At 31.9% G+C, this 142,725-nt stretch overlaps 15 protein-coding genes and 1 long non-coding RNA gene across 27 annotated transcripts; 10 read left to right on the top strand and 6 right to left on the bottom strand.

Moving 5' to 3' along the window:
- The first annotated feature begins 5,088 nt into the window (after positions 1-5,088).
- On the top strand, positions 5,089-5,586 carry LOC148199795 (uncharacterized). The gene has a single exon (XM_088112288.1). The coding sequence runs from the start codon at positions 5,104-5,106 to the stop codon at positions 5,584-5,586; it is 483 nt and encodes a 160-aa protein (XP_087968414.1). The 5' UTR covers positions 5,089-5,103.
- A 5,885-nt stretch (positions 5,587-11,471) lies between these two features.
- Positions 11,472-11,969, top strand: LOC148199794 (uncharacterized). Its single transcript, XM_088112289.1, has one exon. It carries the CDS (start codon positions 11,487-11,489, stop codon positions 11,967-11,969), a length of 483 nt encoding a protein of 160 aa, XP_087968415.1. The 5' UTR covers positions 11,472-11,486.
- An 8,553-nt stretch (positions 11,970-20,522) lies between these two features.
- On the top strand, positions 20,523-22,922 carry LOC124822201 (protein-S-isoprenylcysteine O-methyltransferase A-like). 3 transcript variants are annotated; one of them, XM_047294180.2, is made up of 3 exons: positions 20,523-20,689; positions 21,653-21,731; positions 21,844-22,922. In XM_047294180.2, exons 2-3 carry the CDS (start codon positions 21,653-21,655, stop codon positions 22,428-22,430), a joined length of 666 nt encoding a protein of 221 aa, XP_047150136.1. In that variant the 5' UTR covers positions 20,523-20,689; the 3' UTR covers positions 22,431-22,922. The 3 variants fall into 3 exon arrangements, with proteins under 3 accessions (XP_047150136.1, XP_047150135.1, XP_087969576.1); XM_047294179.2 differs by lacking the exon at positions 21,653-21,731 and having other exon boundaries at positions 20,526-20,689; positions 21,732-22,922; XM_088113450.1 differs by having other exon boundaries at positions 20,526-20,689; positions 21,653-22,922.
- Positions 22,923-23,306: 384 nt separating this feature from the next.
- On the bottom strand, positions 23,307-28,009 carry DPB2 (DNA polymerase epsilon subunit B2). The gene is made up of 13 exons (XM_047294176.2): positions 27,744-28,009; positions 27,490-27,670; positions 26,771-26,924; positions 26,510-26,641; positions 26,171-26,248; positions 25,615-25,719; positions 25,415-25,495; positions 25,178-25,308; positions 24,977-25,071; positions 24,796-24,895; positions 24,566-24,680; positions 24,340-24,450; positions 23,307-23,844 (listed from the first exon to the last, which is right to left on the bottom strand). Exons 1-13 carry the CDS (start codon positions 27,901-27,903, stop codon positions 23,704-23,706), a joined length of 1,584 nt encoding a protein of 527 aa, XP_047150132.1. The 5' UTR covers positions 27,904-28,009; the 3' UTR covers positions 23,307-23,703.
- A 943-nt stretch (positions 28,010-28,952) lies between these two features.
- On the bottom strand, positions 28,953-31,919 carry LOC124822198 (Pentatricopeptide repeat (PPR) superfamily protein). Of its 4 annotated transcripts, none has more exons than XM_047294174.2 (3): positions 29,598-31,919; positions 29,419-29,500; positions 28,953-29,196 (listed from the first exon to the last, which is right to left on the bottom strand). In XM_047294174.2, exon 1 carries the CDS (start codon positions 31,698-31,700, stop codon positions 29,856-29,858), a length of 1,845 nt encoding a protein of 614 aa, XP_047150130.1. In that variant the 5' UTR covers positions 31,701-31,919; the 3' UTR covers positions 28,953-29,196; positions 29,419-29,500; positions 29,598-29,855. The 4 variants fall into 4 exon arrangements, with proteins under 4 accessions (XP_047150130.1, XP_087967762.1, XP_047150131.1 ...); XM_088111636.1 differs by having other exon boundaries at positions 28,953-29,193; XM_047294175.2 differs by having other exon boundaries at positions 29,419-29,491.
- A 1,600-nt stretch (positions 31,920-33,519) lies between these two features.
- Positions 33,520-36,404, bottom strand: LOC124822197 (glutamate decarboxylase 5-like). The gene is made up of 6 exons (XM_047294173.2): positions 35,877-36,404; positions 35,517-35,721; positions 35,027-35,227; positions 34,460-34,928; positions 34,314-34,366; positions 33,520-34,217 (listed from the first exon to the last, which is right to left on the bottom strand). Exons 1-6 carry the CDS (start codon positions 35,969-35,971, stop codon positions 33,741-33,743), a joined length of 1,500 nt encoding a protein of 499 aa, XP_047150129.2. The 5' UTR covers positions 35,972-36,404; the 3' UTR covers positions 33,520-33,740.
- Positions 36,405-40,369: 3,965 nt separating this feature from the next.
- On the bottom strand, positions 40,370-43,678 carry LOC124822196 (glutamate decarboxylase-like). The gene is made up of 6 exons (XM_088112121.1): positions 43,479-43,678; positions 43,137-43,341; positions 42,743-42,943; positions 42,140-42,608; positions 41,621-41,673; positions 40,370-41,047 (listed from the first exon to the last, which is right to left on the bottom strand). Exons 1-6 carry the CDS (start codon positions 43,571-43,573, stop codon positions 40,571-40,573), a joined length of 1,500 nt encoding a protein of 499 aa, XP_087968247.1. The 5' UTR covers positions 43,574-43,678; the 3' UTR covers positions 40,370-40,570.
- A 3,190-nt stretch (positions 43,679-46,868) lies between these two features.
- Positions 46,869-50,034, top strand: LOC124843612 (Pentatricopeptide repeat (PPR) superfamily protein). Its single transcript, XM_047320396.2, has 2 exons — positions 46,869-49,433; positions 49,512-50,034. Exon 1 carries the CDS (start codon positions 46,975-46,977, stop codon positions 49,219-49,221), a length of 2,247 nt encoding a protein of 748 aa, XP_047176352.1. The 5' UTR covers positions 46,869-46,974; the 3' UTR covers positions 49,222-49,433; positions 49,512-50,034.
- Positions 50,035-59,618: 9,584 nt separating this feature from the next.
- LOC124848379 (putative cyclic nucleotide-gated ion channel 20, chloroplastic) lies at positions 59,619-66,964 on the top strand. Its single transcript, XM_088114070.1, has 13 exons — positions 59,619-59,741; positions 60,702-61,198; positions 61,782-61,973; positions 62,125-62,223; positions 62,704-62,841; positions 63,058-63,306; positions 63,501-63,764; positions 64,064-64,209; positions 64,461-64,538; positions 65,235-65,364; positions 65,573-65,819; positions 66,407-66,569; positions 66,722-66,964. Exons 1-13 carry the CDS (start codon positions 59,723-59,725, stop codon positions 66,816-66,818), a joined length of 2,319 nt encoding a protein of 772 aa, XP_087970196.1. The 5' UTR covers positions 59,619-59,722; the 3' UTR covers positions 66,819-66,964.
- Positions 66,965-70,077: 3,113 nt separating this feature from the next.
- On the top strand, positions 70,078-81,502 carry LOC124848376 (putative cyclic nucleotide-gated ion channel 20, chloroplastic). The gene is made up of 13 exons (XM_088112370.1): positions 70,078-70,398; positions 71,147-71,656; positions 74,796-74,987; positions 75,084-75,182; positions 76,066-76,203; positions 77,191-77,433; positions 77,958-78,200; positions 78,446-78,591; positions 78,682-78,759; positions 79,670-79,799; positions 80,173-80,419; positions 80,553-80,715; positions 80,964-81,502. The coding sequence occupies exons 2-13, from the start codon at positions 71,159-71,161 to the stop codon at positions 81,067-81,069; spliced, it is 2,283 nt and encodes a 760-aa protein (XP_087968496.1). The 5' UTR covers positions 70,078-70,398; positions 71,147-71,158; the 3' UTR covers positions 81,070-81,502.
- Positions 81,503-83,504: 2,002 nt separating this feature from the next.
- LOC124839418 (putative cyclic nucleotide-gated ion channel 20, chloroplastic) lies at positions 83,505-89,511 on the top strand. The gene is made up of 12 exons (XM_088113679.1): positions 83,505-84,198; positions 84,631-84,822; positions 84,925-85,023; positions 85,571-85,708; positions 85,963-86,205; positions 86,662-86,928; positions 87,227-87,372; positions 87,458-87,535; positions 87,758-87,887; positions 88,249-88,495; positions 88,700-88,862; positions 89,311-89,511. Exons 1-12 carry the CDS (start codon positions 83,752-83,754, stop codon positions 89,420-89,422), a joined length of 2,262 nt encoding a protein of 753 aa, XP_087969805.1. The 5' UTR covers positions 83,505-83,751; the 3' UTR covers positions 89,423-89,511.
- Positions 89,512-95,764: 6,253 nt separating this feature from the next.
- LOC124819897 (putative cyclic nucleotide-gated ion channel 20, chloroplastic) lies at positions 95,765-106,133 on the top strand. Of its 3 annotated transcripts, none has more exons than XM_088112309.1 (13): positions 95,765-96,009; positions 96,656-97,174; positions 97,615-97,806; positions 97,914-98,012; positions 99,281-99,418; positions 100,451-100,699; positions 101,051-101,296; positions 101,868-102,013; positions 103,478-103,555; positions 104,288-104,417; positions 104,955-105,201; positions 105,315-105,477; positions 105,770-106,133. In XM_088112309.1, exons 2-13 carry the CDS (start codon positions 96,674-96,676, stop codon positions 105,882-105,884), a joined length of 2,304 nt encoding a protein of 767 aa, XP_087968435.1. In that variant the 5' UTR covers positions 95,765-96,009; positions 96,656-96,673; the 3' UTR covers positions 105,885-106,133. The 3 variants fall into 3 exon arrangements, with proteins under 3 accessions (XP_087968435.1, XP_087968436.1, XP_087968434.1); XM_088112310.1 differs by having other exon boundaries at positions 96,642-97,174; XM_088112308.1 differs by having other exon boundaries at positions 95,766-96,009; positions 96,668-97,174.
- Positions 106,134-107,961: 1,828 nt separating this feature from the next.
- Positions 107,962-118,242, top strand: LOC124819895 (putative cyclic nucleotide-gated ion channel 20, chloroplastic). 4 transcript variants are annotated; one of them, XM_088112537.1, is made up of 13 exons: positions 107,962-108,243; positions 110,977-111,479; positions 112,033-112,230; positions 112,356-112,454; positions 113,595-113,732; positions 114,120-114,368; positions 114,881-115,147; positions 115,903-116,048; positions 116,143-116,220; positions 116,813-116,942; positions 117,275-117,524; positions 117,636-117,801; positions 117,923-118,242. In XM_088112537.1, exons 2-13 carry the CDS (start codon positions 110,988-110,990, stop codon positions 118,020-118,022), a joined length of 2,313 nt encoding a protein of 770 aa, XP_087968663.1. In that variant the 5' UTR covers positions 107,962-108,243; positions 110,977-110,987; the 3' UTR covers positions 118,023-118,242. The 4 variants fall into 4 exon arrangements, with proteins under 4 accessions (XP_087968663.1, XP_087968664.1, XP_047147454.2 ...); XM_047291498.2 differs by having other exon boundaries at positions 107,964-108,243; positions 117,639-117,801; XM_088112538.1 differs by lacking the exon at positions 113,595-113,732.
- On the bottom strand, positions 114,036-116,805 carry LOC124819898 (uncharacterized). Its single transcript, XR_007027295.2, has 4 exons — positions 116,305-116,805; positions 116,130-116,212; positions 115,828-115,882; positions 114,036-114,255 (listed from the first exon to the last, which is right to left on the bottom strand). It is a non-coding gene; the product is annotated as an uncharacterized LOC124819898 (long non-coding RNA).
- A 1,767-nt stretch (positions 118,243-120,009) lies between the features above and the next one.
- On the bottom strand, positions 120,010-125,224 carry LOC124819894 (uncharacterized). Of its 2 annotated transcripts, none has more exons than XM_088113538.1 (2): positions 123,057-125,224; positions 120,010-120,664 (listed from the first exon to the last, which is right to left on the bottom strand). In XM_088113538.1, exon 1 carries the CDS (start codon positions 124,944-124,946, stop codon positions 123,306-123,308), a length of 1,641 nt encoding a protein of 546 aa, XP_087969664.1. In that variant the 5' UTR covers positions 124,947-125,224; the 3' UTR covers positions 120,010-120,664; positions 123,057-123,305. The 2 variants fall into 2 exon arrangements, with proteins under 2 accessions (XP_087969664.1, XP_087969665.1); XM_088113539.1 differs by having other exon boundaries at positions 123,062-125,224.
- A 5,761-nt stretch (positions 125,225-130,985) lies between these two features.
- BAM1 (beta-amylase 1) lies at positions 130,986-135,263 on the top strand. The gene is made up of 4 exons (XM_047291505.2): positions 130,986-131,763; positions 133,061-133,271; positions 133,370-133,480; positions 134,205-135,263. Exons 1-4 carry the CDS (start codon positions 131,204-131,206, stop codon positions 135,006-135,008), a joined length of 1,686 nt encoding a protein of 561 aa, XP_047147461.1. The 5' UTR covers positions 130,986-131,203; the 3' UTR covers positions 135,009-135,263.
- Positions 135,264-142,725: the final 7,462 nt, after the last annotated feature.

Raw genomic sequence — 142,725 nt, 5'->3', positions numbered from 1 at the left:
AAGACTTGGTACTTAAGTTGTCCATTGTGACGCACCTCTCTTTCCTGGAAGTCTACTCGACAAGTTTTTAACTTAAATCCTATTGAACAGATTGAGTACTGTTAAATTATTATGCAATATATTGAGTTTGTGTGATTTATGCGATGATTGTATTTTATTATATTGCATTTGAATTTATGCATCTGAACATGTTATGAGTATTATGGGGAGATTTTGTAGGGGTATAATGTGAGTTGAGGAATATGAGTATGGCATGAGTCTCGTGGAGAGATTCAGTAATATTATGGTATTTGTGTATATGTTGATGTTGAGGGTCCCGTAGTTGGAGGTTATCCTGATACTCTAATAATCATCTAGTCTCAAGTAGAGAGGGATGAATTATGTGGTGAGAGGAGCAGGAGGTCCTGGTCTATGTGCCGGTTTTGGACATAGTGAGGGGATTAACCTTGTGAATGGTATGAAGTATTTTGAAAGTGTATTTGTAAAAAGAAGTAGAAGTCATTACAAGTGCATAACCTCCCGTGACTGCTCATCAACGTATCATCCGGATGAGTGTCTATTGGGTATTGTGGTGTCTATTGGGTATTGTGAGACGAGTATCTAATAGGAATTGTGGTATGAGGGTGTCGAACATAATTATTATATGATGTTTATATCAAGGTAATTATACATGTTTTATAAATGATTTGTTGCATGTTAGCTCACCCTTACTTGTGTGTGCATGTGAATGCGATGATCGTATAATGCGTGATGTTATACGGGAGCAGATGAAGGAATGTCGTCTGATCCAATGCCAATGAAGAGAGAGACAGAAGAATAAGCTAGAAGAATTCGAATTATATTTATGAGTTTATAGTTGAAATCTGAGTTTAAAACATGTGTAGACATATATTATCTATGAATTTATAAGTGTGAGATTACGGGATATTACCGTAAATGTAATGTTACAATATATAAATTATGAATTATCCAGCGTGAGATATTGGGATGTTACATTAATGGTATCAGAGCGGTTCGTCCTTAAGACGACCTAAGAGTTGTGGATTAATCCTACAAACTCATATTATAAATTATAATAACAATAATTCTCTGTATGAACAGAGAGAAATGGCTCGTAGACAACCCAATCGTGAAACCCCTGAGGTACCTAGCCTTGCAAGGGCTTTAGAATCTATCGCATCCGCTCTTCAACAACAGGGAGCTGCTTTAATGCAACAGCACACAACGGCCCTACAACAGTTAGAAGCGGCCAGACTAAATTCTGAAGCAAGCCAAAGACAACATGCGGAAACCTTAAGACAACTAGCCGAGAATGGCACCCGTGTGGAAGCTCAACCTCAGAGAGTTCAGGAATGAACCTTAGAAAATTTTCTGCAACATCGTCCAGCTATTTTTAATGGGAAAACGAGTCCGGATGAGGCTGATCTCTGGATAAGGAACTTGGAAAAGATTTTTGAAGCAAAGAGGTGTCCACCCGAAACTAGGTTGGCATACTCTGAGTATCAGCTATCTGGGGAAGCAGTACACTGGTGGAACAACACAAAGCTGGTATTAGAGGAAAGTGGTGAGATTATAACTTGGGAAATTTTTAAGAGTAAATTTTACGCTGAGTACTTTCCGGACAGTGTGAGACATTTGAAAGAGGTGGAGTTCTTGCAGCTGGTGCAAGGCAACAAATCTGTAACTGAATATGCAGACAGGTTCAAACACTTGGTTCGTTTCTACACCCAACCGTCAAATGAAGAATGGAGGAGCAGGAAATTCAAAAATGGATTGAGAGCAAACATTCAACTAGCTGTGAATCCTTTAGCTATTAAGGAGTTTGCTGCTTTAGTAGAACATGCCAAAGCTGTGGAAAGGTTAATAAGTGAGGTTGAAGTTCAGAAGTTACCAAGGGTAGGAGGACCATCTGGGTCACGAGTTGAACAACATGTAAGGAATCGACCTTATGATAGACCACAACCTCAGAGGAATCCTCATCAGCAACAACACCAACAGAGAATAATCCAATGTTTCGTCTGCGGAGGACCTCATCTGAAAAGCGTCTGTCCAGAAGTTAATCTGCGCAACAAATGTTTTCTTTGCGGAGCTGAAGGACATTTTGCTAGAGATTGTCCCTCTAACAGAAGAGGAACAACTCAACCTCAACAACCGCCTCAACAGGGAAGGACTGACAATAGACCACAAGCGACTGGGAGAGTCTATGCCTTAACGGGAGCAGAAGCTGCCAAATCAGGTACTCTCATCATTGGATGTTGTAATATAGCTGGTAAAGACTTGAATGTATTGTTTGATTCTGGAGCGACACACTCCTTTTTGTCTGAAACTCTTATTCAAGAGTTGAACCTACCTGTAAAAGAGCTGCAGTATGATCTTATAGTATCTACACCGGCCTCCAAATTGATAAAAACATCGAGGATGTGTCCTCAATGTCCAATCATTGTAGAAGGACGTAGGTTCAAAGTACATCTTATATCTTTACCTCTACAAGGTTTAGATGTAATCTTAGGAATGGATTGGTTATCTACCAATCGTATCCTTATAGACTGTAACAAGAAGGAGTTGATTTTCCCTGATCCTGAAGAAGCGGAGTTGTTGTCATTACAACAAGTGTTGAAGGAAGTAAAAGATGGATCTCTGTGTTTCATTATCTTGACTCATGTGGAAATTGAGAAAGATAAACAAAATCTTGATATTCCCATAGTTAATGAGTTTAGTGATGTATTCCCAGAAGAAATACCAGGATTGCCACCTCAACGAGAAGTAGAATTTTCCATCGATTTAATACCTGGAGCTGGACCCGTATCGATATCTCCATATCGGATGGCCCCAGCAGAGTTGGCAGAGCTGAAGAAGCAAATTGAAGAACTATTGGAAAAACAATTCATCCGACCAAGCGTATCACCATGGGGAGCACCGGTACTGCTAGTGAAGAAGAAAGATGGGAGCTCTAGATTGTGTGTTGACTACAGGCAGTTGAACAAGCTAACCATTAAGAACAAGTATCCTTTGCCTAGGATTGACGATTTGATGGATCAGTTGCATGGAGCTCAAGTATTTTCAAAGATAGATCTAAGGTCTGGATATCATCAAATTTTGGTTAAAGCTGAAGATGTACAGAAGACTGCTTTTAGATCAAGATACGGGCATTACGAGTATGTAGTTATGCCATTCGGAGTAACTAATGCTCCAGCTTTGTTCATGGATTACATGAACAGAATCTTTCAACCCTTTTTAGATAAGTTTGTCGTAGTCTTTATAGATGACATACTTATTTATTCCAAAAGTCGAGAAGAACATGAGAGGCACCTAAGAATTGTGCTTGAGATCTTGAGAGAAAAGAAACTATATGCAAAGTTGTCAAAGTGTGAATTCTGGATACATGAGGTGTAATTCTTGGGACATGTTATATCAGCTCAAGGCATAGCAGTGGATCCAACCAAGGTGGAAGCAGTGTTACGGTGGGAGAGACCAAAGACTACGACGGAAATACGAAGCTTTGTGGGTTTAGCTGGATACTATAGAAAATTTATAGAAGGTTTTTCTAAAATAGTAGCGCCTTTAACACAGCTAACTCGCAAAGATCAACCGTTTGTTTGGACGGATAAGTGTGAGAAAAGCTTCCTGGAATTAAAGCACAGGTTGACAAGTGCACCAATATTGATTATCCCAAATCCAAGTAAGTCTTTTGAGATTTATTGTGATGCTTCACACCAGGGGTTAGGATGTGTGCTTATGCAAGAAAGGAAGGTGGTGGCTTATGCTTCAAGACAATTAAAGGTTCATGAGAAGAATTATCCTACTCATGATCTAGAATTGGCAGCAGTGGTATTTTCTCTGAAGATTTGGCGACACTATCTTTATGGTGTCCAATTTCAAGTATTCAGCGATCACAAAAGTTTGAAGTACCTATTTGACCAAAAAGAGCTAAATATGAGGCAAAGGCGGTGGATAGAGTTTTTAAAGGATTATGACTTCGAACTTTTGTACCATCCGGGAAAGGCGAATGTAGTAGCTGATGCTTTGAGTAGGAAGATGGTACATGTTTCTCATATGATGATCAAAGAATTGGAATTGGTGGAGAAATTCAGAGATCTGAAGCTACATATGGAATATGAAGTAGATTTCATTAGATGTAGTAATTTGACTATATCTAGCGACTTTCTAACTTTAATCAAAGAGAAACAATTGGTGGATCCTAACCTGAAAGAGATAGCAGAAATGATCAAAACAGAATCAACTAAAGAGTTTAGGTTAGGACCTGATGGAGTATTAAAATTTAGAAGAAGAATATGTGTACCAGACAATGCAGAAATAAAAAGATTAATCCTTGAAGAAGGACACAAGAGTCGTTTTAGCATGCATCCCGGCATGACTAAAATGTATCAAGATCTTAAGGAGTCCTTTTGGTGGCCAGGGATGAAGAAGGAAGTAGCACAGTTTGTAGCAGCTTGTTTGACTTGCCAAAAGGCAAAAGTGGAACACCAAAGGCCTGGAGGAATGCTACAACAATTAGACATACCAGAGTGGAAATGGGATAGCATTGCTATGGATTTTGTTACCCATTTACCACGAACAATGAAGGGTAATGATGCCATCTGGGTCATCATTGATCGATTGACAAAAAGTGCTCACTTCTTGGCAATAAATCTGAGAATGTCAATGACTAAGCTGGCACAATTGTACATAAAGGAACTAGTGAGATTGCACGGTATACCTTCTAGCATTGTGTCAGACAGAGACCCAAGATTTACTTCTAGATTCTGGCAAACCCTACAGGAAGCTATGGGCAGCAAATTACGAATGAGTTCCGCATATCATCCCCAAACTGATGGACAATCTGAAAGGACTATCCAGTCATTAGAAGATCTGTTAAGAACTTGTGTATTAGATCATCTTGGTAGTTGAGATGAAATACTTCCTCTTGTGGAATTTACCTATAACAACAGTTTCCAAGCAAGCATAGGTATGGCACCTTATGAGGCTCTGTACGGCCGACGATGTCAAACTCCGTTGTGTTGGTATCAAGATGGTGAATCAGTTTTAATAGGACCTGAGCTACTACAACAAACCACCAACAAAGTAAAATTGATACGGGAAAGAATGAAGGCTTCTCAGAGTAGACAAAAATCGTATGCAGATCAAAGGAGGAGACCGTTAGAGTTTGCGACTGGGGACCATGTTTTTCTGCGAGTAACTTCAACCACGGGTGTTGGAAGAGCACTTCGCTCCAGGAAACTTTCTCCTAAGTTCATTGGTCCATACCAAATTTTGAGACGAATTGGGCCAGTCGCTTACGAGATTGCGCTACCCCCTCAGTTGGCGAATCTTCATTCAGTTTTTCATGTCTCCCAACTAAGAAAGTATGTACCTGACCCTTCCCACATTATAGAAATAGAGGAGATTCAAATCCGAGAGGACCTCTCAGTAGAAGTACAACCTGTTTGTATAGAAGATACTAAAACAAAGGAACTTAGAGGAAAAACGATTAATTTAGTCAGGGTAGTTTGGGATAAAAGGACAGGTGACTCTACATGGGAATTAGAAGAAGATATGAAACAATTATACCCTCAACTATTTTCTTGAAGTATAGAATTTTCGGGGACGAAAATTTTTGTTGTTGGGGAGAATGTAAGATCCATGAAAAATAATTATAGTAAATTTTAGTATTTTATTAGTAATAATAATTTTAATGGATGGAAAAATGTAAATTTTGGATATAAAATTATAGTAATTTTAGAAGGAAAGGTTCAAATTTTTGGTAACTTATTTAGTAAATTTTTTAAATTGAATAGTAAAAAGTAAATAGTAAATAGTAAAAAGTGAATAGTAAAAATAAATTTTCAGCATTTGGATTCCTTAGCATGGAAGAAAGTAGTAGGTAGAAATTAGGATCAGATTTGGTGAGAAAAGGATTGAAATATTATTTTTAAATAATATTAAAATAATAAATAATATTAAAATATTAATGAATAGTAAATTTTTTTTACTATAAATAGCCATGGGAGGGAAGGGTATTTTGCACCAAGAGAAGAGAAATCAAGTGATAGAAAGTTAGAGAGAAATTTTTAGTTGCAAGAAGGGTAGAGGTTCTGAAAGGTTTCAGAGAAATAAATTCAGAGCAAGAGACGTCTGGAATAGAGGTAGGGGAGCTAACCTTTATATGCTTTTATATTATGATTTAATAGTTCTATGCTTTTATATTATGATTTAGTATTGTTTTATTACTATTCATATATTGAAATTCTGCTGTGTGAATACTGTTAATGCTTACTGTATGTTAATCTATATTGAAATTCAGTGTTAATATTATATGCTGTTGTTTTGAATCTGTAAATAAGAAATTTGTTTAAAACTAGTTGAGGAACACTTTGGCTAAGGAAAGACTTGGTACTTAAGTTGTCCATTGTGACGCACCTCTCTTTCCTGGAAGTCTACTCGACAAGTTTTTAACTTAAATCCTATTGAACAGATTGAGTACTGTTAAATTATTATGCAATATATTGAGTTTGTGTGATTTATGCGATGATTGTATTTTATTATATTGCATTTGAATTTATGCATCTGAACATGTTATGAGTATTATGGGGAGATTTTGTAGGGGTATAATGTGAGTTGAGGAATATGAGTATGGCATGAGTCTCGTGGAGAGATTCAGTAATATTATGGTATTTGTGTATATGTTGATGTTGAGGGTCCCGTAGTTGGAGGTTATCCTGATACTCTAATAATCATCTAGTCTCAAGTAGAGAGGGATGAATTATGTGGTGAGAGGAGCAGGAGGTCCTGGTCTATGTGCCGGTTTTGGACATAGTGAGGGGATTAACCTTGTGAATGGTATGAAGTATTTTGAAAGTGTATTTGTAAAAAGAAGTAGAAGTCATTACAAGTGCATAACCTCCCGTGACCGCTCATCAACGTATCATCCGGATGAGTGTCTATTGGGTATTGTGGTGTCTATTGGGTATTGTGAGACGAGTATCTAATAGGAATTGTGGTATGAGGGTGTCGAACATAATTATTATATGATGTTTATATCAAGGTAATTATACATGTTTTATAAATGATTTGTTGCATGTTAGCTCACCCTTACTTGTGTGTGCATGTGAATGCGATGATCGTATAATGCGTGATGTTATACGGGAGCAGATGAAGGAATGTCGTCTGATCCAATGCCAATGAAGAGAGAGACAGAAGAATAAGCTAGAAGAATTCGAATTATATTTATGAGTTTATAGTTGAAATCTGAGTTTAAAACATGTGTAGACATATATTATCTATGAATTTATAAGTGTGAGATTACGGGATATTACCGTAAATGTAATGTTACAATATATAAATTATGAATTATCCAGCGTGAGATATTGGGATGTTACATTAATGGTATCAGAGCGGTTCGTCCTTAAGACGACCTAAGAGTTGTGGATTAATCCTACAAACTCATATTATAAATTATAATAACAATAATTCTCTGTATGAACAGAGAGAAATGGCTCGTAGACAACCCAATCGTGAAACCCCTGAGGTACCTAGCCTTGCAAGGGCTTTAGAATCTATCGCATCCGCTCTTCAACAACAGGGAGCTGCTTTAATGCAACAGCACACAACGGCCCTACAACAGTTAGAAGCGGCCAGACTAAATTCTGAAGCAAGCCAAAGACAACATGCGGAAACCTTAAGACAACTAGCCGAGAATGGCACCCGTGTGGAAGCTCAACCTCAGAGAGTTCAGGAATGGACCTTAGAAAATTTTCTGCAACATCGTCCAGCTATTTTTAATGGGAAAACGAGTCCGGATGAGGCTGATCTCTGGATAAGGAACTTGGAAAAGATTTTTGAAGCAAAGAGGTGTCCACCCGAAACTAGGTTGGCATACTCTGAGTATCAGCTATCTGGGGAAGCAGTACACTGGTGGAACAACACAAAGCTGGTATTAGAGGAAAGTGGTGAGATTATAACTTGGGAAATTTTTAAGAGTAAATTTTACGCTGAGTACTTTCCGGACAGTGTGAGACATTTGAAAGAGGTGGAGTTCTTGCAGCTGGTGCAAGGCAACAAATCTGTAACTGAATATGCAGACAGGTTCAAACACTTGGTTCGTTTCTACACCCAACCGTCAAATGAAGAATGGAGGAGCAGGAAATTCAAAAATGGATTGAGAGCAAACATTCAACTAGCTGTGAATCCTTTAGCTATTAAGGAGTTTGCTGCTTTAGTAGAACATGCCAAAGCTGTGGAAAGGTTAATAAGTGAGGTTGAAGTTCAGAAGTTACCAAGGGTAGGAGGACCATCTGGGTCACGAGTTTGAACAACATGTAAGGAATCGACCTTATGATAGACCACAACCTCAGAGGAATCCTCATCAGCAACAACACCAACAGAGAATAATCCAATGTTTCGTCTGCGGAGGACCTCATCTGAAAAGCGTCTGTCCAGAAGTTAATCTGCGCAACAAATGTTTTCTTTGCGGAGCTGAAGGACATTTTGCTAGAGATTGTCCCTCTAACAGAAGAGGAACAACTCAACCTCAACAACCGCCTCAACAGGGAAGGACTGACAATAGACCACAAGCGACTGGGAGAGTCTATGCCTTAACGGGAGCAGAAGCTGCCAAATCAGGTACTCTCATCATTGGATGTTGTAATATAGCTGGTAAAGACTTGAATGTATTGTTTGATTCTGGAGCGACACACTCCTTTTTGTCTGAAACTCTTATTCAAGAGTTGAACCTACCTGTAAAAGAGCTGCAGTATGATCTTATAGTATCTACACCGGCCTCCAAATTGATAAAAACATCGAGGATGTGTCCTCAATGTCCAATCATTGTAGAAGGACGTAGGTTCAAAGTACATCTTATATCTTTACCTCTACAAGGTTTAGATGTAATCTTAGGAATGGATTGGTTATCTACCAATCGTATCCTTATAGACTGTAACAAGAAGGAGTTGATTTTCCCTGATCCTGAAGAAGCGGAGTTGTTGTCATTACAACAAGTGTTGAAGGAAGTAAAAGATGGATCTCTGTGTTTCATTATCTTGACTCATGTGGAAATTGAGAAAGATAAACAAAATCTTGATATTCCCATAGTTAATGAGTTTAGTGATGTATTCCCAGAAGAAATACCAGGATTGCCACCTCAACGAGAAGTAGAATTTTCCATCGATTTAATACCTGGAGCTGGACCCGTATCGATATCTCCATATCGGATGGCCCCAGCAGAGTTGGCAGAGCTGAAGAAGCAAATTGAAGAACTATTGGAAAAACAATTCATCCGACCAAGCGTATCACCATGGGGAGCACCGGTACTGCTAGTGAAGAAGAAAGATGGGAGCTCTAGATTGTGTGTTGACTACAGGCAGTTGAACAAGCTAACCATTAAGAACAAGTATCCTTTGCCTAGGATTGACGATTTGATGGATCAGTTGCATGGAGCTCAAGTATTTTCAAAGATAGATCTAAGGTCTGGATATCATCAAATTTTGGTTAAAGCTGAAGATGTACAGAAGACTGCTTTTAGATCAAGATACGGGCATTACGAGTATGTAGTTATGCCATTCGGAGTAACTAATGCTCCAGCTTTGTTCATGGATTACATGAACAGAATCTTTCAACCCTTTTTAGATAAGTTTGTCGTAGTCTTTATAGATGACATACTTATTTATTCCAAAAGTCGAGAAGAACATGAGAGGCACCTAAGAATTGTGCTTGAGATCTTGAGAGAAAAGAAACTATATGCAAAGTTGTCAAAGTGTGAATTCTGGATACATGAGGTGTAATTCTTGGGACATGTTATATCAGCTCAAGGCATAGCAGTGGATCCAACCAAGGTGGAAGCAGTGTTACGGTGGGAGAGACCAAAGACTACGACGGAAATACGAAGCTTTGTGGGTTTAGCTGGATACTATAGAAAATTTATAGAAGGTTTTTCTAAAATAGTAGCGCCTTTAACACAGCTAACTCGCAAAGATCAACCGTTTGTTTGGACGGATAAGTGTGAGAAAAGCTTCCTGGAATTAAAGCACAGGTTGACAAGTGCACCAATATTGATTATCCCAAATCCAAGTAAGTCTTTTGAGATTTATTGTGATGCTTCACACCAGGGGTTAGGATGTGTGCTTATGCAAGAAAGGAAGGTGGTGGCTTATGCTTCAAGACAATTAAAGGTTCATGAGAAGAATTATCCTACTCATGATCTAGAATTGGCAGCAGTGGTATTTTCTCTGAAGATTTGGCGACACTATCTTTATGGTGTCCAATTTCAAGTATTCAGCGATCACAAAAGTTTGAAGTACCTATTTGACCAAAAAGAGCTAAATATGAGGCAAAGGCGGTGGATAGAGTTTTTAAAGGATTATGACTTCGAACTTTTGTACCATCCGGGAAAGGCGAATGTAGTAGCTGATGCTTTGAGTAGGAAGATGGTACATGTTTCTCATATGATGATCAAAGAATTGGAATTGGTGGAGAAATTCAGAGATCTGAAGCTACATATGGAATATGAAGTAGATTTCATTAGATGTAGTAATTTGACTATATCTAGCGACTTTCTAACTTTAATCAAAGAGAAACAATTGGTGGATCCTAACCTGAAAGAGATAGCAGAAATGATCAAAACAGAATCAACTAAAGAGTTTAGGTTAGGACCTGATGGAGTATTAAAATTTAGAAGAAGAATATGTGTACCAGACAATGCAGAAATAAAAAGATTAATCCTTGAAGAAGGACACAAGAGTCGTTTTAGCATGCATCCCGGCATGACTAAAATGTATCAAGATCTTAAGGAGTCCTTTTGGTGGCCAGGGATGAAGAAGGAAGTAGCACAGTTTGTAGCAGCTTGTTTGACTTGCCAAAAGGCAAAAGTGGAACACCAAAGGCCTGGAGGAATGCTACAACAATTAGACATACCAGAGTGGAAATGGGATAGCATTGCTATGGATTTTGTTACCCATTTACCACGAACAATGAAGGGTAATGATGCCATCTGGGTCATCATTGATCGATTGACAAAAAGTGCTCACTTCTTGGCAATAAATCTGAGAATGTCAATGACTAAGCTGGCACAATTGTACATAAAGGAACTAGTGAGATTGCACGGTATACCTTCTAGCATTGTGTCAGACAGAGACCCAAGATTTACTTCTAGATTCTGGCAAACCCTACAGGAAGCTATGGGCAGCAAATTACGAATGAGTTCCGCATATCATCCCCAAACTGATGGACAATCTGAAAGGACTATCCAGTCATTAGAAGATCTGTTAAGAACTTGTGTATTAGATCATCTTGGTAGTTGAGATGAAATACTTCCTCTTGTGGAATTTACCTATAACAACAGTTTCCAAGCAAGCATAGGTATGGCACCTTATGAGGCTCTGTACGGCCGACGATGTCAAACTCCGTTGTGTTGGTATCAAGATGGTGAATCAGTTTTAATAGGACCTGAGCTACTACAACAAACCACCAACAAAGTAAAATTGATACGGGAAAGAATGAAGGCTTCTCAGAGTAGACAAAAATCGTATGCAGATCAAAGGAGGAGACCGTTAGAGTTTGCGACTGGGGACCATGTTTTTCTGCGAGTAACTTCAACCACGGGTGTTGGAAGAGCACTTCGCTCCAGGAAACTTTCTCCTAAGTTCATTGGTCCATACCAAATTTTGAGACGAATTGGGCCAGTCGCTTACGAGATTGCGCTACCCCCTCAGTTGGCGAATCTTCATTCAGTTTTTCATGTCTCCCAACTAAGAAAGTATGTACCTGACCCTTCCCACATTATAGAAATAGAGGAGATTCAAATCCGAGAGGACCTCTCAGTAGAAGTACAACCTGTTTGTATAGAAGATACTAAAACAAAGGAACTTAGAGGAAAAACGATTAATTTAGTCAGGGTAGTTTGGGATAAAAGGACAGGTGACTCTACATGGGAATTAGAAGAAGATATGAAACAATTATACCCTCAACTATTTTCTTGAAGTATAGAATTTTCGGGGACGAAAATTTTTGTTGTTGGGGAGAATGTAAGATCCATGAAAAATAATTATAGTAAATTTTAGTATTTTATTAGTAATAATAATTTTAATGGATGGAAAAATGTAAATTTTGGATATAAAATTATAGTAATTTTAGAAGGAAAGGTTCAAATTTTTGGTAACTTATTTAGTAAATTTTTTAAATTGAATAGTAAAAAGTAAATAGTAAATAGTAAAAAGTGAATAGTAAAAATAAATTTTCAGCATTTGGATTCCTTAGCATGGAAGAAAGTAGTAGGTAGAAATTAGGATCAGATTTGGTGAGAAAAGGATTGAAATATTATTTTTAAATAATATTAAAATAATAAATAATATTAAAATATTAATGAATAGTAAATTTTTTTTACTATAAATAGCCATGGGAGGGAAGGGTATTTTGCACCAAGAGAAGAGAAATCAAGTGATAGAAAGTTAGAGAGAAATTTTTAGTTGCAAGAAGGGTAGAGGTTCTGAAAGGTTTCAGAGAAATAAATTCAGAGCAAGAGACGTCTGGAATAGAGGTAGGGGAGCTAACCTTTATATGTTTTTATATTATGATTTAATAGTTCTATGCTTTTATATTATGATTTAGTATTGTTTTATTACTATTCATATATTGAAATTCTGCTGTGTGAATACTGTTAATGCTTACTGTATGTTAATCTATATTGAAATTCAGTGTTAATATTATATGCTGTTGTTTTGAATCTGTAAATAAGAAATTTGTTAAAAACTAGTTGAGGAACACTTTGGCTAAGGAAAGACTTGGTACTTAAGTTGTCCATTGTGACGCACCTCTCTTTCCTGGAAGTCTACTCGACAAGTTTTTAACTTAAATCCTATTGAACAGATTGAGTACTGTTAAATTATTATGCAATATATTGAGTTTGTGTGATTTATGCGATGATTGTATTTTATTATATTGCATTTGAATTTATGCATCTGAACATGTTATGAGTATTATGGGGAGATTTTGTAGGGGTATAATGTGAGTTGAGGAATATGAGTATGGCATGAGTCTCGTGGAGAGATTCAGTAATATTATGGTATTTGTGTATATGTTGATGTTGAGGGTCCCGTAGTTGGAGGTTATCCTGATACTCTAATAATCATCTAGTCTCAAGTAGAGAGGGATGAATTATGTGGTGAGAGGAGCAGGAGGTCCTGGTCTATGTGCCGGTTTTGGACATAGTGAGGGGATTAACCTTGTGAATGGTATGAAGTATTTTGAAAGTGTATTTGTAAAAAGAAGTAGAAGTCATTACAAGTGCATAACCTCCCGTGACCGCTCATCAACGTATCATCCGGATGAGTGTCTATTGGGTATTGTGGTGTCTATTGGGTATTGTGAGACGAGTATCTAATAGGAATTGTGGTATGAGGGTGTCGAACATAATTATTATATGATGTTTATATCAAGGTAATTATACATGTTTTATAAATGATTTGTTGCATGTTAGCTCACCCTTACTTGTGTGTGCATGTGAATGCGATGATCGTATAATGCGTGATGTTATACGGGAGCAGATGAAGGAATGTCGTCTGATCCAATGCCAATGAAGAGAGAGACAGAAGAATAAGCTAGAAGAATTCGAATTATATTTATGAGTTTATAGTTGAAATCTGAGTTTAAAACATGTGTAGACATATATTATCTATGAATTTATAAGTGTGAGATTACGGGATATTACCGTAAATGTAATGTTACAATATATAAATTATGAATTATCCAGCGTGAGATATTGGGATGTTACATTTCGATTCATAATTGACCATATAGTACAATTTAAATATTATAAAAATATGAAAATATGAAATTTTTAATACATAAATATGATATTAATTATATATATATATATATATATCTATATATATATATATATATATATATATATATATATTCATTTTTAGATGTCCTTTTCACTGTCTAGATCTATATTATTTATTCATATTTCACTCCATAGTTGCACAACCTTTAAAGTGAGATATTTCAATATTTCCTTGAAAAGAAACAAAAAATTTAATTTAAGAAACCTAATAGAAAAGTTATGTTACAAAACTTATTGATGAAATGTGTTTTATACATGTATGAACTGTACATGGATATCTAACCAATATGGTAACCCACCATGGAAAATGATGTTTATATATAGTTTAGAGAAAACTGAAAATGATTATATTTCATAAATAGGTGCTACAATTCGGTTAAGAAGTGATTGATGATATACGTAAGAGATGAGAATGTGTTAATTGACTAAATTAGTGTTCATAATAACTCCCTTTTCTTGATAATCAGGTTCCAACAACTCCTTAATATTTTATTTAAATTGCTTTTTAATTACAATTCTTTCTCACAACAAGACTTAATTGACTTAAGAGCAGGAAGGAAAACTGCTTTTTAATTACAATTCTTTCTATATTCATAAAATAATTAATCAATCATCACAAATAATTAGTATGTTTTAAAGATACAACAAAGCGATAATAACGAAATTTTCATAAAAAAATTACACTCGTTAAAAAAAGCATACTTTAATTCTTGAGCGTCTTTTATAGTCAAATAGTAATATATTATGTTTATTAGTATAATGTTTTAAAAAATGTAAAAATATTATACTTTATAGATCTCTACATATTTATTCTATTAAAATTATTTGAAGGGATTTATATGTATGCCAACGCCATTAATAAAAGGCCTTCTAAAAGTAAAAGCTGAACTCGTTTTTTCTTGATTTTGGAAATAAATTTAAAAGTAATTCAAAACTGAAATGAAAAGTTTTTTTTTTCGCCAAATACAGTTTATTTTTAAAATTACATTGAAAATTAAAAACTAAAAACCCACGTCCATGGATAGTGAAGGTTGAATAAGTTTGCGGTTGATTAGCTAATTAATTAAAATTACCTGAGGTAATTAACATGTAGGGTAGTGTATATGTTGATTTTTTAGAGTCTACAAATATTTTTTAAAAGAATATAATTTGGGTAAATAGAACAATTGATCAAACTATATTACCGACACAAAATCTCATCTCCAAGTATTTTTTTTTCTCTAATAATAAAATGGGTTATTTTTAGAATAAATTTTTTAAGCAAAATTTGTATCAAATCATAAAATTTTAATAAATAGACAAGCAGAGTTGATATCAAAACTATGAGAGTGTGATATTTTCATTATCAAACACATTTTAATTAGAAAAACAAATGTTACCGTTATTAATATAAACATTATTCACAATATTACATTATATTAATTATATAATCCCCCATTTCTTAATAATGAGACAAAATGAAGCAAACTAATATAAGAGTCACATCACCAGTTAAGAAAAAAAAAAAATATATATATATATATATCTATATATATATATATATATATATATAATAACAATATCTCAATTTAAAAATATCTATTTTTAAATATTTAATATGTCAAAAAAATTAATTAAAATCTTTCAAATTTATCATAAATAAGCTTCTTTTTTTATTTTATTTTCATAAGATTCAAATAATTTTGTGTATGACTGTTCAACAACTATAACATTTAACATGGTAGTATGAAAAATAGTTATAGATTATATAATAATAATTATTATAATAAAATAATATAAGATGTGATTTAGGGCACATTCAAAAGACTTAAAGTGAAGGTAAACATTCCGTTATATTTAATGAGAGTTTCGACTGTTGGCCTAACTTTCCCTCTTCTTCCACAATTATTGCTTCTTTAAAAAGTGACCTAAATCTTTCACCCACCATCTCTCTCATCTCATCTCATCTCAAACATTTCTAGCTAACTCAGCCGTTTTCTTCAAATCTCAACAATGCACCATCACACTTCAACCTAATATCTCTTCCTTCCACAAAAACATTACATTCTCTTCATAAAAACTTCATAATTCATATAAATCATTCATATAATTTGGTTGATCAACTTATACTATACTGTGAAAAGTATGATATTGTTGTCATGTATTCAACTTATACTATACTGTGAAAAGTATAATTTGGTTCACCTGTTTTACCTACTTTTTTTTTCCTTATAAACTGTGGCAACTTTGCTGCTACATGGAATTGGTTTTGGTAGTACCAGAACTTCAATTCTGATGTACTTGCATGCTAATTTTAGGAATATCATTATAGGAGTTTCTTCTGTCATTAGTCTCTCCTAACAAGGAACATAACTCATCAACAAACATAACAACCAAATGGATAGCAAATTAACTTTTCATTCCAACCAATTAATTAACAAATCCCAAAGTCAGGTCAATGTAGATTGTGATGCTTAAATGGTGAAGCTTCCTCTCAAAGATCCATGCCAGTTCATCAACTCACAACTCTACAGTCATTCTTTCGTTTTTAGGAGAGAATAATTTTCAGCACTTCAATTTTGGATCAACCTTACATTGACATCACCTACCAAACCAGAACACAACTTCCTTATCCCCTAAGAAAATTTTTGTTAATTAACTCAACTTTCTTAAACATTGCAGATTTCTTCTGCACAAGAGAATTTGATTGAAATGAATCGTTGTATAAAACTCATTCTTTTAACATAACTTGATTACATGTGTTAAATTCTATCTCATATATATTAGAAGAAAATATACTTAGTTTTGAATCACAGAGAAAATGAAGTTACCCTTTTGTAATTATCAATGAAAACAAAAAAGATTAAGGGAAAAAAACACATTTTGTTGAACTAAAACTAAGTTTCATTTTCCCTGCTTGGTTCAGATGTTCTGATTTGATGCAGTCACCTAAATGTGGAAGAAAGTGTTTCTGTTTTAGGAAGTTATATCCACCAACGAACTGTTTCTGATAGCTGAAAACTGAAAACCAACTTTTCTAAATGTTCTAAGGAATTTCCTTTTTATCATGACCCAAGAATGGTGCACCCACCCACCTCAGTTTTCCTACTTCCTACATCTCTAATTCCATTTTAACTTAGAAATATCATATGGTTGTCTCTTTCATCGTTATTTTGATTGATCTACATTTTAATTAACTAAGAGTAAAAAAAAGCTTGTGAGTGAAATGAAGTTTGAATGCAGTATATTGAGTGCAACTTACTTATAAGGTTATGGGTATTAGGTATAGGACAGAGATATCAGTGTCCATGTAGGACAGGCTTACCTTCTATAGGTCTATACATTGACCTTGACGGGAATATAACACCTTTAGAATTTAAATCAGTATATATATATATATATGCCTCCAATTTTGGCCTTAAATTAAGTGTATGATAATGTTTCTGTTACTGAAAATTTATGACTGTTCCAACCCTTTACCTCTAATATTAAACAAAGAAAAAAATTGACATATAACAACCCAAATATGAGAAAAGGAACTGTTCCATTAAAATAAGGAACTCCCACTGTTGTGTAAGATTTGAAGTTAACAGAAAGTAGTGAAATTTATCAGTAGCATATAGAACATAAACTCCATTATGACCATATCTTTAGGCTTAAGTGTTGAGTGGTGAAATAATAGGTTTAGCATGATTGCAACATTTTTTTTATCATATATATATACACAAAAATTGGAGTCATGGAAAGCTCAATTTCTTTGTAACAACCCCACTTGGATAATCATGCTGATGTTAACATCAGATACAGTGTTGCAGTCACTGAATTTGTTCCACGAACTTGTTCTCCAAACATTATTTTCCACATGTTAGGAACTTGAAATTGAATTATATACCATGTTGGACAGCACAAAGGAAGAAATTATTGAACCCCAGAACGCAGATGAAGGAATGTTCAGGAATTTACTGTGATCCTGAGGATATTTTTGTTCTGATATCATATAGCAGTCAAAGTTCAATTATACTAAATACAAAAGTGCTCACGCAGTGTATTGAAAATTTACTTTTTTGTGAGACTTCTCTGCAATTCCTATCATGCATGCACTGAAACAAAGCATATTCATCACATTATCTTTGACTAGAAACTGATAATGTCCTAAGTGCTGTCAAACTGTAGACCTCATCTGTTGCATCCAATATTTACCTTTTTGCTTTAAAATCTTCAAACGATAACATGATCTCATTAGATATTATCATATAATCTCTAACTAATAACTACTTTAGACCTTACAAGAAGAACCAAACGTGCACTTAACCAATTGGAATTTAAGAATATTAGAGACAGTTTTTATATTCATGAAGAGTTACATTTATTCATGAAGAATTATAACCAATGAAGTGTTACAATTATTCATGAAGATTTACAACCATTCATGAAAAATTACAATCATTTATGAAGAAATGTAACTAATCAGAATCTAGTATCTCTTGGATTTGAAAGATGCCTGATCAATATCTATATAAAGGGATCCTGTGCTCTATTGATGTACACATAAAGAGAGACTTTTTCTCTACATTTTTTCATTCACTTAACACACAAATCAATTCATGAGAATTTTATTCTTGTTTGATGTTAACACTAAGACTGAGTATTATCGTTGTATTTCTTCTTTGTATCTTAAAATCGGATTTCGTGATCCCTTCACTTTTATAAGGGACGAAATATTGCTTTTAGGAAAGCATGTATTCACGCCTAGAAGATTATATCAAATCTATATTGTTGTTCATCTTATTTTCCTAAGTTCTTGGAAAATTGTTCCATCAAGGACAACTTATGTAATAACAAGAAGTGAATTAGGACAAAACATTAAAAGTTAAATTTTAAGTGTAATTCAATGAAGAATAACTAGTTATTGGATTAAATTTTGATTACTATGAGTCAATAATTAAAATCTTAATCACCATTTGATTGACTTTTGCCTGTTGCTGAAGATATGTTTCTTTTTTTCTTTTACATGATACTGAAGATATATTTTAAAATCTAGGCTGTGGAAAATAACTTGGTGATTCTTCGGAGTATTTTAGGTAACAGAAATTTTCATAATAGATAACACGACATTGTTGGATGGTGTCACAAATGATTTAATAATACGTATTGTGTGTTCTTATTGTTCTGTGTTGTGGCAAATGATAGAAAGATGATTGAAATAAATGGAGTCACAAATGATAGCAAGCCCAACAACGAAATATGAAGGCCCAAAAGAAATTCCAAAACTCTTTTAGACTAAAGGATTATAATGAGTAGGTGAATGTTATTTTGAAATCCATTTATCTTACATAACCCTTCGTTACTATTCATATCTCTTTTTCCTTAAAATTACAAAAGTTTAATTTTTTTAAGATTATTTTACATGTCAAATAACATCAAACTACATTTTTCCTAATCAGTAACTATCATTCAGATTCCTTTCTCTGGATTGAGAAGATAAATGACTCATATTATATATTTAACTTTTTAAAATTAAGTTTGAGAATCAGGTTGGATACATATATGTTTTCGTATTCTTTCACATATTTATTTTTGTTTTAAATTATTAAAATATATAAATTTAATCAAATTGTATAAATAATTTATATAATTCTTTTTCTAGTTTTGTAATTTATTTTCAGGACATACATTTGACAATTTTTATTTTTATTTTATAATTATTTGACCTTTATTTAATTATTATTTAATCATCTTATTTGATAGTATAGAATTATAATTTTTTTTATTGATATTTGACATTAGATAAAAAGAAAATATAAACCCTTTTAACATTTAATACTTAATTATATGATGTTTTTTTGTTATGATTTTTATTTTTTGTAAACAATTATTTAATTAATATTTTAATCAGTAGAGGGATGGACATAAACATGAGTATGGGTACACTCGCCCCCATGAGAATGTGGATGGAAAAAGAATTTTAACTCAGCTCGGTAAGGAAACAAAGATGAATTATTATTTGGAGATGAGATTGAAAAAACCTACTCCATTGTGATTCCTACATTTTAAAAAGAAAACTACAGTGTTTTTTTTGTTTATTTTTATTACTTCTATATTTTTGTTTTTCAGATAAGTGTTAAATAAATATGCTATGTTATATGGTTCAAAAAGAAAAATTATTTGTTTTTGTTTTATTTTGGATTATATAATCAATAATAAACTATATTAATGTGATTTCAATCTTTTCAAAAGTTATACACCTTTTAAAACACGAGCATATATGTTCCAAAAACTATTGTGAGTCTAAAGTTAAGTCCGTTTATGCCAATTTAATGGAAGGAATTTAATTCATACAATTTATACAATTTTAGGATCCAATAGATATACTTTTAAAACCGGATATTAAAGTGAAAAAATCCACTTAATATAGAGACCAAATAAGCAATTAAGCTTTTTAATATCTTTGATTAGACAACACATGCTTATTTAAAAATATATTTAATTATTTTTCTTAATTTTAATAAATCATATTTGATATGCACTAAATATTTAAAAATTAACTTAATATGCATGTGTATATTTTCTAAATAAACACTACACAATATATATTTTCTTAATTTTTTAAAGTATATTTTTTGGAAATCTTACTCTTTCACATGTAACACATGTAACACACGACACAGATTTCAAGAGTTATATTAGGGAAAAAATCGATAACAAAGTGCAAAAAAAGAAAGCTATTTCTAAATAAATGTATGTCTATTAAGCTTGTGCAAGTCATCTTCTTGTTCCGGAATTAGGGTTTTCAACAGTTATTTGGCTCCAAATCTTCCCCATTCGCCAAGGTCAATCATTGTTCTACCAAGTTGCGATTTGAACAATTCCGACAAGGTACGAATCTGGAAGTTTTGATTTTTAAACCAGATACCTGTTGAAATTCCCTTCTGTCTTCTTTTGTTGTTTAGATTCTTAGATTGGTACCTTTTTCTTTCTTTCTTTCTTTTTTGTTTTGATTATGTATTTTAATCAACTATAATTCTGGGAACTGGAAAGGGTATAGGGTATTCGTTATACAGTGACTATAAGAAATAGATTTTTTTTTATTCATTCGCCTATTGTGGAAGTGCAATTATCGTGTTGATAATTGGCGTGTGCGTTTTTGGTTAATTCATGTGATGTATTGTCATGTTATACTGTAAATTTGTGGGCAATTTCATTTTTTAAGGTTGTTCTAGATAACCCTCGTCAATTTCTAGGAAAGGATGTTTTATTTACCGAAAGAACGAGGTAAAAGTAGAAATTAACGCTACTGAAATTTGGAAGGTAATTTATTTAGCTTGTCATGAATATTTGACGAAGTTCTAAGTTGATTGGGATCTTTATAGAGAGGCCTTTTCTTTTATTGGTGGTTGTGATTGAATATTATGACATGACACATGTTGAAAAATAGATTATTTTTTTATAGAATCGTGTATTGTTGTTTGATCTGTTCATGCAACCCTTCCTTGTGGATTAAGGTTTGGTTGCCTCTGTTATAATTTATCTGGCTCGTGAATCCGCTGATAATTGTGGTAATGCCCTCCAAGCACCATGACAGGATTCTGAAACTGGAACCTGTATCTTTGTTTTCGCATAAACTACTCCAGAAACACTTATAGGAGAAGACAAATTGAAGTTAAAAACTAAAATGAGTACTTGCATTGTAAACATTCTATGGCACTAGCTTCTTCAGAAGTTGATTTTTAACATACGCATTTTTTTTTCATTCAAGTGATTTTGCATCAATTTATCTTAATAAATCCTGTCTTAGTCCCTGACTATTGTTTTGATCCATCCTTATCTAATTTTTTACAGATGTCCTACTTGAAGCATTTTCTTGGTGATGGAATTGAATTTCCAATACTGATTTTACATTACAAATTGCATTTTTCAGGTCTGACTTGTACCTCATCAGCCAAGTCTTTTTGTGGCAAATCAAAATACATTTAAACTAACCAGACTGCAAACAAGCTATACTGATTGACTCTGTTTGAACAAAATGACAGAAATCCTTAGCTACACAGCTTCCAGACAGTTATCTCAAATGCTCTTTGCAATTGTCTTCTTTCACGGTTCTGAATATTTGCTAGCAGCTGTCATTCATGGGAGATCAAATATAACTCTGAAGTCACTTTTGGTTAGCAGACACTATGTTCTGGCGATGATCTTTTCGGTGCTTGAATACATCATTGAGATTATTTTAGTACCGGAGATGAAGGAACACTGGGTGCTCAGTAATTTGGGTCTGGCACTGGTTGTGATTGGGGAAATTGTAAGGAAGATGGGAATTTTGACAGCTTGGAAAGCCTTTACACATCTTATAAAGATATACCACGACAATGATCACAAGCTGATTACCCATGGCATATATGGATATATTCGTCATCCAGGGTACTGTGGGTTCCTCGTTTGGTCTGTTGGCACTCAAATAATGCTTTGCAATCCCATATCAACTATTGCATTTGCAGCTGTTGTCTGGCGATTTTTTTCTAAGCGAATACCTTACGAAGAATTCTTTTTGAGACAGTTTTTTGGAAGAGAGTATGAGCAATATGCCCGAAGAGTGAGATCAGGGGTGCCATTTGTGAAATGAAGAATGGTCAATTCAGTGAGCTGAGCGATATTCTGTCACCATGTATTCCAAGTAATGAAGGAAGTTTGAACCATTTTTCTCTCGAACAGTTTTGATCCATGTTTCACAATGGTGGAGGTGTAAAGTGCTTGCTTTCAGCTTTTGTGGCTATGGCAACATCTCCTTTCGCTATATGCAGCTGTGCTTGTGTGGAGCATCTGAAAACGAAAGTCAGGATTGGGGTTAGATAGTGTTCCATATTAGGTTTTTCGTGGTCTGGACTAGATTTTTGCATGTTATTCATGGGACTTTTTGCTAGCCTACTGATTTTATCGCTGGCAATGATTATGACATTCTCTGGTCAGCATGTTCTGATGTGTAAAATTTAGCTTAGTTACCACTTAACAAGGATTCTGTTTTTTAGGTATCTGCAGTCTTGTAAGGTCACTGCAAGGCTAAAAGCTAGAAAAATAAATTGTCACTAATGAGCAGCAGTACTACCATTAGATTGTATATCATGTATCGTCTACTGCATCTCTACTAGGATTTTTTGCCCAGCAAAATCTCTTCCTGCAGTCACAATCTCTAACTACTGTTAAACTAATCAATCAATGAATAGGATTGGGCATGCCAATATCCGGAGAGGATTAAATTTGTTCAGAATACATTGATATGATTAAAATGAAAAATATAAACGGAATGGTTTGTTCTAGAAAGTAATAATCAATTAAATATCCTAGAAAGCAAGCTGGTAGCATCGCCAAGGACGACCCAAAAAACTAGGCTAACGAAACAATTCATCGCAAAAATAGTTAATGATCAAAACTTTCAAACTACGAATCAGAACATAACAAGCAGACTGGAAAGCTTGAAAATTATGACGATGATGGAAATTGATGAGTCTGTTAACAAGCTATGCCTGTGAAATCATGAACTAACTGGTTGATAATTCAACAATTACATATCGTAGCTAAGTCTATATATATAAAACACATCTTCTGTACTATGCACTAACAAGAAGTATCTATCTACATAAAAAATTCACAGCTTCAACTAGATCTAGATTAGCAGATACCTACCATACAACAATTTTGCCTGGTTAACAACGTAATTTATATGATACAATAGAATTCCAGCTTACTGCTGTGAATTCAATCTTCCCAAGTGGAAAAGGAAACAATTCCAGATTTCCAGCTTTATTAATGGTTGCATATCTCACGAAGAATAGCAAAGCCAGCATGTCCCAGATGCTAATGACAAGAGGATGAGACCAACACTAATTATGCCAAGTTTACTACAAGGCTGACAATTCAACTTCCTGAGAGCAGGGACGATATGCCACAAACGTGCTGTCAATTGAGAAGGAACCAGTATTAAAACAAGTGATTCCTGTGTACTTGAATGCTTTCTGCTGACTTCTGTCACCCAAAACTATCTGGATCAAGATATCACAACAAAACATAATCAGCATAAGAACATTCTTTTGTGGCTTTGAGACAAAACATAAGTAAACCAGTCGTTTTGAAAATGTCATATTACGGTTACCATTTTCAAGGTCTAGAGATGTGACAGATGCCAAATAGAATAGACAGTGATGTAAAAAAAATTCAATACTTCCAGTTTTGGGGGGGGGGGCGTTGAATTTGGTTTTCCTCTCTCAAAACAATTAAGAGTTTACTATTGTTAAAAAATGCAGTGGCTCAAAGATACACAGAATTTACCCACTGTATTCTAACAAATACCCCACGACGATGAAAAAAAAAATGAAAATGAGTTTAGAAATTCAGTATTGCATGCAATTTTAATCTGCGACCTTTCAATTTCGACACTACCCAAAATGGAATATGCAGTCAGTTTGCAAAGTAGACTTCTATTTCCAGACATTATTTAAATATCTTTGCCACAACAAAAATTCAAATATGAGCAGTACCGTGTGAGGAGTTGGATAAAGATAAAGACAATGGTCATAATTCCAAATGATAGGTTGAACAGTAAGGGGCAGTGGACAGAGATGACTTTGATGGGTTATGGTAGCAACAAGCTGCAATTTAAACCAAAATTCCGTAAGTTAGATTTTAGAAACTAATACTGTAAAAAATTCCAGAAACTAAAACCTATTAGAAAATAAAGTAGAAAACACCGGAGGGAAAAACTACATGTTGAAAATGATCATCAGTTTCTTCCGTAGAAGGAGACATCAAACATGAGCGACGCATTCTATGCAGCATATCCTGGCGGAAAAATACAATTTCTTGGGTATAAAATTTGACCCTGTAACCAAACAGATGCACGTTGTATAAACAATCAGCTTGCCAAGGAAATTTTGGAGCCCAAAATTCACAATTAATGAGTGTCTCACGAAATAATATTTAAACGTAACATTAACCTGCAAGGGTTGCTTGAAAATATTGCATTGGGTATGTGCTTTTGGAGTTCTTCAGTTAAATATTTTGGTAGAGCACATCTAGGAAGAACAGTAGAAGGACCTGGAAGAAGTTGCTAAAAGTGATGAATAGCGCATAAAGAAAATAGCGAGCGAGAGCAATAACAATCAACAACGTCAATACCTGCATCATCGGGACCTGGGATAAACAGGAATTGACTCTGCTCTTTCAGCCGTGTATGGGCAGCAATCATTTCCCCCAGCTTACCAAACTGCATTCTGAATATTAAGTTTTCTAATTATTTATATTCTCACCTAATAATAAAATATCCTTTATATTATCACTCTTAGGGAATGAAATACAAGCATGGGAAGTGAAATTCACCTGAGGCTCGAATAAGAATGAAATGAAAGGTTACATGGCCTAGAACAGAAGTTTCCCATGAAAACAAATAAGGAAGGAACCACTTCCACACTCTCAAAACCATCCAGAACAGTCTCTAGCTTTGTCAAAGCCTTCTCTAGGAAAAACACCATCAAGATTACATCAAGCTACATAATAAAAACAAAATTCCAGAGGAAACGAAGAAAAGAAGAGAAACAAATCCACGTTGCAAAGTACCTCTTCACTGTCTAGCCAAACATCAGAAAGTATGACAAACATGTCATTTACTGCTCTTTTCTCCATCTCTTCCAGTCTAATCTATTTAAAAGGCATAGGAAAGATGCAATTTCATTGGAGTATGATACCATAAGAACTTCGGGTTTCATAATAATAATAAACTTGATCAGTTGAATACAAGGAAAGCATCATAAGGATACAGTTTCCTCTTTTGTAAGAGTACCACCACCAAAAAAGTCATTCCCTGCAAGTACTTTCAGAGACTTATCTCTATCCTCCAGTGGAGGAAATCCACATGTTAAGACCTGCAGAGAAAAAAATGCACTGATTATGCAGAAATCAGAGTGGAAATAGCAGAAGTGAGAACAAATTGGTCTATGTTGTTGTGATTAAAAAACTCAAACAAGCCCAAGAATTTAAGCAATATTTATCAAGATTTAAGTTAAATAGGAAACAATTCCCTAAGCCTCAATACATAGGTTAGGAATGCCAGAACGCATTCGCAAAATGGAAGTTAAAGTAATTAATTCCTTAGCTATTAGCATCTTTCAAGTACAAAAACTATAAGCTTTTCCTATTTGATGTTTACCTAATATTTATATGCGAAATTCTGTTTTCCTAAATATGACGAGTTTAAATTCTCCAAATAATAGATATAAATCATTGCTTTCTTACCTCACAAAATAATTTATATGTTAGTTTTACAAAATAAAGATATCATGAAACACATAATGAAAAGGGCATGCTAACAAGAACCTGAAAAATACCCTCCACGAGCATCTCCCCTTCAACCACAACTATAGTGTTCTCTGAAAAAAGTCCTGTAGTTATCTTGTATTGCTAGTCAAAGAAACAGATGATTATAGATTCACGCTTATATAAAATTTGAGCTGTTATGAGTTATAGCATACAAAATCAGCAATTTTTTTATGGAAATATGGCATTTATACTTTTAGCACTTTGCACCAAGATACAATTACTTGGATTAAAGAATCTCTCATGGAAGAAAAACGCAATTTAGTTTAAAATATATAATGATTATGTAGCTCTTACAAAATATATACAAGAAATTATTGTCAAAACGCTAAAGGATATTGCATTGGACAAGTTAATTTTAACTGCAGCTGTAAGGTCTTCCAAATAGTAATGACCATCTTCCAGCTGAGATATTACGCCCATCACCCATTTTCTACCTGTTTGCCCAACCAGAGATTGAATAGGAGATATCTGATGCAGGATAACATAAAATTATATATTAATTCTCCTCAAAAAAAAAAAAAAAAAAACTGGATGTAAGCATTTGAAAACATCTGACAGACGAATTGATTTTAAAGCCAATTGAAACACCCATGCTACCTCACAACTCCCGAAATGAGAAAATTCAGATTCAAAAGCAGGTTTGGAAAAATGCTGGTCACGAGAGAGCCTCTGGGACAACAACAGAAACCTATCCCTGTACAAAGCTGCTTTTGCAGATGCTTCTCCATGAATAGACAAGGTGCCCGTATGCCTGGAGCAAAAACAAGAAACACAGAAGTATGGGCCTAATCAAGTCCAAGTGCAAGACAACAACCAACACAAAAATTCTTATAAATTGCTTAACTGTAGTCATCTAAAATATACAATCAAACTACAACCTGTTGTGCAATAGGATGCAGATGATGAGTCGTATAATTACACAATAGAACTCATCAACAAGACGTCTATTTCCCCAGCTTTTGGTTAAATATCCAACTTCTTTTTCCACCAAGCTTCCAATTTCTCGAATAAGAGTTCAATAAAACCAACAACAACCAAAGCTAGGAACATTCCAATTCAATCAGAAGGAAAATATAAAAGAAAAGCCAGAAAAACAAAATATGAACATAGCGAATTTTCAATAGTCCTTTTGCTTCGATTTTCTGTTGCATTTTCAGTTTGCAATCAAATTATTAAACATTCTTATTTCACTTATCGCTGTACCTCTAAATGTATCTTGAAATATAAAAAAAAATTCACGTTAAAGGAAATTCCTGCCAACCTTCGATTCCAAAGAGCAAACCAAACAACAAAAAAACCAGAACTATAAATCTTACTCGTAGAACTGCTTTCTGACAGTGTCGTATTTATACTTCGGGACGAGAAACGCATCGACAACGCGAATGGCGGAAGAGGTGCTGGTGCCAGCATCGGAGCTATCCTCCATGTCCGCCTCAACTTCCAGCAGTTGGCTCACCACACGGTGCACTGTCTCCTTGTCGATTATGGTGGATTTCACTGCAATTTGTTCAGCATTTCAGAAGTAGAATCGAAATTGGACAAATAAGTTGGATAGAGAGAGAGTGATTACGAGATTTTTCAAGCTCTTTGAGGAGGACATCGATTGCTTCATCCTCGTCGCCTTCGAAGCGAGATGCGAAGGAGAGGATCTCGTCGAGAGCATCGACTTTGAGATTGTAGCCTCTTATCTTACACTTCCTTTGAACCTTTTTCCTCATTGAAGCATTCATTTCTCTGTCACACACTCTTTCTCTCTCTGGAATCCCAGTGTTGACAGGAGGATTAGGTTTGGCGCTAGAAAATCCTTAGTTTGGAAGAAATGGGGGGAAAATGGAAGAAACGAATACTAGAAAGCCCATTTAAAGCTACGTGCGAGCCCATTTCAATTAACCTAACTAAATGTTTCGAGAATGGGAGAAAAATGTCTCACATCATCTATTTGCATTAAAATATTCAGTCATTTATGAGTTTAAAATTAAAAGAAATAAATAAGTGATCAATTTAATAACAAATAATATAACCTAATACCAAATGGTTTTAGTGAAAAAATAATGCTAAAATTACATTTTAATGATAAAATAGTTTCATTAAGAATAAGAAGTAATGGTCGGATTTTTCCACCTTAAAATACATGTATTTGATGTTTTTAAATATAATTTATATTTAATATATATTATTAAATAAAAAATTTACATACTGTTCCCAGTATTTATTTTTATTTTTTTCAACTTAAATACTTCATAAGTTCCTAGTATCTCCAACACGACACCACAAAAAAAGAATCCTAATGGTTTCACCAATGCACTCTTAGATTTTACGAATAATTTGTTTATTAAATTATAATTCTTTTATTTTTTAACATTTATTATTTAATTGTGCTACTCATTTATGATTTTTTTTTCACTAATACAAAATGTGTTTTTTCAAAATATAATAAGAAAAATGGTGCAGTTCAAACGCTCAAAATTGACGCAACTCAAATGAGTGTTAAATTTAATTAAATTTATAATTTTTTATTTGAAAAACTAACAACTGGGAAACAAATTTGTTCCTTAATGTGATCATTTGGACAACTTTTTCCATAAGAACTTCTAAAAAACATAAAATAACTTTCCCTTAAAACATTTTTTAAGAATCTTTTTAAAATATTATTGTTGAAAAAACAAACGTTCTCATTCAATAGAGAGAGCACATCATTGTCCCCATAGCTTAAAACATGCCTATATCTCTTTTATTATCCTTATAACATTTTGAAATTGACATTGGATTACTGTGAAAATGTAAGAGCTAAATTAAGAATGGCTGCTACATATTAGCTTTCAACAAAGTTTACAACATGATATAGCCATGCACAATACATTGTAATGTACAACCATATCTTTGTTGTATGGTTTATAAAACACAGAAAACATTCACAGAGAAGAAAATGATCTTAATCACATATATCAAAACACTGGCCAGACATGTTTTAAACTCCACCTTTTACCACCACTGGATCTTCAGCAAAACAGAAAAACCTCCTACTGAAAGAAACATCAAAATAAATGGGAACAAGTATTATACAAGAAGAAAATAATATGTTACAAATAATTTTAGAAGACAATATGTATATATCATCACTGTTGAAGTGAAGAAATATTCCTTTCAATTGCACTTTAAAATGTCCAAGTAAACCATGGCTTCCCAAAATGCAATATAAAATCTCATAATGTTATAATTTTTATGCTGAAGATAATAAAGTTTACCATCGTGCAGAAGTGTAACCTTTGTCCTCAAATGTAACAATAAAATACATACATGGATCTTCTCATCTTTAGGCTGCATCAACTAACCAACATTGTTCAAAAAAAAAAGTGTCTGTGAATGCTTCCATTGTTTCTCTAGATGAATTAAAAATGAGGGTAGAAAAGATCAAGAGACTTACAGTTCTTCGTGCAAAAAATTCTTGGTAGCACACAGCATGACCAATAGAATATGTTCAAAGATGCAACTAGTCATCACCATGAAGGAATCCAATATGCAAGGCAAGCCTTATTAAGCCGGTATCTGAAATAGTGAATGCTATTATAACTTGCCATGTTTCCAGAAAATTTGTCTGACCTGTCATGACAAGAACCCTCTTAATTTTGCCCCTTCAGTTCCTGACAGGTAGCACAAACTCAAGAAAGAAATTTTGTAACTATTATCTCCCTCTTAAACTCATGCTCTTACGCTTCTGGCTTAGGGCATAACGTCTAGCCATGCCATGATTATAGAATTTCCTCATATGTTCTGATAGCCTTTGAATCGCCTGGAGATCACCAATCACAGACAATTGCATCAAAAAGGAGTCAAAATTTTTATATGGCAACTTTATTCCTCTGTTTATAACTTCTTCCAAAAGAAAACAAGCATCTTCCATCTTATTGCAGCTAAATAGCCCCTCGATCATCACACAGTATGTGTCACTGTCTGGTCTGCAGCCCCTGTTATCCATTTCCTGCCAAGTCTCAAATGCCCCATCAGGATCATCCATCTTAAAAAACATTGAAATCAGCATATTGTAAGTCTGAACACTAGGAATGCAACTCAATTCAATCATTTTTCCATATAATTTAAGGGCTTCCTCAGACTTCTTATTGTCACAAAGGACCTTGAGAAAACAATTATAAGTAACAATATCAGGTCGATAACCCTTGTTTCCCATCTCTTCCAAGAACTTGTAAGCTTCATCTACCTTTCCACACACACACATTCCCTCAATTATTTCCTTATATGTTGTGACATCAGGAAGACAACCACTGCAAATCATATGCCCTATAAGTTTAAAACACTCCTCCATTCTATCATTTTGCGCAAGAGCCACAATTATAATCGCATAAGTCTTGGCAGTGGGGGAAGATATAGTTGAACCTTTTGTTCTCATAAACTCAAAAAGATCAACAGCCTCTGTTATCATACCAGCTTTGCAGTATGTATCAATGGCTGTGTTGTATGTGAAATTGTCAGGTCTATGACCCAGTTGAATCATTTCCTCCAGTAGTTGCATCCCTCTAGTTGGGTTTCTAACCCTACACCACCCAAAAACTAATATATTATATGTTTCTGCATTAGGCTTGACCGTTTTCCTCATTTTCTTATATAGAGCTTCAGCATCCCCAACCAAACAACACTTGCACAGAGCATCCAACAGCAAGTTAAATGCATTTATTTCCGGTTGTGTCTTCACCCTTATCCTCCTCTTCTTTGCAAACTTCTGCACATGAGTAAGATACTTCTCAGTATACTTTCTCAAAATCGTCATCAGAACTTCAACCGGAACAGTAATCTTGTCATTCCTCTTCATATATTCCAACATATCACAAACTATCCGAAACTGTTTCACCTTGTACTTAGTACTAGATAGGATGTCCATCATATCATTATAAGCACGGCGCTCGTGTGAATAATTCTCCTGATGACCAGCCCAAGTGAAGAACCTAAATGCAATTTTTTCATCATATCTAAGCTTATGCAGCACCCCAATAACCAAAGGAGTGGACAATGGGATCCCCAATTGGCCAAGAGCCTCCTCCAAATTGTTAAATCCAATTAAATTATCCATTATAGTGTTATAAACCTTATCAGCGTCACTTTCTAAACCACTACCCTCCACCATCGTGCTATACACCTTACCAACATCGCTTTCTAAACCACTATCCTCCACCATTGTGCTACACACCTGATCAATTTCACTCTCACAACAACTAAGATCTTGATTCATGAAAACAATTTCTGAACAGTAATTACGATTGGGGATATAACAAGCAATATAGCAGTTCAAGGGCAATGAATATTGAATGAAGCGCACACGAGAATTTTTATTATCAGATAACAATGGCCTTTGGCAATGAACAGAATAATGAGAGGGTGAAAACCTTGTTGAGTGAAGTGTCGTTTCAACTTGTGCGAGAACTTTGTTTCTGAAGATTTGACGATAATGGTGGATGCACAATGAAAATGAAGGAGTTTTCAGATAATTCATGTACCTACGAAACATACCCATCATTGTAATTTTGGTGTGGGAGTTGAAGGCAATGAAAGGAGAGTGAGAGTGGGTTCAGAAATTAGTAGTAGATGAAAAAGATGGAGTTTTGATATCTGGGTAAGTGTGGAATTGCTGTTCGGTGATTAGGAACAGAGGGAACGAGAGATAGCAGAGCTTACTGCGGAGGAAGCTGATGCTTCAAAGCAGCCTCCCTTCCACTACAAAAAGGGGCTGAAGGAAATGCAGTGTTTGTGTAATATTTTCTCACATTTTATTATAATTAATATGACTTTTTTTTTTGTATTTGACGTTGGTGAATTTTTAATAAAGAAAATCGTGCCATTATTTTTATTTTTGAAGATGGAGACCATGAATAATTTGTGTATCTACCTATATATGAATTTAATTTTAGAGTTGAATCCGGTTTTGATTTCATATATTTTTTTTATATATAGTTTTAGTTTTTTATTTTAATTTTTTTAGACTAATGTTTTTTTAACCTTATGTAATGATTAACAAAAAATAGATACAAGGTTAGTGGTAATTATATTTTTATAAGAATTAAAATTGTATTTTCGTGTAACTGTGAAGAAAAAAATAAATTATATGTTAATTTTAATCCATTGAATTTAATTATATTCCTCGGATTATATGTATTGTAGACAGTAAAAAATACTTATTCAATAAACCTTGAATCAACTCAATTCAAGGTGTGAATTATAGTTGAGTAAAAGGAAAATTACCTAATTTAAGTTTCTAAAACAAAATTATAGTCTTATAAAAAATTGACTTTTTCTTTTAATTTTTAAATTTCAATATATAGGCATATATTTAAACTCTAATATTTTGTTTGTTTTTATTTGAGTATTTTAAAATATGATGAAAATTTTCTCGTTTCCTTTCAATACATTCTCTCAAATTCATCTTAAAAAGCAGATGCACTCTAAATAAAACATAATGTGAATCTTTCACTTATTACTTTTGATATTATTGGTTTTAGAAAAAAATTACAATATATTTAACCTAAAATTTTAAAATAATAATTATGTATTATTTATATAAAAAATTTCACATTTATTAATAATAAGACTAATTTATAATTTATAAATAAATGTAAATTTTATCTTATAAATTAATTTTATTAGATTGAATTAACTAAATTTATTATTTATTAGACTTGAATTAAATTTAAAATTCATTTTTTAATAGTTTATTTCATTTTTTTTATTTAATTAGAGATTTTGAAATTACCTTAAATGTCTGAAAGAATGGACATGTGTTATCACCTCTCTGTCTAAATGTTTTCTTTGAACTAATATTTTTCAAGCAAATTCTAATTTTTTTTTATTGTCCACACCTCACTTGTTAAATCTTAGTTAATGAAGTCATTCAATTTGTATTTGTTTTTTAAATAGGTTGTTTTGTCTAATTGTCATTAGGTGAAATTAGTCACAAACACCTAACAAGAATTACAGTCTATAACCAGTGATAAGCACGTTTGACAGAGTAAGTATAATTTATTGAATATTGAAACTGATTTATAAGACCTACATTAAATATTCATTTACCAAACTTAAACAACACCAACAAATATTTTCTCATTTATTCCATTACTCTCCTTACATTTTCTTTTCATTTTTCTCATTCGATCTTAATTAAACAACACAATATTCTTCTTCTCTGTTTTTTTTTTCTCCACTTATGTTTGAAACACATAAATTTTTTAAATTTATTTGATCTTATTTTTTACTCTTTTTTTTTGAAAAAATATAAAAATTTATAATTTTATAACTATTTTATCCTTGTATTACATCTTAAATATGAAACGAACGTAAAAGTGTGTAATGTAACATTGTTCCTGGTCTTTTCCTTCGTTAAAAAACAACTCATACATTATATGATAACAGTGGCTTTTCATGGTTAGAAAAACTTTGTCTTAGGCAAGAACAACACAGGCTATTAGAATCTGTCATGCATTGGCATTGCTTATTGCTACATAGCCATTACACACACACAACATGCACAATGATAATAAATCACCACATCAAAGTGGCCAAAAGGCTAGCAAGCTCCAAGTTTCTTCCCCTCCAGAAGTCTCTTCCAGTAGATAGTAATCTCTCTCTGAGTCTCTATATCACTCTTCTTGACCTTCTGATTAGGATCAGTGGTGATGGGTGTGACATGAGCAGCATCGGTTGTGATGGGGCTAGGAAGTGTGTCTAAGAGCTTCACAACCTTGTCTATGTCTGCAGCCAGTCTCTCAGCCAAACCATGGTTGAAATCCTCCCTCACCACCACCCTCAGAACTGCAATGTGCTCTGCATCTGGTGGCATTGTGTAGGCTGGAACTATCCACCCATATTTTCTCAGCTGGTCTGATATCTCAAACACCGAGTGCTGGCTACTGTCTTTCAAGGAGAAGGCCACAAGTGGCACCCCTATGTCCTTCGAGATGATGTTGAACCTCCCTGTTCTCTCAATTCCTTTCCTCAGAGTTCTTGCATTGTCCCAGCAATTTTCCATGATGTTTTTGTAACCCTTTTTGTCAACAAGAATAGCAAAAAGCATAAGACAAAATAGGTTTTGCACAACATGTCTCTGTAATACACTTTTAAACAAGTGAGCAATGATTACCTCAAAGCCAAGCCGAATAAATTGGTAATACTGAGCAATGATTTGACTGGATCCTGTTAAAAGAAACACACTTACACGAGAAAGACAACAGAAAATAATACATGTAAATACACTAATTGCATAAAAGATCAAATAGCTCATACTACCTTTGGAGAAATTCAATGTGAAAGTTGGCTGATCAGATCCAAGATAATTGATGTGAAAAACAAGTTCATCTGGCAAGTCATCCTTACTCTTCCAGACAACCCAACCAACACCAGGGTAGACAAGACCATACTTGTGACCACTAACATTGATGCTTTTCACCAATGGCAAACGAAAATCCCACTCTAGATCAGGGTAGAGAAATGGAGCAATAAATCCCCCACTTGCAGCATCTACATGAATTGGGGTATCCCAACCTGTCTTCTTGTTCTTTTCAGTTAGAAGTTCATTGAGAAGTTTCACATCCTCAAATTCTCCAGTCATAGTTGACCCCAAAATGGCTGCAACACAGATGGTGTTCTCATCCACCATTTCAACTGCTTTCACTGGGTCCATCACATAGTATCCCTCAGTGAGTTTCACTTCCTTGAGCTCTACCTCAAAGTACCTTGCAAATTTTTCCCAACAAACCTGTGAAGAAAATTTAAGAGAATATCATACATTAAGGTCTAAAGGCCCCAAAATCTGGCACATAGTTAAAAGGTGGTTATGGATACTGGTAAACACACCTGCACATTAGCCCCAGTAACTATGTTGGGCTTATCATATGGTTTGCCTTCTGCTTTTCTCTTTGTCTGCCATTTCCTTTTGAAAGCCAAACCTGCTAACATTATTGCCTCAGATGATCCCACAGTTCCAACACCTACTGCAGTCTCTTGTTCACTTAGAGGAGCATGAAATAGATTTGCTATTATATTGACACACCGATTCTGCAGAATTCAACAAAACTTTTAATGTACCAGTCATTGCAAAGACTCCAAAAGCATTGATGTTGTAGTCCATTCAAGATTTTGGTTGCAGAACATATCTCAAAGAAGAAGAAGAATCAAGTTACTCCAAAACTAACTCTAGAAGAGTTTCACCTTATCCTTATCTTATATTTTCTATTAATCCAAAAGTTAAAGATGATTGCTTGTTAATTCATTAAATAAAGAGAAAATGAAGACCGATGTGTTATGATCATATGAAGACACCAAATTACTAGGCAAAGTGGCAGACCTGAAGCTCAGTGGTGACAGGATACTCATCCATGTCAACATAGTTCTTGTTAAGTGAGGCCAATATGAGCTTTTCACACTCAGGCTCCATCCAAGTGGTCACAAATGAGGCCAAGTTGAGCCTTGGTAAGCCATCCAACATCAACTCATCGTTTATTAACTGATAAGCAGCATCCTTTGGTATAGAGTTATCTGGCATCTTGAACCTGCATTCAGCATTTCCACCCCAACCCCATCACAACAAAGAGACCTCATTCAATAGAAATCAAACTTCCTCTCTCTTTTTCTGCTCTCTACGCTTTCCTCCACAGAATGGACCAACAACAACTAAATGTGAAATTCTAAGAAAAAAGACACATACTTGGGAATAGGTTGCCGCACATATCTGGAAGCAAACGTTGATGATAGACACTCATCTTGTTCATCTGGGTGTGTGGCAGCGGATGTGATGACCATTTTGAATATGGTTTCTTCTCAACCAATGAACCTCAAGTGTTACACACTGAACTCTGAAAGAGATAGAATCTCCACTTATATTTGAAGCTGGGAATTTTCTCTTCTTTTTAGTTACTAACTGCTATTTCCAAGCATAAATTCCCTGAACTGCTATTTCCACAAGGATAAATTCCCTGAACTGCTATCATGGTAAGATATTTTTCTTGCTTTAACTGTACCCGTTCAACTTTGTGTGGTCCATGCACATCCACAAATGTTTGCCACTTGAATACAGTATCGATGATATTGCTGACATTGTATTTTCATCAAGCCTTAACTTAACATTTTTTCTGTCTTTCTTATTACGTTATCTCATTTATTACATTTTCTACTCTTTTTTTCTTGTTTCCCTATCTCTCAGCAATCATGTTTCATTCCTTAATGCTATAACAAGTTCAATTAGCAGTGAACGATCCATCACGATAAAGGTATTACTCTAACATACTCTTTTCCACAGTGATAATTGAATCTGTGAGATCAAGAATATAATCTCAGTTTTCAGTATGAGCTGATCCTAATAGATTATTCTCTTGTAGTTGAAAGGAGTCAAGTAGAATATTTTGAATTATATCAATTATATCAATTATATTTAATATTTCATCTTCAAAATACATCAGCCATAGGTATATACAGGCATGAGATACTTCGAGTTCAAAAGTATGGAGTGAGTAGAGTGAACATATAAGAAAGTGAAGTTTCTGACTGATAATTTCTTCCATGATTCTGACCCTGGTTCAAGTGTGAGTCATGGTGCATCATCATCTATTATGATAACACAAATCCATACAATTTACATGCGTATTGATTGATGTTTTTTTGTTTCAATCACAGATATTTTTCAGTCTTGTGGTGAAGAATAATCCTTCTCACAGCAAAGTAAATCTCATCTTTAAAAATGGTCACTTGTATTACAATGATGTTTTATAGCTTTAATAAATATTTTGATGTTATCTCTACGAAAATAAGATTTATGGGATCAGTGTCGGTCCAAGGTCACATCGTCCTTATGACTTTAGTATTATTGATCACGTGCTTTAGATTGAAACAATCTTTTGCATCGTCAATTCAGATATTTTATTGGATTTTTTGTATTATGTATATATTGTGTCTTTAAAATATATTAGTTTTGATATATTATGAATTTTTTTAATATATTTTAAAATATTAAAATTAGATACATTTTGAAAGCATAATACCAAGAGTTTAGTAAAAAAATTATTTTTACGTTCTTGAACATTTAGAAATTATAATTAAATAGCCTTATGATTGACATTTTTTTCTGATAAAAATATCTTATATTTAAAATTAAGTTTAGTTTGTAAGCATTAAACTATTTATAAATTTAACACATCATTTATATAATAAAACTATTTTTGGAAAATACATGCATTGATAGTGCCATTTTTACACTCTCATTTTAATCATGTGTTTGGGAATTTGTTAGATTCATCGTAACAGTTATTCCTCGTTGTAAACATGTATCATTTAGAGAATATAATATAATATAAAAAAATATCTTAAATCAATTTTTTAGTTCAATTTTTAATTAAAAAAAGAGTTAGCAGTTGGTCAGGTTAAAGCTCTAATAATTTAGATATTTATTTTTGGCTTAAATGCTTATTTCGGTTTTATGTTAAGAGGTGAACTTCTGTTTAGTACTCAGTTTTTAAAAATAAAGACATTGGGTTCTTATGTTAGGAAAAATATATGAATAAGGTCTACAAAGAAAGAACAAGTTCAACAAATTATCAAAGAAAAAATGAACAACAAAGAGAAAAAGCTCATCAAAGAAAAAAGTGAACAAGAGAGAGAAAAAACTCATCAAAGAAAAAACTGAACAATAGAGAGAAAAAGCTGGAGTCAGCATGGACTTAATGTCGTTGCTGTCAACTTAACGAACAAGACCTTATTCATACATTTTTCATAAGGACCAATGTCTTCATTTTTAAAATCGAATACTAAACAGAAATTCACCTCACGAACATTTCAGTCTTTATTCTTTAACGTAAAAAAAAATGCACTTGTTTAGAAATACTTAGAAAAATCTAAAAAATTTAGAATAATTTAAAAAGCAGATAAATAATTAAACCCTAATCTTAAAGCATTTCAGCCATATGAAAACTAGCGTAAAAAAAAGGTATACAAAGTTTGTTGTGAAAACGACATCAGAACTCTTTGTACCTTTGTTCCTTTCTCCACCTAAGGTTACTTTTCAGTATCCACTGCAATGTTTACAAGTGGCAAGCTCAATGATTAACACTCAAAACCTACTTTCACTAAGCAAAACACTTAAGAAACTTAGGGTAGATATACATCTTTCACAACTGATGGTCTTTCCAGAGTGAATGGAAGTAATTGAGATATGAGATTCAGGATTCCCATTGAGATATTATATGAATTAAGCATATGTACGGTTTATTTAGTGATAAATTTTAAAAGGAGAATGTGAGAAATTTTCAGTTAATATTGAAAAGAAAAGGTAACACACGATGTTAGAACAGGAAAACAATTTTAATTAGTATATAGAAGTCAAATTGCAGCCATTTGATTTTAAAATCGTATTTTTTTTTGTTTTAAAAATCTTAAAAAGAAGTATTACTTTTAAATATATTCTACTTTTATATTAAAATCATATTATTTTAATTAGAAGTATTACTTTTAAAATGATCTTTTCTAAATGTATATATAGATACGTTTGTCGTTTTAGCATTTTACTGTTACTAATCCGTAGTTAAACAAGAAAGTTTACAAATCCCACTAAATTGATGAAATTTTCATTATTATAACGATTTTAATTAATGTTATATAAATTCATAATTTATGTAATCAAATATATTTATATAAATAATTCTTCTTGAGGTGGAAAATGAATGTTGTATATTCTTAATTCATTTAATAATCCTCAATAATGTGACTTGTCGTAATAATATATCAAACTATTTTTTTGATGAAAAAATTTACCAACCTTTACAATTCAACGAGAAATTGCACATACCTGGACTTTGGATCGGGTCAGAAACCTTCATAGACCATTCTTTTAAGCATTTATATGTAATGTATATAGTTACAATCTTTTGTAGACATGGTTAAAAATAAGTACTTAACTTATATAATATTTGAGTTAAACAAATTGTTACTTTTAATATATTTACTTATAGAAGTCAAATTTATAAATAAACAGAAAAATAATTTTAATGAAATGATTTGGCATAATTCTTTTTATATATTAGATTATTTAGTAAATGGCTAATATATTATATCATTATTATAAACTAACAAACTTTCGAATTCGATGTATTTAATTTTTTATGTATTATGATAAAACTGTTACTTTATTTCCATATTTAAACTCATTAAACCAAATATTTATTTACAATTTTCAAATTATACTTTTTAGACAAAATAATCACTAAAATGTTTTATTTACTTTTTAATATTAGACAAATTAACTGTAAATAACACAAGCATAAAAAAGTATAAAAATACTCATGCAAACAACAAAAATCATCTTATGAAAAATGTTAACTTCTATAATTATATATTATCAATATGAAAATTCTCTTCTTTAACTTAAGCTCAAAAAAATATTACATCAGTTCAAAATATTAATCCCTAAACACTGTAACATAGACAAAGAAAAAAAATACTTGGATTAAAATACTCTCCATTTATAATTATTATTCGTAAATCATTCTAAATTTTCATTCTTTTCAATTACTCACACCAACAATATAGTAAAAATTTGCTACAATTATAGTAATATATATTATAATTCTTTCTAACATATGGATTACTTTGTTTATCCAATCCAACCGAGGAATACGATTACAAAAAATAAATGTAAAAAGGAAACAAATTAAAAATTTTAAAAACCGTTATTTATAATAGAAGAATTAATGGACAGTGCATATTATTTGTAGTTTGATTTCAATTATTCTAAAGAAGAAATCATATTTACGCTACAATCTTTTATAATATTTTTTTTCCACAACTATAAAAAGAAATTTGCAGCCAATGATAATATCTTTTATAATACTCATAACATGTCTTGCAGGGTACCTAATATCAAATTCAATGTAGCCAAAGTTTTGCAGTCTCTTTTTCCAATTGTTGATCAGTCTGTGAGTAGCTTCCATTTAAGCTTTCATCTTTAACATAGTTACTTGGACTACAATACAGTATGGATCTCTAAAATAAAAAATCTAGTATTTTGAAAATTAATCAGAGAACTATATTATGTATTAATTTGGTTTTAGAAATATTGAGATACAGATTAATTTTTGTTGTAATTTATTTTATGCTACTTTGAATTGGTTGTTTGTTGACTTTATCACTATAATTATATTATGTATCTAAGTCTGGTAAGAACAGATACAGAAAATTACCACCTCAAAAACCAGAGAGAAAATTTCCTTAGACAAAAACAGATACGACTATAAGAATCTGTCATGCATTGCCGTTTCTTATTGCTACATAGCCATCACAAACACACATGCACATAAATATGAAAGCAGCACCATCACTCTCAACAAGGTTATCAAAAACCAAGATTTGGTAACCCTAGCATGCTCCATGTTTCTTGCCACCCACAAGTCGCTTCCAGTACAAAACAATCTCTCTCTGAGTTTCTGTTGCACTCTTCTTTATCTTCTCACTAGCCTCATTAGTGATGGCTGTGATATGAGCAGTTTTGTTAGAGACAGTGCTTGGAAGTGAGTCCAAGAGCTTCATAACTTTTTCTATGTCAGAAACAAGTCTCTGAGCCAAGCCACGGCTGAAATCCTCCCTGACCACCACCCTTAGGACTGCAATGTGTTGTGCATCTGGTGGCATTGTGTAGGCTGGAACTATCCAGCCAAATTTTCTCAGCTGGTCTGATATCTCAAACACTGAGTTTTGGCTACTGTCTTTCAAAGAGAAGGCCAAAAGGGGCACCCCTATATCCTTGGAGATGATGTTAAACTGCCCTGTTCTCTCAATTCCCTCTTTCAGAACTCTTGTATTCTCCAAGCAATTTTCCATGATGTTTTTATAACCCTTATGTTCACAAATATAACCAGATGTAATGTCAGAAAACAGATAATGACACAAGGATAACAGCGTATGATCATCAATTGTACTATTCACATAATGAAGCAAATATAGGACAGTGTTAATATCATGTATAATGCAGCTGTTATTTCTATAATAACAATGTTAATCAAGTACCCTCTTCAAAGACATCTTCATTAGGACATGAGAAAATAGAGAAACAACCAAGAAATTTGATGCAACCCTGCATTGATATAGAACATTGATGTTGATGGCTGTAACTGTGTTGAAAGCCATTCTTCTCATGAATTTCATGTTAATGATTTGTTAAAGATACACAACTCTAGGGTCTTATGGGAAGACTCCTATCAGAAAGAGAGAACCAAATCCCATATGTCTCAACATACAGCTATAGCTGAAATATTTAATTTCATTATTAAGTGAGTTCCTTATGATAAAAAAAGGCAAATGGAAAAGGTAAACATATATAAATAACCTCTTTTTTATGGGAAATTATGTCTTTGTATATATCTTGGAACTTAAAATAAAGATGCTGGACCAAGATGATAACATGTTTACCTCAAAGCCAAGCCGAATAAACTGGTAATATTGTGCAATAATTTGACTGGATCCTGTCAAAAGAAATACAAAGAAATGGGAGACAAGAAAAGAAAAGTATCATAAGATATTCAGATGATTGGAATAAAAACCAAATAACATTAATTGAGGTCCCAATGCTTATTACTACAAAAATCTAATAATCAAAATACTTAAAGAATTGGATCAATGTACACAAGCAACATTAGCACTTTAGCAACTTCATAACTTCATAACAATTATGTATCTAGCATCTACTTTTTTAAGACAGCAAGGGATAATACTGAATCAGATATAACATAATACTAAGCTGAATACGGTAGTTGCTGCATGTATGTAAACAGAGACAGAGAGAAATAGGTTTTTGAAAATAGCTTTCAATTGCATTTTGAGCTGAATATTTTGGCAGTGAGACATATTCGAACCATGCCTAAAGAGCATATAGATATAAAGATACTGATTGCATGAAAAAATCAAAATACATGTATTAATTCATCATACCTTTAGAGAAATTCAATGTGAAAGTGGGCTGATCAGAACCAAGGTAATTGATGTGAAAAACAAGTTCATCTGGCAAGTCATCCTTACTCCTCCAGACAACCCAACCAACACCAGGGTAGACAAGACCATACTTGTGACCACTAACATTGATGCTTTTCACCAATGGCAAACGAAAATCCCACTCTAGATCAGGATACAGAAATGGAGCAATAAAGCCCCCACTGGCAGCATCTACATGAATTGGGGTATCCCAACCTGTCTTCTTGTTCTTTTCAGTGAGAAGTTCATTGAGAAGTTTCACATCCTCAAACTCTCCTGTCATAGTTGACCCCAAAATGGCTGCAACACAGATGGTGTTCTCATCCACCATTTCAACTGCTTTCACTGGGTCCATCACATAGTATCCCTCTGTGAGTTTCACTTCCTTGAGCTCTACCTCAAAGTACCTTCCAAATTTTTCCCAACAAACCTGTGAAGAAAATTTCAAAGAACACACAGGATTACATATTTACGTGTGCCTGTTTCCCACGACATGATCATGCAGCTAACACAATTTAAAAGTTGTTTAAAAGTTCATACAATCAAGCACAGTTCGAGACCCACCTGCACATTAGCCCCAGTAACTATGTTAGGCTTGTCATATGGTTTGCCTTCTGCTTTTCTCTTGGTCTGCCATTTCCTTTTAAAAGCCAAACCTGCTAACATTATCGCCTCTGATGACCCCACAGTTCCCACACCTACTGCTGTCTCATCTTCATTTATAGGAGCGTGGAATAGATTTGCTATTATATTAACGCACCGGTTCTGCAGAATTCAACAAAATGAAACTAATCAGTCTTTAACTCTCACACTTCATCTGAAAATAATCATAAAATGATACATATACAAAATCAGTCTTTAAAACCCTGATTTTAAAGGACTGAGATACAACATGGACTTAGAGTGTTAGAGTCATATAATAGAGACACCAAACTACTCAGAGAAGGAACACACAAACCTGGAGCTCAGTGGTGACAGGGTACTCATCCATGTCAACATAGTTCTTGTTAAGTGAAGCCATTATGAGCTTGTCACACTCAGGCTCCATCCAAGTGGTCACAAATGAGGCCAAGTTGAGTCTTGGTGTGCCATCCAGCATCAACTCATCGTTTATAATCTGATAAGCAGCATCCTTTGGTATTGAATTCTCTGGTATCTTGAACCTGTTGAATTCATTTCCATCCCAAACCCATCAAAACAAAGAACCTCAGAAATCAAACCAAAACTTCCTATTTTCTTGTTCTCTATGTTTTCTTCCAACAAAAATAAGTGTGAAGTTCTAAGAAAAAGGAAGATATACCTGGGAATAGGTTCACGCACATATCTGGAAGCAAAGGTAGAAAATATGCTCTGTGCTTGTTCATCTGGGTGTGTAGCAGTGGATGTGATCACCATTTTGGATGCTTTCTTCCGAGCAAATGCTCCTACGAAGTGTGAAATCAGAACTATAAAGATAGAGATAACCGCTTACAGTATAAGAGTGGAGTTTTCTCTTCCTTTTCATTAACATTTAATAAATAAGGAAGAAAAAGCACTTTTAACAGTTCCATTTGAGTAAAATCTAGAAGGATAAACTCCCTTCAATAACAAAGATTATTGCTTTTAACATTACCCTATTAGCTGTATCTGCTTCTTTTCAACCATAGTGATGATATCCATTCCTATATATATATTTTCATGTAACTTTCACTACTTTTTTCACTCTTACCTCGTTCATTCCATTTTCTACTTCTTTTCATGTGCATGTACTAACAATGTCATATCAACAAGATTTACGAATTTTTTTACTTCTTTACCTCATTATATTAGCTGTTGTTACATTTCATTTATCTCTGAAATGCTTCTCAAAATATTGAGTGTAAAATGTAATTGTGCATAGTTTTAATGAAGGTAATATGCATGTCCATGAGTATAACTTGCTGGTAGGTAACAAAAACTGATTATATTATATTATCTGCAAAAGTATGCATGATGTATTCGGGTTCAGATGAACCAGATGGTGACAGATGAACACATAGATGTCACTTTTATGCATGATTTTGACCTTCGGTTCAAGTGTGAATCGTGTTCATCTATTATTCTGACACATGTATCAGTTCTAAATTTTATACCAAATTTTTGTTAGGTCGAGTAGATTTCTTTTCTATAGAAAAAGTAATTAATGATTGATTTTGTCTATACTGTGAGTACTTACAGTGGGGAACTACTGTGAGTTTTACATCAATGATGCTGTGTTTCTTTCTATATACTGTTCAAACAGAAGGATTAGAAATAAAGACAAATTTTAGAAGATAAACCTTCTCTTATAAAATGAGTACATTTGAAAAAAGAGAAAGGTATACACTAATATATCATAATTAATTATATATAAAAAAAATTATCTTGATTATGTGAATAAAGTATAAGTATGGACTTTTTTCATCAACTCTATTATAAAGATTTTAATATTATATTATATTAAAATAAAGTAAACATATTAAAATAATATGTAAAATAATCAATTTTTAAAATCCAAAAAATTATCTGATCGAAATACAAAAATGAAATATATATATATATATATATATATATATATATATATATATATATATATATATATATATATAATTTGAGATATCTTATATATTCATTTTAAATAAATATTTCCTTATTTCTATGAATATTACATGCACTTTCAACTTTTTTATTATATGCAACTTTAAATAATACCTTATTATATACACTTTAAATATCTTATTATATGCAATTTAAAACTATATACACTTTAAATATCTATTATATGAAATTTAAATAATATGCACTTAAAAATTATATAAGATTAGATTTCTTTATTTTTATAAAAAATATCTTATATATATATATATATATATATATATATATATATATATAAAATATAATCCACTTTTCTATCTTTCTATATATTTTTTCTACTTTTTTAATTAATTTATTTATATATACCTCTTATTTATTTATTTATTTATTTTTATTAATATATGTACTACTATAAATAAATATAAGAGAGATAAACCAATGCAAACTTACAAACTTTTGATTCATAAAATATAATTCAATAATTTAATTTTGAAGTGTTTTATATACAAGTTAATTGATTTTTACTGTGAGGATCTACCATTAAAAATATGTTACTCTTTCATCTTTTATCATTCTTTCATCTTTTGTCATTTTTTATTCATTCAATTGAAACTTTCATGTTGTAATTTTATTATCTCTTTTTTTTTCTTGTGCATAATAGAATTATTAGATAAAAATTATACAATGTTATTTGAAACTTTCAATTCTTCAAATTGTATAGTATTTTTTTTCCTTTTCTTTTTATATAAAAAACCACTTCTCCTCCATATTATATTTCATAAAAATATGATAATTTTATTTCTTCATTTAATTATTTCAATTTGACATCTTTTTAATCTTGAAGTTTTAAAATGTTAGTATTTGTGTGTTTAATGTTTCATTACTAGTTATGTTTGACATTATAATAAAACATAGAATTAAAATAAAAGTATTAAAATCATAAATAAAATATTTAATTTATTTTAATACATTCTTATTTTGAAATATAATATCTTTATTTATTAGAATTTTATAATAAATTTTCATTTTAACTTAATTTTTTTTAACATCAAATTATATTTTAAATTTTTTTATATCAAATTATTTTACAAATATATTAACATATGATTAATATTTTATTGCACCAATAACATTGATTAAGGTTTTATATTGAAAGTCTGTCAAATCTTTTATACAGATAACTTATATCTTAGAAGTAATCACTCTTTTTCATCTATCTTAGAAAAAAATATCTCTCAGTAATTCAATGGTTTATCTTGTTATCCGCATAAATAAAAATGTTTAAAACCCAATTATTATATAAAATAAATAAAATCAACAAGTATTAGTCTTTAAGATTTTATGTTAGAATTGTTCTAACTTTTTTATATGAGTAAGTCTATCTCTTTAATCTATTCTACTAAAAGATATAATTATACATATAGATGATTTAATTATAAATAATAAATAGTTATCTCTCTATGTACTAATAGATAAATGAATGTTTTTCACGTAAAATATGTTTTTGTCTCATAATTTTAAGTAAAAATTAAAATTATTTTTCTTTTGAAATTTTTAATTAATTTAATTTCTTATTTTTAAAACGATGTAAATTTAGTTTTTCTAACTAAAATTCCTTAATTTTTTTAAGGTTTTAATTGTATTTTTCAACTAATATTAAAAATTGTGTTAAACAATATAAACAATCAAATATTATCATAAAACATGTTTAAAACATCAAATAAATTTAATAAAATTTGGTTAAATAAAAAAATTAAATACATACATTTTAAAATGAAGAGACTAAACTGAATCAATATTTTAAATAATAACTAATTCTATTTTTTATTGAAAATTAAGAAATTAAACACATATTTCAAATAATAACTAATTCCATATAATCTTTTAAGATTTTAAGAGATAAATGTTTTAACTTTTTTTATATGAGTAGTCTATCTCCTTAATCTATTCCACTACAAAAAAAATTAATTATATATATAGATGATTTAGTTATAAATAATAAATAATTATCTCCCTAAATGTTGTTTAGTTAAACATAATAATATATTTTTGTTACTAAAATAAAGTGATAAAGGTTGAATAATAAACCCAAAACCTCTTGCCACGAGGTCACCCCTTTCCTAATACTCGATCACACATCACTGAGCTCGTTGCAGCAACAGCAACACTAACAAGTGACAGACAGAAACCGGAGTGAGGGTGCTATGTTCCACGTCCTCTCCCAATGTCTGTCCTCTCCCACGGCCACCCTGTCGCAGGCGCGCCAAGCCCACGCCTTGATCCTCAAACTCAACCTATTCTCCGACACCCACCTCACCACCACCCTCCTCTCTCTCTACGCCAACACCCACTCTCTCTCCACCCCCCAACTCTCCCTCACCCTATCCTCCCACCTCCCCCACCCCACCCTCTTCTCCTTCTCCTCACTCATCCAAGCCTTCGCCCGCTCTTCCCACTTCCCCCATGTCCTCACCGCATTCTCCCACCTCGCTCCCCGCGGTCTCGTCTCCGATGCCTTCCTCCTCCCCACCACCATTAAGTCCTGCGCCATCCTCCGCGCCCTAAACCAGGGCCAACAGGTCCACGCCTTCGCCTTGGCATCTGGGTTTGTCTCAGATTCCATCGTGGCCTCCTCGTTGATCCAAATGTACCTCAAATGTGATCGCATTGTGGATGCAAGGAAACTGTTCGACAGAATGCCTGAGAGAGACGTGGTTGTCTGGAGTGCCATGATTGCTGGGTACTCGCGCCTTGGACTTGTGGATGAGGCCAGAGGCCTTTTCGGTGAGATGAGGAGTTGTGGGGTGGAGCCCAATTTGGTGACGTGGAATGGCATGCTTGTTGGGCTTGGTAATAATGGCTTGTATGATGAGGCGGTGGGGATGTTTCGGGTAATGTTGTTGGAAGGGTTTTTGCCTGACGGGAGTACTGTTTCGTGTGTGCTTCCTTCTGTGGGGTGCTTGGAGGATGTGGTAATGGGGTCTCAGGTTCATGGTTATGGCATCAAGCAGGGGCTGTTATGTGACAAGTTTGTGGTTAGTGCCATGCTTGATATGTATGGGAAATGTGGCTGTGTGAAGGAGATGAGTAGGGTGTTTGATGAAGTCGAGGAAGTGGAAATCGGGTCTTTGAATGCTTTTCTTACTGGCTTGTCGCGGAATGGTATGGTTGACTCCGCGTTGGAGGTATTTAACAGGTTAAAGGACCAGAAAATGGAGTTGAATGTTGTGACATGGACTTCAGTAATTGCTAGCTGTTCCCAGAATGGCAAGGATTTCGAGGCTTTGGAGCTTTTTAGAGATATGCAGGCTTATGGCGTGGAGCCTAATGCTGTGACAATCCCAAGCTTGATTCCTGCTTGTGGGAATATTTCAGCATTGACACACGGGAAGGAAATTCATTGCTTTTCCCTTAGAAAGGGGATTTTTGATGATGTATATGTAGGTAGTGCGTTGATAGATATGTATGCCAAATGTGGTAGAATTCAGTTGGCCCGGCGTTGTTTTAACAATATGTTGGCCCCAAATTTGGTTTCGTGGAATGCTGTTATGAGTGGATATGCAATGCATGGGAAGGCTAAGGAAACAATGGAGATGTTTCATATGATGCAGCAGAGTGGCCAGAAGCCGGATTCGATTACATTTACGTGTGTTTTATCAGCATGTGCGCAAAATGGCTTGACTGAAGAAGGATGGCATTATTATAATAGTATGTCCAAAGAACATGGCATTGAGCCTAAAATGGAACATTATGCTTGCATGGTGACTCTGCTCAGTCGTGTTGGAAAACTTGAAGAGGCTTACTCTATCATTAAGGAAATGCCATTTGAACCTGATGCTTGTGTATGGGGAGCCCTGCTAAGTTCTTGTAGAGTTCACAATAATTTGAGTTTAGGTGAAATTGCTGCAGAGAAGCTTTTCCCGTTAGAACCAGCCAACCCTGGGAACTACGTTCTTTTGTCCAATATCTATGCTTCAAAGGGCTTATGGGATGAAGAAAATAGAATACGTGAAATGATGAAAAGTAAGGGATTGAGGAAAAACCCTGGATATAGTTGGATTGAAGTTGGACACAAAGTGCACATGCTTCTTGCTGGTGACCAATCACATCCACAAATGAAAGATATCTTGGAGAAGTTGGATAAATTGAATATGGAGATGAAGAAGTCTGGTTATCTCCCCAAGACTAACTTTGTTCTGCAAGATGTGGAGGAACAGGATAAGGAGCAGATATTGTGCGGGCACAGTGAGAAGTTAGCTGTAGTATTAGGGCTACTCAACACAAGTCCAGGGCAACCTCTTCAAGTAATAAAGAACCTGAGAATATGCGATGACTGCCATGCTGTGATAAAAGCAATAAGCAGATTGGAAGGAAGAGAAATTTATATAAGGGACACAAATCGTTTTCACCATATGAAAGATGGTGTTTGTTCATGTGGAGATTTTTGGTAAGTAGCCATGGTTTTGTCGGGACTTATATTCAGGAGGGGTCAAAATTCTACCGTGGGTCCATCTTGTGGATGAGAGAATGTATTATAATCAAGATTATTTGCAGTCAAGAATTTCATGCCATCCATGTAGTTAAAGCATCTCGAGAATGAAGACACGTGTGCTTCATCTTTTGGTGACTGGAAGCTGAATAATTCTCAGTTGTTTTCAAACTGGTAAAAAATTCTCTTCTCTTCCCTTTGTTATTGTAATCAAGATTTATAGTAGCCTGATGGAGAGGAGACAACTTTCAGGACTCATGATGCAACTATGCGAGCAGAAAATTTGAGGAACTCTAACATTATAACTTGCCTAATTATATATTTTTCTATGACTGGAAGTCTCATAATGGTTTGAGACTTGAGCATCTGTAATGCTCATGACATGTTAATGCAGATGTCTCTCTTCCTTTTCAAGGCCTAATATGTTTCTATCAGCTAGATCGAGGAAACATGTGATGAGGAGGAATTCCAAGAAAACTGTATATTGAATTGTCAAACAGATCATCTAGGATGTTTTTCTGAGAACTCGTGGTCTGATTCCGTAGACTTTCCTTTGCAAGGGTCGCTATGTCCATGTTAGTGGTAAATACCTGATTTCACAACAATTAGTAGATTCAAACACATGTTAATTTGTGATACTTTTGAGTCTTCACAGGCTCATTACCCCTTCCAGAATGTTTTTTTCTCTGGAGAAGAGCATGTATTTCTTCTGTTTATGTTGGGTTCTTGTCACATGGGACTAAAATATTTATCATAATAAATGCGGGTTCTTTAATTGTCTGTAACTTTATGTGGATATGAAGGTTCCTTTTACGGATGACTTGTGAATTTTGGAGACGTGATTCCTTAACTTCTGCTGCAAGACAATGTAAATTTAGGGATTCTCCAATTGGAGAAGCATTCATTAGCAAATTCTGGAGATATTGTTCATTTTTACTGAATCTTTTCACTTGCTTGGCTGCAGATGGTTTTTGTGCTTTGGTTATTCATCATGCGGTTCATTAGTAACACTACTCTCAACTAGTATAAGATTATGCATTCAAGAAACATACTTGTTTTTCAAGAACCAAGGCTAATGGAGGTGCATTTTTTTCCATGTAAAACTTTTAAGTTATGGTGTCTAAGAGTGTGATAAGGCCAAAATGTCTCTAAACCTACTTGTTTAAAGGTTTTTTCCTCCTGCACCCTATAATTTCTAGTTGCACTAGATAATTTTTAAATAACGTAATTATCACTAGTGCAGAAAAGACCTTTAACGTCACCTTTTAGTCGTCTGACCCTCGAATATCTAACGTAAAAAATGACCGGTGACATTTTTTGTAAAAAAAACAACTATTTAGACGTTGGCTATGGAGGGATCCGACGTCTAAATACTCATATATGTTGGCTCCCCCGAATAGACGCCAAAACTAAACAAAAAAGTTAAAAAAAAAAAAACTTTTTATTCTATTTAGACGTATGTTATGCGGGAACCAACGCCTAAATACACAACCAAAAATTTAAAAAGTCACTTTTTGACTACATTTAGACGTCTGATCCCGCCAATCCGACTTCTAAAGCCATTTAGACGTCTGTTATGGGTAGGGATGGCAGCGGGTCGGGTCGGGCACGGATAGTGCCTACCCGCAACCCGACCCGACAAAAAAAAATCCACCCGCTACCCGACCCGCTACCCGCACGGATACCCGCTTAAAAAATATCCGCAGGTATTTTAAAACCCGCGGATATCCGCAGATACCCGCAAATATTAAAAAAATATATATTTTAATAAATTATTAAAATAAAATTTAAATAAAATTATAAAAAATATATAAAATATAATATAAATTAAATTAAATATAAATTTTAATTAAATTTTAATTAAATTTAATATTGTAAAATATAAATTAATGTTAATTTTAATTAAATTTAACTTAATAAAATATAAATTAAATTTTTATTTTTATTTTTTTGCGGGTAGCGGATATCCGCGGGTACCGATAGTATAATATCCGCACCCGACCCGTTTATAAGCGGGTATTAAAATATCCGCTACCCGCGGGTTGCGGGTAATAAATATCCGCGGGTATCAACTATCCGTCGCGGATTTTATCCGCGGATATCCGCGAGCGCGGATTTTTTTGCCATCCCTAGTTATGGGGGAACCGACTTCTAAATACTCAATCCAGAAATTTAAAAAGTCACTTTTTGACTCCATTTAGACGTCTGATCTTGCTACACCGATTTCTAAAGTCATTTAGACGTCGGCTAAGGGGGAACCGACTTCTAAATACTCAACACAAATTTAAAAAGTCACTTTTTGACTCCATTTAGACGTCTGATCCCACCACTCCGACTTTTAAAGCCATTTAGACGTCTGTTATTGGGGGAACTGACGTCTAAATATGCAGCCCAAGAATTTAAAAAATCACTTTTTGACTCCATTTAGACGTCTGATCTCGTCACTCCAACTTCTAAAGTCATTTAGACGTTGGTTATGGGGGAACCGACGTCTAAATACGCAGCCCAAGAATTTAAAAAATCACTTTTTGACTCCATTTAGTCGTCTGTTATGGGTGTAACCGACTTCTAAAGCCCTTTAGACGTATGTTATGGGGGAACTGACTTCTAAATGTTGGCATTAAAACACCGCGAACGTGAGACAGCCGTTACGCCCACTCATTGTTCATCTTCGTCGCGTTTTCTCTCTTCGGGTTACTGCATATTACGCTTGAGGTCCCCCATGTCCCCCATAGTTACAATCCGTTTATTATGTCATTATCACTTTAATAAACAATTTTTTTTTTTGTCTTTTTAGGGTTATGTCTAGGTGTAGAATATTCTTGATTGTGTTGTTTGTGATGGAAAATGATATAGAGGTTGTTATTCACCATGGGAGAAAGTTCGTGAATGACAAATGCTTGAAGTATGAAGGGGAGAATGATACAATGTATTTTGATCTTGACTTGTGGAGTTATTTTGTTGTAGTCAGTGTAGTCAAAAGTCTTCGGTATGATGGATTTAAGGACTTGTGGTTTTGTGTTGGATGTGGTCCTGCATTAGATGATAGGCTAGAAGCCTTGTGTGATGACGTAGGTGCCATGCATATGGTCACTTTAGCTCAGATAAATGGACAAGTTCATTTATATGTTGTGCACATTGTGTCTCAACCTGATGTCATTCACATGATTAAATACAATGTTGATGAAGGAGGTGACGAAGTTGCACCTGAGGTGAATGAGGGTAGTGAGGATGCACAATTTGGTGAGGCTACAGATGATGGTGTTGGACAACAGTTGGATGAGGGGGTAGGTGGTGATGGTGAGAGGATACAAGTTATTGTTGGTCAGGCTGAGATAATAAAACCAGATGGTGTTCAAGGTGATAGAAAAGAAGTTGATGAAGGTGATGTTGAGAGGACAAAAGCAGATGAAGTTGAGGTGGAGAGAATAGAAGTTGACGAAGGCGGTGGTGATAAGACAGAAGCATATGAAGTTGAGGGTAAGAGGATAGAAGTTGAGGAAGATCATGGTAAGAGTGATAGGTTAGAAGTACAAGATGGTGAGGCTTACATAATAGAAGTAGAAGACTTGGAGGATATAGAAGTACACGTATGTGATTGGAGTACATCACATGATGGTGATGATGATGAGGTGAATAGTAAGGATGAGTTAGTAAACATAAATGTGCAGTGTGACTTTAGTGAAAGTTCTGGTAATATGGAGGTTGAGTCGAATCTGTTTTACTTGGGTCTGAGTCAAATATGGAAGAAGATGAGATTAGTGATTCAAGTTTGTTCAATGATGAATGACAATCTGAGGACTTAACTTCTCCTGACATAAGTGATGAAGAAAGTGAAGATGAAGAGGGTTATGAGAAATTTTCTACATTTAGTATGCAAAAAAAGATGTTTGATTTCAACTGGGAAGTGGGAACATATTTTGTGCATAAAGAAGACATATTGGATGCCATCAAAAGTTATACAATAGAGAATGGGAAAAATTTGAAACTTGTTAAAAATGATAAAAAAAGAATAAAGGTTAAATGTTTGGGATCAAAAGGAGAATGTCCGTGAGTGACATATTTTGGTTTCATGAATACAGTAAAATCATGGCAACTGATGACTATGGTTGACAAGCATACATGCATTAGGGAACACAAGTTGCGCCTATTCAATGCAAAATGGCTAAGTAAAAAATTGGTTTCTTCGACACTCATTGCAAGTGGAAGATGAACACGAATGACCCATATACATTGTTGCGTCGTCTGCTTTCACACTTCCTGTTTCGAAACTTCAACTACTTTCCAATCTTCAACAACAACAAACCCTAATTAACCAAATAGGGTCTTCACTAAAGATTTCGTGCAAGGTTCACAAGCACATTCCTCTCAAAATTTTAATCACGAATGAAATTCCATATTTAATTTCATTGAACCCTAAATCCCATTTCACAAATCCATATTATTAAAATCTAATAAGTTGTCAAATTCCACATACTCAACTCTCAGCATGCCACGTTTAAAAAAATTGATATGTCAACCTCGCACCTCATCAAATACTTAACCCCATTACGCCAATTTAACGGCAGAGACTCAATTGATTTAAATTAGCACTTTTTAGGACTCAATTGGGGATTCTAATAAATTGAGGATCGAACTGGGAAAAACCCATAAATAAAATTTAACCAAAAATAATCAAACCAATAATAAAAAGAAAAAAAATTAAGCAGTGTCAATAACACTGTATATATGATTTTCAATCAAATTAAGAATTTTATTCTGATAATTATACTTTATTAAATGTATTACTAAAGTGAAGCATTATGATGTTGGCTTTGAATATAAGATTTTAATAGGTAATATAATTTTGTAAGTATCTAATAAGTTTTCACTAACACTTTACGTTCCAAAAATCCTCAAATCATCGTACTAGTATTGAAAGTATAATTCAAAATGAAAATTATATTTCGAATAATCACTTTTAGAATGAAAGAAGAATGTGCTGTTTGAATACACAATCTCCTCTAACCCGATTAACAACAACTATATACTAACTTAAATTTATTGCAAAAAAAAAAAGCATATAATTGAAAGAAAAACTTATTAAGTATCTCATTGAAAGAGAATAAATAATAAATAAAACAATTAAAAGCTGTAATTGAAAATGCATGTGGCTGTCGATAATAAATAATGGAGACTGTGATGATATTGACAACATAGGTCATTCCATGTAAACAAGAAATACACAAAGTTTTCTTAATAAACTTTTTAGACCATGTAAACAAGTTTTTTTGTAAATTAATTAAGATCTTAATTGAATTCCTCGGATTTTAGTGAAGAAATTTTCAGACTATAACCTTCAAAAGAATTCTTCTTATAAATAATAATTGTCTAAGTCGTTTTTTTATAATGAAAGTTGTCAATGGTGTGGACTTCCAACAACCTTAGAAAGATAGGTTATTTATAACTTATTTTTCTTCATGATGGAACATTTGTCGCAAGCGAATGTAATCTTGCGGATGTTATCTTTAGAAAATATAATAATAAGAATTATATTGAATAGGAATTATTCATGAACTAGTGTCTTACATATTTAATTTTGTTACAAAGTTCTGATATAAATATGATATAAAATTTTAATTATTATTCTTTATTCTCGTTTCGTTGTGGTCTATTCGTTTAAAACATATCGTTATAAAAAAATGTTTTGTTTTGTTTTTTTTATCAAAGTAACATTTTTTTAATTTATTGAAATGGACAATATTTAAAATAAATTATAAATATGAGTGATTTTATTGTGAATAAGTTATGACATCTTGAACAATAGAAATGTCATCTTGTCACAACTTCTGTTTAAAATGTAATAATTAAAGTTAGAGTTAGGTTATTTTAATACAACTTCAACTTAAAAATATTTTATATTAAGTTAATAATGTAACTTTCTTAAAATAAAATCGTGTCAACCTATGTCTGTAATTTATTAAAAAATTATTCAATTTAATAATATCTTTAAAAAAGTTATACTAGTTTGGTAAAAAAAAACCAAATATTTCATGTGTTATATAGATAATTTTTGTTGTTTATTGTTTATTAAATAAAGTAGTATATTTATTAGGACAATTTTATTTTTCTTTAGGATTTTGTAGGATGAGATGACACCGACCAAACCCATTGATCCCATATCCATCTTTCATTTTTTTCTTAGAACAATAACTATGTTAAAAAAAGTCTTTTATATCGGTTAAAATGATTTTTCTATACCATTTTTCATATGGGCATAGAAGTAGGGGTGTAGAAAGTATTCAATCTTTTATACCGATTATGAAATTGGTATAGAAATATCTTTGGGAGATAATTCTATTTATATGAGGCAATTTTCATATATGAAATTAGTATATGAAATTGGTATGAAATTGGTGTAGAAAGTATTCGATTTTTTATACCGATTCTGAAACCAATACAGAAATATCGTTGGGAGATAATTCTATATATATGAGGCAAAATTTTTAGATTATAGCCAAAAAAATGTCTAAAAAGTCTAACTTTTATACTCGTTATAACTATAATAGGTATAAAAAAGTATCACTTTTAATATATATACATCCACAACATATGTATTTTTAACACAACATAAACTTCTAACAAGGTCATTATGTTGTTGTTGAACCCACCACTACCCTTCTTATTTGGACATGGTAGTTAAACTGATCCACCCTAACACCTTATTAAAGACGAACACAAAACTAGACACCATGAAGTGCAAGGACCAAATTGACTGAACTCACCTCTAGCCCCAAACTAACCAATTCTCTTCACAAAATAGCAAGCATAATATCCAATTTAAAATGCATAGAAATAACACATGTCCATTGTCCAAAATCCTATATTTTTGCCCCAAACATTATGTATGATAATCAATACTTATACTCAACCAATGCACTCAAAATGATGCAAATATATAAATTGCCCCAAACTAACAAACATGTTCCTTACGAAACCAATTATTCTGCACCTTATACTACACCTCAATTGTAATTCAATCAAATGACTTAGATCGTTTCTGTATGGGAATTGAGATTTTGGCTTGTCAAGTTCATCAAGCAGCTAACAATATCTACAGTTGGAACACCTAACACACCATGTGACAGCGGCCAAACGCCATAGCAAACCAATAGACAAGGACTAAGCACACACCACATGTTGCAACTTACAAACTCACTACAACAACAAAGCACTACAAGACCAACCACGACAAAGGCTTCACCCACCATAAACAAGAGCTTCAACCACCAAAAACGAGAGCTTCAACCACGGCACCAACAACTTCACCCTTCCACCATGACGAGAACTTCAACTAACAATGATAACCAGCGACAGAGGGCAAAAGGTTAACCCACCCACCACAATAAGAGCTTGAACCAACAACAACAACTAGCAACGACTAACAACAACTAGCAACGACTAACAACAACTTCACCCAACCACCATGGAAACAACTTCAACAATGACAACCAGCGAACGATAACAATGACAAGAAACACAGAAGAGAAAGAATGTAAAGCACGAGAACGAGAACGAGAACGAAAGAGAAGAATTGCAAAACAAAGAAAGTGAAGCGCAAAAGAAGATTTAGGGCATAATGTAAAATAATGTATACTAATCATAATGTCTAATCGGTATTGAAAAATTTCTCCAATATTACATTTATGCTACTGTACAAATTCTATACCGATTTTAAATCTAATATGTATAAAAAAAATGACTTTATATACCTATTTTGATAGCAAATAATATAGAAATATTTATAATTTATTATTATTTTACCACACACCATTTTTTTTATATATGTTCTTAGTGCAACTTGTATGAAAAAACTTTTTATATTTATAATATTATTACCGTTTGATTTTAACTACTATAAAAAATGGCTAATAAAAATTATATTTTTCACTTAGGAATGTTATTTTCTTAAGGAATACTTGACTTCAAACGTCAAGAACCAATGAATCATGATTCATGAATCCCTACAATGATTCATTATCTTCTACCAAATTTAGGGACAATTTCTTGGAACAGAACCACTTTTTTACTTATGAACCTTATTTTTGTGAAATGTAAACACAATAAAGTCGAAGACTACGTACCTTTTGACACAAACAAAATAAATGTGTACCTCTTCTATAATATAAAGGAAGTATTCTTTTAGAGTAAATTATAAACAATTTTTAATTTCCTAAATTCTGTTCAATATTACTATTTTAAAAATACTCTCATCTTTAAACTAAAACATCCTTCTTAATAAACATAGCTTGATTTTATTTTAAATAATCCACACGTTACAAAAAAAAAACAGAGAAAATAATGCAGTTGATCTTTTCAAATGGAGCCATACTAACACGCTCAAGCCACAAGAAATGCAAATTAAAACTGGTATAAAGAATAATATCATATATTTTAAAAGTAATTATTGTTGATAATCATTCTGTCATATCTAAATGATAAAATTACCCAGATGCAGAAAATATATGGTATAATATTATTTGAAAATTCTTGTATAATTGAAATGTTATTTCTCTGAGTTTTTTTATATATATAAATTTCAATATGAAAGTTAGTTTTGAAAGAAAAGATAAATTAGATTTGAATGATACTAACAGATTTTCTTTGATTAGAGTGACTTTTATTTTTATATTTGAGATTGAGGACAATTATTACGTGCGAAGTAAATAATATAGTAAAGTAAAATAGTTTCACGTCTCATCAAATTATGAACATTTATAATTATGAGATAGATTTATTGACCTTTTCCACAAACATATTAACGTATTCCTATTAAATTCAAGATTTTTACATTATTAAGCTATGAAAAATAACTATCAATACGATTTTTCTATTTGTTTTAAAAACTTGTGCTGAATATAATATAGGGAATTTTAGATTAGTTTTACATTATTTTTTAATTGGAAAAAACATCTTCCGTAGTAAGTGTAAATTACATTTTTTTTCTTATATTTAAAATGAATGAGAGTAATTATCAAACTAATTTATATAGTTTTGTTCTCTTTTTAACTTTGATCCATTCTCCTCTTACTTTTTATGTCATTTAGTTGATCTATTTTAACAAAATTGTAATTTGAATATAATTCTCAATTTAATAATTAATAATAAAAGCAACAAAACACTGTCAGCTTTTATAACAGTAAAATGAATAGACCGCGTTAGACTCGTGTAAAGACAAATATATTACAAAAAGCCATGTGTCTTCTTCACATTAGTTTGACTATTTCAGAGGGTGGGACCCACACGAAAGCTTATTAAATAAATACAAATTTAAATATGTATGTCAGTCCTTAAAAACAATTAGTGATATTATATGGTTAGTCTTTTAAGTTTCTTAAAATTAAAATATTTTTATTTAATAGTAATATTGTTCAAATAATTACGTGAAATATATAGAGAGAAGGGAAAACAACAAACATTTAAAAATTGTTAAATTTCAGTATTAACATTTAAAATTTACGTGAATAAATAATTAATTAATATAATTGAAAAATACAAAAAAATATATTAATAATTATACAATCAATAGTAGTCTAAAATAATTTAATTATAATAACAGTGTTGGAGTCCCGTAACTAGTTTATATGTAAAAATAATAATTTTAATATTTTATAATACTATTTAACAATATTCCTAAGTAGTAAAAATACGAGGAATTAACAAAACCATAGAATAAATAAATTAGAAACCTAATTATTTAATCATTATAATAATTATTCTATATTTAATTCTTAAAATATAATTAATACTGTAAATATTTAGCCTAAAACATTAAACTCATTTAAGCATAATTACTTCCATCTTTGTTAACGACAACTATGCAGAGAAAAAAAGTACTAAATGTAAAATTAAAAAAAAATATTTTGATATGCAAAATGTGAAATGTTACAAAGAAAATAATTAGTTATAAAAATTGTTTTATGATCTTCGTGTAGATTTATTTACACAAATAATTATAAACTAACCATGATGAATCTTAAATTAATATGAAAATGATATACAAATTTTAGTTCTTGAAAATATAATTAGTTGTAAAAGAAGTATTATTAAACTGCAAAAGTGTAATTATTTTTTGTTGGTATTCAATGAACTACACTTTCTAATACTAACAATTCACCTTAGGAAATCAACAAACTTTTGTGTGATATTTGAATTAACAATGATATTAAATTGTTTTAGAACTAAATAGTTGGAGAGATAGGATATAATGAAAAATCCTTATCTAGATTTTGTCGGAGAAATAAACACGGTCGTAGCCAAAGGTACAAACTTGTTCAAAGGAGCTAACAGGAAAGTGTGTGGGAAAAACACACATTAATGCTGCTTTATTTTCTGCTTTCTGCTACCTTAGTTTCACACCGTTCTTTCGTCAAAGTTGCCTCAAAGACTAAAACACAGTCACCTTTTCTCTCTCTTTCTCACTCATGATTCTTATTTATACAAGTGAGAATCTTCTTCTCCTCTCCTCTTGTGCCATTCTGTATTTTCAAATGGCTGCACCGTGACATTTGTTAACAGTTAGTGGGGTCTGACTTCTGAGTATTTCAATACCTTATACAGGTCTCATCCTTAGTTTCCTTGCTGTTGTTCTATACTTGGAAATAGAATCAATCTTTCATTCATTTCATACCCTTTTGCTTGCTTTGGTCACTATTTACTATATCATGTATGTATTCTTCCTGGAGAAGTGCCTATTACCATTTTTTTCTTTGTGTTTGATGGTTTCACCATTTTTAGTGATGGAAGAACGCTGTTGTTCCTTGAAAAATAAGCTATGTTAAGTGTTCAAAATGCTTAGAAAATAACCCATGTTGTTACTTTTCATTTTCATTTCTCAGGAAGTAATGATATAGAGGACCCTTTGAGCCTGTATAATTTGGAAACCTACTGCTGCTGTCTGTCACAAAAGCTCTTGGATTTGTTTTGTTTTTCATTTTTTTTCCTTCATGAAGGGTTGTGATTATGTCAAGAGTAGAGAAAGAGATAGCAGATTGGGGATAGAGGAGTTTCCAAAAGTTATTTGAAGAAAAAAACTTCAACTGAAAAAGAATGAACTTACCAATAAAATCTTCGATTGTTGTTTATTTCCCACCATTGTGTCATCTCTTCTACCATAAAGTTTCATTGTTCGAACATCTCTTCTGCATCATTTGAGTCTTAATTGTATGGGCTGTAAGTTTATGTGAAAGAGATTATATTCCTCGTATCCCTATTGCACATCATGTTTCATTTGGCATATTCGCTTATATATGATGGTCTTTGGATGCTTTTCTTGCCGCGCTGTATGTTTTGTTTCCTTTTCACTTATTCATTGTTTTCTGCATGGGTTGGATTAGTTTTGACTTTGATATCACTGTTTTGACGTAGAAACTGAGATGCAGAATTTTTCTTTTTAATTTGCAGAACACATGGCTAATTTTGAGAGAGACGAGGTGGCAATTCTATCAGATTGTCATCCTCAAGCATCAGTTGAAGTCCTTGATTCTGGATTCCCAAGGCATGTATCTAGGACTCGAAGTGTATCAATTTCTATTCCCGCGACACTCACAGAGCCATATGAAAGAGATACTAATCTTGTGGGATACACTGGTCCCCTACGGATTCAGAGAATAACTCAGATGAGTGGTCCATTACATGTTACTAATAGACCTGGAAACCTTTTTCGGCAGAATAAAGTGGTACCCCAGTCACAAGCAGAAGAAAGTAAGACAGAAAATTTTTCTTCATGCTGTGGCATCATGGGTGAAAATGATTTGCAGAACTATGCTTGCAAGAATGAACATTTAGTCAGGTCCGGTCCACTGGGAATGTGTAGTGATCCATATTGTACAACGTGCCCAACTTACTTCAAGGCTATTCAGAAAAGTAGTTCAAATGCTTCGGGTATATTTAATCATGAGGTATAAAATAAATTATACTTTTCTTTCTCTTAAGAAGCTTATGACTGCTACATGTTGAAGTTTCCTTAGATTACACTTTGTTTGTCAAGGTTCTTAAGTTTTTGCATTGATCATACTCAAGAATTTTATTCTACATGTGTATGCTTCTGCTCTATAGTTTAATTATAAGAATTGCTTATGATTTAATATGATGATTTTGTAAGGATGCCTTGGTAATTTTTTGAAACTACAACTTCTAAAGCAGCCAAAGGTTTTTATGTTTATACATAATATCATGGTGTATTTTGATTCTTATTGTGGACTACTTTGTTGTTTTCATAAATTATTGTTTCACAAGGTGATGAGATTTGGAATTGTTACTGCAGTTGGACCTAAAACGGAATTACAAGCTATTTTGTCATGCATGTGTATGCATAGAAAATAGATGTTGTGGTTTTAATTATGTTCTATTTTTTGGTTGTGTTGGCAATAATCTTTCACATTTTGAAATCTATTTTTCCATTTGTGGAAATTTGATCTTATGAATCACTTTGACAATATTAGCTTCATTTACTCAACGATTTTGAACTTTTGATATTTTCAGTTTCGGAATACTCTTTACGACGATGCCAAGAATTGGGCGAGAAGACTTTTTACTTTCTTGATTCCCCATGTTCCTAGAGTTATCAATCCTCATAATAAACTTGTACAACAATGGAAACAATTTTTTGTAATATGTTGCTTGGTGGCAATTTTTGTGGATCCGTTATTCTTCTTCTTGCTCTCTGTGCAGAAGGTATGGTTTAACCCCTTTATTATGATTCAAAATATTGCATGCTGTACTAGTTCCTATGTGATTCTTGTTATCTATGATTATGCAATGAACATGTCTTCAATTCTCATTGAAGTGTTTAACGTGCTCTAAGTTTTCTGACTTTCTTATGCAGAATAATAAGTGTATTGTTATAGACTGGGCTTTTACAAAACTTCTTGTTGCACTTAGAAGCATGAATGATTTCATTCACTTCCTAAACATTGTTCTTCAGGTAACTTTTAAGACTTTCCTACTTTTCTTATATTAAGTCAGAGTACTGTATTGTTACTTTGAGACATGTATTTAAAAGTTTTCTCTCTGTAAGAGACTAAGAGGGTATAACATAATCTGCTGAATGTTCCATAAAGCAACCTATGAATCATATTTGTTTGCTTCTTTTTTATCATCAAATGTAAAAATCTATATGAAAATCATCATATCACATGCTAAATTTTTCTGTTGAACTTAACATTTGGCTTCCTTTCGCTACCATTTTGTACCAGTTTATTTCCTGTCAGCTTCTTTTTGTGTAACAATCACAACAAATAACTGTAGAGGTTGACACCGTAGTGTGTCTGTTGTGTTGGTACCAAACAGAGAAGAGTGATGGTCTTGAATCTTTAATCTAGTTTTATTTGTTCACAAGTCTATGTTGGTACTCTATTCTAATGCAACAGAGCTAAATTAATTATTTCACATTGACTCTCTGCAGTTTAGGTTGGCTTATGTGGCTCCTGAGTCTAGGGTGGTTGGTGCTGGGGAGTTAGTTGACCATCCAAAGAAAATAGCTCTTCATTACTTTAAGACATCTTTTTTCATTGACTTATTTGTTGTTCTTCCACTTCCTCAGGTGAATTTCTCTCCATTTCCCTTCCTGCTTATGTTCACAGCAGTATCATTTGCATGTGATTTTTTCATGATCAAGTACACAATCTACACTATGTTTTCATTCCTTGTCACTAACTTTGGGTGTATACCATTTTATGAAGATGGAAGCAATTTGGGGTGAATAATTGTCTATTTGTCAAACTCACGATCCTGGTATAATTCTGTGAAATATTTGCAGATATTCATATTGTTTGTCCTACCAACACACTTAGGGACAGGGTCAACAGGAGCAAACTATGCAAATAACCTTTTGCGCATTGTGATCCTCGTCCAGCATATCCCTAGACTATGTAGATTTCTTCCTATGATATTTTCTCCAGCTGGATTCGTATTTGAGTCTCCGTGGGCAAATTTCTTTATAAATCTTTCTACCTTTGTACTGTCTGGACATGTTGTTGGATCCTGGTGGTACCTCTTCAGTTTACAGGTAGGTTAAGGCCTTTCCTTTACATAATTGTATTTCCTTTTCAGTGGAAACTATTTCCTGCCACTTTTTTCTATAATTTCTAATTTTAAATTGACATAGCTTTGAAATTCAATTTAAATTGTAAAGGAAATGAGTCCCTATGATTTTGTGAGCTACATTAAGTTTTAAAGCATTCTTTCTATATCTTCTCCCAGAGGGTTAATCAGTGTCTACGAGAGGCCTGTGATACCACACATATTACAGGATGCACAAAATTCATTGATTGTGGACATGGAATAACTGAAGCATATCAACATAACAATAGTTGGCATAATTGGAGGAACAATACTTTTGCAAATGCTTGTTTTACTGAAGATGGTTTTCGTGATGGTTATGGCATCTTTATTAAAGCTGTCAACCTTACCGCACATCCTAATCTATCTACTAGATATTTCTATTCATCATTTTGGGGATTTCAGGTAACTTTGTTTATTGTCTTCAAGTTTATCATGTTACCAGTATATTTGTGAGGTGTATTTTTCATGAGATATAAAGCTTTCCTAGTGTTGAAAATTGAGGCAAGATAACATGCACATTAATGCTTCTAGAGCAAGAAATTCTAAAAATGAATATCCATGAATCTGGAAAAGCCTCATTGAAATTATATTGGGAACAAGATACTTTGTTGATGTATATAAATGGCATGCTTTTTAATTCAATATTTTATTTTTCAAATAGATGAAATCCTACTAATGCTCTATGCGTGTGTTTTCTGCAGCAAATTAGTACACTGACTGGGAATTTAATCCCTAGCTATTTTGTTCCCGAAATCCTTTTTACTAAGGCCATTCTTGCGTCAGGACTGTTGCTGTTTGCTCTTCTCATTGGAAACATACAGAATATTCTTCAGGCTCTTGGACGCAGGTAGAATGCCATGTTTCATATATGGAACTGAATATAAGTTCATTACTGGTTTCATGATTTTGGAATTTGGACTTTTTGGGTTGATGGTTTTAACTATGAGTTCTGGACTTCAAAGAGCTCTTGTAATATTATATTCTAGTAGTTTTTCTAGATTAATTGTGGCTAACAAATTTACCACTTGTTATATGTTAAATAGTTAGCAACATACATATATATTTATGCATATTTCATCTTCTTACTTTCTCTTACAGGAAGCTAGAGATGTCACTTAGGCGACGTGATGTTGAGCAATGGATGAGCCACCGGCGCTTAGGAGATGATCTAAGAAGGTACAATTCTTTTCCATTATGGTCAGACTTGTATTTCCCTCAGTGTTTGTTGTTAAATTGGTTAAAATTTTCTTGTTATAACTCTACTCCTTTCCAAAGCACCATTTTTGGCAATGTATATATTAACTTCAAGTAGAAAATATTACTACTTTACAGGTCAAAATAGATCAACTCAAGTCACCAACTATTAGAGAATCTTTTACTGAGTGACCAATGATAGTTTGCTTTTCCTTTTTACCTGGACAATTTGTAATATCTTGAATCTCTATATATGTGTTTCTGACTACGCTTCCACCTGAATGCATTTGCTAAAATGCATTATGCACTGGCAGTGTCTAGGAAAAGAGTGTTGATGGAAAAGGGTTATCTACAAAAAAGAGACTACTTACCAACCTCAGCACTAGTGTATAGTATAGAACTGCAATACACTTATACATGATTATTTTTCCAAAAGCCTAATTCCTTCCTCTGAATTAATGTCATGCCTCCACCAATGTGGAATATGATCAAAGAAAACTATGAGAAGCTAGTAATCATTGCCACACTATAGGAGGCTATGGCATGTTTGTTTGAGCAATGCTTAAAACAGTTTCACAATCTGTCACTTTTATACAGGCATTGAAATCATATGATTTATCTGGTTGATATAATGTGAGACAGATTCCATTCCACTTATATGATTGGTCTGTCATGTAGGAGAGTGCGACAGGCTGAACGATATAACTGGGCTGCAACAAGGGGGGTGAATGAAGAAATGCTCCTGGAGAATTTGCCAGAAGACCTCCAAAGGGAAATTAGACGTCATCTCTTCACATTTATTAAGAAAGTTAGTACAGTAGTTTCCTTGTCATCAATTCACTGGTTATATAGATTTTGCACTTGATATAACTTCTATGTTTATGAGCTCTAGAATTTGATCCTTGTTGTTTCCATTCTGCTAAATCAGTTGAGTTTTATTACAAGATAGGGTGATTTTGTGCATTGTCCACACTTCAAGCTTAAATGGATCTTACATTGTGTTTTATATGCTGCAGGTTCGAATTTTTGCCTTACTGGATGAGCCTATCTTGGATGCCATATGTGAGAGGCTAAGGCAGAAAACATATATCAAAGGAAGCAAAATTTTGTATGATTGTGGTTTGGTAGAGAAGATGGTTTTTATTGTGCGTGGAAAATTGGAGAGCGTTGGCGAAGATGGAATCAGTGCTCCCCTTTATGAAGGGAGTGTCTGTGGTGAAGAACTTCTGACATGGTGTCTTGAGCATTCCTTAGCAAGCAAAGGTACATTGCACTTCTAGAAAACAAACATTAGAAAAGTAACAACTGCTCTAAGGTACTGTTTGATATAAAGGTAGAAACTGTTATGAAAAAATTGAAGCATTTATCATATTCAATGCTTACATTTTTACCTAAGTTGAATTATTCAGCCTTATTTTCACTTTTGATCTCTTTTCCTATCATCATTTTGCAAATTTAGTCCCTCACTCTTTTCAAATTTGATCCTGTATATTTTTACTGTGAAGTTTTTGGTCCATGTAGCTTAACTTTCAGTATTTAATAACAATGTTGACTTGTCAGCATGGATGTGTTGATGTAGACTTGACTTAAGGTGCTCATTAGCGATATTCTTTATAGAGTAGAGTGTGAGTTCAAGTTTCACGTTGAATAGAAACGAGAAAGTAAAGTATTATATAAAAATGAAAGACATGTTCTTTTAAGGTTTTGGGTAGAGAATAGTTTAATCTCTTACGTGGTTGGGTTCAGATCTCAACATTGTTATATTTCCTCAGTGAACCTCTTCATAGACCCAACATGTTCCATGATTATGGTATTGGCATGCTGAACTTGTTTGAAATTTTGTCTTACAGGTTGCAGAAAAGCAAGGATTCCAAGGCAAAAGCTGGTTAGTAACAGAAGAGTAATATGCTTAACAAATGTGGAGGCATTTTCCCTTAGAGCAGCAGACCTTGAAGAAGTTACAGGCCTATTTGCAAGATTCTTTAGGAATCCCCGTGTTCAAGGAGCCATAAGGTTATCATCTTCTCCTGTTTTATGCCCTAATAAAACAATCAAATATCTCATCATGTTAGTCCTTATTAAATAATGGGAATTAGATAAATTCCCCTAAACATGCATTTAATTATGAAATTAATTATCCCTTGTTGTTGATTATATTATGATAGGTATGAATCACCTTATTGGAGATGCTTTGCAGCAACAAGCATTCAGGTTGCATGGAAATACAGAATGAAATGTCTCCGTCGTGCTAAAACTACATAATCAAATGAAACATGAACATTTAGATTTCAATGTTATATATAAGGTGCATTAGACATCACTTATTCACACCTACAAATTATTGTAAAGTCATTAGCAACATATGTTTTAAAAATATAAAGCCAAATTACAATTTTTTATTATTTCAATTAATGCTTTGGAAAACAATTTTTTTTTTCATTTTCTTATCTTATTTTAAAAATTACTCATTTCCATCTCAAATGTAAAAATACTTCTAAATCATAACGTAAAATAAGCTTTGTCTTAACAACACAATATAACATTACACATATCATATACATGAACATATAAGTCTTAAGCATTTACTTATGGTGAATTATGACATCAAAACATACTAAACACTCTTATCATAAGGTATAATGTTTAAGTATAGATTCACATAATCATTATAATGTTTCTTATAAATTATTAATTTTTCCTTTACTATATGTTTTCCATTTTATTGGCAATAATATTAATAAATATTTTCTTTTGCTTTTTCTCTCCATTATTTTAAGAGGTTTTACGATATATCATATGTGTTAACAAAAGTATGTACTTTGTAAGAGTTACTTACTTAAAACTTTCCCATCATCTCCCAAGATATATATAGAGTATGGTTAAAAAAACTTCAAATTCGTGTAAATTAGATTAGCAACATGTTCAAATTAAGTTGAATTAAAACTAATAAACTTTTTTTGTAAGTCAGAATAAATCTTATAACCTTATACACTAAGCAATTTTGAGTACGATTAAAGGAAAGTTTACCCTATATGACTTCAAATCAACCATTTGAGTTAAGATGCAAAATTTTTCACTTACTTAAAATTAGTGGGATTAAATTTATTTATTTTTAGCACAATCTCTAAAAATCAAATTAACTCATTTAACATATCCATATGATTAATTTATTCATATTAGTATGCATTCAATGAAGTATTTTACATTATATATTAATTTTTTACAAGTATCTTTTTTTATTCCTTTAATTTTGTAATTTTTGTATACAATTTACCAAGAAAACATAACATTTTTCCAATTAGACATAACATATATTTAATGAAACATCTTATAAAAATACAATAAGTTAATAGTGATATCATAATACTATAGTTATATGAGTTGATAATTAACCACTTAAAGTAGTTGTATATTTAAATATAATTGTTATAATTTTTTTTTAATGTCAAGATTTTTGAATCATGTCCATTATTTATTTTAATATTTTCACACTCTTAATCATGTAAATATAATAGTAAATTGATCTAACACAATACATTTCTTAATTTTACATCATATAATATGAAATCGATCCCTTATTAATAATCAACCGATGGGTCTATATGAACAATTCGGTCAACAGGTAACATCATTAACTAAAAATAAAGCACACTTATAAACACAAAACACAAGTTAAATACATAATGAAGATTATGACATGTTTGGACTGAGATTAAGTTATAAAAAAAATAAAATAATATAAATAAATTATTTAAATAATGAATTTTGTTGGTTACTATAGTATTTATTATTATCTTATTTGAACCTTATATGATATAATACCTTTTTCGTATATGATATAATACACTTAAAGACAATAAGCAAATGATTATCAATACTTAAGCCATAGCACTTTCTGAATTTCTCATACTTAAATCCACATACAATGTTTTTACTTAAATTCAATAATTGTATTATATTTGTATGAGTGACCTTTTTTAATTTGTCAATATTTTACCTGATTTTATCCAGTAAGATATATGTAACTATTGAGTTTAATACATATTTATTAAATTGATAAACGACAACGGGGAATTAAATATATTGGTTATGTGTCGTATCTGAGTTTGGTGAATGTGAAAAAATCATATTTATTTGGAATGTATTTTTGACCAAAAGGAAGTCTTTGCCAACTGTCAACATTTTTTTTTATTCTTTTTCTTTATTCCGTGGGGGAAAGCCAATTAGAAAACAATCACATGCCGTAAAAGTAGAGTGGAAATATCCACAAAATTTTGTTATATTAGGTTATAAAATAGTTTTTTAATAATTATATTATTAGTATATTATAATATTATTTATTAAAATAGAGAAATATACGTTTTTTTTCTAATATATAAATATACTAAAAATATTAATATAAATATAAATATGAAAATAATAAATAAATTAAAATAATTTAAATTTTGATATTTTGTGAAGCAATTTATTTTGATTATATTATTATTTTAAATATAACCTTTTACTGAGATTTGATAATAATTTTTTCATTTTAATTATAACTTATATTTTTAAAAGCTATTTTTTACATTAAGCAAATTTAAAAAAAATGATTTTGTAAATATATAAATATATAAAAATTATTATATAACATAATCGAATAATTTATATTCTGTTTTTCTCTTCTTTTTATGTTTAATTTTCTTTAATTCAAAGAAATCAGTTTTAAATCTTATTTCATTCGTTTCTTTTCTTTTTACCGTTTCTCTCAAATAAACAAAGCATTAATTAATAAAAATTGTATTCTTACATAAATTTTCTTTCCATGTTTTTTGGACAGTATCAAAGGAACCGTTAATCTTAATTCATGTTCTTAAAAACAATGAATTGTTTCATATTATGAAGTTATTATTTCTTTCTTTGACTTAATAAATAAAGTTAAATTTAAAGTATACAGTTAATATATTTGAAAGGAGCTATGCCTTTCATCATGGTGTTATCTAATTTAAATAAAGCAAAAAATGTTATATATATATATATATATATATATATATATATATATATATATATATATATATATATATATATATATAAGTTTTTTTTAATAAAGTTGACTAATTTTCCTACTACTCCTCAGTATAACAATATACCTTAACTCATTGCTTTGCTGGTAGGCAAGTTCTAGGAAAAGAACCAAAATAATCAAAGAACCTAAGATAAAGCAAGAAAATAGAAAGTTTGGTGTGGGATTTTGATAGAACGTGGTATTACAAGGTAAAAGATTATACTTTCACTGTCATTGTTGTAAAAAGGAAGGCTTTTATACTTATTTTATCTTCTTGATTTCTCTATTTTCTAAATTATGTTTATTAGAAACATTGTTCATATTTAAATATACAAATATTTTATACAGATAAATAAAAGTTAAAGTGAGGAAGAAAGTCATTGTATTCTGGGAGAAAACATTTGAAAAGGATAGACCTTTACATGTTTCTATGCCGTAGCGCACATTCCAAGGACTAATAAACAAATTTAAAAAAAAAAAAATCAAAGGAAGCCATCCCTCTCACAGAATGACTGTCCAAATCCATTTCCAACTCTAATTTCAACTTTCAATTCTTCATCACACACGCTCACTTCATATCAAACTCACATTTTCACTCTTACACCTCTTGGTGTTTACCTCTGTTCATTTCTCGTTTTTTCCTTAAACTGATTCTACCCTTTTGTGAGAATCTCCTCTCCAGTGCCCCCCGTGAATTTCGAAGCTCTCAAAAGTTCAATCTTTCTCTTAATTGGATGTAAAAAAGCTGGCGGGTGTTTTGGGTTTTGACTCTTCTCCGGGAAATTCGTTCCTCACCAGGTTTCTGAATTCTGATCAGTGTTGTTTTCCTTAATTATTGCTTGATCATTGCCTTTGCACAATGTTGGCCTCGTTTCATCGTGCTAGAATTCTTCTACTGATTCCAAAGCTATTGCTAATTTTCAATTCTGTATATTACAGTATGTATGTGTATCCTAAGTTTTTGGAATGCATGTAGAGGTTGCTGATTCATGCATCAGTGTTTTGGTATCATTGGTTTTGGTCAATGGATAACTATTTAGTTCTTTTCAAGCTCCAGAGGATTTTAGATAAGGGAGTTGATTATTTTTATCTTGAATAAATATATGTTCTATTTCTAGTGAGTAAGTAGGTGATATAAATTCACAACTAGATTTCACTATTGTGTTCGTAAGTTGCAACACTAGATTAAGTACCCCTTTTAATCGTTGTATGATCACACATCCTCATCATCTTGTTGGTGTTTAATAGTCCTGAAATGCTAGAAGTATTCGTCTGGAAAATGAATTGCAGCCTACTGAGTTTTGGTAAAGGATCAATGTGGAATATAAATGCAAGGGAAAGTTAATACTGGTATCTGTATTAAATTCAATCTGGTTCTGTTACTGCTGTATAGTATTTGGCTTTTTCATGCACTAAACCACTTTTTAATTTTACATTCCCCCTTTTCACATTTCAAGTTAAATTTCAGTATTTGATTTAGAGTTGCTGATATGATGCAGAAATATATATGCATTGGATGTTTTGCTAACTTTGTAAAAAATTGCAGAATAATCAAAACATGGCTAATTTTGAGAATGACAAGCGCCCAATGTTGTCGGATACAGATGCACAACCATACGATGAACCTTCGGATTCTAAATTCCGAAGGATGGTAACCAGGACTCAAAGCGCTTCAATTTCTATTCCCATGAGTTCCTTGGAGTCATATGAGAAAGAAACTAGCCTTGTGGGACATACTGGTCCACTTCTGAGCAAGAGAAAAACACCCTATATGCATATGAGTGGTCCATTATATGCTACCACTGGAACTGGAAATCTTTTGCAGAAGCATGTTGTATCGGGAAACAAAGCAGATGACAGAAAGACAGATAATTTTTCTACTCTCCATGGCTCAAGTTCAAATTACCAAAATAGTGACTATGATAGAAAAAATGAACACTTACTAAGGTCTGGGCAACTGGGAATGTGCAATGATCCTTATTGTACTACTTGCCCTACTTACTTCAATGCTTCTCAGCAAAGAAATCCAAAATCTTCTGCTAGATGGGATCCAAAGGTTTGTATCCTTCATCCTAAAACAGACTATAGTTTCAGTTGTCTTCAGTTATTTAGTGCATAGACAAACATTTTACTTTAGATGCTTGTTTTCATGTTGTGGACCTTTATTTTGGCAACGATCAGGATGTCACTATGGTATAATAATAATTTGTAGGTATTTGGTTCAGTTGTACTAAAGTAGTTTTTAAGTAGGCTGTTAATAGATGGACCTTTAGTTAAGCAGGTCTATGTTAGGAAGAAGGGGATTGGGCCAGGAGCTAGACGGACCAAACTAATGTAGCACAAGACTCAGTTTAGCTATTGGTGGTAGTAATTAGGAGTTTGGGTCAGAATTAGCAGCAGTTGATATTTGTATGAGGATAACAGATTAGGGGATTTGGTTGTCTCACAATGTGAGGCATGTAGGAGAGTTTAGTATCTGTCTGACTTCGGTGGAGCACCCTGTTTTTGTTGCAAAGTCCCACAATGCTGGCTTAAATTCTAAGGGTGTTGCTTATATATTTGTTGGGCAATATCACTTAATATCAATTGGTTTTGAGATGACTTTGACATGGTATCAGATCCTATAGCACATCTTAATCAATTACTTATTATAATTGGTATCTCTGGAAGGGGGGTGTCAAGAAGTTTCACATTGTTTGTGCCAATTCTTGGAGTGCTACATACATATCTGTTGAAGAACTTAAAATCAATTGGTTTTAAGGTGAACTCTGGCAAAGTATCAAAGCATATAATCCATCTTGATAAATAAGTCATTCTGGCAAGGTAGCCTATTCTGACAAACATCTGTGAAGGAATTGTTAGGAAGTTCCACATGTCTGTCTCAATTTTTGGCTGTTGCTTATATATTTGCTGAACAACTTCACTTAGTGCCACTAGGTTCTAAGAAGAACTCTCACATAGTATCAGAGAGCACACAGCCCATCTTGGTCAATAGCCTATTCTGTAGAGTAGTCTGTTCTGGCAGACATATGTGGCAGGAGTGTTGGGAACTCCTGCATGGTTGACTCAATTTTTAGGGTGATGTTTATATATTTGTAGGATAATTTCACTAGGTTTTAAGATGAAATTTGGCAGTTTTTTTCTCTTTTCATGCTGCTTTCATACTGGGTTAGACCTGAAGATTGTTCCTATTCAATAAATATTCATTCTTCACTTTTTCAACCGCACCACTGTAGCAGCTATTGTTTTCATATTTATGCATATCCTTGTAATATAGTTTTTACTCTCAATCAACAAGATGATTGTACTTCTCTACTTTTATAATTGTGTTTTATTTTTTGCATTTTGAAATCACCATATTTTAATAATATCTTAATAATCAATATGTTGAATGGTTTTGCTGCGAAAAACACTTTGTTTAAGTAGCTAGTCATTTGGATTTATATTCACGAGAAAGATTGTTAGTCCTTAGGCCCGATTTAGCTGAAGCATAGAAACTATAATTGCTATTTAATTTTGGTAAATCATTAGTAGTCATTATTTTATAAAATTCAGATTATGTTACGGTATAAAGTAGGGGGTAATAATAAGGTTTGGAAAGTATATGAGAAGGAGAAGGAAGGTAGGAGGAAAGTGAAGCCGAACGGTATTGACCGGAAAAGCCGAAGGTAGCCGGACGGTAGCCGAACGGTGGAAGGCGGTGAAGAGCTGGAGCCGAACGGTAATAAACAAGGGGAAGTAAGCCGAACGGGAGCTGAACCCGATCGGTTGAAGAGTGACTATCCTAACTGTCCCAGTTAGGATAGGCAGGAAATATTTAGAAATAATTATAGTAAATAAGAATATATCTTAGGGAAATATTTTATTTAGAACAATATTCATATTTTATTCTGGGGAAAGATTTTATTCTAGGGGGAAATATTTTATTCTAGGAAAATATTTTATTTAGGAAATAATTACTAGAAATAAAGGAGAGTCCAGGGTTAAAGGTATGCTTTTGAATATTGAGTTGTTGACAGGCGGCTACCGTCTTGTGAGGGAGGTTATGCTCCCAAAGTAATTGACGGAGGTTATGCTCCCAATTATTGTTTACTTTTGTTTATTCAGATATTGCCATCAATAAAAGAGATTCATTCTTCCTTATCATTCGCTTATTGTTTTGTTTCGTGTTGTGAGAGTGTGAGAGGTTGTATTTGGCTAGTTTACGTACTCAGGTATGTAACAGATTATTTATGAGTTTTATTTTTATTAAGACATCACTCTAAAAAGCAGCACTATGAGAATAGGACATCTCAACTAGGTTCACATATCAAATCTCAACAATCACATGCTCCCTAGAGGATATGTATAATATATAGAAAATAGAAAAAATCAATACAAACACATGGGGGGACCAAACCAAAACCCATGAAATTGAAAAATCCTATATTAAGGCAAACCAAACCTATCTCTAAAAAAATCCTGACTAATACAAGAAGTCAAGTATTTACACTAATTAATGTGTGATTTAGAAGAAAATATTTTTCTTTTGCTTAAACACTTGTTTGGTGATGCACCAAGAGAAAACATCTGTTAGCAACAAGAAAAATAAATTTCTGAGTTATATTCTCGAAGTTGAAGGCACCACTCTTTTAACTCATGAAAATTTCCAATGGGAAATATTAGATATTGATAAATTTTTTTACTATATCAGAAGAAAATACAAAAAAAGAGAGAGAAGAGAGGATATTGCAAGTGTAATTCACTAAATAGTTTCCGAATAATTGTGATTTACTAATTTGTGGTGCCTTAATCTGACAATTGGTATGTTTATAGTATTGTCTACTATCATATGATCCTTGTATCCTCTTAATATGGGTACATTGCGGGAAACCACTCTCGTAATCCTCAAGATTGTCCTTGTTACTATACTTTTAACAAAATTCTTATTTTCAAGCTGTGTCAATGAACATTGATTTGCTACCACTAAGGCTATTACTATTTGTCCTGGTTCACTTTGAGGGGCAATCAAAGTATTGTCAACTAGCAACTTTAAGTTGTCTCATTATTTATCCAATACTTGTTATCTGCTACAAACTTTACTGTATCATTATCATTAATCTTATTGTAACATTTTCCATTTCTTTTTGTAGACATTCGTCATTGACAATCACTTTCCATAATTAAGTCTACTTTTGTTCATATTTTGAATGCAGTTCCATAATGCTCTTTATGGGGATGCCAAGAGTTTTGTGAGGAAACTTCCTTCTTTATTTTCTTCTTATGTTCCTGGAGTTATGAACCCTCACGCTAAAGTTGTACAAAAGTGGAGCAAATTTTTGGCCATTTTTTGCTTAATTGGTATTTTTGTGGACCCATTGTTTTTCTTTTCACTCTATGTGGAGAAGGTACGCTTATTTTCCATTAACTACAAAGTAGCAAGTTCTAGATGTCACTCTTTCTATTTACAAATTTACTCTTCATTTTTCCTGTTCATTATGCAGGTGAATAAATGCATTGTTATCAACTGGCCATTGGCAACAACACTTGCTTTAGTTAGATGCGTGAATGATTTTGTTTATTTCCTTAACATTCTTCTCCAGGTATCGTCTCGTTAATTACCTTTTCGTAAACCCTTTCTCCTATCCCCTGAATTTTCATTTGTGCAAATCCTTTTCCTCATATAATGGTCAAACTCTGTCATTGATGCCAGGTTTTTATTAATCTATGTTCTTAGTTTTGAGAAGGTATATATTCTGATGCATGTCCTTCAGCATAATAACAGAGTTTAGTTTCGTATAAGCCAACTTAAAGGGAGTTTATTCTATTCAAATAAGATGTTACTATCTCATTCTGCAAGTATGTCTACATCCTGTTTGGTTACCCACCCATAATTTCACTTAACCACACCCCATTCAAGACAATTGCTCCATATATCTATCAAGTATAGAGCCTTGTTCCTACATTTTCCAAATCCAATAGTATATATATTATTTGCTGATGAGTAAACCATACAGTGTCATGATAGTCATGAGGAATCTAAGAGACAAGCAGAAACATGCTAAGAATCAAAGCATGGAGGAAAAGTTTCAACTCATGCCATATTGAAGCGAGAGAAAAGAATGTTGTGAATTTTGTTGATCAAACAAAGGTTTTGTATACAATTGTAACGAACAGAAAACTATCTCAACTAGTTATTACAACAAAAATGTAATAGAATTATCTATCTCTAATAATACTAGATGAGAATTAAAAATTAGAAATGATTAAAAGGCACAAATACTAAATAGACTGGACTTGTCCTTGTTGATAGTATAAGTTACTCCCACGTGTCTTATACTTTGTTGTTCATTAGTTAAGTTCAAAAGGAAAAGCAAAGAAAAATAGCACTGTCCTGAATCTTAAACATGGTTAAGTTTTTAGCCTAGTTTGCTTCGTTTTCAAAATTTAAAGCTTCAATAACTCTATGAAGTTGCCTGTTTACAGTTTAGGTTAGCTTATGTTTCTCGTGAGTCAAGGGTGGTTGGTGCTGGAGATTTAGTTGACCATCCAAAGAAAATTGCTCTTCATTACCTAAAGGGTTATTTCCTCATTGACTTATTTGTTGTATTTCCTCTTCCTCAGGTAAAGTTCTTCTTGTTTTTCTTTTTCCCTATGGAAATTGTTTTCATTTTTTTTTTCTGAGTATGCTTGTCTAGATTTAGGATATCTTACATCCATTGTAAAGGCCACACAATTTTCATTTTGAATTACATGGTAGTAGTATATTAGCCTAGCATCTAGCATCCGATTATGAAGATTTACTCGTTTTTTCTCGGCAATCAATAAATTCTGTTTTCTAGTTATCTTGTCATACAATAAGGGAAAACATGAGTAAAATGCTATTAAGGATTTTTATGATAGTGTATAATTCTGAGCCTATGTTAAGAAATGTATTTTAAGTATAACTCAACTCCACAAAACTAGTTTGTAAGGTAACGTTTGCATACACTTATATATTGTGAATTGACCTTATTTTCAGTTGATGTGAGACTTCCAACACTATATTTTAATTACTATAACGAATTGATACTTTGTTTTAATAATCCTACCGTAAAGAAATTATTTCACTTTCTTTGTATATATATTTTTTTTCATGCTTTATATGCTATAATAGCCTGCTGTTATTCTATATGTTAATAGCATCAATGTTATGGTTTTAAATTCAAAAAATGCTTAAAATGTTAAAGTACGGTCTATAAGGATTCATGGTAACAATATTACAAAAAGTCGCATGGTAAGTTTATCACGCGCACACTCATTAATTATGTGCTAGTTCAACAATATTCAACTATTGAACTTGGAATCCAATTTGACCGACCCAATTACTTGTCTAACATTAGAAGCTTGTTTTTGTTATTGAACTTCTTGGTTTTTACGATATCATGCACGATTGGTTTGGAGTTGACCAAATTGGTTTCTCCTTTCTGTATCTTCCCGAGTAATCATCTGTCCATGGAGATTAGTACGTGCATAGCAAAGGAAGAGTTTTCAATCTGCAAAACAAGATAAAGCTATCAGGAGCTTGTTTACTCACCAAATTCCTTGACATACGTGGTAAACTATGTGCAGATAATGTTATTATTTGTCCTACCAAATTCCTTGTCGGGAGCAAATTATGCCAAGAATCTTCTGCGTGCAGCAATATTAGTGCAATATTTTCCCAAATTATTCAGGTTTCTGCCACTGCTGATCGGCCAATCTCCAACAGGATTCATATTTGAGTCAGCCTGGGCAAATTTTATTATAAATCTTCTCATTTTTATGCTTGCTAGTCATGTTGTTGGCTCTTGCTGGTACCTCTTCGGTCTTCAGGTGAGGGACATAGCATTAAACTTGCTTTTTAAAAAAATATTGAATTTTGTCGTCAGTATACGTAATGAATGTCCACTAAATTCTCACCTTTCCTTGGAGAGGAGCCAAGCTCCCAATGATGTTGTTAATGAGTAGCATAGGCTACAAATTGGATGCCTGCCCTTGGACCATGATAAGAGCCAAAGGAAAAGGCAAAATAAATAAAACTCGATTCACTTAAATGCATATTTCATTGTGGTTGTGTATTAATATTAAACAATAATAATAATAATAATCATAATTGTAATTATTATTATTGTTGTTGTTGTTGTATGCTATGAGATTTATCAAAACATGATGTGGTTTACCAATATATATATGACATCCTCCTATTGCTATTGCAATATCTGAAATGAAATTGGTCTACAAATGTCTCCTAGGATGCTTTAAAGATGACTGGTTCAATTAGAATCACGAATTTAATTTGGTAAATGAAAGGTAGCATTGAATTTATTTTCTGCTTTTCTTCCACTTTCTTCTTCCAGAGGGTTAATCAGTGTTTGCGGAATGCCTGTCATAACTCTAATATACCTGGATGCATGAAGTTCATTGATTGTGGACGTGGTCATCCAAATTTCACATCAAATCCGTGGATTAACAATACTGATGCTGTTGCTTGTATGGATTCCTCTGGTTTCACTTATGGGGTTTATCAGTCTGCTGTACCACTTATTATAGAAACTAATGTAGTCAACAAATACGTGTACTCTCTTTTTTGGGGATTCCAGGTTTGCTCTCTCTCTCTCTCTCTCTCTCTCTCTCTCTCTCTCTCTCTCTCTCTCTCTCTCTCTCTCTCTCTCTCTCTCTCTCTCTCTCTCTCGTGTAGAAATTATACAAAAGTTGAACTCCTTGCTAAATAGGTCACAGAAACTCTAATTTGTACTCATACTCCTAAATATTAAAGCAACCACATCAATCATTTAATATCTAATCAACAAATCTAACAGTTATGCCCTGGATGTTCTTGATACAGCAAGTCAGTACTCTGGCTGGTAATCTAATTCCTAGCTATTTTGTGTGGGAAGTCCTTTTTACTATGGCCATCATAGGATCGGGACTCTTACTTTTTGCAATTCTCATTGGTAACATACAGAACTTTCTACAGGCTCTTGGACGGAGGTAGAACTTACCTAATTCTACAAGATTATCTTTACAGTTAGTTCTATTGCTTTTCTTATTACAATATGTTTTCTTTTATTCTTTTCACAGGAAACTGGAAATGCAACTTAGAGGTCGTGATGTTGAGCAATGGATGAGCCATCGGCGATTACCTGAAGATCTAAGAAGGTATAAAATTTTCTCATTCTTATTATGAATTATGTCAGCATTACCAAAAGGCACATTTGTCAATTATTGAAGTCACTGCTTGGTTGTTAATTCTCCATCCTCTCCCAGCCAATTATTGAAGTTTGTTTTTCAAAGATACAAATGCTCTTTTAGCTGCCAAAGTTAAGTTAGCTGGTTCTGAAGGATTTTAAAGAGAGACAATGGAAATTTTGAATTTTTTTCATCTGTCCTTAATATGTCTTTATTAGATATTATTTTAGATATTATTAGTCATTCTATACATTAGTAGTACATGTAATCTTGCAGAATAGGTAAAGTCTGAACATGTTATTGGGTATCCTGTTGAATTATGTGGTGATTCAGGCCGTCAATCAGTATAATATATAAAAGGAGAACATGATTTATAAACTCTACTAAGTGGTCACTTTTGACACTAGTGTCTCCCCAAAATTTTGACACGTCACAGTTTTCCTCCATGCCTAATAAATTATTCTAAAAGTATTAAAAGTTTGAAATTCTATTATTGTCTTATTACAAACAATTCAAAATTCGAATCCATTAGTATCTTGTCAGAAAGAACTCATCAAAATCTTATTCCTTAATGTAGATTTAAATTTTAAATAATTTATAATTTTGACTTAATAATGTCTTTCTGATGGAAATAATTCATTAATATATTAATACATGATTCAAATTTTTAAATATCAAATTCTTTTTTTAATATAATATAACTCAGTGCAGCACATGAATGTTAATCTAGCATGCATATATGGGAAGCAACCAATCTTCTTATAGTATGACATGCATATAGGCTTCAGTGCTTAGAAAAATAGTATGTGCACTACTTTCATTTTTATTCAGGTATGTTGTATCATGGGACTTCAAATTATGGAGCATATCTTGTGTGCAGGAGAGTAAGACAGGCTGAACGGTACAGCTGGGCCGCAACAAGGGGGGTGAATGAAGAAATGCTAATGGAGAATTTGCCAGAAGATCTGCAGAGAGACATAAGACGCCATCTCTTCAAATTTGTTAAGAAAGTATGCACACCTACGTCTTAAATGAGTGATAACTACTCTATTTTATCATGATTTCACTTCTAGTATATTATAATTTTGAGGTTTAAATGTAAGGCAAACTTCATAATGTCAGTCACTGATTTATTTAAATTTTAGTTTCCTTTATGTCTCTCTACTTGTAAGCTGCTAGTTTTGGATGAAAGTTTAAACTGAAAGCCAGTTTAAAGGAAAAGTTTTATGTATCTTAATCAGGAAATTCAATCCATGAGTAGCAAAAGCCAAAGCATGTCAACCAACCCTAAGTTCATTATAATGATGGTTTTATTTTCTTTTAGATTTTGTACCAATTTGGATCCATAATCTGAGGATCTGGCTGGACCTGAACTATCTGCAGATTCGGATTTTTGCTCTGATGGATGAGCCTATATTAGATGCCATTTGTGAGAGACTAAGACAAAAGACACACATTAAAGGAAGTAAAATTCTAAGTCATGGTTGTCTAGTAGAAAAGATGGTATTCGTGGTGCGTGGTAAATTGGAGAGCATTGGAGAAGATGGAACCAGAATTCCTCTATCTGAAGGGGATGCATGTGGTGAGGAACTTCTGACATGGTATCTTGAACATTCTTCAGTCAGCACAGGTATATCAGTAAGCTATATGTCACAATGCCTGTTAATATTTTAGAGTAGACCAGAAGAATTTGCAATGATCAACAACCTAGACCTGTACTAAATAAGAAACTGAATGGTTCAACGATTTGATCTCTCTTGCAGATGGTAGAAAAGTAAGGCTTCCAGGACAGAGATTGGTCAGCAACAGGACAGTAAGGTGCTTAACAAATGTGGAGTCATTTGCACTCTCTGCTTCCGACCTTGAAGAAGTCACAATCCTTTTCACAAGATTCTTGCGGAGCCCATGCGTCCAAGGAGCCCTAAGGTGAATCAATCCCTTGTCTTCTTGTATCTATATAGATGTATGGTTCAACTTAATCTTTTTAACATTTTACGTCGGAAGTCCTACATCGATTAGAGGTAAAACCAATTTAGAATATATAAATGAATACAAACCTCACTTTACAAGCTGGTTTTGTGAGATTGAATTAGGCTTAATGATTATAAATGAATGCAAATATCTGTTTTCAAATCCAGGGTTTTCTTAATGATTTGATAATTGTGTTACACTAGGTATGAGTCACCTTATTGGAGATCCCTTGCTGCGACCCGCATTCAAGTTGCATGGAGATACAGGAAGAAACGGCTAAGTCGTGTTAATTCCACACCATCAGATTGAACATTGAGGTTTTGGGTTCCACTTTTCATACAGTTTTTATGATCTCCAATCCAATATAGTAGTTTCACTAGGTTGTTACCTCATACAGGGGCGTCATTTTTTATCAAAGCAACCAAATTGTAAATTAATTTCACCTCCAAGTTTATTGTGTATACACTCAAAAAACATTCTATTTTGAGAATAGAAATGTGTTATGTGCAAACGAGGATGATGCTATAGTGGAGAGAAAGTTTGTTGAACAAGCAACACGCATCAGAAGAAAAAAAAGTACAAGTGCGCAAGAGTTCACGAGGGAGAATGATAATAATGATGGGTGGAAGAAGCAAAAACTATTATTAAATTGGATTCAAGACTCACATTTTTTGTTTTTAATAAATTTTGATCAATATGTGCAAACCAATATTATAATGTATTCCGAACTCTTTCTTGTTTACATGTTTATTTAAAATTAAATAATATCAAACATCAGTACTTAAATACACATATAACATCTTATTATTTTAAAAATAAACTTACCGACGTATCGTATGTGTCATATTCAATACATATATAATATCGGGCATCATAGCTTGTTTATAGTTATTTAATGTTTAAAATAATTAAAATATTAATCAATTCAAATAAAATAAAACCAAATAGTATTTGAAGGTTTTAATAAATATTAAAATTAATTATTCTAGAGTAAATAGTCGACTCATTATAAAAAGATAAAATCTACATAAAAAAAATAATTATATCAGTTTTACCTGAATTTCAATAATTCAACATATATTTAATATTGAAAAATTCTTAAATGTATTTATATAAAACCAAAAGCAAATGGCACAATACTTTCTTCAAACTTAGTTTCATATTAACATTATTTTTTATTTTATAAATATATGTAGTAATTCTTAAAAATCAAAAAAATGTTTAATTACTTCAATTATTAATTAGTTCATACAAAATTAGAAAAAAAAAATCATAATGTTTTATATTACATATAATATTAATATATTAATACTAAAGTTAAATATGTTTTTAGTCTCTAAACTATCATGTAAACGGTATTGGTAATGACCGAAGGGTTATGACGATTGAATGGTGATGGTAACCAAACGGTGAGGGACAGATTGACCCAGTGTCGGAAAAAAAAAATGACGTGACACTTCACCGTTAGCCAGCTCAATTTCTTTTTAAAGTCGTTAGTTTTAGAGGACGAAAAATTAAGGTTTCCTGAAAGAGGAGGACTAAAATGTACCTTACTAGAGACACTAAAAACAAATTCGCTTAATAGATTAGAGACTAAAAACATATCTAACCCCTAATACTAAAATGATCAAATATATTTATTATTTTTTATTTAGAAATAAATGATTAAGATATAGGAAAAAAATATTTTATAATAATTTAATACTATAATATAAAACTAAATATAGAACATAAATTATAATTTTGGATAAAATATATATTTTTTTAAATGAAACATAATATTAAAAGCAATATATATATATAAACAGTTTTACCGAGAATAAAAGCGACACTATCTTTATAGGGATTAGAAATATATTTAAATTTAACAATAATTATAATAATAGTGTTATTAATGTTGAGCATTTTTATTGAGCATTTTTATATTTTTGACACAAATTAAGAACAATTTAAAATGAGTTATACATTAAAATGAATTTACTTCTTTAATAAACGCATTATTTTTAAGTTCTGTAAATAAAACACTAGTATAATTTACTTGAGAATAAATTTAAAAAAATAAGTAATATTTCTTTAAAAATTAAGATAATTAATAAAGTTAAAAAGGATAAGTGAAGCTGTGAGTGACACACTACCCTTTGCTCCAAAGTAGACAATGTTACCTTCTACTTTACTTCCATCAAAACTTTAGAGAGAACAAACAAAGTTAGACAAATAAAAAAATGATAAAGTAAACTAAAAGCTTTCATAGTTTTATATTCAAAACAATTCACACTAATTAATGCTGCAAGTTTGAACACATAATCTATTCACAATCTTATGTCATAACTGACATTTTCAAACTCTTCAACTCTCATCTGCAATGCAAGGGTTGCTATCTTACTTTATATCACATCCTTTGTAAGACTTTTTAATAATTTTTTCCCCACAGTTATACAAAATTCATGTTATAATAATCTTTTATTCAAACTTCAAGTTTTCAAAATCTCAAAGATCAGTTTTTTATTCATTTGACTCAACGTTTTTATTTCTGAGATCTTAAATTTTATGGTATATTAGCATCCCCTAAGGTGTCTTGTTTACTTTGAAAAATGCATGATGTAATGTAAACTTGACGGGATCAAGGTGTTGACTTTTCACTTAGAAAACTTCAAACTGGTTTTGCTTGGTTATATTCAGTTTAAACACCACCTTGTTCATAAATTTGTGTTCTATAGTTTTGAATAGGCGAGTTCATTATCAGGAAAAATGTTAGCAGTAAATTTTGAGAAAGGCTCAAGAAACTTAGTTCCCTTATGTTGCATTAAAATCTATCAGTCTTTGTAACAGTTGTACAGTTTTTGGCTTTCTGAAACTAAAGTAGTTACAGACTTATAATTTGTATTCTCCTCTTTCAAGTTTCTAGCTGAATTGAATTATTAGATTCTAAAATTGTTATTGTTCATAATATATATACTGAATGTAAAAAGATAACAGAATTGTCAAGGAAGCATGGCTAGTTTTGAAAATGATGAGCTGCAGAAGATACCAGAAGAAACTGATGCACAACCATATCATGAAACTTTGCATTCTAAATTTCAAAGGCTTTTATCCGGGAAACAAAGTGCATCAGTTTCTATTCCCATGGAGTCATATGAGGTAGAAACTAGTCTCGTGGGAGATAGCGGTTCATTATATGCTACATCAGAAAGTGATAATCTTATGCAGCATAGTATAGTTGTAACAGGAAACATAGCACAGGAGAGCACAGATGAATTTTCTACTGTTGACAGCACGGCTTCAAAGTACTGGCATAAAAGCTATGATAGCATAAATGAACATTTACTGAGATCTGGGAAACTGGGAATTTGTAATGATCCTTATTGTACTACTTGTCCTTCTTACTTCAAGTCTTCTCGGCTAAGAAATCCAAAAGCTTGTAATATACCTGATCCGAAGGTGTCTGTCTTTCTTCCTATAATAAATTATTGTTTCAATTGCCTTTGATTACATGATATGTAGTAGAAGAATTTCTTCTAGATGTGGTCTTTGTGTTCATTACAAAGAAACCACTCTTTACACTCCACAGCTTCATTAGTATTATACTCTCAACAAAATTCTTAAGTTCTTTAGAGCTTTTCATTCACTTCACTGTTAAAATTTTACTGTTGTTGTCATTGTTCAATTTGAGAGTCAATAAAAGTATTGTCAATTAACAATTTCGTGATGTCTTGCGTTTTATCTAATTCTCATTTTCCAAAGGCTCCTACAGGCTTTTCTTTATTATTACACTTTATCTTATTGTAAACTTTTCCATTTTCCTTTGTAGACATATATCATTTGCTATCACTTTCATATTGCCATCTGTGCTTCAGTTTTCAATGTTTACAGTTTCAGAATGCTCTTAATGGGGATGCCAAAGTATTTGCAAGAAAATTTTGTTCTCTGTGTTCATCTTTTGTTCCTGGAGTTATGAATCCTCACTCTAAATTCATACAACAATGGAACAAGGTTCTTGCCAGTTTTTGCTTGGTTGCAATTTTTGTGGATCCATTATTTTTCTTCTTACTCTATGTTCGGCAGGTATGAGTTATAATATTATTTTCCTTTTATTTAGTTACACAAATTTTACAAGTTCTAATGATATGCAACTGTGAAAACTAAATTTGCATTTCTCCGGTGCAGGATCATAATTGTATAGTTATCAACTGGAAATTGACAAAAGCACTTGTTATAGTTAGAACCATGAATGACTTCATATATTTCCTTCACATTCTTCTCCAGGTAAATTCCCAATAAGCATCTTTTATAAGTTCGCCCTCCTATTCCTCCTTCTCTAACCTTTTTCACATCCATATATATTCATAGAGTAACAGTTCTTAGTTTGCAAAACATTTTTGTTTAGTCAATGTTATTGGCTTTGCATGAATGAATATTCTGATAAATGAGTCAGAAGAGTTTTCTAACGCTATTCTAAAAGGATTTAGGCTAATAACAAAATCCAACTCAAAGGATAACTGTCATATTCAATGGAATTTTTCCTTTCTGCAAGTATGTCTGAAAACTTGTTTTGTTACCCATCACTTCCATTACAGCCATCCTTTATTTGAAACAGTTATTAATCTATAAATTGCTGAGGATTGTTCTTCCAATACACAAAGTACAGTATTTATTTATTTATTCATTTCAACCAACTTATAAAGAATGGACTGGAATAGAACTATTATATTAGGACTTTCTCAGTGTTTTACCAAGTATCACAATAGTTATTTAGTTTTCTTCCTTTCCAAAATTTCAGGCTAAATAACTCTACCAATTTCCCTTGTCACAGTTTAGGTTGGCTTTTGTTTCTCCTGAGTCAAGGGTGGTTGGTGCTGGAGATTTAGTTGATCATCCAAAACAAATTGCATTTCATTACCTTAAGGGTTATTTTCTTGTTGACTTGTTTGTTGTATTTCCTCTTCCTCAGGTAATTTCTTCCGATTTACATTCTTCCTTAGGGACATTTCTTTCTTTCCACTGAGTTTGCTCCTTGGAACTTACTATTAAGTATCTAGATGTATTTATCATGAAATATGCAAGCCTAAAAATTTAAACATGAATGCTTTTTTTATATTTGTTCTCGAGTTCATTGACAACAGCAACTACTGTTAATTGTTAAAAACAAATAGATATAACGTGCACGCACTTGAATAACTTTCATCTCTCTTAAAAACTATCCAGATCATGTTATTGTCTGTACTACCAAAATCATTGAGGGGAGCAAATTATGCTAAGAATGTTCTGCGTGCAGCGATCCTAGTGCAGTATATTCCCAGATTATTCAGATTTCTGCCTATGCTGTTTGGTCAGTCTCCAGCAGGATTCATATTTGAGTCAGCATGGGCAAATTTCATTATAAATCTTCTCATTTTCATTCTAGCTAGCCATGTTGTTGGCTCTATCTGGTACCTATTTGCTCTACAGGTGAGTAAACATGGCATTTGATGCTTATTTCAAAAGTACCAATTTTCTTCCTCACTAAAACTTCCTTTTGCACAGTAAGTTCTCACCTTCATTCAGCATGAGGCAAGAACCTGTATTTTATTCACTAATATCGGATACTAATTGTTTTCCTGGCGTCAAATCCTGTTAAGAACATAAAGAGAAAGCGTAAGAAACTCCATATGTTTAGCATAATATATAATGAGATTTCTAGGCAGAATGAACTGCTTTGTCAATATGATATTAGTATGTCCTAGTAAAGTTTTTCCTTGTAGATATTTTAGTCTTGGCAATAAAATTCAATTACTAATGTAGTTATGTTTCCTTTGTATACTTAGAAGATGAGTGATTCAATCAGAATCAGGGATTTTAATTCAGTAAATTGAGGTTAACATTTAACTTGCTAAGGTTCTTCTTTCTCTCTCTCCCTTCTTTCAGAGGGTTAATCAATGTTTTCGAAATGCGTGCCAAAGTTCTCATATCCCTGGATGCCTGGCATTCATTGATTGTGGACATAGCCATGTTGGGGACAATCGGCTTGGCTTATCATCAAACCAGTGGAACAACAATGCAGATGCTATTGCATGTTGGAATTCCTCTTCCAGCGGTTCTTTTTCTTATGGGATTTATAACAATGCTGTACCTCTTACTACACAAGCAGACATCGTCACCAAATACATATATGCTCTATTTTGGGGATTACAGGTATGCACCTTTTTTTATTCAGCTCTGGTATTCACTTCGTTCTTAGTTGTTTTGTTCTCTTAGCAGTAATTTTGTACACAATATATGAACTGGATCAAATGATACTGATGAAAAATTTGATACTCCTACACCAACTCAATAACTCAATGTAGAAATCTTAAATGTATAAAAATGGTTTACTAGCTCAATATCAAGTCATCTGTCAAGGTCCAAATAGTACCAACACTGTTCAAACTAGTGAATGCATATCAACGGTTTAATATGTCTAGAAATTATACTCAATTTGATCTTTATGCAGCAAATCAGTACTCTGGCTGGTAACCAAACACCAAGCGACTTTGTGTTTGAAACCCTTTTTACTATAGCCATCATAGGATTGGGACTTTTTCTTTTTGCGCTTCTCATTGGAAACATACAGAACTTTCTTCAAGGTCTTGGACGGAGGTAGAACCTATCTAATACTTCAAGTTTTGAGCAAACTTTGATGGTCAAGTGCCAATGTGTTTGGTGTTGTACCATGCTTTTATAGGAGGCTAGAAATGCAACTTAGACGCGGTGATGTTGAGCAATGGATGAGTCATAGGCGCTTGCCAGAATACCTCAGAAGGTATAATATCTTCCCAATTTTTTTCATGAATGATGTCAACATTATCAATGGACTATTTGTCTACTTCTTGATTCAAGTCGTTAAAAACATCACAATTCTATGATATAGAACGTCTATAGGCCAAAATTTAGATGGTGTAGCCTACTGTTGCCATTTTATTTAGCTATCATATCATATGAAATAATGGATCAAAGGAATGTAAAAGATATGTTTGTCACGCAGGAGAGTACGACAGGCTGAACGGTATAGTTGGACTGCAACAAGGGGGGTGAATGAAGCAACGCTAATGGAGAATTTACCAGAAGACCTCCAAGTGGATATAAGACGCCATCTCTTCAAATTTGTTAAGAGAGTAAGCACTAGAATATCTGTTGCATAGATGACTAGTTTTGATTACCACAATTTTATCATGCTTACACTAGAATGGTTTGCAACATGTAATTTAGAGCTTGAGTTAACTTCGTGATCTCATCCAGTCTCTTACATTTAAAATTTTGTGTTTGCTTAACTTGGTCTCCACTTCTAAACAACTATACTTGGACGCAAGTTTAAATATTAAGACAACTTTGAAGGCAAAACATTATGCATTCTCATGATGAATCTATGAATTGAGGCAAGTGTGTGAACAATCATTGAAGTTTTTGAAGATGGTTTAGTTTACTTTATCACTCTACCAATTTTTAACCATGACATGAGGATCTGAAATTCTTCAGGTTCGAATATTTGCTCTGATGGATGAACCTATCCTAGATGCCATTTGTGCGAGACTGAGACAAACTACTTGCATTAAAGGAAGTAGAATTTTGAGTCAAGGTAGTGTGGTAGAGAAGATGGTATTCGTGGTGCGTGGTAAATTGGAGAGCATAGGAGAAGATGGTACTAGAATTCCTTTATCTGAAGGGGATGTTTGTGGTGAAGAACTTCTGACATGGTATCTTGAGCACTCTTCTGTCAGCGCAGGTATAGCAATATATAGCAATATACCTTCTTTCTTTTTTGTTTTTTACTTGTATCCTCCTTCAGAGACTATTCTGTTAGAGACATGTTGTAGCATTACTTGGTGCAATGGTAATGTGCTTGATGAATTAACATTCTAAATCAGAGATCAAAAGTAGAAGAGTTATATGAGCATAGCATAGTTCATCAATTTGAGTACTCCTGCAGATGGCAGAAGAGTAAGGCTTCCAGGACAGAAGTTGCTTAGCAACAGAACAGTAAGATGCTTAACAAATGTGGAAGTACTTTCACTCCGAGCAGAAAACCTTCAAGAAGTCACAATCCTTTTTACAAGATTCTTGCGTAGTTTGCGTGTTCAAGGAGCCTTAAGGTCATTTTCTTCTCCTGTATCTATGTTTGTGATTTACCATGGTCTTCTCAACTTTTGACTTGGACTAAATGAAAGTTAACTAATGATAATAGGCAAAAACACAGCTTTAACTTCACTGAGAAATTGATCCAGGATTATAAGAGTGGTTAAGAAATGTCAACTAAATTATAAGATATTCTAAACTGACATTATCCTTATCACCATTGAATAGTGAATGTGGGACTTCCAACATACCTTCGTACCTTCTTCCTCGTACCGCATCCACTGTACTTTAAATTGATCTTACCACTAGTTGATCTGGGACTTCCAACAAGTACATTACGTGCATTATGTATTTTTAACTCTGGTTTAGTGCCTTTGTGTTAGACAACTGAAGTTTCCCTAAAGGTCTCTCTTGATTCTTTTGAAGTCCATGACTAACATATCATTTGTTAATTGGTTATTTTAGGTATGAATCACCTTATTGGAGATCCCTTGCAGCAATCCGCATTCAGGTTGCATGGAGATACAGAAAGAAACGCTTAAGTCATGTTAATTCAGACTTTCAAAATAAACATTGAGATTGTGATTTGTTATAGATTATATGGAGATCTGTGAGAAACTAGAGGTGTGAATAAAGGATGAATAAGATAACATGATTTTTTAACACTTTCTCCCCAAATTTGCAAAGGTTAAATTGGATTGGCAATTTCATGCTAAGTTTATCAGACTTCACAATGATTGAATTCAATTGATGGAAAGACACCAGTTATAATGATTGGTGTTTAGAATCGAACCAATCCAAAAAGAATAACTGAAAACTAATTGTAGATTAAAAAATTCTTTTTTAATTGATTTTGAATTTTTTTTCCTAGAACCAAGCAGTTTAGACCAATTTTTCGGTTTGAAATTTCGGAATTAATTCCTAAAATCTAAGCCTTAAATCAATTATTTAAATATTATTATATTATATATTATTTCTCTCATGTATGACAGACAGAAAAAAAATCTAATGTATCTAATTTGGTTCATATGTAAAAGAGTACAATATGTTTAACTTATGAATGAAGTGAATAAGAGTTGTCCTCGTAACTTAGTCTTGAAGGAAAGAAAAAAAACAAAAACAAAAAATATTAGTGAAAGAAAACAAATCAGGAAAACTAATTTTGATGTTTGTATTTTGAATTTTGTGCAATATTTTATATGTGTGCAATACAATGTATTTGAAACTACTGTCGAGAAGTCAGTGGAAGGTCAAGGGAGAAGAAAAAAAAATCATAAGAATTCAAAGATAAAAAATAACTTAGATGTTAAAAAATAATTTATATTTAATTCAACTTCATAAACATTTTGTAAAATGAGTTTTACATCTATAAATATTTTAAATTGGTTTTATATATATTTTTAAAATTGATTTTATATATAGTCATTAAGATTTTCAACAAACCTATATCACATTTTAAATGAAATTATTAATTAATTTATATTTAAAAAAATGTCCAGACATATTATGATATTAGGTAGGAACAGTAATAGACTGAGTAGATATAATGTATACCCGTTAATGGTTTATTTCCATAATTATAGTGAAGTTTGATTATCCGAAATTTGGGAAAATATTAATTGAGACTTTAAAAGAAATTTTAAAATAAGTAAATATATATATATATATATATATATATATATATATATAAGAGATTCAATACTTTATAATCATTTATATTAAAATAGAATAGAATGAATTATATGGTAAGAGTTGAAAGAGGTCCTAGTCAATAAATTTGTTTTATTTTAATTTTGGTTATAGTTCTGGATAATATAGAAACAATCACAAGTGTACAATTTTATTAAAATTTGATGTGAAAGACATGTATATGAATAATTGAGTTTAAATTAAATTTAATGTTAACTATTTATATATAATTCATTTTTAATTTATATTTAATATAATTTAATTTATTTTAGGCTAACTCTTTTTGTACAATATCTACTTTATTGTGTGTTGTGTTTCTTATACTCTATTATGTGTTGTGTTGCTTATATATATTTTGTTTGTTTATTTTGCTAAGGTGTGAGAGACACAGAGTTAAATAAAGACATTCCTCTCATAGAAGGTGGAAATGTTGCAGAGTAATTCCTTATGTTTTTTATGCTCCAAAATAGTTCTTTATTTTCTATAAGAGTTTGTTCTTTTTAAAAAAACTCATATCACTTGTAATTGATTTGTATATAATTTATTAATATAATTATCTTTTTTAATAACTATATTAATATTATATTTGCTTTGAATTTATTGATTTTATAATCTTTTATTTATTTTATAATATATTTTTTAATAACTTTATATTATTAAACAGATGTTTGATATTTTTATTTTCGCACCCTTATTTTACTCATGGTTACATTTATAAAAATATTTAGCATTGTAAAAGAATAATTACGAAGTAAAAAGTAATTTACTTTCCGATTTTTCAAGGGATCTTTTATTAAAAGCAAAACATATATTTTAAACACACTTCATCAAATTAAAACTGGACAATGTATGGTGTAAAACTGGAACTCTTATACCGGAGAATTTTATGTAAAACTGGAATACGAATTTTAAGAATAATTACGTTACATTCCAATTATATAGCAAACATAATATATTATAGACGTCATCATCTTAATATAATAGAATAGTTGAAATAAGACTGTTAGTTCAGTTAAGGTTACAGTCATCTAAAATATCATTAAAATTTGAAAACTTAAACATAAAGGATTACTATAGAATATTTACAAAATAATACAATTTAATTAAGACCCTAGAAGTAATAAGCTGCAGCATCCCCGTCCTCCAGCATTTGTTCCAGGGACACCTCCTCAACATCTGCTCACATCCAAGTAGATGATCATTGCAAAAGAAAAGCATACACAAGCAACACACAAACACAGAAGCAAGGGTGAGCTAGATATACAAAACTCATGTTATAACAGTCACATGCAACATGCAAGTAAAGACAGATACACTACACTACACAAACATGACTTGTTGCACTTAAACTTGACTCGTCCGGACATAGAATGATTGCCGAGCTATGACGGGTCATGCACTTGTGGTGGCTTCTACTGCTTTGCAAAGCCGTTGTCAATGGGTTTCACCCTACCACACTCACGAGGTTAGTCCGTCATCACTCACCTTGGACCATACTAGAAGCACCCAAGACTAGGACCTCCTGCTACTACTCACGACATGGTTCAATCCTCTCTACTTGAGAATGATTGACCATTGTAGTTTCAGGATAACCCCCAAGACTGAGCTTCCATGCAAATAATTCTAAACACACTAAAAGGGCACCACCATGTATCCCTCCCTTGAGGATCATGGAATTACGTCCAATACTGATACTTTTCACTTTCAACACAACAATACATCATACCTTCACATTACAACAATCATACTTTACACGGAAATCATCACACACACTTAATTTACCCAAAACAATAGCTAAAGAACTTGAACCGAACGCTAGGAGCTTTGGCTGAGCACTTAGAGCTTTGGCCGAACGCTATGAGCTTTGGCCGAGCACTTAGAGCTTTGACCGAACACTATGAGCTTTGGCCGAGCACTTAGAGCTTTGCCGAACACTTAGAGCTTTGCCGAGCACTTAGAGCTTTGGTTGAACACTTAGAGCTTTTAGATCGAACGCTATGAGCTTTGGCCGAGCACTTAGAGCTTTGGCCGAACATTTAGAGCTTTGGCCGAGCACTTAGAGCTTTGGCCGAACACTTAGAGCTTTGAGACCGAGTGTCAGTACAAGACCGAACACTCATTAAGAGACCGAATGTCAGTACAAGACCGAACATTCTTTAAGAAACCGAGTGCCTATAAGACCGAACACTCTTTAAGAGACCGAGTGCTAGTACAAGACCGAACACTCTTTAAGAGACTGAGTGCCAGTACAAGACTGAACACTCTTTAAGAGACCGAGTGTCAGTACAAGACCGAACACTCTTTAGGAGACCGAACGGTCATGAACTGGTAAGACTCAACAGAGACCCACCCAGTTATGACCGAGAGCAGCACAAGACTGAACAGTCAACTGCAGCGTTCTGCAGAATTCTGCATAATTGCGAACAGAACCCAACATGACTATTTCTAACCATTTTTACTAACTTCTAACACCCTTAATTCTTGTTTTATACTTAATTAAACTTATCTAAATGATTCTAAACATTCCTACTACCATTCTAAAGTGATTAAGACTCAATTTCAACTCTAAAACACCAATTTGCCCAACTTAGGGATCCAAAACCCAATCCTACTGCTTTGCACCTATTTTGATCAATTTAGTGACTCAAACAAGTCACAATACACTAGCTAAGATTGCCCCAACAACCCAATTGCGCTTTAGGCCCCAAATGCCCAAAATCACTACCTCACTTCCCCCAATTTGCCTTAAAACCCCAAAATTTCACTTAACTTTCCATTTCATTCAAGCTATAACAGATATATCACTCCAAGCACTTCCAACGCGCCCAATTACAGTAGCTAGATTCAACCAATGCAGTTTACAAACCTCACGCTACAATTTCATACATCACACGCATCAACATGTATGACCAACTTACTTTAGAGCTTAAACAAGCCAACCAAACAGCACACCCATTAAGGAATTTAACATACATACAAATACTGCAAGCAAATTGAAAACAATATTTAGCTCCCCTTACCTTAGGGTTTCACAGCTAAGCTCACAACTTGATTCAACAGTGCTTGATTCCGCAAGAACTCAACCAAACCCTATTAACCACCAAATGGGTGATAGAACAACTCTTTAGAGCTAATTTTTGACAAGAAATTAAAGGAGAAGGTTTCTAATTACATGCCCTAGGTTCCCAAAAGAGGAGGAAAAAGGGAAAACGACTTATCCGCTGAAAAACGAGAATCTAATCGGATGGTTACGAAGCTCTTTGTGCCGTAGTCACTTGAGCACCACCTAATCAAATATGCAATGACTGAATGTAAGGGAATGGTAGAAAGAAGACAGAGAGAATGGGAAGCAACTTTCTAAGGAGAGAGAGAATGATTTTAGAAAAAGTGAGCACAATTTGGTAAAATTGCTAAGTTGTAAGTTGTACGCTTTTCATAATAGAAAGAAAAGCTTTTCTCTTCATTTTAATCCTTTGTTTTATTATTTAATATATATTCTAGTTCCTTACAAATTACATTTGGTTTTGACGTTGTTAAAAGTATTTATACAAGTTTTATTTAAATAAAAAATTATTTATCAAATTTTTAATTAAAATCTTTAATTTTATTCAAAAAATATCATCCAATAAAGTAATTCTGTTTAAAAATGTTGTTGGCAAAAATATTAAAAAAAAATTGTTAAGTCAATGCTGTGATTTCGTGTTTGACCCAGTTTTTCTTTGGTTATTAATTTAAGAAGTGACATTATTCAACGTCCCAAATTAAGACATTTTATCACTTTGCATGCAGGCCTCCTAGTATAATATATGTATACAGACACGTACGTATGATTGAGTTTATCTGATAATTTTGGGTGGTAATACAAGGCAATACGGTTTGCTTAAGTCCAACTTAATATTGGTTTGTCGAAAATAGGTAGGGTCAAGTTTGGATTGATCAATTAATTAAAAAATAAGTTGAATTTTACTATCTAACCTGTTGAATGATAAGATCATAGGATTGGTGGGTTGATTTTTTTTTTTCATTAAAAATCTAATATCACATACAAATAGATTAAATTTTTTTATTTTTTACATCATTTAATACTGGGTAGCACATCAAGTTTAACTTTATTTTTGTTATATCTATTACTAAAGAAATGAAATAATATGATGAACCAATTCAACTTAAATAAATTTAAACTTTTTATAATTAGGTTAAACCTAATCCAGTTTTTCAAGAGTTACATAGTTAATTATGTAAGTAACATTTGAAATTTAATCCAATTAAAATGATTAAATAGTAAGATCATCGTTATTTAATTTATTTTATTATTCTATTAATTAAATGTATGTTTTTAAAATATTTAAATATTTAAATATAAGTAAATATAAAATATTACTGTAAAAAATATAAGTTAACATTACAAATTTAATTATAATCTATAAATTAATTTATCTAATCCATTCAAAAATTGAATTAAATATAATTCAAAAATAAAAAAATTCAATTAAACTTCACTCTGAGATTTTTTTTTTTATTTGACTGGAGAATAAATTTATCTAATCCTAACATAATTCAATATAACTCAACTCAACCTACGTAAATCTATATTCATGTTTTGGTGAAAGATGTTCCCATAAAGTTAGACTTTTGCTTTTTAAATTTGATTTTAAATCAACTGTTATATACGCTAAAGTTGTCAATTTTAAGTTTAAAAATATATTTTCATAGAAAATTTAGACCATGATGGTTTGGAACATTAAACTCCTACCATTTCAACCACATAGATTTGGAGTAATTAATAAAAAATAAGTACTGAGATATTGACCAGGTTTCAAATATTGATAATAGAGACATATACCGTGTTTTATTCTTTGTACTGCATAACATTAATGTTTGCTTCATATAATGACACTTATAATAAATAAATGTTTAAAATATAAGTTATAATATAAATAAAATATTTTAAATTTATAATGAAAATGTATACTATAATATTTTAACTACTAATAGTTTTTTGAGAAAAGTACTAATAATTTAGAATAAATTGAAAAAATTGAAAAGGGAATCCTAGAATTTCCTCGATAAATAAAGCTACTCTTCTATTACCGAACAGTAACATCATTATCTAAAACAATGTTATTACGTATTATTAAAATGAAACTGCTACTTATTTATGAACATGGAAGTTTGGAATGTGTTTGAAAGTAAAACATAAAACACGCACAGACAATTTCAATTATCTCACGATTGACTTTGTCAAGCACTCAAAGTCTTTCTCTTCACACTCTATCTCTCTCTCACACGGTTGTTTGTATTTAAGTGTTTACTTTCACACTTTGTTTTCTGAGCTCAACTTCTCTCTGTTGGAAACAGCTTTCTGCTTCTCTCCATGATCACCAAGCTCCCAAAATTGCATTTTTCAACTTGAATTCTTGGTGGGGTTTTCACCGGGAATTCAATTCCTCTTGAACCAGCTCTTGCTCTTTCTGGGTTTGTTTTCTCTCTTGCTTTTTTTTTTTTCATTATTGTTCATTGTTCATGGCATTTTCTGCAACGTGGGCTAACTGATTATTATTACATTATACTGGAATTCTTCGACTGATTCCTGACCCCAATTGCAATTTGTCACAATAGGTCATGGTGCTTCATATTGTTTTTAAGTTGGTGTATGTGTGTTAAATTTCAAGTTTAAACACACGCACTCATGTGTGTATAGGTAGGGACATTGTCGAAAAGGTATAAATATGTTTGGAAACTGTTAAATTTTCTCTTAAAACTAAGATGGTAGATGAATTTCAATGATTGTAATGTCAGTTTAGGTCAATTTAGTAATTGGTTACTTCCTTTAAGATAAGGGGATTTGTCACTTCTCTGTTGATATAAGTTAATCAGAAAATTTCAAAATGTGTAGACAAATATATCATTTTATAATTAACTCTCAGCCTCTTAGAACAAGGATCTTCCTTGTGGTTGTTACTTTAGGAACAGATATTCTTTGGTCTTTCATTTGCTGTTTTTTACATTAATTTATGCTTTGCCCTTTCAAGTTTCGAGCTAAATAGGATTGTTTTGCTTTAAAATTGCTGATGTGATGCACAATGTATATATTGATGTTTTGTTAGTTTAATAAAAAAAGGAGAATCACCAGGGAAACATGGCTCGTTTTGAAAAAGATGAGGTTCCTATGCTGTCTGAAACGCGTGCTCAACTGTCTGATGAATTCGTGGATTCTAATTTCCGGAGGCTAGTATCTAGAACACGAAGTGCTTCAATTTCGATTCCCATGGCTTCCTTGGAATCATATGAGAAAGAAACTAGTCTTGTGGGACATACCGGTCCCCTTCGTAGTGTGAGAAAAACCCCCTTTGTGCAGATGAGTGGTCCACTGTATGCTACCCATGGAACTTCAAATCTTTCAGGACAGAATATAGCTGCTACAGGAAACAAAGTAGTGGAAAGTAAGACAGAAAACTTTTCTACTTTCAATGGCACAAATGAAAATCGTTGGGATAATGACTATGACAGAAAGAATGAACACTTAATGAGGTCTGGGCAACTGGGAATGTGTAATGATCCTTATTGTACTACTTGCCCCACTTATTTCAAGGCTGCTCAGCCAAGAACTCGAAAAACTTCAGCTATATTTGATCCCAAGGTACTTTTCTTCCTAAAATGTACTTCGATTTCTCCTTAAATTTAAGAAAACATTGTCTTCTATGTTTTGAAGTTGACTTTAACTATATGCTGCATAGCCATTTATAGGACAGATGTGATTTTGTACTGCACATTCATTTCTTTTTTCTGACCAAATTCAGGTGTTCACGATAGATGATTTAATTAACCTAATGATTTATAGACATTTGATTGAGTTATGCTGTAACTTTGTTGATATCATTGTCCATTTTGGGGGCAGTAGAAGTATTGTCAACAGACAATGTTTCATTACTTAGCAACACTTAAATTCCTACGATCGCAGACTTTTCTGTATCCTTGCACTTCATATTCTTGTGACCTTTCCATTTGTTTTAATAGACACTTGTCTGCTGTCACTCTCATAACCAAAGTCACTTTCATTTGCAATTTGAATGTTTGCAGTTCCACCATGTTTTTTATGGAGATGCCAAGGGTTTTGGCCGAAAATTTTTTTCCTTCTGCTATTCATATGTTCCTGGAGTTATGAATCCTCATGCAAAAGTTGTACAACAATGGAACAAGATCTTGGCCATTTTTTGCTTGGTGGCAATTTTTGTTGATCCATTATTTTTCTTCTTATTATATGTGAAGGAGGTGTGGATTCTTTTCCTTTTATTTAATTAAATCTTCCTACATGTAGATATTTGTCTTTCCCTGCTACTATTTCTGCAATTTTATATTTTTCCACTTGATATGTGCAGGATGATAAATGTATTGCTATCAATTGGACAATGACAACAACACTTGTTTTTTTTAGAAGCATTAATGATTTGATATATTTCTTTAACATTCTTCTCCAGGTAATTTCTCAGTAACTACCTTTTTTTAGAATTCCCCCATACCCTTATGTTCAAATACAATAATGATGCCAATTCGTTAGCTTGAATTATATGATTAAGATCCTTCCTTGTCAACAAGTGTTTATTATTAATTTTTTCTGTTTTTGAGAAGGTAAATATACTGTCAAATGTATTCGAAAAGAATTTTCTAGCAACAGAATAACAGGGTTTAGGTTCTTTGTTGCTTTGAATCATACATAAATATTCACTAGAGGAATAATAAGATCATTGGAGCTCCGTCATGTGCGCTAAGCATTTCCTGTTAAACTTCAAGTCTTTGTATATAAAGAAGCGGGATGACAGAAGTTATCTTGTTTTTTGGTATAGATCACTTTTAACTTAAAGATACAGAGTGCTTCATGTTGTAGGTTGGACTGTCTTTTTTGTTTTGGAGAAATGCATGTAGACAATTTTAATAGATAGAGTGCAACAACTTGTATCTGGTGGAAGTAGAGTATATTTTGTAGACTTCATGAAGGAAACACAGATATAAATGAGCATGTGATGATTCATGGATAAAGATTCATGTGTGCAGGACCAGCTTAAAGTATTAGTAAAAAGCTTTTTAAACATATCTCTTTGTAGCATTCAGCGTCATAAAGTAATGCAGATCTTCTTGAAGTAACTGCTAACCAATGCATGAGATTGTTTATGACACTTCCTTTAAATTTCCTAAACATCCAGGTTAAAATGAACACCTACAAGCACAGTCATATTTAAACCAGAAAAAAAAAATTAAACTAGAATTCAATCTTGTTTACATTCAGAAAATGAAGATCACGCACTTACTCTCATCTGGTGGAGGACCAAGTACCAAAGATATTTATTGTAATTATTTGTACTGCTGCAACTCCGTACATACTTCAGGGTATTTGGCATTAAATTTCAATATTTCCCTGTCAAATGTTCATCCATTCATTCTATTGCCACATTTGTTGAAGAAAATCTTTTAGTAGCACGAGTTTTTTCCACTTAGATATGAACCTAAAAGTATTTTTCTTTTTTTGTATTTTTAAATTTTTTGCAATTAGCAATATGGTGTCAAACTGGAAGAGAAATATGAAATGATGACTCAGATGATATAGAATGCTGGACCTTGACCTTATTCATAATATGTTGCCGCATCTTGTGTATGTCTTACCTTTTTTTATAATTAGTTCAGGTCAAAATGAAAAGAAAAGCACATGTATAGGACTTCTGAGTTTTATAGTCTTGTTTGCTTTTTACAGTTTAGGCTGGCTTATGTTTCTCCTGAGTCAATGGTAGTAGGTGCTGGAGATTTAGTTGACCAACCCAAGAAAATTGCTCTTAATTATCTGAAGAGTTATCTTTTTATCGACCTATTTGTTGTATTTCCTCTTCCTCAGGTAAACTTCTTACCTTCTCCCTTTTTGATTTGTGGTAACTTTTTATTATATTGTTTCCTTGCCTGAGTTTGCTCATTGGGTATTTAGTTTTATGTGCAACAAAGCGAAAAGTTTACTATGAATTATGAGATGTACCTTCCATACAAATGATTATGAATGCTTGTTGATGTTTCTCTTCATTTCAGTGGTTCTGTATCTTTTTATTTGTTAGAAAACATGAAGTTCTTTGATGTTGCCATTCACTGCGATGATGAGTTTGGATTTCATGAGATATTTATATATTGAAATATTATTCAAATCTCCCCACCCAAAGAAAACACAATGCTTGATTTTGGAATTTGTATGAAGTTGAGTTTTTTCTTGGTTCTTTCAAAACATCAGTTTTTTAGTTGTGATTTTATTATTCAGATTAAATATGGAGTGCTTGAAACTAGGTGTTAAGTTTTCTATAATAGAACCTTTTGTAATTAATTACTGTTGCCAGTTAATTAAGAACATGAGAGCATTGTAGATCTATCTTTTACCGTCTCTCATAAAGGCTATGATAACTCGCTAATATCCAATTTCCTTGAAACTCGTATATTCCAAAGGCCCACTTATTTTTGTGTTGAAATTAAAATTAAGAAAACGAGAGCATTGAGGATCTAAATTTTATAATTAGTTGTAAAGGCTATGATGACTTGTTTAACAATCTATTATCTTAAAAGCTTAAGCTGCTAGTTGTAGGGTAGAAATGATTTTTATAGTAGAACAATTTTTAAGTGCTCTGAAAAATTTTTGTTGTCATGTCATCTTTATCTTTATAAACTGCTTTGTTCTATGCTGTCTTGTTCAAACTCAAATGAACCTCAATGGCTAAACTTTTTGTTGTGTTCTGATGAAGAAATAGTCTGTGGAGAATGGATATAAAAATGTACTTGACATCAAGCAGGCAGTAATGGAAGGAAAGGGTTTTCAGTCTGTGAGAAAGATTAATGGTTTATTGTGTACTTTTCAAATTCTTTGTTATGACATGGAGTGAAATATTTGCAGGTAATGATATTATCTGTCCTACCAAACTACCTGGGATCATCTGGAGCAAATTATGCTAAAAATCTTCTGCGTGCAGCAATCCTTGTGCAGTATTTTCCCAGATTATTCAGGTTTCTGCCTCTGCTAATTGGCCAGTCTCCAACAGGATTCATTTTTGAGTCAGCCTGGGCAAATTTCATTATAAATCTTCTCATTTTTATGCTATCTGGCCATGTTGTTGGTTCTTTCTGGTACCTCTTTGGTCTACAGGTGAGTAAAAATGTTATTTGAAGCTTCATTTTCAGAAAGTACAAAATCTCATCTTCCTATCTAACTTTCATAATTTGCTTTGAATTCATGTTGCATGGAAAAGGAGGATAGGTTGTAAATAATATGGTTATATGTTACAGGGAGTATAAGCAAAATAAAGTATGAAAGTAGTATGTTCTCAGAAATTTACTCGTTCTAAACTTTTGTAATGTTGATAATGACATTCAACTCGCAGAATTGTTGTCTCCCTGCAAGCTAAACGAACTGTTTAGAACCAGGAATTTGATTCCGTAAATGATGGGTCATATTCAATTATAACTTTCTCTTTTATGTTCCTCTTCCTTCTTCCAGAGGGTTAATCAATGCTTGCGAAATGCCTGCCATGATTCTAATATTCGTGGATGCTCAACATTTATTGATTGTGGACGTTCATCTGGCCGTAAGTCAGATATATGGAGCGAAAATGTGAATGCCTCTGCATGTTTGAACGCCAGTTCCGGTGCTTTTCAATATGGAGTCTATGTAAATGCTGTAGCACTTACTACAGAAACTAGGGTGGTCAACAAATATGTATTTGCACTGTTTTGGGGCTTCCAGGTGTGTATTTCATTCTTCTCTTATTTTTTTACTTTTGTGGTAATTGTTTACAGCTATAAAAATTCACATAAATTTAATAAAATACATACATACATATAGGGGGCACATGTCAAGTGAGAGCTTTAGATGAACTAATATTGACCATTCAATCTTAAATGGATGGTTCAAATTATTTTCTCTAATCTCTAACAGTCTCACCTGATATATGTCGATGTGTGTCTATCTATCAAGATACTATGTGTAATATTGTTGGGAATCTAAGTGTGAGTCTGAGTTTTACATTAGATAGAAATGAAAAGGTTGAACACCATTTAAGAAAGAAGACTCATAATGGTGTCAATCTTTTATGTAGGTTGAGCTCAAGTCACATTTGTGTAATCTCTCCTTAACGAGTCCTCCTTTATATGAACCCAATAGAGAGCAATGTATGTGTGCGTGTCAGGATCAATTCCTTTAAGATTACCTGTGTAAGATCAATTGCTGTTGAGATATAAGAAGATCGAAGTCTTGTATATAGTTGTTTTTAATATGATATTCCTCAACAGTTATACATTCGTCATATTTGTTACAGCAAATCAGTACTTTGGCTGGTAATCAAACCCCAAGCTATTTTGTGTGGGAAGTCCTTTTTACGATGGCCATCATAGGTTTGGGACTCTTACTTTTTGCGCTTCTCATTGGAAACATACAGAACTTTCTTCAGGCTCTTGGACGCAGGTAGAAATTTTTGCTATTAGTTGCCATGCCCCATGTTGATGACAGTTTTCCTGTTATTGCATGCTTTTAAGTGGATTATAATAATTTTTCCCCTCAAAAGCCTTTTCTAAAAGCCAGAAAAAAAAATTGTTTCTTCAAAGTAAACTGGATAAAACACACTAAAATAATCCATTTCCATAAAATAAACCTCTCTTTACCATTTCTTTCATTTGAAAACTTAAAAGTAATGGGATGGATGGATGTCATCCATTTCATAAGTGTAAGGGTCTATTTGGATGAGTTTGTCTAACTTCAATAATGAGACAAAGAAAGGAAATATTTTATTAATTACAATCACAATACTTACACTCTCTTGAAGAAAAGGAAATAAAAATCAGCTGAAATAATGTGTAGATTCTAGAGATATTTTTCCTAATTACTGTATAGATATTAGGATATTTTTATCCCAGTAATGCCCTATTTACAACACTCTAAAAAGACTTCAACAAAACCCACCTTGTAGTTAAAGAATATACTCAAATCTTTGGTCTTGACTACGAGGATACCCTTTCCTTTGTGGCTAAAACCACCTGGGTTCACCTTTTTCATGCCATAAGTGTCATTTATCATTTTGGTCTCCCCATCAATCAAACATTGAAAATGCCTTCTTACACCATGAATTTCAGAAATAGTTTATAGGAGCAACACCTTGATTTCACTTCTACCAACTCTCACCTTGTCTATCAATTTCACCTTTCAATTCTCTCTATGGTTTGAAACAGTCCTCTTGAACATCTGCATCCATTCTCCTACAGGCCATTGCATTTGTCTTGTAGTCTATGGTGACAGCATTGTCTTCATAGTGATGGTGAAGCTAGCAACTAGCATCTCTTATGTTATTAAAAGATTTGGTATCTCTCACTTAAATATTTCTTGGGAATGGATACAGCCTATTTACATTCATGTGTTATTTATCACACAACATAATTATCTTTTTGTCATCTCTGAAGAGACTAGTATGCTTGGCTAATCATCCTTGTGATACTGTCTGTATTATTAACAGTCTATAGTTAGTTATGTAACTATCTTAACTACTTGCTAACAACTAATTACCCTAGAGACAGTCCAATAGCTTCTTTTCTAATAATGCAATGCTCACACAAAGCTTATCTATGATAACCTAGCTGCAAGGCATATTTCATCAAACAAGGTCTTCCATGAGAGTACCAAATGGATATTGAATGTTACTCTGTTAAAGAGAATTTCTTTCCAGAAGAATGGTAAATGACTTGTTAGATTAGAGTAGACACATAAGTATGTTAATCATGAATTTGGGATTCAATTGTATTTATGATTAATTCCCTTTGTACTCTAATACATAATTATATACAGTACATGTGTGACACAGAATCACAACATTCAGATATCCTTATTTCTGTAAGGATCATAATGTGCTTGATTTATTTTCTTCCATCACAATTACAGGAGGCTAGAAATGCAACTTAGAGGTCGTGATGTTGAACAATGGATGAGCCACCGTCGCTTGCCAGAAGATCTAAGAAGGTAAGAATTGTTCTTATTCTTTTCACGAGTCAAAAGTTCACATTTTCAAAAACATATCTGTCTACTGGTTGATTCAATTCATTGCTTATTTTCTCTCCACCTCCTCCTACAACTCCCTTTCATGAAAAAGTACGTGAGCAATTTACTGTGACAATGAAACATATTTACAACATGTGCATTAGGAATATCTGCAACTTATGTGAAACATCTGTTAAAAACATCTCATTGACAACATGTCGTGTAATCCATTTCCTTATAGATTGTGTTAAAAAATGCTTTTCTGATAAAACCTTTATACCTTTAACTGCTCAATAAGAGCCGTGGGAGTTAAATAAAGCTTGTGGTAGAAAAGGACTTGAAAGTCCATTACACGGGCAAGGAGGTGGAAAATCAAGTGCAGATTTTGAGCAACCCAAAATCATGCCTCAAGCTCTTGCACCCACTCCTACTGCTAGTCACTTTATTAGCTTTAGATTCAAGCTGGTATGTAAACAATTAAAAGGAGGCTAGGTAATGTGGGACCTTTGGCTTTTAGAATTGTACATAAAAACAGTATTAAGTTCCCAGCCATAATAATCATAGATATATCAACAATGTAAATATATTTGGAGCTATACAACAGAGCATGTGGGGTAGAAATGAGGAAGAGCATAATGTCTACTGTTTTTCAGTTTTATGACATTATGGATCACACACAATGAACAACTGATACATACTTTATCTTCCATACAGGAGAGTACGACAAGCTGAACGGTATAATTGGGCAGCAACAAGGGGTGTAAATGAAGAGACGCTTCTGGAGAATTTACCCGAAGATCTCCAGACAGACATAAGACGTCATCTCTTCGAGTTTGTTAAGAAAGTATGCCCCCAAAAACTTTGCTTCTTAAATGACCAGTAATAATTATTAAAAATATTATTAATTGTTATGTTGAAATTTGAACTCCCGCCAGGGTGTTTCTTTCTAAATTTTGTTTTTTTAGGTGTCTGTCTATTGGGACCAACTAGATTTAACTAGAATTTGAATATGAAAAACTTAAACCATTTCAAAAAAGCTCTATTCTGTTAAGGAATTTTGAAACCTGTGAACGGGTTAACCTTTTTGTAACAATGGTATCAGTACCTTGCAACGAACCCAACTTCTTGAGTTTGAATCTCTTTGAGGCTCCTACTCCTAAGAAGGGGGAGTCCCGAATTCATCATGTTGTCAGGTGTCAGGCTTTGAAGGAGGGGTGTTTGTTAAGGAATTTTGGAACCTTGTATAAATGGTTTCACCTTTTCATAACATATTCTTATTCATCATGAAACTAGAACTGTGACTCATCAAAAGCCAAAGCATTCAACCCACCTCTAAGTTCTGTTATGAGAATTTAATTTTCTGAGGATCTGAACACTTCAGGTTCGCATCTTTGCCCTGATGGATGAGCCTATCTTAGATGCAATTTGCGAGAGACTAAAGCAAAAGACATACATCAAAGGAAGTAAAATTGTGACTCAGGGTGGTCTGGTAGAGAAAATGGTCTTTGTTGTTCGAGGGAAATTGGAGAGCTTTGGAGATGATGGAACTAGTGTTCCCTTATCTGAAGGGGATGCTTGTGGTGAAGAACTTCTCACATGGTATCTTGAGCATTCTTCTGTAACCACAGGTACGGCCATACATGTTGAAGCTGTGGTCAGCAGAAGTTGCAATTTTCAACAACTTGGCCTCACTACAAAATTGAGAAACATGTTTAACCAATGTGTTTCTTGACTTTTGCAGATGGAAAAAAAGTAAGAGTTCAAGGACAGAGGTTGCTGAGTAATAGGACTGTAAGATGCTTAACAAATGTAGAGGCATTTTCACTTCGTGCCGGAGACCTTGAGGAACTCACAATTCTTTTCACTAGATTCTTGCGGAACCCTCATGTTCAAGGAACTCTAAGGTGCTTCATTTCACCTCATTTCCTTGTTGTATTTTGGTTTATCTTTCAACTTAACCTTGAACCTTCTGACATACAAAAATGGACATCATTCAACTGTATCATTTCATGAAGAGCATTCTTCCATTACGTTTTCTTGACATGTCTAGGAAGCACCTACACCTTTGTTACATAGCTTGAAAGTGTTCAAATCCATCCTTTTTTCTTGGAATGACCATAATAAGCATGTAACTAGTATGCTTTGTATGCCTCATTAGTTTTCAAAACAAATGATTTGAAAATTGTATTATGTTAGGTATGTATCACCTTATTGGAGATCCCTTGCAGCAAGTCGTATTCAGGTTGCATGGAGATACAGAAAGAAGCGTCTAAGTCGTGCCTATACCTCTCAATCAGATCAAACATTCTGATGGTTAGGTTGTACTCATTAGCAAGGCGTTATCATAGGTTGTACTCATCAGTGTATATAATATTTATTCTTTAGTAAATGCTACTGCAAGATTAGTCTTTCTTTATATAATATGAACAATATTTACTTTATCTTCAAAAAAAAATAGAGCTCCCAATATTAAGAGAAGATTAAGGCAAAGATCAAACTATAGTTTGAACAATATTTACTTTACTAAATAATTACTAGTACTCACAAGTTCATTCTTCCATGTACATGTTGCATTCATTTCAAAATATATGATAAGACAAATAAATTCATATCTGTTCTGGGTATTGTCTGAACTCATATCAGTGGTGATAGAAAATATCTTGATTTGAACATATCTTAATTGATTTCAAAAGACTTTTTTTTTTGTTTTAATTTAAGAATTTCTTTTGATTTCATTTTGCTAGTTGAAACAATGTAATTAAAAAAAAAATGAATAAGCTGAATCAAGTCAGTCAATGGATAAAGTTATTCTATGTAGCCAAACAAGTTGACTTAGTCAACTCATGTTGCAGTCAATGAAAGAAAGAAAGAAAGAAGTAGTTTGCATTCTGTGAGGATTTCTCTGGCATGTTATGCAGTAAAGTGCATCCTAAGATTATTGTAATATTAATTCTGTGAAAGGGTTAAATTGGTCCATGAAATAAAATGTAGTGTATGGTGGTGACACTACATTTTTCTGTATTCTAAGATTACAAAATATGGGACACTTGTCTTTGAATAAAAACAGTTAAAAATAATTTATTTTCCAAATACTAATTATTAGTCTAATTTTTGTGGACGTGTCATAATTTTCTACGTTTCATGTCTTTAATAAGTATTTCTCATAATTATGTAATTTTCTATCTTTCTAATCAGCCATAAATATTGTGTCAGAGAATATTTGCCTAGATATAATACTTTTGTCTATGATTATAAGATCCAATTAACTTATTCGCAAATAAAAGAAAATAATTAGTTTAGTTAATAATTATAATTTTGTAAAAAATATGTTTTCTTTTTAGAATTGTCTTTGATAATATTGATGAAGCATTGTATTGTCAACTTTTAACATTGTTATCTATAACGATATATAAAAAAAAAATTCCTCCTCTTGAGTACAAATTTCGTATTCTTATTTTATTCTTAATTATAATTTTAAACTAAAGAATATATAATAATGTATAAAGAAAATGCATATTTAATATTTATATTTTATGATTAATTATATTTTAAAATTAAAAAATAAAAAATAATTACTTAAATACTAAAAGTGACTATTATATAGTCATTATTTTTTTTACATAACCATTATTATTAATATATTTTTCCTAAATTACCTATGCCCTTAAAAATTCACTTTAATGTTTTACTGATTATTTATTTTTAAAATTGTGATTGTGGTGTTGTTATTCACAATAAATTAATATTGTATTTGTATTAGAAGCTAACAGGGCACTTCTTTTAAAACTTCTGCTTTGATAAGATGTATTAAATATTTTCTTTTATTACCATATTAATACTTCAAGCATCAATATACTATATTAGAAGTAAATTAATAATCAATTAAAACAATAACATATTAATAAATTACACATCACTTCCTATTGTAGTATAATTTGTTTCACACAAATTAATCACAATAATAAATATGTCTCCTTTTAAAATAATTATATCAAAATTACTTAACTCTCTTGGTAAGTACATTATTTTTTATTGAAAAAGAGAAAATGATTAATTTGAAAAAGAATTAAGAACAGAAAAAAAAATCAATGAAAATTGAGAAAATTAGCTGATTCATAATTTATAAATAAAATACTAAAATTATAGAAGTTTTAGAACAAAGAAAATAACATAGTTATTAAATCCAAAAAATATAAATGGCTTTTTTAACTATCTCAAATATTAATTAACTTCTTATTTCATGTACCAAAAGCTTACACGTGCATTGAAGAGTAAAATGACAAGATTTTACCAAAAGTCAGAGAGTAATTAAAAAGTAGTGTATCTAATTAGCTTTCATTTTTCATAGCATTTAATTAGGCCATAAAGAGCTTTTCACTTCTTTGGAATTTTTCTCACTGCATTCCCTACACAGAAAGCAAGCTGTGCTGATTAACCTTTTTTTTCTTCATTCTACCTTTTTTGTTTTCCTTTGACTTCAGAACTTAGAAGATAGAAGCATTTCGAACACTGCAAAAAGGTACGAGGAACGCGTCTTTCTGTGGACACAGAAAGAATTGTGAAGTTTCCACACACCCCTTTTGCTTTTTCATGATACTTAAACACAGATTTGAAGTTTTGGAAGTGAAAAGAAAAAAGTGGAGGAAGAACTCTCTTAGGCCTCTGTGAAGGTAACAATTTGAATATTTGCATTTCAACATTCCATTTTATCTTCTCTATCCAATGTTTTTCTTTTTAATATTTGTGTCTGTAGAATGTTGGGTCTCTTAATCTTTGTCTTTGGTCGTTGCTTTTTGTTTTGTCCTTATTTTTTAATTTGATGTTATTTAAACCATGTGAGTATTTAAAATATGTTAATTGGGTCATAAGGGAAGTTCATGGTCGTGTTTCCCTGACTCAGCCTGTGATACTGAAGATGCCTTTAATCTGTTTGTATAATAGCATGAATGGATTTACATAAAAAATAACATGATTATATATATTTGTTGTACTCTAGTTGAATATTTTTAAACTATACTATTAACAATTATAATGTTATACTAGTAAGTTGAGTTAACTTATCATGTTTCACATACTGTGGGTCTTATTTGAGTTGAATTGATGTTTGAACAGATAATCTTATCAAACAAGTTTTTTGAATAGCCACTATCATAAGTCTCTTCCATAAACATCCCTGTCTATTACGAAATAAAATGTTTCAAAATAAAATAAGGAAAGCATTTTCTGTTTGGTTGTTCTATTTGGTTTATGGTCTCTGTATGTTGTGACTGGTAGTATTGTTTTTTATACCATTTCTTTATTTGGGTTATTTTCTTTTTTTAAACTGTTATTTCAAAATTACTTCCCACTAAATAGGATTAGTATATCAATGGTTTTTTTAAATTAATTCTAAAATATATTGAGCACTCTTATAAATTCCAAAAAAAACAAATAGGCTAAACAACCATGAATAAGAAATGTTTAAAAAGGGTAGGAAATTGAATAGCACAAGGGATCATCGTAATTAATACTAAAAGATGTATAACTCACTGAATAGTTCAAATTAAAAAGAAAATGTAAATAACATGTATAAAAACAAAATATTTAGTTTTTCTATACTGTCAATTTCCAATTTGGTGCTAAAATTTTACTATAATTTAATATCAATTTCACAATATCAATACATACACAAATAATGGGGGATAGATTTTAATTTTAAACAAATAATATGTGTAAGAATTGAATTAAAAATCATTTTCTAAAAAATAAATGGTCTTATTTTGACCTCTCATTCATAAAAATGTGTCATTTTTATTTCAAGAAAAAAGATTAAAAAGATATATTTTTAAATAACAAAGATCATATCTAATATGTATTAAAAAACGAAAGTTATTTTGAAGGAGTAAAAAACAATTATTTACAGAAATAGAAACATATTCAAATCTAGAAACTTTTATTTGAATGATCCAGTTTAAATCAAAGAAAAATCCATAAGCATTAAAGAAACTTAAAAAATCCAAATACTTGCTAGCTATTGTCTAACTCATTGGCTGTGTTGCAGTTTCGTTGATAACAAAGTGACATCCAACAAAGGTGTTTTCTTGCTCCGTCCTTGCATTACAACTCACATCTCACTTTGTTGCATTATAAGTCATGAACTCTCTCTCTCTCATACACTTTGTTCATATTTACACATACAAACCTCTCCATTTTTCCCATAATCACAAGCTCACAAGAACACATGCTTTAACTTCAATGACAAAAACATAGTTGGTCGACTTTTCTCTGGGAATTTCTCTTCAGTCAGGTCTTAAATTACTCTCTGTTGTTTTTCTTATTTATTGCTGTTTATTCATGCATATATGGAGGATATTCCAATAACTAGAGTTATAGATAGACTAAGAAAGATTTTAAGTAAAATTATTGGAGTAGTACTCTAGAATTCAAGGAAGTTTCCCAAAGTATTGGCTTTCGACAAAAACACAATGGCATCATTTCATTCATACATGTAAACAACTCCATCTAGTTTGAAAATGCTGAGTATTGCTGTGTTAATGCTTACTGTTCACACCTTTTTCATCATATATATAGTGCCTCATCGTGTTGCTTTTAGATAACTTAATTCGAATACAAGCAGAGTTGCATGTGGAAGGAGCAACGACATAAAGAATATATAAGACAAATATATTCACAAACTTCTTTATAAAAACTTGTAGAAGAGAAAAATAACAGAAAAAAAGGAAATGAGTTTTTCATAATTTGAAAACTAGTTTATATATAAACTGATTTGTAGAGGTTTTTTTATATAGTTTTTTAAAAAATTATTCTTAAGTTGTGCATTAATTTTAACTTATGGAGAAACTCATTTCATTTTCTTTTCTTGAAGTCTTTGAAGAGGAGTTTGTCTAAACATGCCTATAGATGTTCTTGTTCAGTCTCATAGAAATAAGAGAGGTTGCATGGTACAAGCATTTCTATGATTTTATTATTAGTTCTGGTCATTGAATCTTTCAAGTCTTAATTCTATTAGAAATTATGAATACCAGAGGATAAAAATTTTAAACTTTCAGGTGTATTAATCCTTCTCACGCATATGATATTCAATTTGCATATTTGTACTGGATATAGAACTTTTTTACGTACACATGTTACTTCACCAATTTCTTAATTGTTTGTTGTGAAGCACAAAATTTATCATTGTATAACTCTGCCTCATGTTAACTATGATCTTCCTTAACATGCATTGTTCCGTATGGTATAATCTTTGACTTTTCATACTGCACTCGTTAGCTAGTAATATTGGCTGTTTATGGTTTACTTTCTCCCCTTTCAAGTTCAGCTGACATGAAGTGTTTGATTTAAAAACTGATATGGTGCAGAAACATCTGCAATGATTATTTTGTTCATTTTCTTAAAACTTGCAGAATCAACAAACATGGCTAATTTTGAAAAAACTGGGGAGCCTAGTCCATCCGAAACACATGCAAAACATAACGAACATTCTAGGTCTGGGAAGGTTGTATCAAGGACACGAAGTGCATCAGTTTCTATTCCTGTAATCTCCATGGAGTCATATGAGAGAGAAATTAGTCTTGTGGGTCATACTGGTCGACTTCCTAGTGTAAGAAGACCATCCTTAATGCATATGAGTGGGCCACTATATGTTCCCAATGGAACTGAAAATCCTTTGAAGCACACTATAGTTGTGGAAGGAAACAAAGTAGTGGAGAGCAAGACAGAAAAATTTTGTAATCTTAGTGAGAAAGATGAAAATCATTGCAATAACAACTATGATACAAAGAATGAACACTTGGTGAGGTCTAGGCTACTCGGAACATGTAATGATCCTTATTGTACTACTTGCCCAACTTACTTCAAGACCTCTATGCAAAGACTTCCAAATGATTCCACTGTGTTTGATCCCCAGGTAATAAAGTACTACCTTTGTTTATAAATCATGGACTTTCATATTTTGAAGTTCCTTTTAAATACATTGTGCATTATAAGAGAAAATTTTCATGTAATTTGGAAGGTACAAGGAGTTTTTTTAAAACAAATTTGTTATTATTATTGGGAATCCAAGTATGAGTCTAAGTCCCATATTAGATAGAAATGAGAAAGTAGATTAGTATATAAAGGTGAAAGACTCATTAACTCATTGTCTTAAGGTTTTGGACAGAGAGTGATGTCAATTCTTTATATGGTTGGACTCATATCTCATTTGTGTTTGTGTCTCTCCGGTGAACCTCCTCCTCGATAGATCCAACAATTATCTGTATCCACCAATGAGTCAATGCATGCATTGTGGCTTGACAATTTTCAGTTGTCTCCTTGTTTGTTCAACACTCACTTACTGAAGGCCACTATGACAAACTTTACTCTATCACAATTCTTGATCTTTCTGTGACCTTTTCTATTGCCTTTTGTATACTTTGCTACAAAATTAAGCTTGTTTTCATTCATGCTTTCAATGCTTACAGTTTCACTTCCACAGTGCTCTTTATGGGGATGCCAAGGGTTTTGGTGGAAAAGTTCTCTCTTTCTGTTCTTCATGTGTTCCTGGAGTTATGAATCCTCACTCAAAAGTTGTACAACAATGGAACAAGCTTTTGGCCATTTTTTGCATGGGAGCAATTTTTGTGGATCCGTTATTTTTGTTTTTAATCTATGTACAGAAGGTATGATTATTTTCCTTTTATTTAATTGAAAAAATCAATTAAGTTATATGATCAGTAGTACTGAGATTTTCATGTTACAGTACTTTGCAAATTTACTTTACATTTTTCCCATTCGTTGTACGCAGGATGATAAATGTATAGCTATCGACTGGGATACGAGAAAAATACTTGTTTTTCTTAGAACAGTGAATGATACTGTGTATTTCTTGAACATTCTTCTCCAGGTGATTTCTCAATAACTAACTTACCTTCCCAAAAAGTGTGCTAATACACATGGTCCATAGATTTTTTTTAATAAAAGTTTCTGTGGCAACTGATGGGTGTGGTAGGACATGGCATCTATGCATCATAGTTATTCACCATGTTATGTAATTTATTGTGATCTCTATTATTTTGCACTGACTTCTCTTTGATTTTGAAGACAATTTAATAGATGTGGAGTGCAAGGAATTAGTGTGTATTTGTGTGATGCCATGAATAAGGATTGATATGTGTGGCTTGCTAATCTTAATGAAAAACATCTTTTCCAGCTTTCCCAAGTGCATTGTAGCAAAGCGGTGGGCATAGATTGGATTTTTTAATATCCAGGTCTAGATCCAATAAAATGGATTGGATCTATATTCCAAATCTAGATGATCTAGTTAGAATGGATCTGGATTAAAATCTGAATTCATTTTAACTAGATTAACTAGATTTAGATTTTTTTTTAATCCAATTTAAATTGGACTAAAATTAGATTGAATCCACTTTGTCAATGATATTAAATTAAGTGAGATTGATCTAATATACTTGACTATTAAATTCATTAGATATGGACTAGGTCAATCTTTAGTTGGGCCAAATTGATCAATCTTTGGTTAAACCGACGGTTGAACTTTGGTTGGAACCAACTCAATCTAATTTCGATCGAAAATGACTTAGCCGACCTTAACTTGGGTTTACTCAATCGATCGAGCTAACTAAGTCTCTAAATTATAATGCAATGTGGAGATCTCATGAAGTAACCAATGAACTTGGTTAAGCTATAAATATAATAATGCAAGACATGAGAGACTTGTGTCTAGAGCTCCTAGCCTTTCCATCACAACTATATACACATGATGAAATTATCACACTGAAAAAGGAAAGCAAGAAAACGCATTATATATACATGTAGGAAAGTTATGGTGATCTACATACTCATCTAGTGGAGAATCAACTAATAAGAGACTTATGTAATTATTGAGGAGATTGGAAGGAAAATAAAAGATACAGAAAAGTTGTTCGTGGATATTGAATACGGTTGTTGAGATTTTAGGTATAGTTTTGTGCTTTTTCACAATTTAAAGCTTAATAATACTAACTATCAAGTTGCCCCTTGGCAGTTTAGGCTGGCCTATGTTTCCCCAGAGTCAAGGGTGGTTGGTGCTGGAGATTTAGTTGATCATCCCAAGAAAATTGCACTTCATTACCTTAAGGGTTATTTTCTTTTTGACTTGTTTGTTGTATTTCCTCTTCCTCAGGTAAATTTCTTCCTGTCTAGCTTTCTTCATTTTCTGAAAAGTTATTTTCTTTTTCTTTTTTCTGTAACTAAGTTTTCTCATCGTGACTTCATGTTTTTATGGTATCCATTTGTACACATTTCAAGTTTCTAACGTGACTTATGATACAAGCATTATACTTTCTTTCCATTTCTTGGAAAATCATCAGATTTGTATATAACCTTCTATGTACAGGAAGCATTACAACTAACAAGTCAGAAAGTTAATCTTGATCATACAATCATAAAAGATAGTCAAAATTAGATTTAACTACAGTGTGAAAGGGGAAAGAAAGTGTTTTAATAATGTGAAAAAATTAATCAACTATTTATATGCTCATCAAAATCCTTGCTAATGAAATATGTGCAGATAATGATGTTTTTTGTCCTACCAACCCGCTTGGGGGCATCAGGAGCAAACTATGCAAAGAATCTTCTGCGTGCAGCGATCCTTGTGCAGTATATTCCCAGATTATTCAGGATCCTGCCTCTGCTAATTGGACAATCTGAAACAGGATTTATATTTGAATCAGCTTGGGCAAACTTCATCATAAATCTTCTCATTTTCATGCTTGCTAGCCATATTGTTGGCTCTTGCTGGTATCTCTTCGGTCTACAGGTGACTTAAAAACATTTGAAGCTTATTTGTTTGTTTTGAAAACATAATTTAGCTTTTCTCTTCTAACTTGTTTCCTTGACTTCTCTACTTTTACTTCAAACCACTACTACAGCTTCCTTCAACTCTCAATACAAAATTCACCAAACAAGTTTTATGATATTTTTGTTCTGCTAAATGTTTTTCAAAAGCAGGAAAATAAGAATGAATTTCTTCCTCGCCGAATTTCATTATTTGTACCCTCACTGTAAAAAGAAAAAAAGAATACTACTGGATTACCATAAATGAATCTGATTTCAAGTGATATTGTACATAGTACAGAGAAAATGAGTGTTACTGTCTTGTCAGTATGATATCAGTATATACTACAAAGTTTAATCCTTCTAATTAATTTATTGATATTAATTGTCAAATTCAACTATCATATAGTCTTGGATTCTTTAAAGATGAGTGATCCATTAGAATCAGGAATTTGGTGTTATCTTACTGTCTCTTTTTGTATATCTTCCTGATAGAGGGTTAATCAATGCTTGCGAGATGTCTGCGGAAAGTCTCGTATTGATAGATGCACGACAATCATTGATTGTGGAAGACGAGGTTATATCAGAAACAACTATTCCGACCAAGCATCAGCTCTATGGAACAATAACACAGACGCCATTGCTTGTTTGAATTCCTCACCCGGCGGTTTCCAATATGGGATCTATGTCAATGTTGTACCTCTTACCACGGAAACTAGTTTGATTAACAAATATATTTATTCTCTTTTTTGGGGGTTCCAGGTATGTATCTCATTCCTTCCTTTATTTGTTCCTTCTTTTGCAATTATGTACATTTAGTACCAAGTAAGAAGGTGTGAATGTTGATTTGGGTGCAAATGTGGATGCATGCATGTGGCATATCTATGAAGACTAAGCTTTTTAGTTTTCATATAACAAGTATCTACACAGATAGAATGCTATCAAACATATATTGTAATGGTTAAAAACAACTAAGATATATGAAAATAAGTCTCGCAAAAAAAGATGTTACAAATGAGTAAACGAAAGTAAGTGTTCACTCACTCTCTAGATTGTTTGTTAAGTGCTTAAGGATTGGTGTTCAAGCCGTTCAAGTTGTCTCGAAGAATTGTTTCAGCCAAACATAATTTTTTAATTATGACATGATTGAAAAGTGTCTCACAATGTTACCATCTGCAATCCCTTTTTCTTTGTTAACTTATTAACAAGGCCTATGTAGTATTTACAAATTCCATGAACCCTGTCCTGTTTTCTCATGGTTGGTCTCTCACTTTCTAACCCACCTGGCTGGTAACTCCTTTGGATTTAAAGCTTAGATGAAACACACACTCACTTTATGTCGTGCTAGAATTTTTAAGAAGAATGAGGAAGACAACCAATGAACTCTAGAACATAAATACTCTGATATCATAAAGTCCAAACCAAACAAACGGTAACTTAACCTCTGCAGTGACAGCTCATGAATAATTTGATGTCTTGCCAATTGTAGTATAATACCTGCATGATGTTTAATGCAGCAAATTAGTACTCTCGCTGGTAGTTTAACCCCAAGCAGGTTTTGGGGAGAAGTCCTTTTTACAATGGCCATTATAGGATTGGGACTCTTGCTTTTTGCAGTTCTGATTGGAAACATACATAACTTTCTTCAAGGTCTTGGAAGAAGGTTTACACATAACTTATCTACTGCTATGTGTTACTTTTTTTAGTGTGGTTTTATTACAATGCATTTGATATATTTTCTTACCTATCACTTGCAGAAGGCTAGAAATGCAACTCAGAGGCCGCGATGTTGAGCAATGGATGAGGCATCGTCGTTTACCAGAAGATCTAAGAAAGTACAAAATGTTCCAATTTAACAAACTATATTGAAATACCTTGTGAGAAAGTAAATATATATACACACACTCACATAAGTTTACCTTTAAATAGATAGCATGATTAGCATATGCATCCAACAAATGTTGTCACCTTGAGTCACTATCTGCTATACGTTATATATTACAACCTTTGCTTCCCATACCCCTTTCTTTTGTATTCTAGTTGTACACGATTTGGTAATTCCTCCATGTATGTAAAACTTCCCCAGTTTCCTCCAATAAGTATATGCAAAATCATGAAGCAAATACATACATATACATACATACATATACATACATACATATACATACATACATATACATACATACATACATATATACATACATATATATATATATATATATATATATATATATTGGCAATGCATTTACTTTTAAAAAAACAGAAAATCATGGTGCTAGTCTAATTCATGATTAAAAAACATAAAGTTACTGTTAGTTATATTTTTTAATCATCCATTTCTTATGAGCCAAAATAATTGTTTAATATAACCGGAAATTTAAGACCACAATTAATGTATAAGTGATAGATATTATGTTTCTTGTGCAGGAAAGTACGAAGCGCTGAACGGTATAATTGGGCTGCAACAAAAGGGGTGAATGAAGAAATGATTCTTGAGAATTTGCCCGAAGATCTCCAGAGAGACATAAGACGTCATCTCTTCAAATTTGTTAAGAAAGTATGTAGTACAATACTTGTGCCACAATAATTTTATTATAGTAACACCATAATCATGATTGCTACGAGAAGAATTGTGGTTAACATATTGGATGAAGTTCAAAGTCAAAGCCACAAAGTCTCATTTAAAGTTCTATAGTCGTTGGGTCTTTTCTCTCTATGCGTAAGAAACTAGAAATGAAGGATGGAACTTAAATTTAAAATCCATTTTGAAGGAAAAGCTTCACGTATCTTTATGGTCAAACCAACACCATACACAAGATCCAAATGATATTTGACTCTTTTACTTAATATCAATCTGTATGCATACCTGAGGATCCAAAATGTTGGTAGGTCCGAATTTTCACTCTGATGGATGAACCTATCTTGGATGCCGTCTGTGAGAGACTGAGACAGAAGACATACATAAAAGGAAGTTTAATTTTGACCCAAGGTTGTCTAATTGAGAAGATGATCTTTATTGTGCGCGGAAAATTGGAGAGCATTGGAGAAGACGGAGTTGGAGTTCCCTTGTCTGAAGGAGATGCTTGTGGTGAAGAACTTCTGACATGGTATCTTGAACATTCTTCTTCTGTAAGCACAGGTATAGCTATACTTGGTATGATGACAACATGCTTGTTAACCGCACTTAACTAGGAAATGAACAAAAATACTAAATGAGAAACAATACAAGTAATCAACATTTTTTCACCAGCAGATGGTAAAAAAGTAAGGCTTCCAGGGCAGAGGTGGCTTAGCAACAGGACAGTAAAGTGCCTAACAAATGTGGAGGCATTTTCAATCCGAGCTGAAGATCTTGAAGAAGTCACAAGCCGGTTCATGAGATTCTTGCGGAATCTTCGGGTTCAAGGATCTCTAAGGTAATCTATTTCCTAGGTTTGGGATTCTCACAAGTTTGAGATTTTCACTAGTAATGAACCCACTTTCTTTTCTTCAAATTCATGGCTCTGTCATGATCATTTGATCGTTTTGTTATGCCAGGTATGAATCACCTTACTGGCGATCATTGGCAGCAACTCGAATTCAGGTGGCATGGAGATACTGGAAGAAATGTAGAAGTAATTCTATGACCTCACAATAAGATCAACCAATGAATTTGTAGAATATTCACCGTTCTACCTACTGTTACCTCCATCCGAACATGGCAATTTTTCGAGAAATATGTTTGTCTTTTTTGTTAGACTTTTTTCAAATTTTCTCTTATGATAATATTTTTTTTACCAGGATACCCTTTATTACTTGACAACATTTTGGTAAATAGATGTTATAAATTAAAAACATAATTCTTTTTCTTGTGACTACCACAAATTATTAAGATAGTTATACAAACTACTATTTTCTCTTCACAAAATTAGGTCCCAATAATTTCAATACAGTTGTAATTATGGAAAAACAATGCAGTGAGTTAATAAATTTAATGTTACTAACTAAATAACCAACTTCGTTTAATCATCTTGAAAACTGTCCTATTTATACAGGACAAATATTATATACAATTTTTCCTTTCAAAATTAAATAATGACCAAATGCAAGCAAATGATTTAGCAGTGCTTTGCTGGAATGTTTAAATGGAATCTTGAATTTAGAATCAATGAAATAAAATAATAGTAACTCTTACAAGAGAGAGAAATAAAATTTGGTAAACAAGATTCAATATGTAACAGCTAGCCCTTACATAATATATTGAAAATGGCAAGCAGTCATTATACCTTCAAATGCTAATCTTCCCCTTCGAATATTATCCTTCATTGACCCTTCATTAAAAAGTTATACAAATCTGAAACACTAAGAAATGAAGCATTTCAAGTATCATGTTCAATTCAGTGGTTGATATTTAAATACAATGAGCAGCGACTGAAAATTTCTAGAAACCTTGAAACCAGATGAAGCAGAACAATGGTACATTAAGAAAAAAGAAAAATGAAGTAGAATCACAAAAAAACGACCATGAATATCATCACAATTAGAGAATGAACTTAATAACATACATGACTTTCGATGAAAATAAAGTGACAATGAACCCAATACATAGTCCATCTTTTTATGTTAAACTAGAATAGCTCCCAGTAATCATTTGAACAAGTTTCTCGGCCTTATCATTCTCTTCTTTGGAAAAAACACAGTCCTTAATCGACTATACACTATATCATGGGATATTTACAAAGTGACTATATTCAAAGCATCAACCTAACTACTGATTCCAAATCATTAAAAAATCGGCAATAAGAATGTAAAGAGAAAAACAAAGAAGTTTACAAGTAATACACATGATAGGTCAAATGTTAATTATATGGAGAATCCTAAAATGGGTGCTTTTAAACTTTTATTCATCAAAACCATCGAGAAGAACTCACATACCAAAGTATAATTCAGCAGGAAATCCCTCACATTTAATTGTGTCCATGGTTTGAGTTCAAGGTTACTATTGCAAGCACAGTAAAGATGGATTCATGCAGAGAAGGCAAAAGTTGAAGTTGGGTTTCGTTTTAAGAAGAAAAGACAAGGAGTTCTAAAATGTCCTTTATATCAGCAATGCTTCATTTTGGTTAATGATGTACGTTTGGCAAGTGTACCAATCGTAATTGTAGTAACAAAATATCGTCCTCAAGGATTGAATGAGTTGAGTACTAGTTTACTAATTTACTTAATTTTGAGCAACAAAGATTGTCAAGTAGAATGATGAACATAAACAAGTGATGGAAATTCAAATAGTATAAACAATGTTAGAGAATTGATTTCATACCTTTTCATATAATTTCCTCCCCTTTTCAATCGATGTGTAAATTATAATTATCCACTTGAGTTTATTTAGAGCTTGTTTACCCCTAATCCCTTAGTAGGCAAACGTATCCCTTGAATTTGAATCCCCAATCCCTTAGGCCAATTACAAATTCAACAAGATCATGAAGAACAATCATATCTCAATTCAAACTAACTAGTCCTGCCCAATTTCCCAATTGTGACAGCATCTAATCTGTTCTATTTATAAACACAAGCAATTCCCAATCTCCTAACTGTGAAACTGCTCATAGAATAGACATTAAAACATAAATAGAACACTGGGATAATTAAAATGAACTTAACATCAATTAAAAAAGGTTCAGAAAATATAATCCAAAGCACTACATCAATCCACTAACAAAAGGAAATTTAGTTCTGCATAATGGAAAAAGAAAAATCAAAAAGCAAAAAGTTCCGCAAAACGTTGCAGCCAAAAGCTCCAAGAAGAAGACGAAGAAGAAGCCCCTGGTGTTGTCTGTCAATTCCCTTTTTGTCTCCCCTTCCACGTGTTTTCATTCCTCCCCCATCATTTCCACAAATTCCTCCTTTTTAGGAGAGTGGTTTTCCTTTTCCCTAACTTCCTCCAATTTTCCTTTAATTTAATCTTTTAAAATCAGTCATAAAAGAGATCAATAACTGCTCAATAACTGCTCCTGGAAACTTTCACAGCCCATGGAAAACTCCCCACTCTGCCTGTGTTCTTCTCTGCTTTAATTCTGTTTTCTTACGTGAATCCACAGATTACTCCACAGGTTGTGGGAACTTTCACAGCACAGTTGTTGAACTTTCTGTTTTGCAACTCCATTTAGAAGCAACATCCACATGTAACTCCACAGGTTGTGAGACTGTTCACAGCTTGGTTGTTGAACTCTCTGGATTCATCTTGGTATCTTGTACATCAATTCTTCCCAAATTGTGATTTTGGCACTTAGAATCATCAATCTACAATAAAAACACAAAATGCCAATGTATGATCCGAAACAGAGATAATCCATGACTAAATCCTTCAATGAATGCAATTATGCATGCAAATGACCTAAACTAAGACATGAATGCAATTACATGTACTCACACATCAGTTAACAGTGTTGGGTAAACTTAAATGTGGGTAGTTACATTTAATAGTGTTGGTAGAATTAAGTATCTTAGGAGATTGCAAAAGTTAGGAGTGCTTCTAATAATGATTGTGACGTGCAATAGAGGTCATTAATTTATTGTTTAGGTAGTAGTTGTATTTAATGGATGTAGTTGAAGGGCCAAGACAAAAGGGTCTATAAATAGTTCTTGTACAACTCAATGTATTTACACAACAAGTAATACAAGAGAGTTTTTATCCAGAAAGACTTGTTTGTCAACAAATTGGCATCAGAGCTAGAGAGCCTGAGTATCTAAGTGCTTAAGAAAAAGTGTTTGAGAGCTAGAGAGTTTGAGCGAGATGATCAACCTTGCAAACAATATGCACTTGCCTAAGTTAACAAAAGTCATCAACTATGACAACTGAAGTTTATAGACGAAGGCCCTCCTTGATTTCCAAGAAGTATGGAAAGTAGTTGAAAATGGGCACAAGAACCGTTAGACATTGAAGAATAGACGATTGCCTAACTTGTTGCGTTGAAAGCATTGCAAGTGAAGGACAAAGCATCCATGTACGTGTTGTACCGAGTTGTCCATGAGTCCAACTTTGACAACATAGCAAATGCTAAGTCTTCAAAAGAAGCGTGGGATATATTAGAGAAAGCTTATAAAGGGGATAATTGTATAAAGTAGGTCAAACTTCAAACTCTCAAAGGCGAGCTTGAAAGCATGAGGATGAAAGAGGTTGAAGGAGTGGCCCTGTACGTCTCTCGGGCTGAGACGTGATGAACCCACTTGAAAGGAATGGAGAAACACTGCCCACTAATATAAGGACCTGTCGACGCTCTCAATTGAAGAGTTTGTCAGGTCACTTGAGGCGCATGAGCAGTAGAGAAGGAAGAAGAAGGAAGAGTCTCTCAATCAAGCACTTTAGGCAAAGGAAACCATAACCAGAAGAAGGCACCTTATACAAAAAAACACTCAAGGTCATGGTGGTAGAGGTAGAGGAGGATATGAAAAAGGTAAAGAACAATTTGGTCAAGAAAATTGGCATGGCCAAGGTTGAGGTCAACGGAGAGGAGGTCGGTCAAGCAACTCAAGCATAGAGTGCTTTAATTGTGGAAAGTATGGCCATTGCACAAAAGACTGCAAGTCAAACAAGTGCTACAATTGTGGCAATGTCGAGCATTTCGTGAAGGATTGCTTTATACATAAGACCAGATGAAAGATATGTCGAAGAGGTCTTGAAGAAGTTTAAAATGTCAAGTTGCAACCCGGTTTCCACCCAATGGAACCAGGCACAATGCTTTCAAAATATAGTGAGCGAGACCGAGTTGATGCAAGAAAATACCGAAGTTTGATTAGAAGTCTTAGGCATCTTACAAATACAAGACCAATTCAATGCTAACCCCTTGTTTACTTGAATGGATTTGGGAGAGAGTGATTGAATGGATTTGAGAGGATTTGAAGTTAAATTTTTTTGTTGTTTAGTTGAGTGAATTTGTAGGTAAGTCAGAGTGGATTTGGAAGTAAAGGGGATTGTGATTCGAGTTGATAACAAATCAGTCACTAAAATGGCGAAGAACCCAATAAATAATGAGAGACGCAAGCATATTGATGTTCAGTTTCACTTCATCTGAGAACAAGTGAAAGAAGGAAACATGGCGTTAGAGCACATAGGAAGTCGAGAACAAGCTACTGATATGTTCATGAAGCCATTATCGACCACTCAATTCGAAAATAACAAGAGGGTGATTGGAATGAAGGACAACAAAGACATTTAAGTTTATGGGGAGATTTTGTTGGGTAAACTTAAATGTGGCTAGTTGCCTTTAGTAGTGTTGGTAGAATTAAGTGTCTTAGGAGATTGCAAAGGTTAGGAGTACTTTTAGTAATGATTGTGGCATGCAATACAGTTCATTAATTATGTTTTAGGTAGTAGTTGTATTTAATGGATGTAGTTAAAGAGCCAAGACAAAATAGTCTATAAATAGTTCTTGTACTATTCAACGTATTTACACAACAAGTAATACAAGAGAGTGTTTATCTAGAAAGACTTGTTTGTCAAAAAAATAAACACATGGTTAAAGTGTCCAAAATTTCATATTTCTTATAATGAAATATCTAAACAAAATATCTTATGACATTGGATTTTAAATTTCTTCAAAATTGCATTCTACATAGATGTTATAACATTCTCTACACGAAAGACACAAAGGAGAGAAAATTGGTAAACAAATGTTCAAATTTCACATCTAACCTTACATTGAATATATAAATTCAGCCCTCAACCATCATGCCTTTTAGATGCCATCCTTCAATCTTTGATCCTTTATTCATTAGCAAATCCTGCATATCTAAAAATCAAAGAGATGACGTATTCCAATACCAAATAATCATAACACGTTCAGCTTGGTTTGATATCTGAAGCACTAATATGATAAAATCGCCATTAAAACTCAATTAACTTTAGGCCAAAAACTAAAAAAGATCTCACCTAGTTTAAATCCTACAATAAGCCTCTAGCAATCATTTCACGAAGAAGTTTCTCAGCCATATCATTTTTATTTTCATCAAAGAGATAACAAATAACAGTTTCATAAGTTACAGCATTAGGGTTGCAACCACTTTCTTCCATTTCTGACAGCATGGCCAAAGCTTCACCAAACAAGCCCCATTTACAAAGTCCATTGATCATAACATTATATGTCCTGACATTTAGATGAAATCCTTTAATCAAAAGATTCTGGAAAATCTCTTGTGCCCTCTTCAGTCTTCCACCTTTGCAAAATCCATCAATAAGTATTGTGTATGTATGCTCAGTGGGCTGAAGTCCACTGTCTTTAATTTTTTTGAGTAGTTCAATTGCCCTATCTACCTGATGGCTTTTGCACAAAGCATGTAACAAACAATTGTAGGTGACTACATCAACATGTTGACCAGTATCATGCATCTCATCAATAAGCTTCCAAACATGAGATAGTTTTCCTGATTTGCACAAACCATCAATAACGGAATTGTAAGTCACTGTATTTGGAACAATATTTTTCTGATGCATTTTTTCAAACATATTGACCGCCTCATCCACCATCTTATTCTTACATAATCCATTAATCATGATGTTGTAGCTCCGAACATCCGGAATCACTCCCCTTAAAGTCATAGTGTTAAATACATCTTTGGCCCTCTTCACATCCTTGACTAAATAATACCCATCCATTAAAGAATTATAGGTAATAACATTAAGTTTTACACCAGCTTTCACCATCACAGCCAGCATATGTTTAGCTTGTTTCAACTTTCCTTCCTTACAGAAGGCATCAACCAATACATTGAAGGTATACACATCCGGGCTGATGCTTTTCAGTACCATTTGGCTAAATAAATCAATGGCTTCGTGCAATTGATCCACAATGCAGAAACCATACATTAAAGCAGTGTAAGTGATGACATTGGGAGAAACTCCCTTGACAACCATTTCAGAGTATAAATCATTAGCCTCAGCAACAAGTTTATCTTTGCATAGGCTATCAATGATTGAGCTGTACATTACCACATTAGGCATGACCAAACGTCCTTCAATCTTTCTCAGCAACTGCACAGCAACCCTGGTTTCTCCACTCTTGCATAACCCATTGATTAAGGTTCCATAACTAACTTGATCCAACCGAACTCCCTGAGCTACCACATTGTCGTGAAAGATCAGTGCTTTCTTGACCTCACCACTGATACAGAGACCATTGATGAGTGTGTTGAAGGTTACGGTATTGGGGTGATGACCCGTCTTGAGAATTTTGCCGAACACAGAGAAAGCTGAGGCCATTTGATGGAGGTGGCAAAAGCAATTGATGAGGATGGTTAAAGTGCAAACGGTGGGAATAACTCCACTGGATTCCATCTGCTTAGAGAGGGAAATGACTGTAGGGTAGTGATTGATCCGCATAAGTGATCCTAGAATGCGATTAAACTGAATGATGGGTGGTGGTTGATGCATTTGAAGCATGCCATTGAACAAGGTAACGGCATCTTGGGGATTGTGAAAGCATGAGGGGCGAGAGTGTGAATGAAGGTGATAAGAAAGAAGAAAAGGAGGAAAATTGTGAAACGAAAGAGGGTGAGAAAGACAAAGGGCAAGCTTTAACCTTAGCATTTGATTGTGAAACAGGTAAGAAGAAAAACAAAAACTCAAAAACAAAAAATAGAAGTCACAAATTAGGGTTAGTGAACGTTGGTTTAAAGGTTGGTTTGGAGTGATGGTTTCACTCAATTGGAAAAGTTCATCTCTTGAAATTTTGGTTTTGAACTAGAATTTGAACCCTTTCAACATAAAAACAACATACACTTCAGCTTTTAGCTTTCCATTAAACAGAGGAGAAGATAATGGAAGCAAGGCAGATACTGTGGTGACTGTTTAGAAGTTAAAGTCGCTTTCTTTTCCAATGTTCTGAAATATCCATTAGATAAAACTGTAATGAAATTCTGAATTTAAATATAAATTTTAATAGTAAATACCTTTTTCTAATATTTTATTATTGTTTTAAGAAAAAATATGTTATATAAAATAAAAATAAAATAATTTGTTCAAATTTAATTAAAATTTGTGAAAATATAATTTCTAACAATCCTAAAAATAGAATTCATCCTTTAATATAGTTTCTACAACGTATAGTATTAAGAATACATATTCTTATAGATGCACATAAACAAATGTTTTAGATTTCAATCCATCAAAACGTTTACAAAAAGATATAGTTCTTAGATAAAATAGTGTTACTAAAAATAAAACTGACTACATAATATAAAAAGTTCACATACATTAACCAATCCGACGAAAACACTAAGCTACAATCACTACTTTTAAGGTCTAGTTTTACTACTACATGTAGACTCCTATGCTCATACCACTGTACTAATCATGGTAAGAATAAGACAAACAATATACAAGAGAAAATGATAAGCTAATTATAATTAAACATAAATATAATATAAAATTTCAAAATATAACATATTACATTATTAATCACTTTAAAATAATGCATTATATTTCTAAAACAATCAAGCTTCACACATGGTATACTGGTCATAGAAGTTTTGATATAATGTTGTTTCAATCTCGTGATAAAGATAAGTTAACTTATGATTTTTCCAAAAAAGAAGTCTCACATAAGTTTTCACCATGAAACCTCATTCAAACCACCTAAATTATGACACTATATGTGAGTTTATAACCTAGAGTATAAAATAGCTTATGATCAATACATATCATTAATCAATGCATAACACTAAACTAGAAAGGACTTGTATTTCTTCCATAAAAGCCAAGCTCCAAATTATACAATTCACAATGTTCATTCCATCATTCCACTTTCTTACTCCTAATCCACTCTTTAATTCATAAACAATTTTCCCACAACATTCACATATTCTAATATTAGCTATAATTGTCTTTAAATTTAGCAGTCATACTCAGCAAGACAAATTACTCGCTCAATAAGTTCCACTATAGGAACCCTCACTTAGCGACTAATAGTCTCGCTTAATGAGTTGATCACTAAAACCAAAATACAAATTTATTTGTTTAGTGAGACCTCATCTTTTGACTTTCTGTTAAACTTGAATCTGATTGTTGCTCCATTAGAAGAGACTTGCCTAATAAGTCTACAAAATGCAGACTAGTAAATGTGCACTTTAAACAACACCAAACAACATAAAACCCAACTTATGCTTCATTCATATCATCAATACACAATTTACATACAAACAACTTATGATAAGTCAAGTAAACCACTCTCGTATATTAAATTAGTAACTTTACATATCAATATCAATCATTAGATATACATCATAGGTTCCTCATTCAAACACATTTACACCAAAACAATTAGCTTTAACGTAAATCCAATTCATAAAAATCAAAGTATCAAGATATACACTAACCATAACATAATTTAAGGTAATAAAAAATCAAAATTAACTTTCCTTGTCTTAGTTAAACATTCTTTTTCCTCAAAGGTGTTCTTTAGAACTCTATTCAGACATAATTTGATAACAATAACCTCAATAGATCTAAATTTATCATCTAGACTGCAAAACAACAAATTTCTTAAAAACTCTTTTAAACCATACACATTAGCTTAAAATTGACATACAACTTTAAAGAACGAAAATACTTTAAAAGAAAAAGATATATTTTTTAACTATTTGATTAGAGGAACAAACAGAACCCTCACTATCTTAAAAAATATTTTTATAACAAATTAATTAATATTTTTATAGAGTAATTTTGAATAAAGGCTACAAAGACATTTTTTTAATAAAAATTGAATTGTAACACACATAACTCTTACATTAAACTTTTTACAAAATCTCCAATTGTTTTTCACATTAATTACGTGCAAGAACATCATTTATGTGATAAAAAAACATCATCTCGCTCAAAATCTAAATAGAATTAGTTTGCCTTGTTTTTATCTTTATTGCATTATAATACACTAAAAAAACTCCTAAAAACTCTAATCATAAAACATCATATAATCAAGATTAAAATTCCAATTTTAAAACATTCTCTCCACCCAACCAAACCACAATAAGGGAAAAAATTAAAATTAAAATAAAGAGAAAAGACAAGGAGAAATCATCTTGATAATTAATTGCAATCTTATCTTTTTATAAAATGGTTCAAATAAAACTTTTCAATTGTATAACCTATATTACAATCGCATAAATAGATATATGTTTTTTTAATATTTTGTGTTCGTAAAAATTATAAGATGCATCTCAATGATTTACGTTATGAGAAGTTTGAGTGTTATTTATAAACTATGTACATTATGAAAAGATATAATATTTATAGATTTTAAATCTTCAACTTTTATTTTTTTAACATTACTTACGAGTTAAGACATTCTAAAATCTATTTTTTTATATTAATTATTGTTGAAAAAAAACTTTTCAAAATTTTTGAAACGTTGTTTCCGACACAAGACTTTTACAACAAATAAAATATTTTAAAATAAGTTTTTGGAATTAATATTTTAAAACATTTTTTTCAAACATACAAAATACTTTTTAAAACAAGTTTTCCGAAACAAGTTTTTCATCAAACACGTTTTTCGGATAATTAATCTATGATAATAAATTTTTTATAATATTTTAATCTATTTATGTGTTATTGTGTAATTAGTTCATATTAATATTTATTATTATTATTAATTGAATTAATTCCATTAATTGCAGAATGAATGATGTTAAAACGTTGTTGAAAGTATCGTTATCTTTTCTTTGTTTCTTTCTCATGCAATAAGATATAATTAGGTAGAGCTGTTACATTGAAGAAGACGGTGTGCAGTAGTGTAACGTGACACTGTTGTTATTGTACAAAAGAAGAAAACCTTTCAATTTGCTATTGGCACGCCTGTTCCAATAAGCTCACAACGCGCTTTCTCTTTATCTGTAATACCTATCCTAGTTTCTACTATTAGTTCTTATACTTAAGCATAAACATAGAATCTAATAATATCTAAACTAATCCACTAAAGTATAAAATTTAATTTTAAGCATAATTTAAATTTAATTACCACTTTGTTGATTAAGTCCACACACTTATTTATCTCATAAAAAAAGTCACTACACTAATTATGTGTATTTTTTTTCTTCAATATGATATGAACAATCACTTTAATATTATTTTTATAAATAATCAGTATCCTCTTTACCACAAAAATATTATTTCAATTTTAAATGATTAATATCCTTTTTACCATTAAATATTATTTAAAGAAAGTATTTGGATATAATATTTATTTTATAATTGTGTAATTACCATTCCATACATAAAAATAATTATTAATAACAAATTAATATATTAAGTAAAAGATTATCACCATCTAATTCTGTATGTATAAAAACCATAAAATATCTAAATGATTTATATATGTGTGTATAAATATTAGTGACTGGCAATCTTATAACCATAATCAAAATTATTATCTTCCGTATCATGTTTCCATATTTGTCCAGTAAATTTTAGTAAAATTTAAAAATATATTTTGAAGTATAACAATGATGAAACCAATTACTTTTACCACCATTTGATAACATACCTCTTTTTATAGTTTTTTTTATGATAATATTAGTTTTTTCTATACATGTAAGTTTGGCTCTTCTAATACGGTTTGCTTATAACGATATTAACTAGGTAATAAACCAAGATTAAAAAACTCTCAATTGAAAAAGTTTACAAGATTAAAATATTTATAAGTAAACAAGTTAGTTATTTTTTAAAAAAACATTTATTTTCAATATAAAAAAATATAATTAACTCCTAATATATTATCAATCTAAATATTTTTAATTTATTAAATAACTATATATAAACATTTTATTTAAGCTAACATAATTTTTTATAAGAGATTTTAATAATTCTTTTACTTATTTATATAAGAAAATGATACAATAATGTAAGATATTAAAATACAATTAAATATATTTAACTTTTTTTTATTAAATAAACATATTTTTAAAATATATAAGATAATTATTTAATTTTTTATAAAAAAAATCATCTAAATCAAAACTAAATAAGATATTTCAATTTGAAAGTTTAAAATAACAATATGAATAATAAATCTATGATGTTTTTATTATATGTTGTTTACTTTTTATTTTCTAATATATAACTTAAATTTACATTTAAATTCTATTAATTATTTATTTTTATTTAATAACTAATATATATATATATATATATAATAATTTAAAAAAAACCTTTTAGTGTAAATTTTATTAGAGTTAATCCAATATTAAATGTTATAAAAAAAGTTCTAATAAATTAATAAAATTAATAAATAAAGTATAATCAAAAACTTTATTAATTTTATTAATAATTAATATGATATAAAAATATTGATTAAATTAATATAATAAAATTTAAATATATCCAACTATCTAATAATATATATATATATATATATATATATATATATATATATATATATATATATATATATATATATATATATATTAATAATATTGCTTTCAATCCACTTAAAAGAAAATTTGAGGTTGGAACTTAATTTTCTGGCTTCTATTTAATAGAATTTCCTAAAAGAAAACTTTTTTTAAAAACAAATTAGGATAGATCATAAATTAAATTATCAGCAACTCTAATTTTTTTCACGTTTTATAAAAAAAATCAAGAAATATGCTTTCAATAATAATAACTACATCATATATGGCTTCATTTATTTACGACTGGTCCAAACTTTGAGTCCTAAAAGTTTTCATTAATATTTATAAAAATAGTAATATAATATATAATTTGAATAATGAACTAATTCAAAAACCTAAACAAATATAATGTCAAAAATCAATTATAAAAGAAATAACAATTAACAGGTGAATAAAGTTCTATTTTTTTAATCTATAAATGCACCTATAATTTAAATTATACAACCTCAGAAATACTATCCACTGTCAAATATAGAATATAGAAAAACAAATAAAAATTATCTTAATAATTATTCACAACAGAAGACTCTTAATATTCATCTACATTTTGGAAGAGTAAAATGATTACTTATCCATATTTATTACATAAATAGATAGAATTAGTTATTAATGTCATTAAAAAGTTAAATCCTACCATTCAAAGCCATCATCAAGTTAAGAAAAACAATAACGAATTTGGTCCTACGCAATCCTAATCTTAATTATTCAAAATGAAATGTCGTGAGAAAAAGCAAGTTACATCACACCATTCATGCCCCTTCTCCAAAATTAAGGAGGCTAATTAGTGATTAATATCCCATATGAATTTAGTGAAATGAAATCTATGTGTTTGGGTGTTAGATTGGGCGTGGACCTTGACACGTGTCAAGTTGCAAATGTCATAAAATCTTAATCTCACCCTAATTTTCTGTCTTTTTCCCTCACTAGTTCCTCCTTCAGCCACGTGACCCTTCACGTGTCACCTTTCCATCCTCTGAGGGATCTCTCCCTACCACACTTTCTTCCTCCTTCACGCGCCTTCTCCATCCCACCGTCCATTCCTCACCCATTTCCGAATCAGCCACGCAACCAACACACACGTGTCACAAAACCAACGGCTCTCCGAATATTGTTATTTTAATCTTATCCCCATTTCCCTCCATCTTTCCTTATAAATTGGTCTTCCCTCCCTCCAATGTTTCTCTCATTACATTCACTAAACCTTATACAACTTTCTGTCTAAACAACTTTCTATTTTTCCTCACCGTTGTTATTTTCTCCTGCCATTTTTTTCAGGAGAATTCTAATAACAAAGAAAGATTTTCATCCAATTGTAAATCATAAAATCTAAGAGAATTTCAATCCAATTGTGTGAATCGCAAAATTGTCCAAGATTTTAATTCTACTGTTCTTTGGAGAATGGCGTTGAGCATGACTAACCAGATGGGGAGCTTGGCCGGAGCGGCGGCGGCGGCGATGGACTCTTCCTTGAACACCGGCGACTCGCCGGCGGCGCTGGTGTTGAAGTCGCCGGCGATGAGTATGAAGTGCAAGGCGGTGAAGACGGACGGCGTGGAGGGACTGTCGCCGCCGACGAGTCCGTGCAGGTCGGATCTGTCGGCGGCGTGTAAGGCGTTCGCGACGGACGTGGCGGAAGAGAAGGAGTACGACGTGGGAGGGAAGAAGGGAGAGGGGAGTGGCGTGCCGGTTTTCGTGATGATGCCACTGGACAGCGTGTCGGCGGGGAACACGGTGAATCGGAGGAAGGCGATGAACGCGGCGATGGCAGCGCTGAAGAGCGCCGGAGTTGAGGGGGTGATGATGGACGTGTGGTGGGGGCTGGTGGAGAGAGAGAAGCCTGGAGAGTATAATTGGGGCGGGTATGTGGAATTGATGGAAATGGCCAAGAAACATGGCCTGAAGGTGCAGGCCGTTATGTCCTTTCATCAATGTGGCGGTAACGTGGGAGATTCTTGCAAGTGAGTAATGTCATCTCTTCGTTTTTTCATTTCTGTTAATAGTTATGGAGAAGACTGAATCTAATTGCATGTGAATAGATTATTAGGATTGATAATTTTTATACATATTTTTTTATATTAGCAAGTATAAAAACTAGGTTGAATTAATCTGAGTTTTATATTTTTAAGATTCTTTGCATTAAGCTTGTATATAAAAATTATAGTAATTGATCAGGAAAAAAAATTAGTTTATGACGACGACTTGGGAAAATATAATTGACAGTGGCTCAATCAATTGCAAAAAAGTTCTACATGTTTCTGGAATCTAGATATTAATTTAACACAAAACAAGATAGAGACGTAATATTTGAATTAAAAAAATAAAAATTCGGAGACACAACTTGGATGGATTTCTTGCAATTTTCATTTTTTTTTTGTCTTTCTGATAGTTTTTTTTGAAGAATAAGTAGATGTGAATTTCTTTTTTATTTTTTGACACAGAAGTAATGGTTTTTAAGTGCTCAGATTTAAGTTTGTTTACGTTTTTTCAAAATTACGTATCTTGAACCGAAATTTGCGTTCATTGTTATTAGGTGCAACACTTTTCTGGAAAAATAAAATAAACGAGTAAAAGGGTTTTTTTGATAGGGAGCTGAACCCATGCCATGTGATGTGAGGTGGACTTGTATCACTTTGCTTCAAAGTGACCTAGGAACTTGAAATAATTGGGTCTTGTGTATTATTTAGCCTTTTCTCTTTAGATGAATTATTACTTTTTTATTTTCATGATGATTGAAAATTATGAAGTCAATTAAATTATTTTAAACTTGATTATTATGTTTTTATTATAATTACAACAATTCAAAAACAATTTTAAAAAATATTATTATTCAAAGAGGCGTGGTGAATACGGTGCTGCTAGTGTTGTTTGATTTCGTTCCTTGTGGTTCTCAAGAAAAGCATCTAAAATACATGAGAAAAGTGTGTGGCTTAGCTATGGGAAGGAAAATGGGACCACACGAGACTTCTAGTTCCTCTGATTCACGTCGTTATCGCCACAAAAAGTAGACAAAGATTTTAGGATCTCCCTGTAATTTAGTGGATCCGATATCTTACTTTGTTTTAAAATAAACATTTTAAAATTCTTATTTATTAAATAAAATTAATTCTATCAAATAATTCAAACCGGGCAAGTTGAAACTTCGAACTGGATCCCTGAGTAATAGTTCTTACTTGTTTGATTCTATAGCTAGTTGCATTTTTTGGATTTCCATTTGTCTTCTTTGTGGGCTTATGAGATTGTTGTTCTTGTCTGTAGTATTCCCTTGCCCAAATGGGTTGTGGAGGAAATTAACAACGATCACGATCTTGCATACACTGATCAATGGGGAAGAAGAAATTATGAATATGTATCACTGGGATGTGATACTTTGCCTGTGCTCAAGGGCCGAACCCCAGTTCAATGTTACGCTGATTTCATGCGTGCTTTCCGAGACACTTTCAAGGACCTCCTTGGTGATACTATAGTGGTAAATAACTGTCACCCTCTGTGTAGAATTTTTCTTACCTGAAATTGTTATGTGCTCCTTAACTTCTTACCTGAAATCCTGTTACTGGCATAATTCAGGAAATTCAAGTTGGGATGGGACCAGCCGGTGAGCTGCGCTACCCTTCTTACCCGGAGCAAAACGGGACATGGAAATTCCCAGGAATTGGTGCTTTTCAATGCTTTGACAAGGTATACTTGTGGTTTTTGTTTTCCTTATACTTTTTTGCCCTCTGTATATAATTGCTTTTCTTCGAAAATGTATTCTAAATATCTCAATATTTGCCAAAAATTTATTTTAGCCCTATATTTCAAAACGGGTAATTTTGATCTCTATATGATTTTTTTGTAGGTTGATATTTTTATAAATGTGGTTGATTTTCATTTCTAACCTTATGTTTCATATCTATTTGGCTTGGGACCACATTTTAAGGAATTCAAGAACCAAAAATATTATTTTTTTTATATAAAAATAATGCACCCAAAACACATTTTATCCTAAACCTATTTTTCTTATTTTTATTATTACTTGGACCACATTTCAGAAATACAAGAATAAAAGATATCCTTTTTTTAATGTAAAAATAATGGATCCAAAATACATTGTACCTAAATCCTTCATTTACTTGGACCACATTTTAAAAATACTAATTTTTAAATATAAAAATAATAATCTAAAAGGCATTTTATCGAAAAATGGATTCAGTTTGTCTATGTAATTAGTTGAAATCGTTTTTTTGTATTTAACTTATACAGAAGCATACATCTAACTTAACTAAAAACATTATCGCATAAGAAATTCAATTTATTTTCTTTCTTTCTTAGTTTCTTACAAATGCTGATAAATTTATCCAAAGACTATACAGATTTTGCTTTGCTTTGTATTTCTAATGTTTAATTATGCGGTGTGGTGCAGTATATGCTGAAAAGCTTAAAAGCTGCTGCTGAAGCTCAGGGTAAGCCAGAATGGGGAAGCACAGGCCCTACCGATGCTGGCAACTATAACAACTGGCCAGAAGACACACAATTTTTCCGCAAAGAAGGTGGAGGCTGGGATGGTCCATATGGTGAGTTTTTCCTCACATGGTACTCTCAGATGCTGCTGGACCATGGTGATAGGATTCTAACATCAGCCAAGTCAATCTTCGACAACACTGGAGTTAAGATCTCAGTGAAAATTGCTGGCATTCACTGGCACTACGGTTCAAGGTCTCATGCTCCAGAACTCACAGCAGGGTATTACAACACCCGTTTCCGTGATGGCTACCTCCCCATTGCTCAGATGTTGGCACGCCATGGTGCCATTTTCAACTTCACCTGTATCGAGATGCGCGATCACGAGCAGCCACAGAATGCCCTCTGTGCTCCTGAGAAGCTGGTGAAGCAAGTGGCTCTGGCAACACAGAAGGCTCAGGTGGCACTTGCTGGGGAAAATGCACTGCCACGCTATGATGAATACGCTCACGAACAGATCATAAGGGCATCAGAGTTGAATGTGGACGGTGAGTCTGGTGACAGAGAGATGTGTGCATTCACATACCTGAGGATGAACCCTCATCTGTTTGAAGCAGATAACTGGAGGAAGTTTGTGGCGTTTGTGAAGAAGATGAAAGAAGGGAAAAGAGCAAAGAAATGTTGGGAAGAGATGGAAAGGGAGGCAGAGCATTTTGTGCATATTACACAGCCTCTTGTGCAAGAGGCTGCAGTGCTCATGCACTGAGAATATTTCTTGGAACATCCTTGTGTTGTGTTGAAGATAGCGACTAGGAAACAGTCACAAAACCAGGCTGTGTGAAAGTTTTAGTGAACAAGCAGCCCGGCTTTGTGGCTATGAAGATATGAATTTTGTATTACATTGTTGTTTTCTATTCTATGCACCTAAAACTTCTATTTCTGTATCTAATATCAAAGGCTATTCCACTTGTACAAACTAGTTACTTATTTATGTACCATTGAATGTTTTTCTTTTTTTTAATTGTAAGCTTTGTAAATTTTATTTTACATTTATAAACCGGTTTTGTAAAAGTTTAAATTTTGATTTTGTACATTAGAATTTACTTTGGTATGAAATTTATTTTAGTAAGATTTATTGTTTTTCAAGTTTATTATTAATTACTTTATTAGGTTTAGAATTCATTTTTTAATATTTAGTTTAGTTTATTAGGTTTAAAATTTAAAGTTTATTTTAATAAAATTTATTATTTTTTGAATTTATTATGTTATTTATTTTTTATCAGGTTATTTATTATTATATTATTTTTGTTGGTATTCTTGACATTTTATTCCAATAAATAGGATGTATGAGGAAAAAAACTAATACATAATCTGCCATATAAATCCACTTCTAATGTCTTTCTCAATGAATTTCATCAAAAAATGAAAGACTTGCAGAAAATTTCAATGCCACAGATAACTGCTTACCAGTAACTTGTCCACTTGGGTACAAGACAAAACCATTTCAAGATTTTCTGCAGGAAGTTTGCTGAATCAACCTTTTAATTCCTTATTTTATTTGTGTTCATATTCAATACATCAATGGTTTGCGTGATCAGCTACACTATACAACACTATAATTAATTTTAAAAACAAAATTTGTCAATTTGTATAGATGTACAAAATGTTTTGAACACTAGTTCTTATGGGTGATCTAAAGTTTTGGCAAAGAAAAAACTTGATGATTCTCATGACTAACATGTAAAAAGATAAAACGTGTCCATTAGAAAACGGCTTTGACCATGATTGTGTGAAAATATGACTATTATCTTAAAATTAAAATACCAATGATTCTCCCTAAATCTTGTAAGTGTTGTTCACTAGTTGCTTATCTTTCAAGACTTTTCTTTCCTTTCATCATCAAAGTATATAAATTAAAATTTGACTAATGTGTAAATTAATTTGTAACAATTTTCTTATATGAACTTCTCTAAAAATCAATTTCAGTCTATAAAATATATATTTTCCTCTCTTATCATTTAATTTAAGGGGATTATGTATTTTACTTATTCAACTTACTGAACATTATATATTTTGACTTTGATTGGTATTTAATAAGAGCTAAATATTTCTAATTAATTAGTTCAAAACCCCCTTTTAGAATTAATTTAATATTTATAAAAATATATATACTATTATTGACTTAAACTTACCTCATTTCATATTTCTGAAGTTTATTTGTCTAGAGACTCATTTCTTAATCACCTTTCTTTCTTTCTTTCTTTTTTTCTAAGTTTTTGACTTCTTAAAGTTTCAAATGACTTGCTCAATACATTATGCAAACGAGTCCTTGAAAACTAATATGAATTCACAAGTCTTAAAGCAATTTTATTAGTTTGAGTTTGTATAACATTTTTTTAAATAGCATAATTTTTTAAAAAAATCTATATAATAACCATGAGACAATAATATTTAGAGGATTTAAAGGGTGACTTAACTATAAATTTGTCTTTAAAATCATGTTAAAATAAAAATTAAATTGGATAAGTTCAACTCTTTAAAGATTACATGTGATGAAGATGATTTTAGGTGCCCTTTTCATGAGGGAATTATGATCTTCTACGCATGATGAATGTGTTTTAGAAGTTGGGACAACCTATGAATTCTTTTATTAAGATCCATCCTAACTTATAAAACAAGCATGCTCATGTTGGATATGAACACAAATTTGAAACATAGGAAACCCACAAGATGCATGTGTTGTTGTGTGTAAAGATTAATGAATTCAGTTCACCCACTTTACTTTATCCAAATCTTTTGTTTATTTAGTGCTTTAGATTTTGTGTAATTGCTAGAAAATTTGTTTTGAAAAAAATGGTTGTGGATTAAAACGAATTTAATAACATTAAAAGAGTAAATTAAATTACAAATAGTTATTTATAACTCCTTAATGCTGGTAATGAAAAGAAAAATAAGATGCTTCTAAGAACACTTATTTTAAAATTTGCAATCAATAATATTGATTTCTTACATTAATTTTTTCACACATTTTTCTATTTTTCTTTTTTTTCAGTTAAACAACTTCAATTTTAATTTATTTCTCTTTTATTTTACTTCATTTCTCTTTCTTTCCCCTTCTTTATTTCTTTCTTCTCTACCAAATATAGGTATTATTTAAAAATTATCAGAACTACTATATATATGTATAAAAGGTATATTTGAATTAAATTTTCTAGAAACATTTGTAAAAAAAGATTATGAAATCATTTTCCTATATTAAATTAGTTTATATAAAAATTAATTTTATAAATTATTTAATATTAACATATATTTTTAACTTATGTGTGAAAAAAATTGAAATAGAAAATCTTATAAAATAATGACTTAATTAAAATTTAATATTCCTTCGTCATCTCCTTCTTACTTGTCTTATCTCCTCATGTTAAAACTGTGAGGTTTTTTAGTTTATTTAGACAAGTGAATTTTAATGTTTTAATTCAAAACATGTTCAATAATGAAATAATTTTACTCTCCTATAATTTTCATGTTATAGAATAATCAAGAAATTGTCAGGTTCAACACTAATGTAAATGATAGTGATTGTCCCTTATTATACACTACACTATCAATGAAAAAAATCATTTATTTTGTGTTAATTGCAATATCACTTTACATTAACAATAAATCTCACATTTTTTAACATAGAAGGACAATTAAGGAAGATAATGAAATAAAATAATAAAAATGTTACTAGCATAATGAAAGAATAACATTAAAGAATCAATTGAAAAATATAATTTTTTTTAATATTTATAAACTAAAAAAATTAATAGATATAATCAATTCAAAACAGTTAAATTTATAATAGATTTATAACTTAGTTAAACCTGTAATAATTTATCTAAACAAATCCAAGTAATTAAGTAATAATTAGAAGTATTTACTTATAATTCTTTTTTATATAAAACTAGAGTTAGTTATCTCTATGTTGACACTCTAGAGAAATTTTATCCTTTATCGTCATATAAAACTTATTCCTACATTCATCTCTATTTTTTTCGGTGTTTTCGAGAATGTTCTATCTGCTTTCAATATATTTACACTTCAAATGAATAATAAAAGTAAAAAGATTTAATATCTTTAAGTTTTTTTAATTTTGGTGAACATGATGATAATAACAATAACAACAGTTATAATAATAAATATTAATATTAATAAAATAAAAAGTATTTAAAAATAATATTTATGGAAAAAATAATATGATATCTGAATAAAAAATCCTAATAAAAGTAATAATGACAACAATAATTAATTAATAATATTATTAATCTTATTATACTTTAATACTGTAATATAATTAATAAAGATATTTTTTAAATAATTCAGATTGTGTATTTGGAATTAATTTTTAAATTCAAAATTATCTTTCAAATTGTATTGAAAAAGTATCTTCTTCGAAAACATCTTCCAGGATAAACCATCAGATGTATTAAAAATAAAAGAGGTGCAAGGTAATTTTACCTTTTTTATTATAATTTTTATGAGAAATTACTTAGGGTTTATAAATATTTTATGATGGTGCAGGGAGAAAAAAAACTAAGTCCATAAGTGATTGTAAGAATTGGACTAACGTTTCAAAGCCCAATTTTGTTTGCTCGAGTTGGGCCTATCCATGAAGTTCTTGTTTTCTTTCGAAGCCCAAAATCTGAAGATTTTCTTTTCGAAGCAACATCATGAGCATGCCAATAGAAACACTTAAGACCTAAGTAACACTTTTAAAATAAAATAACAACTTTAAATATAATCAAAAGCTGTAAGTAGGAAGAAGTTTCAATTTTAAATATTATTTCAATTATGTTTTAATTATGTACTAAAAGTTATTTGGAATTTTTTTTCAAAGAGATATAATGAATAGCTCATTTAAAGGTGCATTGAAAATAAAAAATATTATATTTTATTTTTTGAAAACCAATTATTGAGCTAGTAGATTATGCTTCTTCTATCATATCCATATATAAGCCATTAAACGAGTAAATCACTACACTAATTTTAGAAAAAAAAAACAAAATAAAAAGGAGTATATATTTTTAATTAAAAAAAGTTAAGAGGAGAGAAGTTTTTCCATATCAAAGTCAAAAATAGCTAATTTACTTTCTAAACTTATACTTTACCATCAAAATTTGTTTCTAAAAAAAAATCAAATAAATTTCTGAACTCTTTAAAAAGTTTGACTTAACTTCCTTTTCATCTTTAGACACACATTGTCATTGTCCCTCAATTTATTGAAAATAAAAATAATAATTACAGAATCTTAAATCTTTAAAAAATCAGAAATTTATTTAAGTTTAAAAAAGTGGCGTGACAACTAGATACAATTTTTGAAGAACTACGAAAATCAATTGTACCAATATAAAGTACAAAAAAGATTGGAAATTGGTTGAGTTGAACGTGATTCGATATTTATACAGTTGTGTATATATACATAATGTAGGAAAAAATAAGGTATAAATATTAAGGTGCAACATAAATTAAAGGGGTAGTTCAACAATAGCTGTTAATTACTTACCAGCCAATTAAGGGTATACTACTATCCGTACGTACGTATTAATGTGTACACTACACAATACAGTATATAGAAATACATAATATATATTATATATATATATATATATATATATATATATATATATATATATTTATTTATTTATTTATTTATATTGATGGACATAGTTAACAGTACAACAAGAAACATGCATGCAGTTGGGAAGACGACAGAACCAAACACAAGTAACATATATAATGCTATTAGCTATCTGTTTCTTGTCAGTTGAACTACTGCAATTCAATTTCATCCTTCCTCTCTTAATGCTGCTTCTTCTGCCCATGCATCATATCTTTTCTCTTTATATTAATTATATATATAACAATTTTTATTTTTTGAGTATGAACAAATACATTTATGAGATCTCATATTGATTATCAGATGTTTATTACAAGGTGATTTAATGATGTAGTTAGAAGGAAGAGTGAAAGAGGGTGTGGATTCATATATTTTCATTAGAAAAAAACAAACAACTAATTTAATTAATTATGTATAAAATTAATTTACCTAAGAATGATTATCACCTTACTAGTTAATTAATTTTGTGAATATTATTATACACAATCTATTTTGGAAAAAAAAATTAAATATCAATAAATAATTTAAACATAATGTGTAAACGTGTAATAGGTTACTTATTCATAGAGGTCATAAATATTAATTAAATGTTTTTTTTTGTGAAAAAAAATAATGAAAAAAATATTATGTATTAAGGTTTATATATCAAAATATGTTTAGAACTTAATTTTAAGTCTAATTTAATTAAAAAAAATTGATTTATAAAATAAAGTTTACCTTCGTATATTGTCAATTGATCTTATTTTTACTAAATATAAAACTTTCAACACCCTTCTCATGTGAAAATTTATATCTCGTGCATGAAACCCGCAATTAATAAATAGTATGATAGAAATATGAATAATGGAAAAACAATCAACAATTTTCACTAAAATATATATATTTTATTCTCAAATATCAAATATCAAGAAACGCATATAAATATCAACTAATTAAAATTAGAGATAATTTAGACATTAGTTTAAAATTTTAAAAACTAATGTTAAAGACCAATTTAAAATATAATTCATAAATAATTTATATTTTTTTATTGGTAATAGAAACTATCTTGTATATCATAATTTTTAATTTATAAATTGGTATGATTATACTAACTAATTATTTTTAATCTCTAAAATTGATTTCGATTTAAGGAGTTCTATAGGGAAGCTGAATAATTTATGAACTAAAATTAGATCTAAACTTTAAAAGAAATTAACATGACATAAGCATGCCTTTATGAGCCGTACCATTTTCTTTAGTAAGTTGAACTATAAAAGTGTTTTGTAGAAGACATTGATTATAATCGGTTTATTATAGGAATGTAAAAGATCTAATTTATTTAACCACCATCAGGTGAGATTCTATCGTTAGTTAGTCATCATTTAAATATATAATCTACAACCTACTCTTCTAGAGAATAATATAACAGTAAAAAAATTACCCTTTTAACATGATATTAAAAAAATACAATTATATATAATTTTAGTGATTCTACACAAGCTAAATAAATTGTTATATAAGTAAGAATAAATCTCATATATTGTAAAATCAATTTTATAAAATTAAGTTAAAATTAAATCTTGTTTCACAATATAATAATCATTGCCTTTTTTCGAATTATGTACGAATTAAATTAAAGTTATACATGCATCCAAAAACATAATATTTCATTGTAAAATTACTCAAAAATAAACAAAAAGATATTTTAAGAAGATGATGAGAATGATGATAAAGAAAATAAGAGAGTAACTTAAAGAAGAAGTTTGATAGGAATTAATGATGAAGAAGAAGATTATTTTGGATGGATGAGCTATATGGAAGTAGCATGCAGGCGAGTGGTGGAGAAAAACTAAGATACGTTGCAAAACGAGAATAAAAAGTCAACTCAAAAAGAGACAACACGCAATTGATAGTTTGTTTCTTTCTTCTTTTTCATTCTTACGATGGATTTGAGAAGGCAACTAAAAAGAAAATGCTAATCATACACTCATATTTTTTTTTATAACATTTTAATATTATTTACGGTGATTGGTTCAAAATTACTTCATAATCAATAATAATAATTAGGGTTAAATATGTTTTTAGTCCCTAAACTATTGGCCGTGGTTTTCGTTTTCGTCCCTATTTTAAAATAAGGTACAATTTGGTCCTCATTTTTTTCGAAACGTTCGTTTTAGTCCTCGAAAACTAACACCGTTAAAAATTTGGTCCTCATTTAGTGAACAAAATGAGGACTAAAACCAAAGTTTCGAGGACTAAAACCAACGTTTCGAAAAAAATGAGGACCAAATTATACCTTATTTTGAAAGAGGGACGAAAACCAGAAACAATCAATAATTTAGGGACTAAAAACATATTTAACCCTAATAATTATAAATATTAACATAAATCAATCACAAAATGACACGTAAATAATGTTAAAATGTTGAAAAAAAAATTGTCAAATATTTCTATCCAAAAAGAAAAAGAAAAAGAAAAAAGAAAAAGAAAAAGTGTGGACCATGAAAGTTAATTGGTTACTGAATTTAAGAAGTAAGAAGTGTTGTTTAAGGCACACGGTGATGACGACCTGCCTCTCAAACTGCCATAGTCAGAGGTTGCTCCCCAATCTTCTCTCTCTCTTAAAACATGAAAATGACCCTTTTATTATAACTCTGCTTCAATTATTATTATTTTCTTTTCTTCTGTGGACTCAATATTATTATTAGTTATTTGACCTTAATAGAATAATTAATTAAAAAATAAAATTTTAAAAAGTGTATACACAAAAAATAATAACAGTAATCTTTATTCATAGTATAGATGTAATGAATGTTACACACAAATATAAAATCTAATAAGT

The sequence above is a fragment of the Vigna umbellata genome, chromosome 4 (genome assembly GCF_029865625.1).
Source record: "Vigna umbellata cultivar VRB3 chromosome 4, Vumbellata_1.0, whole genome shotgun sequence".
NCBI classification, from domain to species: domain Eukaryota; kingdom Viridiplantae; phylum Streptophyta; class Magnoliopsida; order Fabales; family Fabaceae; genus Vigna; species Vigna umbellata.
Note: the sequence above shows the minus strand (reverse complement) of the source record. Positions and strands in the feature narration are given on the sequence as shown.

Bases quoted from the DNA above. Each gene is read 5' to 3' on its own strand.
- LOC124848376 (XM_088112370.1), top strand. From the start codon at position 71,159: ATGGCTAATTTTGAGAATGACAAGCGCCCAATGTTGTCGGATACAGAT. The intron at 78,760-79,669 runs GTATAAAATTTT...TCTTGTGTGCAG, and splicing joins TTACCTGAAGATCTAAGAAG to GAGAGTAAGACAGGCTGAAC. The intron at 79,800-80,172 runs GTATGCACACCT...AACTATCTGCAG, and splicing joins TCTTCAAATTTGTTAAGAAA to ATTCGGATTTTTGCTCTGAT.
- LOC124822197 (XM_047294173.2), bottom strand. From the start codon at position 35,971: ATGGTCATCACATCCGCTGCCACACACCCAGATGAACAAGATGAGTGT. The intron at 34,929-35,026 runs GTGTGTTTACCA...TTTTCTTCACAG, and splicing joins TTACTGGGGCTAATGTGCAG to GTTTGTTGGGAAAAATTTGC. The intron at 34,367-34,459 runs GTAGTATGAGCT...TTCTTTTAACAG, and splicing joins CACATTGAATTTCTCCAAAG to GATCCAGTCAAATCATTGCT.
- LOC124843612 (XM_047320396.2), top strand. From the start codon at position 46,975: ATGTTCCACGTCCTCTCCCAATGTCTGTCCTCTCCCACGGCCACCCTG.
- LOC124819894 (XM_088113538.1), bottom strand. From the start codon at position 124,946: ATGCTAAGGTTAAAGCTTGCCCTTTGTCTTTCTCACCCTCTTTCGTTT.
- LOC124819897 (XM_088112309.1), top strand. From the start codon at position 96,674: ATGGCTCGTTTTGAAAAAGATGAGGTTCCTATGCTGTCTGAAACGCGT. The intron at 97,807-97,913 runs GTGTGGATTCTT...TGATATGTGCAG, and splicing joins TCTTATTATATGTGAAGGAG to GATGATAAATGTATTGCTAT. The intron at 105,202-105,314 runs GTACGGCCATAC...TGACTTTTGCAG, and splicing joins GCATTCTTCTGTAACCACAG to ATGGAAAAAAAGTAAGAGTT.
- LOC124822198 (XM_047294174.2), bottom strand. From the start codon at position 31,700: ATGATGGGTATGTTTCGTAGGTACATGAATTATCTGAAAACTCCTTCA.
- LOC124819895 (XM_088112537.1), top strand. From the start codon at position 110,988: ATGGCTAATTTTGAAAAAACTGGGGAGCCTAGTCCATCCGAAACACAT. The intron at 112,231-112,355 runs GTATGATTATTT...CGTTGTACGCAG, and splicing joins TTTTAATCTATGTACAGAAG to GATGATAAATGTATAGCTAT. The intron at 113,733-114,119 runs GTAAATTTCTTC...AAATATGTGCAG, and splicing joins TTGTATTTCCTCTTCCTCAG to ATAATGATGTTTTTTGTCCT.
- LOC124848379 (XM_088114070.1), top strand. The intron at 62,224-62,703 runs GTAACTTTTAAG...GACTCTCTGCAG, and splicing joins TCCTAAACATTGTTCTTCAG to TTTAGGTTGGCTTATGTGGC. The intron at 64,210-64,460 runs GTAGAATGCCAT...TTTCTCTTACAG, and splicing joins CTTCAGGCTCTTGGACGCAG to GAAGCTAGAGATGTCACTTA.
- DPB2 (XM_047294176.2), bottom strand. From the start codon at position 27,903: ATGAATGCTTCAATGAGGAAAAAGGTTCAAAGGAAGTGTAAGATAAGA. The intron at 26,249-26,509 runs ATATCCTTTAGC...GACTAGCAATAC, and splicing joins AAATTAACTTGTCCAATGCA to AAGATAACTACAGGACTTTT. The intron at 25,309-25,414 runs GTACTTTGCAAC...TTCCTAGAGAAG, and splicing joins TTTGGCTAGACAGTGAAGAG to GCTTTGACAAAGCTAGAGAC.
- BAM1 (XM_047291505.2), top strand. From the start codon at position 131,204: ATGGCGTTGAGCATGACTAACCAGATGGGGAGCTTGGCCGGAGCGGCG. The intron at 133,272-133,369 runs GTAAATAACTGT...GGCATAATTCAG, and splicing joins TCCTTGGTGATACTATAGTG to GAAATTCAAGTTGGGATGGG. The intron at 133,481-134,204 runs GTATACTTGTGG...GGTGTGGTGCAG, and splicing joins CTTTTCAATGCTTTGACAAG to TATATGCTGAAAAGCTTAAA.
- LOC124839418 (XM_088113679.1), top strand. From the start codon at position 83,752: ATGGCTAGTTTTGAAAATGATGAGCTGCAGAAGATACCAGAAGAAACT. The intron at 84,823-84,924 runs GTATGAGTTATA...TCTCCGGTGCAG, and splicing joins TCTTACTCTATGTTCGGCAG to GATCATAATTGTATAGTTAT. The intron at 88,863-89,310 runs GTCATTTTCTTC...TGGTTATTTTAG, and splicing joins CGTGTTCAAGGAGCCTTAAG to GTATGAATCACCTTATTGGA.
- LOC124822196 (XM_088112121.1), bottom strand. From the start codon at position 43,573: ATGGTGATCACATCCACTGCTACACACCCAGATGAACAAGCACAGAGC. The intron at 43,342-43,478 runs GTATATCTTCCT...TGAATTCAACAG, and splicing joins GTGCGTGAACCTATTCCCAG to GTTCAAGATACCAGAGAATT. The intron at 42,609-42,742 runs GTGGGTCTCGAA...TTTTCTTCACAG, and splicing joins TTACTGGGGCTAATGTGCAG to GTTTGTTGGGAAAAATTTGG.
- LOC124822201 (XM_047294180.2), top strand. From the start codon at position 21,653: ATGTCCTACTTGAAGCATTTTCTTGGTGATGGAATTGAATTTCCAATA. The intron at 21,732-21,843 runs GTCTGACTTGTA...ACAAAATGACAG, and splicing joins TTACAAATTGCATTTTTCAG to AAATCCTTAGCTACACAGCT.
- LOC148199794 (XM_088112289.1), top strand. From the start codon at position 11,487: ATGAAGGCTTCTCAGAGTAGACAAAAATCGTATGCAGATCAAAGGAGG.
- LOC148199795 (XM_088112288.1), top strand. From the start codon at position 5,104: ATGAAGGCTTCTCAGAGTAGACAAAAATCGTATGCAGATCAAAGGAGG.